Genomic DNA, 144,179 nt, shown 5'->3' with positions numbered 1-144,179 from the left:
ATTCCTCAGTTTCCTTTCTACAAAATTGAAGATGTCTAAAAACTTCATTAGCATTCAAAATATAAATTCCTAATTTTTAAAATATTCTCAGTAACAATTTACAATACTGCTGTTTTCAAAATATACTGATAATAACATCAAAAAAATACACAATGAATTTATATTTTATTTATTGTACCAGGAAAACTTACCAGAAAAGTATACAGTAACCAAAAAACAATCAGATATTATTAGTTTTCCTTTCCCTATTAGTCCATGTGTGAGGCCACTTTCGTATGAAAATGTTTCTGACTCGATTTCTTTGCGGATTCCTGTTCAAAAATGTCCCCTTTTAACAAATCAGAAGGATGCCGGATGAAACAATTTTTCAAGCAAATTTAAAATTATTTTTTGCCTCGAAAAATGTATTTTTAGGTTTCTTGGGTAATTATAAACAATAAAGGTCTCTTGTCATATTTCTGAAAAGTTGAGAGTTTTCGAGTTATAAGCGATTTAAAATCTGAAAAATGCGAAAATATGTATTTGCGATGCTTGAAAACTCCTAAGTTTTAATAAAGTGAGAGATCTTTTTTATTTAAGATGACCCAAAAATGCTAAAAACATATTTTGGCGGGCAAAAAAAGGTGATGTTTTAAATTTGTTAAAAAAAATATTAAACAATTTCTGCCCAAAAACTTCGCCCGGCACCCTTCTGATTTGTTTGTAGGGGATATTTTTTAATAATAATCCACAAAGACACCGAATCAGAACAGTCAGACACAGGCAGCATAAATCCGGACCCCGGAAGTGTCATGGTTTTCGAAGCGGACCCTCAGAGAAACTAATTGGTGACCCCTGAATAGACTACCTTATCTGTATTTTCAGTTTCATTTTAAGACACGTTAGTGGACACTCATCCATTTAGCCTTAGATTTCATGACATAAAAAGATAAGTCAATTTATATTTATAGTACTTTGTAAATTGGTAACCCAGAAACAAAATCTATACATTCCCTGTAAGTTACTGCATGAATTAGTAACCAAACTTAAATGCCCTTTCTGTTAATTATTTTTATATTCAGTTTTAAAACTTAAAGACCTAATTTCTCAAAACTTGTTTTTTTGGGAACCTCATCCTTTTAGCCCTGAGCCCTTCAATTTAAAACAAAAAAAAATTCAAGGCTCAAAGATACTAGTCTTCTTCTCGTTATCCTTATGCCCAATAAGAGCGTCGGACTTTGCTATTACCTATCCATCTTTCACCCATTTCTTCCACGCCTTCCGGTCGCCTGCCATTTCCTTCATCTGTTGCACTGTTTCCCTCTCTTGGTTCCGATTTCCTAGATTTGTTCCATCCACCCCTTTCTAGGTCTGCCCCTTCTTCTTTTACCTTGTCTTTTGGCATCTGTCACCTTCTTTACTAATCTGTTCTCGTTCATTCTAGTTATATGTCCAAACCAATTCAGTTTTCTTTTTTCAATTTTTTTCTCCATTGGTTCCTGTCTTAACACGTTTCTAATGTTTTCGTTCCTTTCCCTGTCCAGCTTCGTATTTCTAGCTATCTTTCTCAGCTGCTTCATTTCTGCTGTCAAAGACACTAATAAAAAATATTATTCTTGTAATCATCACGTACCTAAATTTAAGTTCAAACCTTCTTCTAACAGGTTCTGATAAGAATTTTTGCCATGTTTTGTTCTAAAATCTATTTTTTTAATCGTCAATGAGGAAGGTTCCTTATGAGAAAACAATGTTTTAAAATTAAATAAGTCAAAAATACTTATCAATAACTGATAGGATAAGGTTTCAACTTGAATTTAATTACTTCGTTATTTCCAAAATGATATATTTTACTTATGTTTTTGAGCCTTGAAAATCGTCATCTTTCATTATTTTTTTAGTTTTAAATTGTTTATAGCTCGAAAACGATCAACTTAAGAGAAAAATTAAAAAAGACCTTTTTTTATTTTGTATGATCCAAAAAATCTAAAATAATATCTGCCCGGGCCAGAAATATTTTTTTTATTTATAAAAAAGTTATGTTTTAAATTAGTTAATTGTAGTCTGAACAAAATTATATCCTGCACCACTTTTTTATAATTTTTAACATACTTAAGTACATATCAAATAATTTTTATCAATTAAACAGATCAGTGCAAGTCGACCTTATATCGTATCTTAGGGCCGGTATTTCCAACCTCACTGAAGCCAAAGCTTACTTTAAGCCTTTGCTTAAGCTTAGATGCCTGTATTTCCACTTCAATTTGAGGCTTAAGCCTAGGCTTAAACCAAATAATTTTAAGCTCGCGCGGGAGTTGGTTTAAGCCTTTGCTTAAAATTTGTTTTCTGTTTTTTGAGGTTATTTCTATAAATTATTAATTAGAGATTTATTTTGAAAGCCAACTTTTGAGTAATAACGTTATTATTAGATTATTAAATAATAATCTATAAATCTATTAATTTAGTAATCGTAATAACGATCATTAAAATTCTTACTACTTTTGGAAGGTGTAGACACATGGAAATTATTTATTTATACAATGCTTGGTAGGTATATTTATTTTACAAAAATAAACTTACATTCGAATTTGACATTTTAAGGAATATATACAATAAACAAAATTACAAAGACGGATCTATTGCTTATGCAAAATAACAATAAAAATATAACCAGAGAAAATATAGACAATAAACTGACAACACATGTACAATGTACACAAAATTAAGTAATTGACTGATACAGATGACAATATAAAATTAAACGTCAACAGTAGTGGTTTTTACCTCAGAACAGTTAGTTCTGGCATTTTGACGTATTCAGAGGTACCAAACCAATTAACTTTCCAGTTGAGCATCAGTTTAGGTAAGGAAATGATGGAAATACGACACCCGGCTTAAGCTTCTCCTTAACTTTTGACACAGACTTAGCTAAGCAAAAGCTTAAGTAGCTATTGAAATACCGGCCCTTAGTTAGACCCTAGTTACCTAATCAGTATTTTATTATTTTAGCGCGCAACATTCGCAGATTTTATTACCTAGGATCTTCGATCGTTAAAACTGTTAATTCATTTGTTAAATTATCTATTACAACATAATGAATTCCGTAATTAAATTATAAATAAAAAAAATCAATCAGGTAAAAATCTCGTTGTTTCAATATAAAATATTTCAAATACAAAGTACGTAAAGGCGATACCGTTTCCACACGTCCCTAGGAAAGATTACATACGCTTGAAATATTCCACCCTGTCATAAAGGGAACCCTGAAAACGAAATTCTCACTCTTCCTTCCCCCTCCTTCTCCTCCCCCACCCACTCGCTGATTTTAAACAGGATACGATCCAACATTCTCCCGACAAGTCCAAGTATAAGCTACTGGACGCCGGACTAGAGTAGAGGTATTGATCTTTGAGAAGGGAAAGTTTACAGCCCCTTTGCCTCCCTCCTCCTGTTCCCCTTCATCCCCCGCACTCTATTGGGAAGTTTACAAGCCTACGGCCAGTGGTCATTTTACACAGGGCTGAATCTCTCCGATGTCTTTTGCATATTCTTCGCTACTCTGTAGCCGGGCCCGAATTATTGAGTTTAAGAGTTGCCGCATTTGGGAGTTGACACTATTTACTTTAATGTATATTTTTCTCATTAGTTGTTCATTTTCAGAAATATTCTTATTTCTTAACAGTGCAAGAAGTAAAACTAAGAATGAATAATGCAGAACGGGTGTTTCTACTAACATCTAATTATATACTGATGTGATCTTGATTATTGATATGAGATAATATTCTTATATGTCATTTAATTTAATCAATGCATTTATAATAATCTAATTAATTTACCAGATCACATATCAATATGTTTTCAATCTCAGGGCTTTTTATAAAATTAATTACTTACTTACGTGGCTTCTAAGTATTTCTCAATGGTTCCTAATCGGGATAGGAAATAAAAGAGTAAAATAATACACACATATGGGTTACAATTATAATCAAAATATTGTTTATTTTATTTAAATGGCAATCACTGCTTAATATTTGCTATATCTTATTATTCTTAAACATAACATTTACACATGGGAATCTTATTTTCTTTTGGTTTCCAATTGAAAGTTTTTATTAACATTTAACTATTATGATTTATTAGCAACAATTCTATTTAAGTTTGATGAAGCTTTTCTGATATTATTGATTATGTTTCTTCAATTTTAAATGTGGTATTTAATACGAAAAACCAAACCATTCATGTCCAAACAAATGAGACTGACCTTTTTCTGGTGAACTGAGAATGTCTTCACACAAGACCCGTTTCCTGCTATCCTTGGCTGCGATCAAAACCTCGTCCTGGCTTCCAGTAATGTTCTCCTTTGAAACTAGCTCGTATAGCTCTCGTTTCCTGCTTCTGTCGTGATGCTGTGTTCTACCTTTTTCGAAACTGCAATCAGCTACCGGGAACTCTTGGCTCAAGGAGGTTCTTTTACTCTCAACCTGGCCTACCTCTCGTTCCACGATAGATACTCCACACTCACGGAACTACACCGGCTTTCTCACTCTCCGTACACTACCGTCTACTACTGGACTTCACTTCTCGACAGCTCAAAACATTCTGATCTATATTTGTCATTCATTCCCCTACTTTCTAAATATCCCTTCCAGATTCACAAATCAACCTTCCACCACCAACTCTCATTCGCAGTCTTCCTCAAAACCAATTTTTAATCTTTCTAAATATGCTTAATGGATTTCAAAAAAGAAATAGTTAATTCCCATTCTAAAATTACTTTCTACTATTTACAAATTTTAATGACCTATTCTCTATTTCAACTGAGTCTTATTTAGCATAGGCTAATGATCGAACCTTCCGCGAACAACGATAATGACCTATTATCTTTTTCAACTGAGTCTTATTTAGCATAGGCTAATGATCGAACCTTCCGCGAACAACGATAATGGTACGCGCTATTCACTTTGTTTATTCTAAGCGCATTGTCCCGAGTTTTGTAAGCTTCGTCTAATCACTTCTTAAAATTAAACATAACAATTTGTTGTATACAGGTTGTTCTAAATTTATATGCCCGTGGTTGAGAAAATTGAAAATATTTTATATTAAATTAAATTGTGTTTATAATTATCAAAATTTAATTTTCATATCAAATAGAAATATAACAATACATAAGCAAAAAAGCATTAGAAACCAAAGAAGATTAAAAGAAAATTGCAATGAAAACAAAAATAAGCATAACAAAAGATGAGAAAATAATATAATCACTAGGCCAAATGGTAAAAATCAATATTTCGTACTCTAACAAAGAAATGGCGTATATTATTCGGTGAAATCTTCTCCACCATTATGTAGAATTATCTTTTGATAAGTTAATTTTGATAGTACCTCTAGTAACCTCTTGAGATTTTATAAATAGTGAAAAAAAAAAGAAGTTGATATTAGGTATTTAACATGGTCAACACAAACCGAAAAATGGGCGACACAACTTTTTCAAAGTTTATGGATCGAAATAAGTAGCTACATCAACTAAGAATTTAGAGCTACATAAAGAAACTCTTGGGGCGAAAAAAAGATAAATAAAACCAAACCTCTCCCAAAGCGAAAAACTCAATGGTTATTCACGGAAAAATTCAAGGGAAATAAAATAACTCACCTTAAGTATATGTCAAACAAGACTCAACAAACTTACGAAGATTACAAAACAATGCAAAATGAAACACGTGCAATTAGTCCAGAAACAGATGAACCACTCTGCAGCACTACTGTGGCAGTGGCGGCTCGTGACCTCAGTATGCGGGTAGGTGACACATATACCTTTATATAATATACTCTATACTCTACTATACTCTACATATTATATACTCGTATACCTAAATACACAGTGTGTAGTATTTAAGATGAAGACACCCCTATAATGCGGCTATCAAAATAAATACAGATTTAAAATTTTGCAGTTAAGCAAGTGTGATGGTTCACATTTTTTGAAATAGTCAATGGTCATAGTCAACTCAAATTTAAATTTTAAATGCTATTTACTGCGAATCTACAAACAGGGCGAATTTTCGATATTTTGCTTCGCGTTAGAGATATCGGAAAAGTTATTTGGAAAACTTGTTCAAAATATTATTCTAACCCCACGTACCAAATTTCATGACAAAATTCGCACTTTTAGTTTTTTCAATATTTGTAGTCAGGATCCTAAAACATACAATTCGCTATCCCGAGATGCAGCTCGGGAGAACCATTGTCGAAGGCGCAAAAAAATTCAGCCTAACCTAGCCCCAAAAAGTTCCCGGAAATTCTCGTCCACTACGGCTGGACAAGCCACAGTTAAAGCGCTGTGCTTAGCGTAAAGAATGAGAGACGCATATCATTCTGTTGTGTTCTTTAGGCGGATTTGAAAAGTGCCTGACTATAGGGTAGTGCCATAATATATACATTATGTAGAAGTGAGTAGCACTACTACGAGGAGCGTACAATAATTACAAATTCGAAGAGAAATTAAAAAGCAGCTTTTTTATTTTAGACACTTACGTATTTTGTCAAAATTTATAAATTACAATTATAATTAATTAATAAAAGTAATTTATATTAATTAATAATTTATTATTGTATTGTACATTTGAAGAGGTTAGGCGGCACGGCGCCTACCTTGCCTACCCCGACGGGCCGCCCCTGCTCTGTGCTGTGGCACCACAAAGTAGCTTCCAATGATTAGCCGTAAATTCTTATGTAAATACGTGCCATTACAGACGAGCGGTAGTGGCCAGCCACTACATACTTACATAACATAACTAAACTTACGTGCACAGAAATCGGCCCACTTAAAAATTTTGTCATTTTTGATGTCTCGTATTTCCTAAACCTGTTGGCCAATTTAAGTGATTTTTTTAATATGTTATAGCCTGATTCTTTAACAATATCGCTGTTATAATATTGTTGCTAAACAGGTAAATTTTTATTGTATACCGGGTGTACGAATCAAACTGTGTTTTTTTCTCAAAGTTCGTATCACACTGTGGAATATTCTAGAATTTATAAAATACTGAAATTAAAACCCAACTATAGTCTCAAGTTTTCTTAACATTTTGTTTTTTAATTCATTCGTTTATGTTGGATAATAAAAAAGTTAGGTACTTTAACAACTAGACATGTTCTTCATCACTATACGGTGTTTCTAAATAAGTGGGACAAACTTTAAAGGGTAATTCTGCATGAAAAAATAATGACAGTTTGCTTTATAAACGTATGTTTGCAAATGTTTTGTTTCCGAGATACGAAATGTTGAATTTTTTCTGACATACCTACTAACGATTTATTTATTGCTCTAAAACCAGTTGAGATATGCAAATGAAATTTGGTAGGTTTTAAGAGATAGTTATTACCGATTTTTTGACACAAAGTTAAGAATTTAATATTCATCATTGGCGCGCATACGGGTAATATGACCGATCATATTACCCGTATGCACGCCAATGGTCAATATAAAAATCTTAATTGTATGTAAAAAAATATGAAATAACTACGTCTTAAAACCCACCAAATTTCATTTGCATGTTTCAACCGGTTTTAAAGCAATAAATAAATCGTCAGTTTGTAAGAGAAAATTCAACACCCCCGTATCTCGAAAATGAAGCATTTGCGGACATATGTTTATAAAACAAAAGGTCAATATTTTTCATGCAGAATTACCCCTTAAAGTTTGCCATATTTCAAAAATGAACAACCATGTTCAATTTCGTTGCAAAACAAAAATACAGCCGCATCATATTATTGTCCAATCAGAGAGTGCAGCAAGCACCTCTACCAGTTTCGAAACTTATTAGTCTCTCATCAGGAGGCACATATACTGCTCTCTCTGATCCAACCAAAACAAACCCAGGCGTGCATTCACGAATTGCAACGAACGAAATGGCATAGATGCCCTAGCGGCAACTGCTAGCAAAAGACTAAGCTTTCAATCCAATGGCATATAAAACAACATAATGTTATTCTACATCCGACCAGACTGAAAACAATGGGAACCTTCTCTGGTTACACCTCCGAGGCTTCTACAATTTGCAAGCCATAACAGATGCTGAGACTAAGGAAGATGAGGGAATTTTACAATTTATAATTCACGTCCCATCTGCTCAGCGCGGTAAAGTTCCAACGAGAATGATTCCCTTCGTACTCCAATCAGAGTAAACATGTAAATCAAAAATGAATAACTATTTTCAATTTCGTTGCAAAACGAAAATACAGCCGCATCATATTCTAGTCCAATCAGAGAGTGCAGCAAGCACCTCTACCGGTTTCGAAACTTATTAGTCTCTCATCAGGAGGTACATATGCTGCTCTCTATGATCCAACCAAAACAAACCCAGGCGTGCAGTCACGGATTGCAACGAACGAAATGGCATAGATGCCCTAGCGGCCACTGCTAGCAAAAGATCAAGTTTTCAATCCAATGGCATATAAAACAACATAATGTTATTCTACATCCGACCAGACTGAAAACAATGGGAACCTTCTTTGGTTACACCTCCGGGGCTTCTTGAAAATGGTTTTTCATTTTTGATTTACATGTTTACTCTGATTGGAGTACGAAGGGAATCATTCTCGTTGGAACTTTACCGCGCTGAGCAGATGGGACGTGAATTATAAATTGTAAAATTCCCTCACTTCCTTAGTCTCAGCATCCGTTATGGCTTGCAAATTGTAGAAGGCTCGGAGGTGTAACCAGAGAAGGTTCCCATTGTTTTCAGTCTGGTCGGATGTAGAATAACATTATGTTGTTTTATATGCCATTGGATTGAAAACTTAGTCTTTTGCTAGCATTTGCCGCTAGGGCATCTATGCCATTTCGTTCGTTGCAATCCGTGACTGCACTCCTGGGTTTGTTTTGGTTGGATCAGAGAGAGCAGCATATGTGCCTCCTGATGAGAGACTAATAAGTTTCGAAACCGGTAAAGGTGCTTGCTGCACTCTCTGATTGGACTAGAATATGATGCGGCTGTATTTTCGTTTTGCAATGAAATTGAAAATGGTTATTCATTTTTTATTTACATGTTTACTCTGATTGGAGTACGAAGGGAATCATTCTCGTTGGAACTTTACCGCGCTGAGCAGATGGGACGTGAATTATAAATTGTAAAATTCCCTCATCTTCCTTAGTCTCAGCATCTGTTATGGCTTGCAAATTGTAGAAGCCTCGGAGGTGTAACCAGAGAAGGTTCCCATTGTTTTCAGTCTGGTCGGATGTAGAATAACATTATGCTGTTTTATATGCCATTGGATTGAAAACTTAGTCTTTTGCCATATTTATTTAAAAAAACCTGTATTGCCAAAAACAAGGTTAGTTGTTAAAGTACCTAACTTTTTTATTATCCAACATAAGGGAATTAGCCAAAAAACAGAATGTTAAGAAAACCTGAGGCTAGAGTTGGGTTTTAATTTTAGTATTTTATAATTGCTAGAATATTCCACATGGTGTTGCGAACTTTGAGAAAAAAACACAGTTTGATTCGTATACCCGGTATACAATAAAAATTTACCTGTTTAGCAACAATATTATGACAGCGGTATTGTTAAAGAAAGAGGCTATAACATATTAAAAAAATCACTTAAATCGGCCAAAAGGTTTAGGAAATACGAGACATCAAACAAGACCAAATTTTTAAGTGGGCCGATTTCTGTGCACGTAGGTTTATATACGTTGCTAGTGGCGTCCTTTACAAAATCATTGTCGCTTCAAAATCGCATGTCTAAGGAACTTTGTGGCTTTATTCAGTAGCGCTACAGATATTCAGTAGCTCTCATTGATATTACTGCCGAGTAACAATGCCGAGAGTAACAATACATACATTATTACTTCCGGTTGCATTGACGGTTTGGTTCTGACATTCTTCAAAAATGTCATTCAAATCAGTTGCTACTTACTATCCGTAACTTGAGGACATAACCTTCGGACTAACAACCAACGTGTTTTGTGGAAAGTGGTTCAGAAACTTAACAACCTACGTGGTTCGTGATGTTATATCAATGATTATTTTAATCATTACTTTCAATTTAGTATAAAATGAAAACTTTCTGTAATCTTACATTTTTTCTGAGTTTCATCCAGATATTTTGGTGGCTCAAGCATGTTAAAATACTCTTAAGTACTAGCTTGTATTTTTCAACCTCAGTTAAAATTTCAATTTTAACGTTTGCTTTCATTAAAATGGTTATACTCATCCCAGATTAACAGCACTGATGATGAACTTTCTAAATCGAAAACTTTCTGTGATGTAGCCCTCGGATTTTAAATTACCAGAGAACGGCAGTTCTCGCCAGTGGCGCACAACAACCCTACATACCCCTACATGCGACACAATAGGTTTGTTCCAACTCGATACAAAACCGTTCTTGGATCGTTACGCGCATGCGCAATAACGAATAATTATGCGCAGTAACACATTTTTCGTTACTGCGCGGTTCACGAACCGTTCAAGAACGGTTTTGTATCGAGTTGGAACAAACCTTATATATACACGAAATTTTCGATTTTCTAAACCTGACTGAATTGAAAATTGGGCCAAATCCCATCTTAAAGTTTAGGACAAGACTCGCCCATCCATATGTCAACTGTCCATTTTGGTTCAAGGGTGTGGATTTTATGGCCCTTCCCATTTAGGGTCTGTTTTTCGTTCTCGTCCCCAAAACTCCCAAAAATGTCAAAAATGTATGTCCGATCCTTACATCTTTTGATAGTACTGGTCAGTACCTTTCCAACGCTTGTCTAATTTTGAAAATCGGTTATACCATTCAAAAGTTACCGAGCTCAGAAATATGACTCAATTTCTATTTAAAAAAGGGAAAATGTTTGTGGATATGTATGTATGTATGTATGTATGTATGTGACTGGAAAAGTTAAACCGATCTGAATTTTTTTTCTGTGTTTGAAGAGGGGGTCAGGGCCGATTCAGAACCGGTGTAGTTTGTGACTTTTGACCACCCATAAGCCAGCTATAGGACTTGGTACCGCAAATACACCAAATCAATAGTGTTGAGTTAAGCTTTTAAATGGTGTGTAAGACGTCACGATTAGATATACACACTATTACACATAGCTCAGTATAGCCAAAAAACTTTGAAAATTTTGGTTTTTCGACAATTACTCAAAATTTCAACCTACGAATTGCGCCAATAACTGAGCGTTTGTAGAAGGACTCTAGACGAATCTAACGGTGTATAGTGTATATATACCTCATATCCGGGAAAATTAGAATTTTAAAGTTATAGGCTTCATAACTATGATCAAATTTATTATCTGTGGAAGAAAAACGGTTTTTCAAGCTCAATAATTCCTGTAATAGCTTCAGTTATCATACTTTACCTTAGATGCATCAGATACTACTTGTCCATACGTTTCAAACTCATGTTTAGTGATCAAAATCGGTTAAGCCGTTTAGAAGGTATTAATCTACAAAAGTATAATCCAATTAACGATTATTTCCGAAATGGTTTATGTAGTTGTAGTGGTTACCGCTAAATTTGAGCTGGCAAAGAGCAATCCGAATTTATTTACCGGCCATCCCAATATTTTTTTTCAATCTATTTCGAATAGAAAAAAAATCTAGTACACATTCGATGGACACTAGATCATTTGGGAGGTAATGCGACAAAGGCGACGATTTATAAAGCTTAACGTGTAATCGAGAAACATTGCATTCAACTTCATACATTTAATTTATAAATAACTTTGAAAAACTCCTGATACAAAAATAAAAAAAGAATGTGTATATACTTTGTACGCACGTAAGAAGTTATACTTTTATTATATGATTTTTAAAAAATAAATATACTGTAAACAGTTTGTTTTAATTTTTTTAAACACCAAAGTAATTTTATGCTTACCGCTTTCAAAAAAAAAGCATAGGATTGCACTGGATTCGAACTCAAGACCTCTCGATCTCTGGCCGAATGCTATACCAAATACGCTACGAAGACTGTGTCTGCATCGGTTCGGACGTACCTAATGACAATTAACGGTAACAAACAGACAAGTATAATAAATATACAATAAAATGTTTTAATAACACTCATCTTACTCCTGAGGAAGACAAATCCAAAGACACAAAAATTATAATAAATATATTTACTAAAAACACTAATATATTCTTTTCACACCTTTTCTTGCACTGATATATTTATACATAACTTGAAAGATAGCAACTAAACGCCATACTGTCTGTGTGCGCATGCGCGAAGTATTATGAAATTTTACTCTTAATCGCGCCTAAAGAAGTATAACTTCAAAAACCGATAAACGCCGTAAAAATGAGTGGCGCATACAATATTCCAGCTACAAAAGACCTGATATGAATATTACGTGGCGCGAAATAGTATATTAAGTATGGAGAACGGTAAGGGTTTTATACCGATCGAAGACAATTGTTTGGAGGAGGAGCGGAGCGACGACTCCAATTATTGTCTGAGATCGGTTACCCTTAACGTTCGACATGCTTATAACGTTTTTTTGCACGATTGATACCATTATAAATTATAAAATTAAACATTTTCGTCATATTGACTAGTTTCATTCATTTTATCAAGATAGATACTTTGGTTGTTAGGTAGTAACTAGGGTGCATAACAACAATGGAGAATTGAGTTTTTATTTAGTTGTCAATAATTTTAAGTACAATTTTGATTATTATAAATTAAAATATGAGCGAAAGTGAATTTGAAGAAATTGAACGGGCTTGGGAAGAAGGGTGTTCCGCAATTATTCCCGAAAAATCCAAAATCCGTTATCAAAATACCTACCAAAGTTTTAAAAAATGGTGCGAAGGCAAGGATTTCATTAAATAATTTAACAAATTGTACCATAAGTTTCAATATTAATAAATAATTCGTTAGTTTTCTTTATTCTTTCAAAAAATAAATTAAAATTAAGAGATTTTTTAACTCGACGGTAAGTGAATTACTTACCGTCGAGTTGGAGTACTTACCGTCGAGTTGGATTACTTACCGTCGAGTTGCTAGTAAATGTCACCTACTGACGTAAAATCTGTCACGGTAAACAGTCAAAAATGATCAATCGTGCAAAAATGTATTATTGACTTTCAAAAATTGAAAAGACTTTCAAAATTCAAACTGTACCAAAGTTACTCTTTTGTGGCGCGGTTTACTTCAAATTGAGCAAATATTTATGGAAAAATCTTTTAAAATAAAACTAAAATTTTGTTTTGCATCAAAATGAAAATCCATTTTCGCGCCACGTAATATTCATATCAGATCTTTTGTAGCTGGAATATTGTATGCGCCACTCATTTTTACGGCGTTTAGCGGTTTTTTATTCTTGTAAAATATACCTTACAAATTTTTTTCCTTATTTGAACGGTGCTAAATAAATATTACTATTCTGAAGATTTGACAACTTTTTATATCGCTGACAACGTAGCAACGTGATATGATAACTTAAATTTGAATAGCTACTTGTATTTAAAAAGTGAAATAAAAGTTGTAATAAAATTATACCGCACAAAATACTGCGTCAAATTTGAAACGAATATTTTATAAAATATTTTCCAAATCATGGCTTATTATTTCTACAAGCGGACTTGTTGTTTCTCGTTTCGTGGCAAAGATAAAGACCCATCAGGGAAGCGTAACTTCTAGTAGTATCAATGAAATATTACATAACATGGAATTGTCAAAATAACCTTTTCCGAGGGTTCATTCGTAAAGTTCAAATGTCTTGGAAGTTGGAAAACTTCAAGGATATGGATGAGTAAGGTCAGTTATCGCCCGGGGAAAATATTACAACTTTGAAAATGAATAATGTCGGCAGTCTGGGTTATTATGTCGACCTTTCCGTATTTTTTATCAGATTCGCCGCGTAATGTGAGTTGTTGGGTTCGAGTGGGAAGATCGCGCCCTCGCTGCCAGCTGATAAAATAATATTTCTTATAGTTTGGGCAAGTATTTAGTTTCGGTTGGTATTAATATGCTTTTAAAACTACAGACATCAACAATGCCTAGGGATTATCTACAAAAGATTTAATATCTCTGATTTTTAAACGATTGAACCGTTAGGTTTTAGTTCGATATTGGCTCCTTAGATACATCGTATTCCTTTATATTTATAGGTTTTTTATCATGAAAATAAACTTCGAAAATGGACGATCGTAATTTTATTGCAAAAGATATAAACCGATAAAAATCAAGTGTTTAATGTTCGTTTTTAAAAATGTTTATAAGTAATGTAGTTTGAAAGCAATAGGACAAAACAACAGAGTAAAAAGCTGTTTGGAGATAACAATTTAGGACATATATTAATATCTACATAAGAGCAAGATCTGTTTTAAAAATCAAAGTTGAAAGCTTAAAGTCAAGTCAACATGGCGGAATACAGCACACACGTTGAAAATGATGCATTAAATAAAATGTGTCTAAAGTGTTCAAAAAAAGTTGTAAGTGCTTTAACTTGTATAAAATGCCATAGTTTTTATCATCCTGGTTGTGCAAAATCTTTAAATCATGTGAAATACATAAATAAAATTGACATTGTTTGTTGTGAACTAGAGGTTATGTCTAACCTTAAATTGGACGATGATTTTCATAAATGATATTCAGCAGATTTCGATTGAAAATAAGGTAGATATAAAAATATTTAATTAGATTATTAAACAAAAAGGCCCTATTATTAATGGTCTGCATCAACAAATAAAGGTATTAACAGAGCAAATCAACTTTTTATATCCCAATAAAAAAGGAAATCCCATGTTTATCAATGAAGATAAAAAACCTGAGGATAAACAAGTACCTATTTGCCCAAAGCAACAAATTACAAAATATTCATACAGAAAACCATAACAGCGTTGTCAAAGTATCTCAAAAATCTCAAATTACCATAAAACAAACTTCCAGTGCTATTTTAGAAGCTGAAACTGCTGCAAAATGTAACAAGTATATTAGTTTAAACCAAGATATAATACCTGAGTCGGAAGAAAGTCATTGGCAAACTGTTTCTCGGAAAAAGTCCAGAAGAAAAGTCACGATTGGAAATAATGAAGATATAAAAATAAATGGTGTACAATTTAGAGGTGTTCCTAAATATACGGACTTGCATGTTTATAGGCTAGACCAATCCCCATCAATGTCTAATGAAAATTTATTGAAACTAATACAGAACCATTTTCTCGAGGCTATGAGTACCCCTCTGAAGTCCAGACCAGTATTCATCCTTTAAAGTGAGTATTTATAACCAACATTTTGAGAAAGCTATGGACCCTAGCATATGGCCCCAAGGTGCATATGTGCGGCGTTGTTTAGTGAAGAAGATGCCTTTACTTCAAATAGAATAAATCAATCTCAAAAGTTGGACGGTTTGTTACTTAAATTTTAGAAGTTTTTAGAATTTTAGAAGTACAAAATTCAATATTTTGAGGAATTGACGGTGTCTCTAAATTACCCAGAAGTATTTTGTGTCAGTTAAGTGTGCGGTGTGATAAACATGAAATTTTAAATTTGCTCTTGGACTCTTATGTATTAAGCGATTTCTTCCATCGTTCAGACTCAGGTGGGATAGGGGTCGCAATATGTGTAAATGTAAGTTGTGCATTTACTATTAAAAACTGTTCGCTTGCTAAGATTGATAAAATATTTGAGTATGCCTTGATTGATTTGGAATATCAAAATAACATTATAACTGTTGGCTGTTTTTACAGATCATCAAAAGATACACAAACTTTCATAAATAATATGAACGAAATGTTATCAGAAATATTACATAAAAATAATATTATTTTCATCTGTGGTGACTTCAATATAAATTTTGATCCAAAGGTGCGCAATATAGATGCATTAAGATTAAAAAATGTTTTTACTTCTTATGGTTTAAATCAATGTATTTTTAAATCTACTAGAATACATATTGACTCTAAAACTGTGATTGATAATATTTTCTGCAATGTAAATATTAAGTTTTTATCTTGTTTTGTTGTTTATACCGATGTGAGTGATCATTTTTTACAGAAAGTTGAATACAACTTGAATGCTTCTTTTTCGGGAGATAATATTGTTTATAAACGTGATTTTAATAGCACTCTTAATATTAATTATTTTAATCAATTGCTCTCTGGGGAATCTTGGTGCTTTCTAAACTCACATCTATCTTCGGAAAACAAGTTTTGCATATTTTATGAAAAAATTATGGAACTATTCGATAAAGCATTTCCTTTGCAAACGATGGACACTAGACGATTTTCTAAACAGTCTAAAAATAAGTGCTGGTTGACTTCTAATTTAATAATTGAGGGAGATTTTATTAGAGACATTTTCAGATTTATAAAATATTCAGAAAGTCATGAGCTCAGAATACGGTATAACATTCTAAAAAAATCATGAATACAAATTTAAGTTAGCCAAGCAGACTTATTTTAATAATTAAATGATAAATGCGCAGAATAGTACGGCTGAGTCTTTGCGCATCATAAAACGAAACACTGTCGGAGGTAAAAATCGAAACTCTTCTAAATACCCAAGTAAATTTTAAAATAATTTGGGAATTTCTGTGGATGACGCTCATGACATAGCAGAATCTTTCAGTCAACATTTTTCGAATTCCGTAAAAAATTTAATTATTCAAACTTCACCTGACTATAATCCTAAGAATATTTTTTCGCCTATACACTTCCTTTTCCTATATCCTGTTAGTAATGAAGAAATAAAAAGTATAAGTAAAGTAAAATTAATATATCTCAAAAAAATCCTCGGCTGGACTGGATGAGATCCCGTATTCTATGTTAACACATGTATCTCATAACATATATAAACAATTAACATTTCTAGTAAACCTTTCAGTTTAGGAAGGGATTTTTCCTCAAATTCTAAATAATGCTTTAGTTGTGCCAATACATAAAAAAAGGTAACAAATCAAAATTTGATAACTATCGAGGCCTTTCACTTTTATCTGTGTTTTCAAAAATATATGAGAAGGCATTCCATACACGTCTCCTCTCGTATATTAACAAGCACAACATTATAGAAAAGTCTCAATTTGGTTTCCGTGAAGGTATAAGTGTTCAAGATGCACTACTAGCGCTGTGCAATCATATTTTATCGAACTTTGATAAGGGTAATAAAGTTATCTGTTTGTTTTTTGACTTAGCACGAACTTTTGAAACTGTAAATCATCCAATACTGCTGGAAAAACTTTATCATAGTGGTGTTAGAGGAACTTCGTTAAAGTGGATCCACACCTTTTTATCGAAAAGGTTTAAAATAATTAAGGTCAATATGAATGGGAATATAATATTTTCTTCAGAAGAAGGTGTCCTCTCCGGAGTTCCACAGGAAAGTATCATTGGCTCTCTTTTATTTTTGGTTTTCGTCAATGATTTAAAATTTAAATCAACTGATAAACGATAGCTCAACATGTTTGGTTCGGAATCCATAAGATAATTTTTTTGATGCAATAAGCGTTCGAGTAGAAAACGTGGAACAGCAATCAGGCTGTTATGTCACTCAATTTGCTGACGATACCACGGTTGCACTAAATTCCAATAATTTTTTTCATGTAGTACAAAAAGCAAACTGTCTTGTAAAAAGTATGACTCATTACTGTTTAAATAATGCCCTAATCTTAAATGGATCAAAGACCAATATGGTAATCTTTTCACCTTCTACTATGCAGATGAGTCCATTAGTAAAACTTGACAATGGGTCAGTGGTAAATAGCCACTCCACTAATTTGTTAGGTGTTTACCTGGATTCTAATTTGTCTTGGAGCTCTCACGTTGGTTATGTAGTGGGAAGATTGTCTGTGCACTGTTATGTTCTATGGCAACTTAGGAATTTTGTCTCCCTAGATATCTTAAAACTTTACTATTTTGCTCATGTACAGTCAATTTGGCAATATTGCTTAGTTTGTTGGGGAAATTGCTAGCGAATTAATGAGGTGCTTGTTATTAAAAAAAAAAAAAAAAAATTATTCGTACCATGACGTTTAGAAGGCGCTTGGATTCCTGTAGACAGGTTTTAAACAATTAAATATTTTAACTATAATTTCGCTGTATATTTTCAGTTGTGTTGTTTATGTAAAGTCACATAGATGCAATTTTATTTGCAGAAATGATGTTTCCTTAATGAGTGGCTACAATTTTCGTTACAGAAATGATTTTGTGACCCCTGTTCGCCACTTGACCGTTGTGGGCAAGGGTCCTTACCCAACATGCGTTCGTTTGCATAAAAAATTACCTAATTATGTTAAAGAGTCACATATTTATGTATTTAAGAGAACAGTTAAGGACTTACTTCTGGTAAACACTTTCTATTCGTTAGAGGAATACTTGCAGGCATCTTTTTAACAATTTGTATGTTTTTATGTATATTTTATATGTTTTTATGTTAACTGTTTTTATGTACTTATAATTGTTACTCATAGATTTTATTTGACGCATTTCAATACTTGTAAAAGTCAGATGAAATAAAGAATATTGATTGATTTATTGATTGATTGATTGATTGAGAATGATATTTCTCTATGTATTTCGCTAAATGTAACATTAACAGTGGAGAATATGAACATTTAAAGGAAAATATTCTGAAATAAAATGTTGCCGTTCAGTTAGAAATTTTAAGCAGGCTTTTGGTAACTCTACAGTGAAACTAATAATGCACAGGAGAGACATTTAGACAATGGAATACTTACAACTCCAATACAAGGATCGCAACCGTATCTCTTTTCAAGCCAATAAAAATATTTATCTCATCAATAGTCTTCTTCTTTTTGTGTAGACATGACTGTATGTTTTTCAATGTGTCTCCAGTAAGTTGTCATTCCATCGTTTTCGTGGTCTTCCCACTGATCGTTTTTCTATTGGGTACCGTCTCTCGCCGTATTTACTACTCTATTTTGGTGTCAGTCGCCTTATACAGGGTGCGCCAAACCTCTGGTCTTCTTTGATTACGGCTAAACTATGAGATATACAAAAAAATGTTTATAACAAAACTAATGTGTATCAAAGAGGTCTATAATTTAAAATTATTTTCAATTATACAGGGTGAGTCAGAACGACGGTATGAACCAAAGTTGTATTTTTTTAAATGGAACACCCTGTATATTAAATCATTTTTGAATATATTATTTAAAAATATGAAAAATTTGTATAAGGTCTTATAGGCCTAAAGTTAATAATTTTCAAAATATTTACATTTTTATTGAGAAAAATGGTAATATTTATAGGGTTGTGGATTATGTTTCCAAGGAAATAAAAATTTAGGTGATAGGTCAAAGTTTTTAAAATATAGTGTTATTTTTAAATAATTTAATATTTTTTACTTTTAGCCATAAAATATACAGTGTGATCACTATTTGCAAATACAAAATTTTCTCATTTTTTTTAAATGGGACACCCTATATATTAGTTTTGCGTTTGGTAGTAAATATTACAACCTTTTTTTTGGTATGAGGTTGTATGTACCTAGCATGTTTCGTTTTGTAGATATTTAAAAAAAACTATAGATTTTACGTTTTTGCGGATTTTTTATTTAAAAATTTTTTTGCAAAAAAAATAATTATAATCTGGTTTTAGAAACATACACTAAAATATAAAATATGAAAATAAAAACGTAATTAAAGATTAAAATAAATCGTATGCTAGTACAATTCAATTGAATTTAATAACTTTAAATTATTTTACAAAAAATATTTTACCTTATTAATGAATACATAAATTAGTTACTAAATTAAATAAACAACCAAATTTTAAATCAATCGTAGTAATTCTTCTACCGCAGCAACTTTCCTGTACCAAATTAATTGTTAGTTATATTGTATTTACGAGTAAGATCAGTTAATAACTTTTTAATTTACCTACACCTTGAGAACGTATAAAGTATGCTTTGAAACAAATGAACGTTATGGAAGTATATTAAGAAGTAAATAGTATCTATGTATCTACTCGTGTCACAAAAGCTGGTAATAATTTTTAATGGTTTCGCCCAAAACAAATGTCATATCCAAAAATTTTTCGGTTAAAAAATTAAAATTTAAAATATAAAAAAATTTTACAAAAATTTCAACTACAAAAGTATTACCAGTTTTTGTGACACCAGTAAATACTATTTATATTAATAAATAATTTGGATGATACATTTAACATTCATTTGTTTCAAAGCATACTTTATAATAATTTTTATATTCTCAAGATGTATGTAAGTAAATTTAAAAGGTAAATTAAAAGTTTAACTAAATACAATTTAACTAACAATTAATTTGGTACAGGAAAGTTGCTGTAGTAGAAAAATTACTACGGTTGATTTAAAATTTGGTTGTTTATTTAATTTAGTAACTAACTTATGCATTCATTAATATGGTAAAATATTTTTTGTAAAATAATTTAAAGTTATTAAATTCAATTGAATTGTACTAGCATACGATTTATTTTAATCTTTAATTACGTTTTTATTTTCATATTTTATATTTTAGTGTATGTTTCTAAAACCAGATTATAATTATTTTTTTTGCAAAAAAATTTTTAAATAAAAAATCCGCAAACACGTAAAATCTATAGTTTTTTTTTAAATATCTACAAAACGAAGCAAGCTAGGTACATACAACCTTATACCAAAAGAAAGGTTGTAATATTTACTACAAAACGCAAAACTAATATACAGGGTGTCCCATTTAAAAAAAAAATGAGAAAATTTTGTATTTGCAAATAGTGATCACACTGTATATTTTAGGGCTAAAAGTAAAAAATATTAAATTATTTAAAAATAACACTATATTTTAAAAACTTTGACCTATCACCTAAATTTTTATTTCCTTGGAAACATAATCCACAACCCTATAAATATTACCATTTTTCTCAATAAAAATGTAAATATTTCTAAAATTATTAACTTTAGGCCTATAAGACCTTATACAAATTTTTCATATTTTTAAATAATATATTCAAAAATGATTTAATATACAGGGTGTTCCATTTAAAAAAATACAACTTTGGTTCATACCGTCGTTCTGACTCACCCTGTATAATTGAAAATAATTTTAAATTATAGACCTCTTTGATACACATTAGTTTTGTTATAAACATTTTTTTTGTATATCTCATAGTTTAGCCGTAATCAAAGAAGACCAGAGGTTTGGCGCACCCTGTATAATCGTTCCATTTTAAAATCCATAATAAAAAAATTTCCTGTAGCTGGCTGAATACCATGAATTACAAAAATTGAAGAAAAAAATCCTCTGTGTAAAAGGTATATTTATTTGAAAACTCCAATAAAAGGCTACATTAAAAAACGGAACGTTTTCGCTCTAAATAGAGCATCATTCCATTTTACTCTTCTCTTCCTTACCCAGTCCTTGACGTTTTCTACCTTGCATCTATATCGTGTATCTGTACCTTTAACTATATGCCATAGTCTCTTACCATCGATTTTTCTAATGGCTTTCCTTTCTGCTATTTCTGGTATTCTTTGTGTTCTGTCTTTGTGATCCATGTCTCTGACATTATTGTACTGATGACTGTTTTTTATAAATTCTGTTTTTTATTTCTTTTCCGATAGTTTTAGTTTTCCATATTGTTTCATTCAGGCATCCTGAGGCTCTGTTTGTTCTATTCACTTGATCTTCCACTTCCACTAGAGGAAATAAACCAGTCAGACAGACGCCAATATTTTTAAGTACTGGAGTTAATTAATTAGACATGGTTGGAGAACGCTATTGTGAATAGAGTTTTATAATCCTTTATCAAATCTAGAGGCAGAGCAATAGATAAAGCTACCGTAGTCCAGCTTAGATCGGATGAGAGCCCTGTAATAAAGTAGTTATTTTTCCAAATTAATCTAGAGTCAAATACCATAAAAAGAATTTTACATTGATAGCACCATAAATAGTTCATTCGCTTTCAAGATGAGTAACGACGCCAGTTTCAGACGCCTGATTCGTGGGTTTTTCGTGTAGTCGCAGCTTGTTATTGGCTAGAAATTAATTTATAATATAGAATAAATTAATTTATAACAAACGACAAGTTGCGACGACACGAAAAACCTACGGACCAGGTGTCTGAAACTGGCGTCGTTACTCATCTTGAAAGCGAATGAACTATAGTGGGGAATTATTGAATAAAATTTGATGCAAGAGAGTGGAGGTCATTCTGGAAAGTTTTATAAATTTGTTAGTTTGTTAGATCTATCTTCAGCATATTGAACATATTTTGTGGGAACAGGAAAGATCTGCATAGTTCATTGATTGCAAAAATGAGTAGAGTTGTACTTAATACACATTCTTGAGGGATACTGTTGGGAAGAAATATTATGCTTTTCAAAGAACTAATTTAGTCTTTTATTTACCATTTTTTTTTGACGAAGTTGCAGGTGGTACAAATAGGAGAAATCGGACAAAAAGGTTTAGAAGTTATGGAGGATTGATCAAATTTTTTATATTGGCGTGATTATATGATTGTGCAAAATATCTGGGAATTGATGTGTGTTCCATATAACATTATACATTTCGAGAAGTTTGCAATTGCAATTAATAATAAACATAGAGTTAATTTTGATAGATATTTCATTCATAGAGGTTCTGACCAATAGAGAGCTATAGAAATAAAAATTACAGCGATTATTTCATTCATATAAGATTCTGACCAATAGAAAGCCAAAAAAATAAAAATTACAGCGATTATTTTTTAATGATTTTACCTGCCAATCGTTTAGTAAGATTTTTCATAACGTGTTTAATTCTGTCCAATCAGATTATTATTTCATCGGTAATTTTCTAGTGTATTAATTACAGTGGGAACTTTTTAAGTAGATTGTTTTTGTTTAATTGCAAGCAGTTTCCTAGTTTTGACAACTGTGACATTTAAGAAAATATCCCTAATAAACTTTTAGTTCTGCATCTAATGTCAAATTGTCACGAGGAGAACACAAATCGGCAAATTTAAGTGCTGGAGTTTCCTGCTGTAAGATTATTTCATGAATAAAACTGTATTTTTAAAAAAATTTAACTAATATTTTATTAATATCTTTGTCTAAATATTTGCTAAACTGTACTGTTCACTTTGACAAGTTAAAAAATGTGTGTCACATTAATTCGGATCGATGTCACTGAATGTTGTTATACAAAGACTTGAATTTTATATGTGAGTATTTAAAAATAACCTTATGAATATCACACGAGAGTAATAATAAATAACAAAGTAATGCTCCACTTTTTCTCAATTTTGTTGTCATTGAGCAATAGTCTCCCATTCGGGTCGTGAAATTAAAACTGTCAAAGTGTCACTCGGGAAACAAATCGATAATTTTAGAGCTCTCGTGCAATTACTACTGTTAATTTTTGATAATTTCCCGTCGTCAAGTATTACGTCAGATGCCATTCGTTGCTACGAAAAAATGAACATTCAGTGACATTAATGACAGTTTATGTTTTACAACTTGTCAAAGAGAACACCAGGAATAGGTTCAGCAAATATTCAGGCGAAGATATCAATAAAATATTAGTTAAAATGATTTAAAAAACAGTTGTATGCATGATATAATCTTATCAAATTACACTCGAACTCTTAAAAATTATCGATTTGTTTTGCCCTCGTGACACTTTGACATAATTTCACTCCTCTTCGGGTCGTGAAATTAAAACTGTCAAAGTGTCACTCGGGATACAAATCGATAATTTTAGAGCTCTCGTGTAATTACTACTAATAATTTGGTAATAGTAAATTTTTAAAATTTTTAAAAACCCACCCGATTTCACTTTTTTTTATTTTCTAAAAATCGATTGATTATAAGTTAATAGCGGGTAACTCTTAGTCCAGATCAGTAGGAAGAACATATACAAAAATAAGTAGTAAAATCATCGTTTATATTTTCTACAATGTTTCCATCAGTTTATATATTTTACAGTTATTAGTAGGGCTTTTAAAGCTCTTTCGAGACTATTTGATTGATTACTGTCCTCATTTTTAAAATTATGTTTTGGAAAAATGTCAGACATGTTTATTTTATACAAAGTATAAAGTTATGTTATACAAAGTTCTACGAGCGTGCAAAAAAGTCTACTTTTCCGTACGCGTTTTAGTTTGGAAAGTTTTACTTTTCCGCATTTTACTTTTCTGCACTGAATTTAGATATTTTAATATGGCCTTAAAATAATTATAATACATGCAATAAACTAATATTTAGATTGAACCCTTTTTAATATTTAGATATTATTTACTAATTTATATCAAATGTATCTTATGGTGTTCATGTTTCAATGAAATTAACGCGATTATTTCATTCATAGGAGATTCTGACCAATAGAAAGCTACAGAAATAAAAATTAAAGTGATTATTTTTTTATGCTTTTAACTTCCAATCGTATAGTAAGATATTTGATCATGTGTTTAATTCTGTCCAATCAGATTAAAATTATACTGAGAATTATCTACTGTAGAAAATTACCGATAGAATTTTTTTAAGTAGACTGTTTCTGTTTAATGGCAACCAGTTTCCTAGTTTTGACAACTGTCACATTTAAGAAAATATGCATAATATACGTATTAAAAAATAATCTTACGAATATCACACGACAGTAAGAATAAATAAGAAAATCATGCTTCATTTTTACTCAAATTTGTTGTCTGGCAATAGCCAGTCTATTGCCAGACAACAAATTTTCGACAAACTGTCGCTTTATTTTCAATTTATTCTCACTCTCTTGTGATATTATACCCGATAATTTTTGATAATATCCAGTCGTCAAGTATATTACGTCGGATGCCCTTTGTTGCTACGAAAAAATACATTCAGTGACAATAATGACAATTAATGTTTTAAAAATTATAAAAGTGATGACTTTCAACCCTAAAGTATTTTAACAACTGTGTATTTAATTGTACTAATTTGTACTTACATAAATAAATTACAATAAAATTTTGGTTTTGAACAGTTTTATTCATGAAATAATCGCAGCAAATTGCACTCGATCTCTAAAATTATTATCGAGTTTTTGCCCTCGTGACACTTTGACAATTAAAACGAAATTAAAACTGTCAAAGTTTTACTCGCGAAATATTCGATAATTTTAGTGCTCTTGTGCAATTACTACTGAGAATTATATGAAATAAAATTATTTTGACATAATATTCGAAAGTCAAATCAGTAGACAATAACAGTGGTTTTGAATCGTCGACATGGAAACCAATATCGTCGTCGTGGTCACCCATTATATTGAAAGTTTGGTTTTGACAACCTTGTCAAAGAATTATTTTGTGTATGTAATTTCATATTAATTCAATTCATTGATTAAGATTTGGTCATTTTTTAAACGCCCGTAGAAAAAATACTGTTCCTAACTCTTGCGGAAAGTCTCTTTTCCGCACTCGACTGCTTGCCGAACTCCGCTTCGAGTCGTTCGGCAAACTGCAATCGCGTACGGAAAAGTATGACTTTCCGCACTTATTAGGAAATAGCTATTTGTATAACAAAGGAGGAAAGTGCTTCTTTTCCTCCCGAGAATGAAGTTTACTGCCCGACGCGTAGCGGAGGGCAGTAATCATTCAAGGGAGGAAAAGGCACTTTACTCCCATGTTATACATATGGTTTTTCCACCTTCCTCAAATAACAAGTCATTTTATCATTTTTACTTAATTTATTTATGTAACTAACCAACAAAATTTATTAGAACTAAAACTAGCAAGTAGGTATAATATAACTGTCAACTGTCACATATAAGTCAAATTATTAATGTAAACATTGTTAAATCAGAATAACAATTTACTGTTTTTTACCATTCTGCAAAATACAGAGTGTTTTTAAATAAACGTTAAAATGTATAGCTACTTACGTAATAGAAAATATATATTGTACAGAGCGTCAATAAGTTAAATTTCATGAATGAAATACCATGACGTCACTTTTACTTTTCCTCCCTAGGGAGGAAAAATATTTTTTTCCCTAGGGAGGAAAAGTACAACTTTGCTCCCTACAATCAGGTCCGGAAAAGTATACTTTCAGTAGAGGTAGGTGGAAATAGTTATTTTCCTAACTAGTGCGGAAAGTGATACTTTCACCCACGAGACTGCCGTTGACCCGAACGACACGATAGCGGTGTTCGGGCAAGCAGTCGAGTGCGGGAAAGATACTTTCGGCATGAGTTAGGAACAATATTTTTTCTAGGGCCGTACGTTTGGAAAAAAAGCCACAAAAAATAGAGTTATATCAATTTTTATTTAGAAGTGAAAATACACAAATTAATTCTTTGACAAGGTTGTCAAAACCAAACTTTCAATATAATGGGTTACCACGACGACGATATTGGTTTGCATGACGACGATTCAAAACCATTGTAATTGTCTACTGCACCGACTTTTCAATATTATGTCAAAATAATTTTATTTCATCGAATTATCAGTAGTGATCACACAAGAGCTCTAAAATTATCGAGTTTTTCCCGAATAACACTTTGACAGTTTTAATTTCACGACCCGAAGGGGAGTGAAATTATGTCAAAGTGGCACAAGGGAAACAATTCCATAATAATTTTAGAGATCGAGTGCAATTTGCCGCGATTATTTCATGAATAAAACTGTTCAAAACCAAAATTTGATTGTAATTTATTTATGTAAGTACAAATTAGTACAATTAAACACTCAGTTGTTATAAATATTTGACGGTTGAAAGTAATCACTTTTATAATTTTTAAAATATTAATTGTCATTAATGTCACTGAATGTATTTTTTCGAAGCAACGAAGGGCATCTGACGTAATATACTTGACGACGGCATATTATCAAAAATTATCGGGTATAATATCACAAGAGAGTGAGAATAAATTGAAAATAATGCGACAGTTTTTCGAAAATTTGTTGTAACAGCAAATTTGAGTAAAAATGAAGCATTATTTTCTTATTTATTCTTATGGTAGGGGAGCAAAGTATGCTAAATGTGCAGTCACTCGAGCGTTATGGGGACCTATTGGGTTGTGAAGAGTAGGTCCTAAAACCAAAAAAAGTTAAGTAAAATTTTCCATTTTAGTGGGCGCTTGTCATTTTTTAATTTAATTTTCCATTTCCAATAATGGTTTTTTCCGATTATAACGCCATCTATCCATAATTCAAAAAAATGTTTCGAATAAAAGTTACTTATTTTTACGTAAGGAATCCAAATCTGCAATAAAAAATGGGGCTTCTATTTAAGATTTTAAAGTAACCCCCCACCCCACCTCCTTGGGGAGTCATGTTTGGTGCCACTCGATAGATTTTGTAAAAGTATCGAATAAGTGTATTTTACAGTTTTTCGATCTGATGTTCATTTCGCGAAATATCGCGGGATTCGTATTTAAAATATTAAATTTACCCCCCACCCCTCTCCATGGGAAGTCGTGTTTGCTATCATTCGATAGATTTTTAAAATATATTGAGCACATATTTTTTAGTTTTTCGATCTGTCATTTATTTCGCGACATATTCGCTTATTTCTTGTGAAACTTTGGGATTCATCCATTTCCTTACCCCCTGCTCAAATCGTCAGATTTTTGAAATATACACTCTTTTGCATGTACTTAACTTACCTTATCTTAATCTGACAATTTCGAGTATTTTTAAGGATAGATTTTTTTTTCGGGCCCCCCTTAACGAACTCCCCTGTGTTAAGAGCCAATATATGGTAGAGGTTCATCTGCAGGGTACCAGGTTTCTCCCATATGCTAATCTGACGCGCTCGAGTAACTGCAAAAATCCCCGCTTGGGCTCCCCTACCATTACTGTCGTGTGATATTCCTAAGATAATTATTTAATACGTATATTATGGATACTTTCTTAAATGTAACAGTTGTCAAAACTAGGAAACTGGTTGCCATTAAACAGAAACAATCTACTTAAAAAATTCTATCGGTAATGTTCTACAGTAGATAATTCTCAGCATAATTTTAATCTGATTGGACAGAATTAAACACGTGATCAAATATCTTACTATACGATTGGAAGTTAAAATCATTAAAAAATAATCAGTTTAATTTTTATTTCTGTAGATTTCTATTGTATAGCTTTCTATTCTTGTATATTCTAAATAATCGCGCTAATTTCATTAAAACATGTACACAATAAGATGGATTTGAAATAAATTAGTAAATAATATCTAAATATTAATTAATTGCATGTATTATAATATGTTATATTGCCATATTACAAGGTATTTTACTTTCCCGCACGCCGTGCGGGAAAATTTACTTACACGCACGCCGTTCGGGAAAGTGCAACTTTCGAAAACGAAATGCGTGCGTGAAAGTGGCTCTTTTAGCACGGCCATAGAAAAATAACTATTCCAAATCAAAAATATTTTTGTATTTCTTCTCCGTATTTAGTCCTGTCGCCAGGGGGGGTACAACGGCCTCGTTAATTCAGATGGACTTACCCAAGTTTTTTTTATGTATTTTGACCCGTAGAACACGAATTTTTTGGGTAACAGTTGATCCGGATGTCGATAAGATTGTTATAGACCAAGAACTTGAGGAATCAAATAACAGCGATTTTTGGCAAAACAAAACAATATTTTGTATTTTTTGGGTCATTTTAAGCAAAAAATATTTCTACAAGTTTTTTAGTAGGATGCACAGTTTTCGAGATAAACGCGGTTGAACTTTGAAAAAATCGAAAAACTGCAATTTTTAAACCCGAATAACTTTTGATTAAAAAATAAAATAGCAATTCTGCTTAGCGCCTTTGAAAGTTCAAGTCAAATTATGTCGGTTTTGATTATTTGCATTGCTAAAAATTTATTGTGTTATTGTTAAACAAAGCTACAAACAACTAGTGCGTGAGTGATGTTTCTATGATTTCTCATTTAAAATCGAACGAGTAGGTAGAATAGGTACTAGTGCAATCAAGACTATTTCTACGTTACATGCGTTAAAACGCATGTAAAAGCACGGGAAACCCTACGTGTTTATAGCTTTGTTAAACAATAAAAAAATAAATTTTTACCAATGCAAATAATCAAAACCGATATAATTTGACTTAAACTTTCAAATGCGGTAAGCAGACTTGCTATTTTATTTTTTAATCAAAAGTTATTCGGGTTCAAAAATTGCAATTTTTCGATTTTTTTAAAGTTCAACCGCGTTTATCTCGAAAACTGTGCATCCTACGAAAAAACTTGTAGAAATATTTTTTACTTAAAATGGCCCAAAAAATACAAAATATTGTTTTGTTTTGCCAAAAATCGCTGTTATTTGATTCCTCAAGTTCTTGGTTTATAACAATCTTATCGACATTCGGATCAACTGTTACCCAAAAAATTCGTGTTCTACGGGTCAAAATACATAAAAAAAACTTGAGTAAGTCCATCTGAATTAACGAGGCCGTTGTACCCCCCCTGGCGACAGGACTAATTCAGAAGTACCTCATATTAATCCATGTGGAATTCTGGCCACTCAGTTTATTCGAAACTTTAAATACTTTTTATATACTGCTGTATATTACTGCTAAAATAGCAGTAATTTCAAATACGCATCAGAAACATCCATAGACCAGGGTATTTAGAACAAAAAACACCGGAATAAGTCGATTTTTAAATATAGCACCTATCGACAACTTTTTACATTGTTTACGAGATGAAGCCATGAAAATAGTCTACAATAGAAAAATGGGTGGAAATGCATAATTGCATTTAAAGTGCATAAAATGCATACAATTGCACGTCAACATCAGTATATTAAGGGACAGATATTTTTATCTTTATATTTAAGGGGTTTTTCGGGTTGCTGAACATGAATACGCCCTCAATACTGACCTCCGGAGGACCTGGTGCCCAGGGTTCCTGCTAAGGCACGTTATCTGGAGTTTCAAGGGTTATCGGCACTAAATTGATGCGACATAATAATATGGTCAAGCATGCATTAAGATGCATGAGCTGGAAAGTTTGACAAATTTCGTCAGCAAATGAATGAAACTCTTTTTCTGTTTCCTCATGAAGCGACTTGGAAAAAGATATTGATTCTCTTGCATATCATTATTTCATTCCATAGTACTATTTTACTTAAGTCAATAAAGAAGAAACAACAATTCAATTTTGAGCCATATCAAATAAGGTTTTCGATTTTAATTAAGTTGTTTCATGAGCTGATATTAAAATATTATTGTAACAGAATAGTAAAGCGGGAACAATATACATATATAGCCAAGCAACCATGGGGGCTCTTATAAGCCTAAAGGGGACCCTAGGAATGCTAGACTGATGAAATGGAGTTGATGGAATGCCGAGAGGAATTCGACAGACTGACGGAACATAAAAGTGTCACACTCGTATGGGTTTCAGGTAAACGAGGAATACACGACAATGAAAGAACTGACAAAATTGCCAGAAGAACATAAGCTACAAAATACTTCGGCCCAGAGCCGGTTCCAATAGCAAGATAACTCTTACCAGGAAAACATCTTCTTTTTGTAGTGCTTATCCATTTCGGATATTGGCGACCATCATGGCCATCTGTACTTTGCACACTGCTGCCCTGAAAAAATTTGTGGTTGATGTGATGAACCACGTACGTAGATTTTTCAGCCAGGAAGTTCTTCGCCTTCCTGGTCCACGTTTTCCTTCTACTATTCCCTGCACTATTAGTTGCAGTAGTCCATATCTCTCGCTTTTCCTTATGATGTGACCGAGGTATTCGAAATCGACTGTTTTTATTGTGGTCAACATTTTTTTTTCTTTTTGCATTCTGAACAAAATACCCTCATTATTTAGTAAAGTGGTCGGTATAAGATATCTTCATGATTCGACGATAAAGCCACATTTGGAAATCCTTAATTTTCTTGCAGGTGATGTCTGTGAGAGTCCACGACTCAACTCCATACAACAATATAAGAAAGATATAATACCCTTGAAATCTGATTTTAGGGGTATTGATAAATTATGACATTTGAATAGCTTAGCCATTCTTTGAAATACAGATCATGCTTTCTCTCTCCTATATTTGATTTCAAGGGAATGGTCCCAATTTTCATTGACGTTCGTACCAAGGGAAAACATACCTGGTAAAAACATGACAAAATATTTACTGAATAGACATGTGATAATAGGACTAAAATGATGCGGACAACAAGCAGGAACCATCTTAGAGTTATAACAGGCTTCCTTACTGCTTATGTCCCAAGGGACACTTGCATACAATGGGATTGTTTCATAGTGACTTAAATCGCAGATCGTAGATAGAGTTACCAGAGTCTAACAAAGACTTAAAATGATTTAAATATTACAAGGAACAGAGTTTATTGATGCAATGACGGTACAAGAACTCCAATATCTTGTAGAAATAATTAGAAGACTACATTACTAGCTTCTACTAAGTTAGTTTACATTGAAAATTATGAGAAAAACATAAGAATGCCTTAGATCCGCAACCTCAGAGAGTAGTTCAGCCGCTCGTGTAATCACCTCTACGGAACAGTTTTATACAGTGCGGTGGAATAAGTGTTGCCCCCCCCCCTGTTAACTTGTTTATTTTAAGAATATAAGCAAAACGCTCGGACAGATCGATTTTTAAACTAATCATAGTATATCATAGCATCAACGTTTCGAACTTTACGCGATCCCTCTTCAGGTGACAGGCATAACTTTGATTTTTTTAAATGGTAAAGTACATCATGTGACACCTCATTTAACAGCTTTTAAAATACTGATTTCAAAAATGTATAATACTTTAATCTTTTTTGAGATCGCAGACCCAAAATTTCGGTCGAACTCTTTTTAAACGTATTTATTTTTTTCGAATTCTGAGAAAACTAATAAGTATTTCTGAAAAATTTAAACGCAGAATGAAAGATTAGATTATTACCAAGGGCTGACAGTCCCTTACAATACACAAAAAGTTTCTTTTGAATGATATATTTGAAATTAAAAATCACACTAAATTTTCTCTTTTTTCTACCACTGTGACTTATTAAAATAAACATTATAGGAGTTCTCAGGGACTTTGGACCATCGAGAATACTGTAATATTTTATTTTGCGTTTAAATTTTTCAAAAATATTTATTAGTTTTTTCAGGATTCGAAAAAAATTATTGCATTTAGAAAGAATTCGACCGAAATTTTGCGCCTAAGCTCTCAAACAGGATTAAAGTGTTATACATTTTTGAACTCAGTATTTTAAGAGCTTTTAAATGAGGTGTCACATGATGTACTTTCCTATTTAAAAAAATCAAAGTTATGGCTGTCACCTGAAGAGGGATCGCGTAAAGTTCGAAACGTTGATGCTATAATATATTATGGTTAGTTTAAAAATCGACCTGTCCGAGCGTTTTGCTTATATTCTTAAAATAAACAAGTTAACAGGGGGGGCAACATTTATTCCACCGCACTGTATATTATACTAAAGGATTTCCACAGTTTTCACTGTATTCCTTCACTCATCCGTTCTCTTCAGTTCTTTTTGATTTGCCAGTCCCCTTCCTGCAGATTTGCTTTGTCCACTTCATCTCTGAAAGATCTGCGGGGTCTATCTGTCTTTCTTATTTATTATCCAATGTTTACACCCATAAGTCAACGATAAATCTTGTAATGGTACCTATTATATATTCTCAGTGCCGGATTAACCATTAGGCAAAGTAGGCAGTTGCCTAGGGGCCTCGGTCCCGAAGTGGGCCTCGTAGAGCCCAAAATGGAAAAATAATAATTAGAATTAAATAAAAACTATAAATCACATAAGTTGAAAAATTCAAATATCGCACAATACAAATACAATACAATATAAATCCACAGCTAGTGAAAGCTGCCACCAATGAAAATGCACCTGATGAAATAGAAATAGCTGAGGGAAACATAGCTTCCGTAACTGAAGAAGATGAAAAAACGTACAATGACAGATATACCAGTTCAAGAAAAGAACCAGAAACCGAAACTAAGTTAAAAATTGAAGTTAAAGGTAAATTGGGGCCAGAATTCGGAAACAACATAGGATTATGGAATACCATAACTGAAGAAATATGGAAATTTTGGATTGGAAAAGGTTCTTCAGAATGTAAAAATCTTGATGGAAGTTTTTCAGCATCAAACAGAGATTTTTTACACAATCTATGATTTTTCGAAAATATATCAGTGTAACAAAAATTAAAAGAGATTTGCTAACGTACTCAAATGGAAATGCTTACTGCTTTCCATGTATACTTTTTGGCGAACATTGCGAACATTTGACGAACACTTGGCGAACACTCATCGACAGGCAGTGCCTTCATGGTCGAATTAACAGCTCTTTGGAAATTTAATTTAATCAAGAACGAGATTACTGGATTCACGTTCTGAAAAGAGTAGTATCTGTGGTTAAGTTTCTACCTTCTCACAGATTAGCGTTTAGAAGTGATACAGTGATCCTTCGTTCACAAAATAATGGGAACTACTTAGGCATATTAGATACTCTAAGAGCACTTTAGGCACTTTAAGAGCTAATTGCAGAATACTACTCTCTTTTAGCTCTCATTTAGCTAAGTAGGAAATAACAGTATTGGAAAGCGTTCTTACTTATCTTCAAAGATATGGGAAGAAACACGTTTTGAATACAATTGTTAAAGAAATTAAGGAAGTTAAATACTACTCCTTCAATGTCGATTCAATACCAGATTTATCTCATATTGACCAGTTTAATATTTATTAAGATATACAAATCCAGCTGATGGTAAAGTGTATGAGGGTTTTCCCACATTCATACCCATAAGTTTAAAAAGACTGTGGCATTGATGTAAACAGCATGAGCGGACAATCATTCGGCAAACATGTCAGGCAAATGTAATGGTATCCAGGCTCATTTATCTAAGATTAACAAACTTGCAATTTACATTCCTTTTGCGCACACTCGCTTAATTTAGTTGGAGGAAGTGCTGCTGAAAGTTGCGTCTTTTTTCAGCCTCTACCCACCGTTGGAAAGTTATAATCAAATGCTTAAATGAAACTCCATAAGAGATCCCATTCGCCATGATCTAGTCATTAAAAGAACAAGCAGCATTAGATGGAGTGCAAGGGTTACTACGTCTTTAAATCTGCTGTGCATTCTTTTGCTGAAAACACTTATAAAATGGATGAAACAGTTCAAGAGGCTAAGTGTTTGTTGAAAAAAATGTCAAAAATGTCAAACATTCGTAATGAATGAGTTTTAGGTAACAATTTAGAACGCATCAACTCAGTAAATCATTACAGATAGACGATATTGAACTTAAAACTGCAGATGGCGGATGGAGATGGAGGGGTTAACCGAGGTGGTTTTGGAGGGAGAAGGCGGAGGCCTTAAGGGGCCTCATAGCTTGGGTTGCCTAGGGGTCTCAAGATTATTAATCCGGAACTGTATATTCTTCTTTTTGTTTTTATACTGATGTTCTTATCCTACAGTACCGGATGCAATTTTCGTATAGGTACAGTCTCTTGTTTGTCCTAGTCTATTTTTTATATCTTCTTCAGTTCTTCCTTTGTTTGATATTATGAAACATAAATACTTGTGCTTGTCGATACAGTTCTAAATAGTATATCAAAATAATTATCATTTAGACACTCGCCAAAGGAGATGGCACCTTAAGAAGAAGAAAAGTGTGGTTCATCGACATACTGCCAATCTTTCTCTATTTACTCATTATATGCACTTAAATTATGAAAAATATTATGAAAATTAAAGATTGCTTGTATTGGTTTCAGTGTATATATGCAATGTATTCTGACTATCTTTCAACATCACCTTGTAAAAATTCTATTAGAATCCATTATTCAATAATAGCAAACTCATGGTAAATTTCCGCAGGCCTGTTTCCATTCAAAAATACCTAACACCGCTTGGTACTATGGAAGGTAAACTACACAATTAATGCTTCAGACATCTAATTTGCCAGCCAGTTATTTAAAATTATATCCTGACATCCACCCTCAAACTGCGAAGGCGCAATGCGTTCTTTTACAATTCGATTGTCAGCTATTTTAGTTTATAAATAGACCCTAATATCATTATCATAAAGCTAATAAAATTATATAAATCACACGAATACAGTGTGGTCGTTTAAGAGGTTGAGAAACTAAACGTATCAACAAGTAGTTTTATGAATATTTTAAAAACAAATTACTACAAAGTTAGTCTTCGTTTTGTTTTACCTTAAACAAGTATCCTGTGATTTCTTACGTTTATTCTTCTTCTTATGCAATCCACTAATGGATGTTCGCGATGACGTTTGACCATTTTTCTCTATCCCTTGCAGCATGTATTAGGTCTCCTATGTTTTTTAGTCCTGTCCATTGTTTGACATTTGCCATGACTTTTTGTTCCTGCCCACTCCCCTTCTTCCTTCGACCTTTCCTTCAATTAAGGTTTGCAAAAACTGGTATCTTTCATTTCTAATTAGGTGCCCCAGGTATGCCGTTTTTCTCTGTTTAATTGTGCATAGCAGTTGTCGTTCTGTACCAATTCTTCTCAGGATTTCTTCATTTGTTATTCTCGCAGTCCAGGGAGCTTTAAGGATTCGTCGATAGATCCACATCTCAAATGCCTCTAGCTTATTCATTGTGTTTATTTTTAAAGTCCATCATTCCATGCCATATAGGAGCACCGACCATATATAGCATTTTGTGAATCTTAGTCTTAGGTTTAGGTCAAAGTCAGAGTTCGTAAAGACGTTTCTGAATTTCATGAATGCACTTGTGGCCCATTCTATCCGACATTTAATTTCCATATCCGACATCCATTCTTCACATAGCCAAGTTCCCAGGTACTTAAACTTTCTTACGCGCTCTACATCTTGATTGTTATATGCTAGTCTTGCATTTTGATGTTGATATAGTTGACGGCTGATTATAAGGAACTTCGTATTTTTTATGATGATGCTAAGCCCCATGTTCTCGCTATGCTCTCCAATTTTATTAAGAAGGTTTTGGAGGTCTGCTATTAAGACCGAGTCATCCGCATATCGTATGTTATTTACCCAGGTACCATTTACTTTGATGCCGCTTTCGCATTCCTCAAGAGCTTCCTGGAAGATACTTTCTGAATATAAATTGAACAGTAGTGGAGACAGAATGCATCCCTGTCTTACACCTCTGAGAATTTTTTGAGCTTGCGTTGTTTCATTATCAGCACCTTGACGACAGCTGTTTGATTCAAGTAAAGAGCTTCTATGCAACGATGGCTTTTTGATCTATGTCGAGTTGTTTTAGTATATGTACAGGTTTATGATGTTGTACTCTTTACTTACGTTTATATAGTGTCTTAATGTCCATGTCACTCCCCCTCTTTCCAATATATTTCCAATTATTTCATCCCATGTCTGTCTTGGTCTTTATTTTTTTTTTGTTTTTTAATATTTTTGCTCCCCATACTCTTCTCACTGGTATGGTGACTTTCATCAGGTTAAAATGATCCCATACGGTTAGATGATCCGGTTAGATTGAACAGAAATATAAATATGATTTAAATCAGATCCCGTAAATCAGTAAAACTAGTCACATTTAGGCGGTCAATGCAAATTTATAGTTTTTGTGTAAGCCTGGTCTTGTGTGTAAAATTCTAGCCTGGTTTATTCCCGGATCAGAACCTATTTACAGCTTCTTTACACTAATCAGAACCTATCTCCAGCTTCTTTAGACTAATGGAAAATTATTCTGCAAAGCATGTAGTAAAATGGTGAGTTAACGATTGCGTTCTTTCTCTTTTTCTTAATAAATAATAGTCAGCTGCTTCTTTAACATTTTAGGTTTAAACAGTTTAAAGAAGTATGTGTTATTGTCATAGATACCATCTCAGCGAAAATTTTCGGTTACACGACATGTCGGGACAGAACTACATAAGTCAAAATGCAAGAAGATGAGCAAATCGAAAGTTGATCAGTTACTCATTGACAGTAGACAATCGTTGATGACTTCATTCAATGAATAGTATAAATTTAATTCGGATTTATGCGAGGCGATGATTTGTGCAAACTTTCCTTTGAAAAAACTGGAAAATCCTATTTTTAAAAGTTTTTTGGAAATGTATTCCAAGAAAAGTGTTCCCGATGAATGTACAATGAGAAAAAATTACGTACCTCAAATTTACAACGATGCCATAAAAAAATCAAGAAGAAAGTGGAAAATCGATACATTTATTTTATTGTAGATAAATATATGGTTTATCAAAATGCGCATTTTTTGATATTATTGTGCATATCTTGCGAATATTTCGTAATTTTTTATTGCATATGTATGCGCATATTTCATAAAAGTTGCTCGCATATAAATCCGCTACCTAGTAATTAGATTTGCTGCTGAAAATCAGAACAGGTCGATAAACTGGTTTGAAAGCTTTTATTTTTGTATTCCGTGATATTTTTTTTTTTGGATATAAATTTGTTGTTCATTGTATAATACAGTTGAAGCGTTTCCTCTACTCTGCTATTGATTTCCGCTTCTAGAGATCCTGTTTCTTCTATTATTACTCCTAAGTATATACAATTTTTAACTTGTTTTATTCTTTTAAATCATAGAGTTTACTTTTCTTTACAAGATTATTTGCATTGCATCATTGTATCTATATGGCGAACAATAATAATTGTAACATTAATAGTTTGATCTTATTGACAAAATAAAGTTATTCATTAAAATTCTTAAATTAATAAATTATTCGTAGATACATTGAGCATTCCTATTAGGCTATTGATTATGTTCAAAATAAGAGAGCTAAAAGGAACTACAAAGTTAACGGGATTTTATTGTCTCATGTGGTCAATAGACCTCTATATTTGAAAAAACCGCGGAGTGCTACCATTTAAATGTGTGCGTTTTTGAGAAAGAGGTGAATTAGTCACTAGGCACAGGGTGTATTAGTGTGAGTTCTATGCACTTTTGGTACAAACACGTCGACAGGAAAATTGTTCCAGGTTAAATTTACTAGGGAATTATCACATTTTAATGTCAAAAATATTTTTTTTACAAAAATATATTCAACAGAAAAGCAAGGAAAAAACACGAAAGAAAGCAATTTTGTTTTTTGCCCCATAACTTTTTCCACGAGGATATAGGTATAGGCATTGCTTCAACGAAAAATAACTTCTATCCTTCCTCTTTAAAATTAAATTCGGTAAAAGTCTCTTAGACCGGGCAGTATCGTCGCCCCCGCTAGCGAAATTATTCCGATTCGATTTTTTTGCACAAACTTACTCAAAAAGAGGTCCTTATAACATATCCACAGGGTGCCGGGCGGTGCCGTGGTCGAAAAATTGTTTAAACAATTTTTTTTAAACAAATTCACAAAAATAATTTTTTCATTTCGAACAAAATTTTTTTAAATAAATTGGCTTATTCTTAGCAAAAAAGGTCTCTAGTCATTTTTTTCTAAAATTGATTGTTGTCGAGTTATATGCGATTAAAAATTTGAAAAATGCGAAAATGGCCATTTTCAAGGCTTAATAACTCGATTAAACATTATTATTATGACATTCAAAAAGTCACCAAATCAAGTTTCAAGTCCCTTCTTCAAGGTCCTGAAGAGATTTTTGTCATTGTGTTATTAGAAAGCTGTTATTTTTAAATATTAACAGTTAGCGCTATAGTCCAGGATTTATCGTCGCCCCCGTTAGTGAAATTATTCCGATTCCATTTTTTTGCAGAAACTTACTCAAAACGTGGTCCTTATAACATTTATTTTTATAATTCACAAAAATAATTTTTTTACTTCGAACAAATTTTTTTTAGATAACTTGGGACATTCTCGGCAAAAAATGTCTCTTGTGATTTTTTTCTAAAATTGATTGTTGTCGAATTATACGCGATTTATAATTTGAAAAATGCGAAAATGGCTATATAACTCGACAACAATCAATTTTAGACAAAAATCACAAGAAACCTTTTTTGCTCAGAATAACCCAAATTATCTAAAAAAAAAATCGTTCGCAATAAAAAAAATATTTTTGTGAATTTGTTTAAAAAAAATTGTTTAAACAATTTTTCGACCACGGCACCGCCGGGCACCCTGTGGATATGTTATAAGGACCTCGTTTTGAGTAAGTTTCTGCAAAAAAATGGAATCGGAATAATTTCACTAACGGGGGCGACGATGCATCCTGGACTATAGCGCTAATTGTTAATAATTAAAAATAACAGCTTTCTAATAAAATAATGACAAATATCTCTTCAGAACCCTGAAGAAGGGATTTGAAACTTGATTTGGTGACTTTTTGAATTCCATAATAATAATGTTTAATCGAGTTATTAAGCCTTGAAAATGGCCATTTTCGCATTTTTCAAATTTTTAATCGCATATAACTCGACAACAATCAATTTTAGAAAAAAATGACAAGAGACCTTTTTTGCTCAGAATAAGTCAATTTATCGAAAAAAATTTTGTTTGAAATGAAAAAATTATTTTTGTGAATTTGTTCATGATGTGAATGTGTTTGAGGCACCCTGTGGATATGTTATAAGGACCTCTTTTTGAGTAAGTTTATGCAAAAAAATCGAATCGGAATAATTTCACTAGCGGGGGCGACGATACTGCCCGGTCTATCTGGGATTTATGATTTCCGAAATAGAATTTTTCAAATTTCGCCGCTAACAGCATTTTTAGGCCATTTCCCCATTATTTCGCAAACATTGTTCTGTAACTTTTGTCTTCTACGCATTTCTAAGTAGGATGCAATGGTACATTTAGTAGAAAGAGAAATCAATTACCTTTAAAATGGTCTATTGTATAAGATTATACGGCTCTTTTTAATCAAGTAATGTTTTTCAAGGTTTTATACTTTTAATGATTTTTGATATTTTTAATGATTATTTTTGAAATTTCTCATTATAACTTTTTTTCTTGTACATTTAGGTATGTGCATTGTGGAATAAAAAAAACTTATTTTCGTTACTTTAAAATAATGGTGTATTCCAAAAAATTCTAGGACTATTTTTAAACAAGATATCCATAGGATATCCAAAAGTATCCGTAATTTGAGAACAATTTTAAATTAATTTTATTTTTTTTGACTAGAAGAATATAATTGCATATTATAACATAATTTTTGATTTCAAATAACTTTTCTTAATAACACTTTTCGATATTGTGAAATATAAAGGTACTTTACTCTTGAGCGAAATTCATATTTTTTAACATACCTCGTATACTATTGATAAAATTTTATATCTGATGATTGCATCTTAGGTTTTAGATTATGCAGAGCATTTTATAAAGAATATTTCTTTTTCATTAGGTTAATAATAAAAAAGTTTTCCATATGGTTCCAACTTGTGGAACCTATTGCATGTGTATATGTCACATTTTGAAAAAGTATATCTTGTTTAAAAATAGTCCTAGAACTTTTTACAATACACCATTTTAAAGTAAAGAAAATAAGCTCTTTTTTATTGTACAATGTATATACAGTCGGAAAATGAAAAAATACCCATGAACGAACATATAAAACACGCTGTATTTTCCTGTCACCATGTCACAAAGAAAATTGTTCAGTGCAAGTACATGTAACAATAATTAACAACAAACTTTGAAAAATAATATTTCAGAAACTATCAATCATAGAGGCTTCTACTAAATGGCATTTTAAAGAGAAAGGATGGAAGTTTTTTTTTGTAGAGCAATGCATATACCTACATCTCCGTGGAAAAAGTTATGGGGCAAAAAACTGCTATGACTTTAAAATGTGATATTTTGATAGTAAATTTAACCTGGAAAAATTCTGATGTAGACGTGTTTGTACTAAAAGTGCATAGAACTCACCCTAATTCGCCTTGTGCCTAGGGACTAATTCGCCCCTTTCTCAAAAACGCACCCCTTTAAATGGTAGCACTATGCGGGTTTTTCATATTTAGAGATCCATTGTCTTTATAAAACAATAAAACCCAGTTAACGTTGTAGTTCCTTTCTAAAATACATAATCAATAGCCTATATTGCTCTTAATAATGGTCATTATTCTCTCGGAATAATACAGTCTCACCGCTATTTTGAAAAATCCTTGTTATTGTTGTGAAGAATAAAGGTTTTTATTGAGAATAAACAAACCGATAAACCAATCACATATCACAGCTCGGTACGTTTAGATTATTTGCTTTAGTTGTAAATTAAATTATAGTAAATAAACTGACTTTTGCGTTCAAAAACGAAAATACTCCTTATGTGGGGTTAACGGCCGCGCAAAAGGAAAAGATTTTTGGTCTTGTGTAGCAAGAAATGTCTCAGAGAAATATAGCTGCCGTGGTAGGTGTGACACAGGAAGTTATGTCAAAAACCTATACTCAGAATTTAGTAACGATTAAGCATAGACCAAGACAAAGTCAACAAAAAGTAACAATTTTCTCGTCATGATCATTTCATTGTCCAAGTAGCTAGACGATACCCAACAATTTCTTACCCGCAAGCAGTTTTCGAAAGCTGCAGTTGTAAGTATTTCAGTTGCAATGATAAGAAGATGACTTCGTGCCCAAGGACAATACTGCATAAGACAGTTACGGGTTTCTAAGTTATCCACGCAGCTCAAGATTAATCCCTTCCATTGGTGTCTTCAGGACCACAACTAAAGCATTGGATTTTGGCAAAATGTACAATTTCAAATGAATCCAGAGTCTGTGTAAAATTAGATGGAGTACAAATTCGTGTACTGAAAGTGCGAAATAGACAAGCAAGAACGGAAACTGACAGATCTGTCCACAGATATAAAGAAGTAAGTATCATTTTCTGGGAAGGCATTATGATCGGTGAAAAACATTTTTCATTTTCAGACAACAAACTTTAACAGCTAGCAGGTATGTTGATTTTATTCTACTGTAGTTAGGCTCTGGAGAGACGCAATGGGGGACACTTTAATTTTCAGGCACGATAATCCACATAACAGCAGAGTGACTACAGACTTCCTTGAATCAGAAAATATCACTGTTCTGTAGTGGCCTCCTTGTTCACTCGATCTTAACCCTATAGAGCATTTATAGAATATGATAACACAAAAAAAAACAAAATAAATAAAATCAAAACAATAGAAGCATTATCCGTTTTACACTGAAATTTTTTATGCTAGTTACTTTAAAGCAAATAGTTTTAATTTGTTATTTTAAAAATTTATCGTTTTGTTTAATTTTTATGTATTGTTGATTAACTTTTTTAAAAATGGGTAAATTTTGTTTGCCTTCGTATTTTTGCTTTTTTAGATTTGCTAGAATGAATAAGAAATATCAGATGATTCCATTTATAATTTTGATTGTGTATATATTTTATTTTTAGTATAAATTTGATGATTTTTTTCTTTTGTGTGTTATAAATAGATTTTAATGCTATAGTTATAGCTATATATCCCTGTACATCTAAATCTGGGAGTATCGTTGCCTGATAACTTGTCTGATTTTCAGTTGCTCATGTACACCATTATCTTACTTTTTCTTGGCCCATAAATTACACCATTTTATGTTCGTACACAACTGTGTATAAGCATGGACTGAATTGCGTGCCTGCTGTAATAGATCATTTCCAACATCAGCATCGGTCTGAAAGAGTTTTTCTTTCTGAAAACAGTTGCATGTCGATTAAACTGAAAGGAAATATGATCGTAATTAAATAAAAAGTTGTAAAGGTGTTTCTCGACTACTATGTATACTTTGAGCTTCATCGTGTTTGCAATTTTCATAAACGTGCTGACATTTTTCAGACGTGAAACTGCAACTAGTATCGAAAATAATTATTTTTTACTTTTTCTTAAATGACGCTAGTCAATTTAATTATTAGAAGTTAATTCAATTTAATTTTATTCGTTAAAATACTTTAATTGGCTCATTTTCCTAGCTTCCAGTACCTAAATGGTTTTATCTGCAAAAGAAAGTAAACACCTCCAAAAAGAATAAAAACAAAACTAAATCCACCGCCTATGATCATGTTTCTTTTTAATCTATACAATTTATTCATGATATTTTGTAGATAGATATTATAAAATCCGCAAGGAAAAATTTCTTATAGCTGGCTGTATACCATTATTTACAATGTTGTTCTGGAGCTATTTCCTTGTGGCATTTTTATAATGAACTATTTTAAATGGGAAATAAGCCACAATTTTACCAAAAAAATGAATTTATTAAAGTTTATTAACTAAGTCAATTTTAGTTCATTATTTACAAGTAAATTTAATTAAAACATTTTTCTTTATAAAAGGTATATTTAAAAAAAAGCCCGTTAAAATGGTTACAAATATCACAGAACGGTTTCGCGCTCTAAAAAGAGCATCATCAGTGTTACCTAAAATAAGTATAACCGTATTAGTGAAGACAAGAGTTAAATTGTAATGTTGACCAAGGTAAAAAGCACTTTAGGTAACACTGACGATGCTCATTTTAGAGAGCGAAAACGTTCTGTGACGTTTGTAACCATTTTAAGGGTTTTTTTAAATATACCATTTATAAAGAAAAATGTTTTCATTAAATTTAATTACAAACTCCACGAACATTTCCTGTTGAAATTTACATGAAATTGTATAAGTTTTTGGTCAAGTTCTTTACCTCGAAAGTTTGTTCATACTTTTCCGCAACTACGTTTTCTTCATTTGTCATATATATTCATAATTTTTCAATATCATCTTTTTTTTCCATTCTTTCTCCGTACACCATCTTTCTTTTCTTTTCCTCCGATTGCTCACACATGTTAGCTTCATAATACAATAATTCTTCATAAAAATCCAAATTTTCCTTAACTACTCATGTTTCAGTTTCTACCTCTCTTTCTTCTATGTGAATAAGCCTGGATCCCGCGTACCAAAAAAAAGTTGCAAGCTGTGTAATAGCAAGCTTAAAGTTTGTTAATAGCTTAACGGTGTCTAGTCGGGCAATCTTTGATGTATGGGAACACTGGAACAGAGGAAGTTTTAATTGTGGAACAGGTTAAAAATTTGGAACTTTAGACTACGAAAACGTTTTACGTATTTTGTCGGACAGAACTTCCAATTGATTTGTAACCATTTCATTAAACTCTCATGCAAAAATCAGACTGGTGTTTATCACCAACAGGGCATTTTAATGAGTGGAACACGAAGAACATGTCAAATGACAGGAATTATATTGGTGATAAATAGCAGTCTGATTTTTGGATGAGAGTTTAATGAAACGGTAACAAATCAATTGGAAGCTCTGTGAGACAAAATACATGGGGCGTTTTCGTAATCTGACGTTTCAAATTTTTAAACTGTTCCACAATTAAAACTTCCCCTGTTCCAGTGTTCCCGTACATCAAAGTTTATCCAACTAGACACCGTTAAGCTATTAACAAATTTTCAGCTTGCTATTAATCAACTTTTCTTCGTACGCGGGATCCAGGCCTAGAATCTTCTTTTCTTTAACATTATTATCAACTGTCTATTCACTTCTAATTCTCTTGTATCTTCTTCCAACTTGCTTATCTTATTCTCTTCTAGGTTCCCATTTTCTTGTGAATCCCATCATCCTTTTTTTATTTGCTTTTTCTATTTTTCTTGTCTTTCTTTCTCTCTTCCTTTTTGTTTTTTAGTGCACTTTATCTTCTTTGCTTTGTGTTGGTCTTGTTTAATCATTCGTCATTCAAGCGTCTTATTAATTTCTTTTTCATTTTCTTTCTCCAAAACCTCATTTTCTTTTATAGTAATTATTTATTCGTCTATCTTTAACTTCTTTTCTTTAAAGTGTATGGCTACATGTCCCTCTGTTAATTCATCCACTCCAACTACCATATCGTGACTCGTTACTTCCATTATTACAAATGAGTCCGGGAATCTTTACAATTGCATCATCATTTAAAGCATACCAAATAACTCGATGATAAGTCGGAAATTGAAATTTACTAAACGCAACAGCAAGTTACAGTAAGTGACTTGCTGTTGCGTTTAGTAAATTTTAATTTCCGACTTATCATCGACTTATTTCGTGTGCTTTAAATGACGACGCACGGGTAAAGATTTTAGGACTCAACTGCATGCATTGTAAAAAATAAAATTTCTTTCCAACTCTTAATTTAATTCGTATTCCTTCATTCATTGTTGACAGTTTCTTATTATTAGCACTCATCAAAGTTGCCCGGGGAATCTTGTATTGTGTATATCAATTTAGTTAAATCCAAAATTGTTCTACTAATTGCTAATTAAGAGTGTAGGCGCAAATATTTTACGGCTATCCCTATTTTTTCTGTCGTTACACGGCAAATTACGTGTAGTGAAATTCTCACTGGTATGGATATGTAAACATTGCTTGACAATGCCATCATTAACTCTAAAGAGATGGCTTTTGAATGTTCTTGGATAACTGTTACTTGTATAATCGCTTAAATTAATAATTCAGTTAATTAATATGATAATTTTTTCACTAACTATGTATTCAGTGATTGTAATAATTTATATACTGTACAACAAAAACTAATACTCAATCGAGAAAAGAGGAAAAGTTATAAATCGATTTTTAATAATATATTGTTATTATGGAACGCTTACAATTTTGAACATCTTTAACAACAAAATACTTGGATCACAGAATATATCCCGGTGTATTCTCTGCTTGGATCTTCCATAAATAATAAACAATAAATAACTTTTTATTAAGCTTACGTCTTAAATCAATTATTTATCAAATACACTATCAATCTTATTTAATAAACAACTCAAAATATTCCTGCAGCCGTGTTAAATATCTAAAATTGTCATTGTCTTGTTAGCACATTCTGTTCGACTGAGTTCGTGTATGACAAAGATAGCGAATGTTCGATTTGGAAAATATCACCACGGACATGGTGTCCATTTTTTTTTCAAATCCTGAAAAACTAATACATATTTTTAAAAAACTTAAAGGCGAATGAAAGACTAAATTATTATCGAGGGCCGAAAGTCCCTTAGAATAAATAAAAAGTTTCTTTTGAATGAAATATTTGAAATTAAAAATCACACTACATTTTCTCTTAGCTTTTCACCCCTGTAACTTATTAAACTAAACATTATATAAGTTTTCAGCGACTTTCGGCCCTTGGCAAGAACGTAATCTTTCATTCTGCGTTTAAATTTTTCAAAAATAGTTATTAGTTTTCTCAGGATTCGAAAAAATGGATCCCATTTAAATAGCATTGGAGCCGAAACTTTGTACCGATCCCCTTAACGAGATTTCCGATTTGGAATCTATAAAAAATTTTACTCTGTTTTGTTAGTAAAAACATCTACATACATTAAATTCGATTTTATATCGTTTCCAGCTAATTTGATAATTTATTTAGGGTGACAAAAATTTCAGTTTGTTTTTTAATTTTCTTTATTGGGCGCCGTCGAGAAAAACCGACTGATACGATTTATCGTCTAGTTGTACACTATTCTGATCTTTTTTTCTTTTCTTTCGATATTGACATTGTTTACTTCTCTTCTCTGTCATGCGTTTTTCGTTATTGTATCGATTTTTGAGATATACATTTTGTGTCGGTATTTTGTTATTATTGTTATGATTTCGATACGTATTCCTGTCGTGGATGATTGAAATTTCTCCTTGCCTGGTAATTATGTTCCCAATTGTAGTTGTTGATAACACATTATGTGTGTTCTCTTCTTTGTTCAAAGTTTGTTTGACGAGCTGGCCTTTCAGATTGTTCTGAAGCTCTGTTGTACTGAACGTCTTGTTGTCTGTACATTCGTCTTTTCTTTTATTACTTTTTTCTTTTCGAATAGACTCTCTTACCTGTAGGAACTGGTATAAGCTATCAATCAGGGCTGGATTTACATATGGACTGAATGGGCTGTAGCCTAGGGCGGCAGAATTCAGGAGGCGGCAAATTTTGGTAAAAAGTAAAAATTGGCGGGGGGAAGGCGGCAAATTGTGGATAGCCCAATGATGTGATAATTTTGTAAGGTGGCGCAGTCTTCCATAGTTTCATCATGGCGAGCTTAACTAATTGTTCCTGGGAATAAGTATATTCTAAGTGCTGCGCGTTGTTATATATTTGTCGAGCATATCGTTCGTCGGATATCCCTGAGCTTTCATGGTACATATTTTCAATTCTGCAGTTCTTGCTTGATATCCATTTGCTTTGATTTTTTCCAGAAATACAGGAGAAATTTTGTCTTAAAATCCCTCCATGAAGTCACCTCAATGTCTCTGCTTTTAATGCTTTCTCTTCTCAATTTCCAGTCTTCGAAGTTCTGCATATGTTGGAATTTGATTTTTAAGATTTTGATGAAAGGTACTGGATGTCGTTTAGTAATATCCCCGTCAAATTGGATTCTGCTCTCATTAGAGCTGTGTAAAATAATTACTTCTCGAGTCTCCCCATTTTTGATATTTTCCTATCTCCTCAAATTTTTCTTTCATTTTTTCCATGTCAAAATTTAATGCATTCTCGAATTTTCCTTCCTCATTTTCTTTCTGTATCTGCTTTTTATGGGATTCTATTTGCTTTTCCGTTTCCTCAGCAAACTGGTTTACTTCTTCCTGCATTTTCTCTAAATAAAACCATCTCATCTTCATATTTTTCCATTCGATTTTGAAGTTTCAAGAAATTTGCTTCTTGTTTCATAATTATCTCATTTTGTTGTTTATTTTCTTCTTTTAAATTCTTTACCATAGGTCAGCCATGTATTTATGATTTAAACATTTAGGACCTACGGTATAAAAGGAGGGTAACACGGTCAGTACTACGCTTTAACAGCCTATTATTACTAGTACATTCTTTCACGGTTTTTGCTCTAAATTTTAAAGAACAGCTTGGATTGACATGAAATTTGGCATACGTATAGCTTACATGTCAAAGAAAAAAAGTGATATTGTGCTGATGTTTGCTTTTGCCCTGGGGGTGACTTTCACCCCCTCTTGATGGTGAAAAAATATATGTCCAAAATAAGTCCGGAAATGGGTAAATTGACTAATTAAGTAACTTTTGTTCTATAAAGCTTTTTAGCCAAGTCAACACTTTTTGAGTTATTTGCGAGTGAATATGTTCATTTTTCAACAAAATAACCACATTTTAGACAGTTTTTCGTAAATAACTCAAAAAGTAAGTATTTTGTCGAAAAAAACGTTCTTAGCAAAAATATAGCCTATAAAAAAGTAAAAAAATGGTGTACGCGTTAGGTCTCTGGATCTCGTAGAACCAGAGTTATAGCCAATGAAAAATAGATTCATATTCACCAAATTTCAAATATAATATTTCGACGTGAAATATGCAAAAAATTAGGCACTTTTTGAGGAAAATCCATTATAACGTTTTTAAAGTGTTTAAAAAAGCTTTATTTCTGTTTTTACAAAAAGTTTCTAGCATTAAATTTAAGCAAGTTACGCTCAAAATAAAGTTGGTCCCTTTTGTTTTTGCAAAAAAAAATCGGGAAGACCACCCCCTAATTAGCAACTTAAATGAAATTAATCGTTACCGCTCCACAGATTATTTTACTTATGTTGTGTTTATATGATCTGTAAGTTTCATCGATTCAAAGTGCTTATTTTTGAAAAAAATTGGTTTCAAAGTAAAATTTTTAAAAATTTTAATTTTGAAAAATATGCTTTTTTTCAAAATAACTTAAAAATTGTTAGAGATACCAAAAATTTCGAAAAACAAAATGTCAGCATTGCTTTTCAGAATATCATGTACTTTTTTGTGTTCCTGTTAGACAAAAATTGATTAAGATTTGGTGTTTCTAAATTTGCATACATTCGTGATCAGTGACTCGTTCAACCTCTTTTAACTACAGCCCTTTCAATAATAAGGACTTTGAACCGATGAAACTTACAGATCATATAAACAATACATACACGAGTCAAGAAACTTGTGAAGTCGTAACAATTAAGTTCATTTAAGATATTAATTAGGGGGTGATTTTCTCGATTTTTTTACCAAAACAAAAAGGGAAGAACTTTATTTTTAGCGTAACTTGTTTACTTTTGATGCTAGAAATTTTTTCATAAAACAAAAATGAAGCTTTTTTTAAACACTTTAAATAAGTTGTAATGGGTTTTCCCCGAAATGTGCTTCATTTTTGGTTATTTCACGTTAAAGTATTCCACTTGGAATTTGACGAATATGAACCTATTTTTCATTAGCTATAACTCTGCTTCTACTGGGTATAGAGACGTGATATATACACCATTTTTTTAAATTTTTTACAGGCTATATTTTTGCTAAGAATGTTTTTTCGACCAAATACTTATTATTTGAGTTATTTGCGAAAAACCGTCTAAAAGCGTGGTTATTTTGTTGAAAAAATGAACATATTCACTGCCAAATAACTCGAAAAGTATTGACTTTATAGAACAAAAGTTACTTAAAATTAGCGAGTTTATCCATTTCCTGACTTACTTTTGACGAATATTTTTTCACCCCCAAGAGGGGGTGAAAACCACCCCTAGGGCAAAAGCACATATCGGCACAATATCACTTTTTTTCTTTGACTTGTTAGCTATGTGTATGCCAAATTTCATGTCAATCCAAGCGGTTCTTTAAAATTTAGAGGTTTTGCAATATTTTACCGTTAAAGAACGGACTATGCCCCTGGTTTTACCCAATGTACTCAATTTATTCAGGCTCAGTCAACATGAGGACTATAGACATTTTTAAAAATTTCTAGATGTTCTTGCCGGCGCTGGGATTCGATTCCCAGCCTACTTGTGTGGAAGTCAAACATCCTACCGCCTGACCAATCCGGCCCAATACACCTTACCATGCTTAAATTTCTTAATGTGTTTTTGTGAAGTTCCAATGTGCAGTTTCCAGATTTTTTTAAAAACTTTATATATCAAAAGATCTTCCAAGTTTGTAACTTTTTAAGGAATTTTTTCAATTAATTTTTTTTTATATAAAAAATGGTATCTCTGTTTGGTAGTCGTACTTTATAGTTTTTGAGCATAGCTTTGAAGATGGCTTTTCAACCCGAAAGCGCTTAGCTAGGAATTAAACATTTTTACACACTGTAAAGAAGCTAGGATAAATAATACCCGGATAAATAATCCCGGGCAAAAAATCCCCACAAATTATCCCTGGACAAAAAACCCCGGAAAAAAATCTCCGGACAAATAATCCCCGGACGAAAAATTCCCACGAAAGACAAATAATCCTCACAAATTTTTTTGGACAAAATATCCCAACAAAAAATACCGAACAAAATATTCTCAAGAAATATTTGCTGCCGAATAGTTCTCTAAAAGTTTTCCAGTGAATGCAATCAACGCAAATATTTTTAAGTCTCAGTGCATGAGAGTTATAGATGAAACCGCTTTTCGGCCCGAAAATAATTAATAGCAATTAAGATTAAGCATGAATTGTAATTTCGATTACCGAATTTCGAATTCCAATTCCATGTCGAAAACTTCAAATTTTACCTGACAAAAGAGTGAGTTTTTTCAAAAATCGTGGAAGATATGGGGAATGAGCTAAGGCTGTGGGAATCATGTTGTAATTATTCGCTTAAATCTTTTGCTCACTCTGCTTTGAATAACTATGTTCAAAACATTGCGTATTCGTGATGATAGCTCCTGGTCTTGAAAACGATAATCTTGATTGTAGTGCAAAAATCCTGTTCCTTTTTGTAAATTTAACGTCAAAAATATTTAGTCATCTCATCATCAATGTCGTTATAACTCTTCGAGAGTCTTTGCCGCGTTTACTATTGCCTTTCATGTTTGTCGGTCCTGTACCACTATTTCCCATTGTCTTACTTCCATTTCCTCCAGATCTTCTCTGACTGCATCTGTCCACCTTTTTCTAGGCCATCCTTCAGACCCTCTCCCATCTGGCCTCTCTCCGAGCAGCTATGTCTGGTTTGATTTTTGGATAAATTTTTCGCATGCCATATTGTAAGGTCAGGTTAAACAACAATCGGAACAACGGATCTCCCTGTCGCAGTCCAGAAATTATTTGTGATTGAATATTTTCACGCCCAACCTAATACAATTTCACATGTTTTGTGTTGCAATTAATGTTTTGCTTGAATCACCAATAACTCACAAATTAAAGCAGTTAGGTATAGGGAGTGCTTAAGTAATTAAAATGTACCATAAAACAACATTTCATTACAATACTAAAATACAGGGTGTTCTATTTAAGAAAACTCAGAAAATACTCATTCCGAGTTTCGACCAACCCTGTATACTAAAACGAAAAATTTAACTATACCAATATTCCTATCAATAGTAGACTACATTAAAAATCATTTGAACATAAATATAATTTATTATGCCAAACTACTACAAGCCTACAGGGTGTGAATATCGCTACGAAATTAATAAGAAAACGTAATTATCTTTTAACCTACCCTGTATAATATTACAAAACCTTATATTTGAAGACAGAAGAAATCGAGGAGAATCGAAAAATGCAAAAATATACAGGGTGTCCCATTTAAAAAAACGAAGTTACAATCAACTTCCGGTATAACCGGAAGTAGCAAATAGACCAAAATATTTTCATTAAATAGTTCACACCTCAAAATCCCTATATAACAATTTTCATGATTTTCTTACCTTTAGTTCTCGAGATATTTCTAATAGGCCCTTTATCTGCCTCACCCTGTATTATAGTATGAGAATAGAAAGTTAATTTAACTATATATAATATAATAAAATGACTATACATAATATGTTTCTATTGTTATCTGTTAACTATTTTTCAGCAAATATTTCTTAAGGATTTTTTGTCCGGGCTTTTTTGTGGGGATATATTGTCCAAAAAGATTTGTGGGGATTATTTATCCGGGATTTTTGTGGGGATTTTTTGTCCGGGGATTATTTGTCCGGAGATTTTTTGTCTAGGGATTTTTTGTCCAGGGATAATTTGTGCGGATTTTTTGTCGGGGATTATTTGTCAGGGGATTATTTGTCCGGACCCCATATAATTATATCCCAACAAAGTAATAGTTCAATAATCTCGAAACAATATATTAGTTTTTTTCTATTTTTAGTTACATCTGTTGAGGTTATTTATTCTGTAGTCACCAAGTGTGCAACATAATTTGCCATTAAATTACCTACGAATGGCAGCCACCGTGTTATACAGATTGTTATATAGATCCCAAAAGAGTATACATGCGTTTTTAAAACTCCTGCGGATTTTGAATAATCATTCACCAGCGAGTTCACCTCGTCAAAGGTTGTCTTCCATTGAGACATTCAAAAACTGGGAAGTCGCAGTCTGTATTATCAAGTAGTTATCAAACCAATATTGAACGAAAAGAGTCTAATACCTGACCATTAATTCGGAGTTCGTAATCTACATGGTACAATAGAACAAGTTCACAGATCATACACAACAATAAGAACTAGACTCGAAAACAAGCAATACTTCACTGCAGCCTTTTTAGATGCCTCTCAGTCTAACAAGGTGTGACACACAGGACTTCGGTACCAATTAAATAAAAACCTACCTTACCGTTACTTCAAACTGCTTAATCATACCTTACAGAAAGTGAAGCCTATACAAAACTCTAGCCTATCCTATCTGGTGTACCTCAAGGTAGTGTACTCTGACTTAACCTGTACCTGATATATATACGGCTGACTTACCATCAAGTAATAACCTAACGCTTGCAACATTTGCAGATGATACTGCTTTCCTGGCCTCTCATGGTAATCCAATAATAGCATCAGAGAGACTGCGTCATCCGAACGAAACAAATGAATGGCTTTAACTCTGGAGAATTAGATTAAAGTCCTCAAAATCCACACACATTTCATTCACTCTAAGAAGAGATTCATGTCCACAAGTTAACCGCGATAGACATCCTTTATCTCAAAATAATGACTTAAACATCTAGGTATTCACCTTGACAAACGACTAACTTGGACCAAAAGTATATGGACGAAAAGACGTCAACTCGGAATATTATACAGAAAACTTTACTGGATGTTGGGAAAAAACTCTCACCTAACGATCGATAACAAACTGCTGATATACAAAACAATAACAAAACCCATTTGGCCATAAGGTTTGCTGCTCTAGGGATCAGCTGGCAAATCTAATATTATGAAAATACAAAGATTTTAATCCAAAACTCTGAGAACAATCGCTAATGCCCCTTGGTATATCAAGTATACCATGGCAATACATAGAGATTTTCAGATACTAATAATCTCTGATGAGTGCAAAAAATCTTCTGAACAATATCAAAATAGGTTGCAAGTTCATCCTAACACCCTGGAACACAACCACAACACAAGCTTCTCAACAAACAACAAGCGAAGAGATTGACGCGATATGATCCTGGGACCTACCTCACCGATCCTGACAGAGTCTACAACAGCTCCCAGCCATTGTGTTCTGTGCCATTTTTAGTTTTTGTGCCACCGGTAAACAATCCAATGTATGTTGTGATACTTTGGTCACTGGACCTTACATCTCTGTGTCATTGTAAAGACAAATAATTTTGGAAAAGATAAAGGCAATTTTTGTTTTTATTTGACTCAGAGTTGGACCACCATCTCCATATAGCTATTTCAGCATCTATGCATCCTCAGTGAAGCTATGCAGTCACAACTCTGAAACAAATATCAACAAGCCTGCCTATGTAAGGGAAAACATCGCGATGCAATGATTCCACCTTTTGAGACGCAGAACAGCGACATCTCTCGTAATACGAGAAAGACGAAAAGCCATAGATACAAAGTTTACTACTTTTATACAATTATTAAATAAAATTTTAACAATTAAAATATTAAAAATAAAAATGTATACCATTTTTATTCATTCAGTTGCGGTGCGAAACCAAAACTGTCTTAATTTTTACTCAGATCAGAGAGTGCAGCCAGCACTCTTATCGACGATTTCACCTCTTGTTAGAGGTTCATCAGAGGCTGCATAGGCTGCTTTTCTCTGGCCCAGGTAAAAATCTTCGACATATCCATCTCCCACCGCAACTGACGAGATGGTAGTAGGTGCCTAGCGGCATCTGCTAAATAAAAGACTAAGTTTTTCAACCTAATAAAAATATTTGTAAATTAAATATTTTTAAAAGATTTTTAATTGAAAAACTTTATTGGCCCATTTCCTGGTGACAACCTCCAAGGCTTCTACAATATGCAAGCCAAATGGATGCTGCAGTGAAGACTAAATGGAAGGAATTCTACACTATGCAATTCACAACCCCCGTCTGCAGCGTGGTAAAGCTCCAACGGAAAATGGACCTAGTTACTCTATAGGAGTAATACTAATATAAAAATAAAAATGTATACCATTTTTATTCATTCAGTTGCGGTGCGAAACCAAAACTGTCTTAATTTTTACTCAGATCAGAGAGTGCAGCCAGCACTCTTATCGACGATTTCACCTCTTGTTAGAGGTTCATCAGAGACTGCATAGGCTGCTTTTCTCTGGCCCAGGTAAAAATCTTCGACATATCCATCTCCCACCGCAACTGACGAGATGGTAGTAGGTGCCTAGCGGCATCTGCTAAATAAAAGACTAAGTTTTTCAACCTAATAAAACGCACCGCAACTGAATGAATAAAAATGGTATACATTTTTATTTTTATATTAGTATTACTCCTATAGAGTAACTAGGTCCATTTTCCGTTGGAGCTTTACCACGCTGCAGACGGGGGTTGTGAATTGCATAGTGTAGAATTCCTTCCCTTTAGTCTTCACTGCAGCATCCATTTGGCTTGCATATTGTAGAAGCCTTGGAGGTTGTCACCAGGAAATGGGCCAATAAAGTTTTTCAATTAAAAATCTTTTAAAAATATTTAATTTACAAATATTTTTATTAGGTTGAAAAACTTAGTCTTTTAATTAAAATATTGTTTATTATTTTTATTTCCATTATTCTAATTGTATAAAAGTAGTAAACTTTGTATCTAGGGCTTTTCGTCTTCCTCGTATTACGAGAGATGTCGCTGTTTTGCGTCTCAAAAGGCGGAATCATTGCATCGCGATGTTTTGCCTTAAATAGGCAGGGTTGTTGATATTTGTTTCAGAGTTGTGACTGCATAGCTCCACTGAGGATGCATAGATGCTGAAATAGCTATATAGAAATGGTGGTGCAACTCTGAGTCAAATAAAAACAAAAACTGCCTTTATCTTTATCATCTTAACTCAGATTTGGGTACCTGAAACTGTCTTTCGGTCCTTTTCCTAGACGAAAAGAAGGTAAATACGTGGACAAAGTGTCCTTTATTTGCTTTCTTCTATAATCGTCGTCTCTTGTGCTTATATATTTAAAATCCGGAGATACAGTATCGACCAGAAAGCAGTTTCTTAACGAAAAGTCTTGGAATAATGATGAATGGGTTGCATATGTGAGTCCATACTATTGTAGTAAAGAAAAAAGAGACGTTCTCACAAACAATTTATTTTACAACTGACGACCGGTTTCGCTGTCTACAATATTCACAGCATCTTCAGGTCACGGTAAAAGTAAAATTAAATGCTACAAATAACAAAAAACCAGAGTTAGTTAAGTGGTCTAGTTGAAATCGAAGGGTAAAGATGAAGCCAATATTAAAGTATATATATTCATGCATACATATAAATGCTAAAATGTACGTAAATATGGTTTAACAACCCTCACACTCACATACATGCAAGCATTCAAATGTAGTGGCAACTAAAGTATGTCAAGTATAAGTATAAAATGTACACTTACTTTCCGGTATAAGGGAAGAATATAGTAGTATTCAATATCATACTTTTTCTCCAAATTATGCTAAAGGGAGAGATGTTAGAGGGACAGATTTGATTGTAATGTACAAACAAAACAAAAATAATTGGCAGGATCTTGAGGGGATTAGTAAGGGAACACGACATTAAACCGTGAAACCAAAAATTGTTTGTTATATATAAAGTGATGTTATTTTTAAATTATTTTTAAAGTGTATATTTTTAAATTTATTGGGATTATTAGATGTTGTTCTGGATGTTCAAGAACTGATGGATGTAAGATTGGTTGTGCAATTTTCTTAAAACCAGAATTGGTCAATTGTGTATTATTTGTGGTGTGATTGTGAAAATGTTTTAATTTTTATTTGTTGGAGACATTGAAATTAAACTGAACAATAGTAAATAGGTAAAAATTTGCTAAAATTTAAAAGTGTCAAACTATAAAATCATTAATAAATAATTCAGAATTAAATTCAAATGTGAAGGTAACTAACTGTACATGAAATTAAATTTATAGTAATATAAAGTTATGATGATTTACTACGAAAAGTCTTGGATTTGAAATATTGTTTATTATTTTTATTTTAATTATTCTAATTTTTTAAATGTAGTAAACTTTGTATCTAGGGCTTTTCGTCTTCCTCGTTTTACAAATAATTTTACTTATTGTTTACATTGTAAAACAGATTGTAAAAACTCTTGGATGATAATAAAAAAAATAATAATTCTCTAAGCAACATCATTACTTTCATTATTTTTTAGTTAAATATGTTAAGGTTATTTATTCTGTAGTCACCAAATGTGCAACATAATTTGCCATTAAATTACCTACAAGTGGCAGCAACCGTGTTATATAGATTGCGTGCGAGTTAATAAGCAGGCGCTTATGGCATCCGAAAAGAGTATACATGCGTTCTTACAACTCCTGCGGATTTCGAGTAATCATTCACCAGCGAGTTCACCTCGTCAAGGGTTGTCTTCCATCGACACATTCAAAAACTGGCGAAGTCACAGGCTGTATTATCAAGTAGTTATCAAACCCATATTGAACGAAAAGAGTCTCCTACCTGACCATCAATTCGGAGTTCATAACCAACATGGTACAATAGAACAAGTTCACAGATTATACACAACAATAAGAACTAGTCTCGAAAACAAGCAATACTTCACTGCAGCCTTTTTAGATACCTCTCAAGCTAACAAGGTGTGACACACAGGACTTCGGTATAAATTAAAGAAAAACCTACCTTACCCTTACTTCAAACAGCTTCAATAACACCTTACAGAAAGAAGATATCTAGTAGAACAGAGTGAAGCCTATACAAAACTCTAACTCATCTTATCTGGTGTACCTCGGAGTAGTGTGCTCGGACCGAACCTGTACCTAATATATACGGCTGACTTACCAACTAGTAATAACCTACCGTTTGCAACATTTGTAGATGATACTGCTTTCCTGGCCTTTCATGGTAATCCAATAATACCATCAGAGAGACTGACAAATGAATGGCTTAAACTCTGGAGAATTAGAGTAAACCCCTCAAAATCCACAAACATTACATTTACTCTAAGAAGAGATTCATGTCCACAAGTTAACCTCGGTGGACATTCTTTATCTCAAAATGATGACGTAAAATATCTGGGTATTCACCTTGACAAACGACTAACTTGGACCAAAAATATATGGACAAAAAGACATCAACTCGAAATCTTATACAAAAAACTTTACTGGATGTTAGGAAAAAACTCTCACCTATCGATCGATAACAACCTGTTGATATATAAAACAATAACAAAACCCTTTTGGACATATGGTTCGCAGCTCTGGGGATCAGCTAGCATGCCTAATATTATGAAAATACAAATATTTCAAAAGAAAAAGACGGTTATACTTGCTTTCGATTCAGAGGGATGCACAATCCCTGTACAGCTGTTTCTGTCTTACAGAATTCCTCAGCAGAGCTAGCGTGCACACCTCTGAAGCATAACCAAGCCAACCCATCTACTTATGTGGAATTTCAAAGATCATTTAAAATCCACTTTGGGACGCAATCAGCGACATCTCTTAAACAAACTGAAAAGTCTCAGATTTATTATAATGGTGGACTCTGTATCTGAGACTTTTCAGTTTATTTAAGAGATGTCGCTGATTGCGTCCCAAAGTAGATTTAAAATGATCTTTGAAATTCCACATAAGTAGATGGTTTGGCTTCGTTTTGCTTCAGAGGTGTGCACGCTAGGTCTGCTGAGGAAGTCTGTAGGACAGAAACAGCTGTCTAGGGATTGTGCATCACCATAAATTGAAAGCAAGCATAAACCGTCTTTTTCTTTTCTATCTTTACTCAGATTTGAGTACTAGGAAATTTCTTTCTGTCCTTTTCCTAGACGAATGAAAAAGGAATGTGACTGTATATAGTAGAGTCCTTTTCGTTTTCTACATTCGTCGTCTATTGTCTTATAAATTGTAAAAGTCACAGATTAAGGATGTACCAGAAAGAATTTACAACAAGAAAAGTTTTCAGATTTAAATAATTATTTACCATTTTAATTTTATTATAATGGTGGATTCTGTATCTGGAACTGTTTAGTTTATAACAAAGATTTCAATCCAAAACTCTGAGAACAATCGCTAATGCCCCTTGGTTTATCCAGAATGACGCAATATATAGATATTTTCAGCTTCAGATACTAACAATCTCTGACGAGTGCAAAAAAAATCTTCTAAACAATATCAAAATAGGTTGAGAGTGCATCCCAACACCCTGACACACAAAGTTCTCAACAAGCAACAAGCGAAGAGATTTAAGCGATATGATCCCTTGGACACTAAGCGATCCTGTTAGAGCCTACAGCAGTGGAAACTACGCCTTCAACAGCCCACAGCCATTATGTTCTGTGACGTTTTTAGTTTTTGTGCTCGCGTATATAATGTATGTTCGCATCTCATTGGTAAACAAGCCAATGTAGGTCGTGATGCTTTGGTCACTGGACCTTACATTTCTCTGTCATTGTAGAGACAAACAATTTTACTTATTGTTTTCATTGTAAAACAGATTGTAAAAACTCTTGGATGATAATAAAAAAAAAATAATTCTCTAAGCAACATCATTACTTTTATTATTTTTTAGTTACATAATATGTTAAGGTTATTCACTCTGTAGTCACCAAATGTGCAACATAATTTGCCATTAAATTACCTACAACTGGCAGCAACCGTGTTATATAGATTGCGTGCGAGTTAATAAGCAGGCGCTTATGGCATCCGAAAAGAGTATACATGCGTTTTTAAAACTCCTGCGGATTTCGAATAATCATTCACCAGCGAGTTCACCTCGTCAAAGGTTGTCTTCCATCGACACATTCAAATACTGGCGAAGTCGCGGGCTGACTCGAAACTTCGAAACCTTTCTAAACCGGATTTTGGGGTAATCCACCTATTTTGTTGCATGATCTTTCTACACAATCCTGTACTCGCTTATTTTATATGCAAATTATTTTTAAAAAGCACAAAAATGTACATAATACGGTTAAACACTCCTTTGACGTAGTTTTAGTTTGCCGAAAGATTTTTAAATTTAGAGAAAAATTATTATTAAAATTTTATTATTATATTAGAGATAAATTATTAACACAGTTATTAAAATTACACATAAATTATTACATAAATTACATATTACAAAAACCACACATAAATTATTAAAAAAACTTAAATCGCAGTTTGCTAAATTTTTTCTAATTATTAAAATTGTTAGTGTTAATCGGAGTTTTTGCAAAATAAAGTTGTTGAATTTTTAATAGGTTGAAATATAATAGATAGAATTCGATAAAAAGTCAAAAATGTAACTTTGTTTGTCTTTCACACCGTATCTTAATTCTATAATTTTTCTGGAGTAATTGTATCTACTTCGGAAACATGACTTCTTCGTTTCTTTTCCGTGGTATGGCCTTTTCACCGTGGCCTTTTCAATTCTGGTATGCAAACCTAAGTATTTCTTATGTATTTTTTTGTTCCATGACATCTCGTAACGCGAAAGCTTCTAACCCGTCAAATGGTAATGGACAGGTCGTAACGGCGACGCTTCGTAACGGCGACAGTTCGTAACTATACATATTCGTAACGGCACAATTCGTAACGCCAATATTTCTTTTTACAAATTTAGTATTACTGAATTTATACAAAAATGCATTTTGCATACATTCCTATAAAGGTAATGGTATTTTTTAAGGGTTCTTATTTTTAAATATATTTCACACACATTTTTGTATAAATATATTCTTATTAATATGGCAACTAAAGAATTTTTTTTTAATTTTTATTTTGAATCACTCTAAAGTAGTAAAACTAAGAGTAAAAAGTAATGAAACAAATAATAGGAGTTACTAAGGTACCAAGGATATTATAAGGATAATAACGCTTGAGGTCAATGGTGTATATCCCGAGGACCTTTGGCCCGAGGGATGTACGTTGACCGAAAGCGTTATTATCCATAATACCCGTGGTGCCTTCAACGTTTAATATCCGACTAAATATTCTTTATATGCAAAAAAATTGAAAGAATTTTGAATTAATTGGTTTTCAAATAAGTACATTTACCAGCCATAGTCGTAACGTAATTGTGGTAACCATAGTTTTACTTAGGTTGTTATTTGTTAACTTGACAATATTTAACTAGTTATTTAAATTTAATATTATTTAATATATTTTACTAGGGTGTTGCTTTAAAATATAACGCCCTAGGGAAACATATCATATTTAACTGACTGAAATCATGTTATTATTGGTCAAATAATATACCAGTCGGACATTAAATAAATTAATAATAATGTGGACACATGGTAGTCATCGTTGACCTAAGATGGTTCATTGGGTCCTCGGGTAGAGTATCACCATGTTCCCAGAGGTTATATCCATGAACATCGGCGTTTAGCCTTTACAATATTATTTTCACACAATGTAGATTGATTTATAATCACAACCATTTTTTGGTTCTGGGGCTATTTTGCAAGTACTCAAATTCACTGATGATGGACCGATAGGTTCGAAAACGTTCTGATGAACACATTTTATTCAATCCATTTGGATTTTTAAAAATTTTAGTAAATATACCTTTTACATAGAAGTGGTTTTACTTCATGTTCCAGTTAGTTTAACTATAAGGTATACAACCAACCCAGGGAACTACCCCTTTTAGTTAATAATAATGTATTTTTTCTACGACCGTTTAGTAATGTGCTCATTATTCGCTATTTTTGAATAGATAATAACACCTATTACTTTACCCGTGAGTAATAGTTCATTACTCACGGGCTGAAGTTACTACCTGGTCATTACTCACGGGCTGAAGTTAGGTTTAAGTGGCGAATATCACTTTTAATATTAGTCTTATATAAACTGCAAATAAAATTACTGACAGTAAAATTACTTGTTTATTTAACAAAATATTTATTGTAATTATTTATATCAATAATTAACTTCCGACAAATTTTTAAAGGATTTTTAACTGGAACAATGCGTCCGTATATTTTTTACTTTTATACTTTGTTTACTATTATGAATTTTGACATTTACCATTTTCAATGACAGTGACGTTAGCGTATTTGCTGTGTTTATTGGAATTTAAAACTTATATTGTGTTTATTTTATAAAGTTATCTTGTGATATATATTTTAAATATAACATATTATATATAGTAATATTCTTATATTATATATACGTTAAATATAAATGTGCATTATAACTTTTTAAATACGTCCACCGACAATAGCCATTTCCTGTTTATTACAATTACAGGAGGTACAAATTTATACTCATAATTTTTCGGAAATGCATATAACTTGAATTGACTATTTATTTCTTGTTGTGTCTTTTACAATAGGTACATAATTAAGACAGCATTGCTAATTAATAGTAAGCAACCAATTAGGTATTCAGCCGTGTACTATTGGTAAATAAAATTGTAAAAAAATATTTTTGTAAATTATAATTTTAATCTCGAGTAGTTGATAATTATATTCTTTTACTAATTAAAATAAAGAAGGTCGTAGAAAAAGTATAGTATTCTACTTGCATGTAATGACTATTACATGCTCGTTGAATAATATACTATACTATAACAATTACCTCGACACCGTAAGGTACAAGAGGACGGCTTAAGTAAGTAAGTACTATAACAATTAATACAATTTACAGTATTGATATTAGGAATTGTACCGTTACGAACATGTATAGTTACGAATTATCCGTTACCGTTTGTGCGATTACGAACTGTCGCATTACGAGATGTCTTGTCACGATATTTTTGGCTACTAATAACGAATTTCGAGAGTGGCTTTCGATCCGAGAGGTCTAGAAATTGTTATAAATAATTTAATTGTTTACCTATAAGACCTTAGGTCGTAAATTAAAAGAAAATGTTTTTCGAATAAAGTTTCCTAATAAAAAACCAAGAAAATAATGATAATATAATAAATAATTATAATAATCCAATAATTAGAACTCAGGATATTGTAAAATTAGTGCATAATGCAAATTGAAAATTGAAAAATATGTATTTTTTTAAGATTTTTCGATTGCAACTCGGCTTTTACGCATGGGAATGGGCTTTATAAACTATAATATTCTATGAACTAAGCCAAAGCTTAGTTCATAGACTTTCAAACAAAGTTTATTAAATTACTTTATCCTTATTTGCATTATAGTTATTTTCCTAACAAGTGCAGAAAGTCATACTTTTCCGCACGCGACTGCAGTTTGCCGAACGACGCGAAGCGGGAGTTACATTATTAAAAATAGAAAATCTACGGTTTTGTTTTGATTTAAATTTGTCTCCTGCCATCCCCCGATAGTACTATTTTTAGGTCTACCCGTTGTCAAGGAGCCTCTGCAGAAGGCAAATTTACACCAACACGTCCGTAGTTTCTCGGTATAAAATAAAACTATTTATATCGCAGTATGGTTAGAACGCCTTCTAACGGGGAATAAGTGAAATGAATGTCGATTCGATTCAAATTTTCTGTTTAACCCAGGTATGACAATACCAAAAGGCACCGCTAGGAAAATATTCCAATTAGCGGTTCAGAGAACCTGAATATTTTCATAGCTGTGGCTTTTGGTATTGTCAAACCTGGGTTAAACAGAAAACTTGAATCGAGTCGACATTCATTTCACTTATTCCCCGTTAGAGGGCGTTCTAACCATACTGCGGTATAAATAGTTTTATTTTATACCAGAGCCTCCTTGACAACGGGTAGACCTAGAAATAGTACTATCGGGGGATGGCAGGAGACAAATTTAAATCAAAACGAAACCGTAGATTTTCTATTTTTAATAATAAATAGAATTCAATAGAAAGTCAAAAATTTAACGGTTATTTAAATCTTTCACACATGATCTTAAATCATTTTTCTGGAGTAATTTAATCTACTTTTAAAAGATTATTTCTTCGTTTCTTCATTGTCTTAAATTTATAACTAGATTTATATTCTAGGCGCAAGCTTAGTCACCGTGGTCTTTTCAATTCTGATGGGCAAACCCAAGTATTATTAATCTTATATTAATATCTGTATCTTTGGGTTCCATGACATCTCGTAACGCGACAGTTCGTAACCCGACAAATGGTAACGGCGTAAGTTCGTAATGGCGACACTTCGTAACGGTGACAGTTCGTAACTATATATTCGTGACGGTACAATTCGTAACGCCAACATCTTTTTTACAAATTTAGTATTACTGGATTTATATAAAAATGCATTTTGCACATATTCCTATACTCAGGATAATTAATTTTTTAAGGTCACTTCTTTTTAAATATATTTCACATACATTTATGCATATATTCTTGTTAATACGACAACTAAATATTTTTTTCAATGTATATCTTGAATTATCACTTTAAAGTAGTAAAACTAAGTGTAAAAAATAATGAAACAACTAAAACAGTTCAATAATATTGTATTTACTATACAGGGTGATTCATTAAGAATGTCCAATCTCTGAGTTGTAGATTCTAGACCTCAAAATATTAAGATTTAACCCAAATCACTTATATAAAATGGGCCTCGTTACTGAGTTACAAGGTGTTCTATTTAAAAATTTAATAAATATTTTTACCCAGTACATTAAAACTATTTGACATCTCCTTGTCATACTTTGCATAAAGTGTAGTTGCCGTACACCCTACTAAATTATGATAAACAAACGTTTCTGGCTACTACCAGAGGCGTACGACAGGGGACAGTGCATGGTTTACCCTTCCCAAATTATACGCCACTGGCGAAATTGCTATTTTAGCACAATATTTCGATTTTCCAGTACTTTCTATGTAAATAATGAAATGAAAACTCATTGAAAATGAAACTACAGCTACTTTGATTAATGTATTGTGCCCCTTCATTTTTAACTTCAAATATCTCGAAAACTAATGATTTAATCGATACTAATGATGAGTATATTATTTGCACAGAAAGTATTGGAGAATGGAAGAGCACAAACATTCAATTAATATCCACACAAAAATGGGAAAAGTACTATGGGGAACTACTGACAGAAAATAGGGACGAATACTTAACTCAATCACCAACAGAGGTTAACATTGAAGGAGAAGATATAACAATACAAGTGACAGAAATTATAAAAGCTATAAAAGAACTGAAAAACGGTAGGTCTCCAGGACCAGGCGATATCCCAGCCGAACTAATAAAATGTGGATCACAAAAATTGTTTGAAACCGTCACTTGGTGCATAAATCAATTTATAAATGGTTCTCCCATACCCGACGAGTGGAAAATTGCTTATATTTCGTCGATCCATAAGAAAGGAGATAAGCTTAAATGTGAAAACTATAGAGGGATATCAGTGACTAGTACATTCAGCCGTTTGTATGGACGAATAATTAGAGACCGCATTGAGAAGGAGTACAAAGACCAAGAGGAAGAAGAACAATCCGGTTTTCGAACAGGAAGAAGCTGTACTGATAATATCTTCTGCCTCAAACAACTAATAGAAAAAAAATTAAGCACAAATCAAGAAGCCCACCTCATGTTTATTGACTTGCAGAAGGCGTACGATACAGTTCCTGTAAACAAACTCTGGAACGTGTTACGACAGACGAATATTAGTGTCACCTTAATAAAAGCCTTAAGAAATTTGTATGAAGGGTCAACATCACAAATAAAAACTGGAAACAGATTATCGCAAAGCTTCCTGGTTAATAAAGGTCTACGTCAGGGGTGTTGTGTATCACCGACCTTATTTAAAATATATGTTGCAAAAGCATTGAAAGAGTGGAAACGAAAATGCAGAGGCATGGGCGTAGACCTTGGAGAGATTTGCTTATATACATTGCAGTTTGCTGATGACCAGGTTGTTATAGCAAACGATAAAGATGATTTAGAGTACATGGCAAGGAAATTACAAGAAGAATATAGAAAGTGGGGACTAGAAATTAATACAGAAAAAACAAAATACCTGCCAATAGGTACCGAACTATCGAACATCACATTAGAAAATAATGAAATCATCATGCCCTGCGACCATTACACATATCTAGGAATCGTTTTTGACACAACGGGGAAAGATGATGAAGAAATAAAGAGAAGAATAACACAATCCAGAAAAACAATAGGTTGTCTAAACAGCGTACTGTGGAATCATGAAATAGGAAAAAGAAGAAAACACAATATCTACGAATCTCTTATTAAAAGCAGTCTATTGTACGGAGCAGAAACTTGGCGGATAACCGAAAACAACAGAAGACAACTGGAGGCAGTAGAAATGGACGCTTTTAGAAGATCAGTAGGAGTGTCACGCAGAGAGAGAATACGTAATGATGAGATAAGACAGCGAATGGGGGTTGACGGCTCTCTAACAACAGACATAGAAAGAAAACAGCTGATATGGTACGGACACGTCCAGAGGATGGATAACTCAAGACTCCCTAAAATAATTATGCAATGGGTACCACCAAACCGCAGAAAGAGAGGAAGACCCAAGAAATCTTGGAGAGAGGGAGTAACGAAGGCGATGAGCGCAAGAGATCTTAGAGAGGGCCAATGGGATGATAGAGTGTCATGGAAATTAGGCATCGGACAACGTCGCAAGACGTTTTAAAACCGATTGATAGATAGATAGTATTGGAGAATCTAAAAATTATGCTGAAATGGCATTTCCATCAGTGGCGTAGAATTTGGGAAGGTTCAACCATTCATTTTCCTCTGTACGCCTCTGGTAGTAGCCAGAAACGTTTATTTAACATAAATTAGTAAGGCGTGCAGTACCTACACTTTTTAGCAAGTATGATACGGCCATTTCAAATACTTTTAAAGTACTGGGTACAAATAATTTTTAAAGTTTTAAATCAAACATCCCTATCACATAAATATTAAATATTTGTATCCAGTATTTTAAAAGTATTTGATATATCCTTATCATACTTAGCAGAAAGTGTAGACACTGTACAACCTACTAAAATATGTTAAATAAACCTTTCTGGCTAGTACCAGAGGCGTACGACAGGAGGAAGTGGATGGTTGACCCTTCCCACATTCTACGCCACTGGCGGAATTAGTATTTTAGTACAATTTTTACATTCTCCAATACTTTCTATGCAAATAATATACTCTTCATCCGTACCGATAAAATCATTAGTTTTCGAGATATTTGAAGTTAAAAATGAAGGGGCACAATACATTAATCAAAATAGCTATGCCGTTTCATTTTCAACTTCAAATATCTCGAAAACTAATGACTTTATCGTTACGAATGAAGAGTACATTATTTAAACAGAAAGTATTGGAGAATCGAAATATTGTGCTAAAATAGCAATTCCGCTAGTGGCGTAGAATTCGGGAAGGGTCAACCATTCACTTTCCCCTGTCGTACGCCTCTGGTAGTAGCCAGAAAAGTTTATTTATCACAATTTAGTAGGACGTACAGTACCTATATTTTCTGCCAAGTATGACAAGGATATGTCAAATAGTTTTAAAGCCCTGGGTAAAAATAGTTATTAATTTTTTAAATAAAACACCCTGTAACTCAGTAACGAGCCGCATTTTATTTAAATGATTAGGGATAAATCTTAATATTTTGAGGTCTAGAATCTACATCTCAAAGATTGGACATTCTTAATGAATCACCCTGTATAGACAAAGCGAAAACGGCGGGTTCGTTGGGAAAAATATTCCCATGTTTTTTTGCATAATCACATTCGTGAGACAGCCCAGAATAAGGTTCAAGAAGTCGCCCACGCAAAAAGTGGTCCAAATTTTTTTTAACAATTTTTTTTAATCAAATTGCAAAAATTAAAATTTTCGTCCCGGACAAATCTTTTTTGGTTTCTTTGAACCATTCTGAAGGTCTGTTATATTTTTTCTCTAAAGTTAATCGTTTTCGAGTTATAAGCAATTTAAAATTTGAAAAACGCGAAAATGGCCATTTTCAGGGCTTAATAACTCGGTTAAAAGTTATTATTATGAAAGTCAGAAAGTGACTTAATCAAAATCTAAAGCCCCCCTACAAGCAGAGGCGGCTTTACCTATTGTGCAGGGTGTGCGGTGCACACGGGCGCCGGGATGTCAGGGGGCGCCAAGCGCCAAAGAGCGGGTCCTTTACTTTGTTTCAACATAAAATATAATTTTTTTTTATTATGAGGCGTAAGATGAATCAGTAACTGACGTGAAAATACATTTTAAAGTAAACTCTTACTATTACCTATTAGATACCTCAATTACTAAGTTTGACGAACGCTTCGAACTTTTAAAGCAAAATAATGACACTTTTTCGTTCCTTCAAAAATTAAAACGCTGGAAGAATTTAGAGTTAGATACAAAAAGAGCATATTGTTCTAATTTAGAAAATAAATTGTGTCATGTTGGCTCTTCAGACGTAGATAGGTTTGAACTCTTTAATGAAATAGAATTATTACCAATATTTATCGATGATTCTACTACACCTTTGGATATTTTAAATTCTTCTTTAAGTGCCATCTCCGCGACGGAGGTCGGCAAGCGTCATAGCTATTCGGATTTTAGAGACGGCTGCTCTGAAAAGTCTATTTGATGTACATCCGTACCATTCTCTCATATTGCGCAGCCACGATATTCTGAGTCTCCCTATGCTTATTTTTCCTTGAATCTTTTCTTTCATAATCAATTGGAGCAAGTTGTATCCCTCTCCACGTGTAATATGTCCGAGATATTCCAATTTTCTTGTTTTGATGGTATGGTATTTAAGATTTCCATTTCTTTATTCATCTTTCTCAGAACCTCTTTATTTGTAACGTGTTCTGTCCACGATATTTTCAGAATTCTTCTATACACCCATAGCTCGACTGATTCTAGTTTTTCATTGATGCAGCATTCAAGTTCCAGCTTCATTTTGAATTACTTGTATACAAATAAATTACATTCAGTGTTCCCAAATTTGTTTACTGCTCTTAGAATTTACCTCAAATTACCAGTGACAGTAGCGCACAGTGAAAAATTAAAAATTATCCAAGGTCAACATTGTCGCAAAGTCGATTGACAAATTTCTCACTAGTAAGTATTAAATATGAAATAAAAATTGAAGTAAGTGATATTATTTCAAGATTTTGCTAATGCAAAAGCACGAAAAGTATCTTTTTTATAATTATATATTGTAGTAAGTGCCTCTGTGCGTCTGTTAATAATTCTTTAATAAATTATTATTTTTTTAAATAATCACAAAGTTGTTCTTTTTAATTCATCTAAAAAATTCCATCCTAAAAGTACTATTTACTCGTGTACTCACACCTGTCAAATTTCCTCAACCAACTTTCCTTTATACCTCATAGATAGAAAAGTTCATTTTTAATTAAATATTTTGGACAGATTTGGGTAGGTTCTTCTGACGCCGTGAGTACCTATTCATTCCTCACATAATTTAATATTGCACTATTTCCATCTGGATTTTTGTTTACATTATAAGCGTACATAATACCCTCTAATACTCTCTGTACTATTAGTACAGGTACTAGGTATTATAGGTACTTATTCAACTATTCCATTTTGACTGCGCGTCGACCAAGGGGCGCCAGTGCATCGACTGCACACGGGCGCTACATTGGCTAGAGCCGCCACTGCCTACAAGATCCTCAAGAAATTTTTGTCATTATTTATTACTAAATGCTTGTGTCCACTTGTGCATCTTACTCGCACTCACATTTACAGCCGCGTCAATACAATCTAACCGCTCATTGTTATTAATTAAAAATAACAGCTAAGTAATAAATTAATGACACAGATTTCTTCAGGATCATGTAGCGGAGGTTTTAAACTTTTGTTTAGTCACTTTCTGACTTTCATAGTAATAATTTTTAACCTAGTTATTAAGCCTTAGAAATGGCAATTTTCGCGTTTTTCAAATTTTAAATTGCTTATTACTCGAAAAAGTTCAACTTATTAAAATAAGTTGCTTATTACAACAGAAAAATGATAAAAAATCTAAAAAAAATTTGTCCGAGCCAAAAATATTAATTTTTGCAATTTGATTAAAAAAAATTGTTCAAAAAAATTTTGGACCACTTTTCGCGTGGGCGACTTCTTGAACCTTATTCTGGGGTGTCTCACGAATGTGATTATGCAATAAAAATCTGATGGGAATATTTTTCCCAACAATTTACATTACGAGATTATATTTATTTTAAGACAACTTTCAAAATCTATTTCTCCACGAAATATGAAATGTGCCATAAATGTTTATGTAACTGTAACGATTGTACCGTTACGAATATGTATAGTTACGAACTTAAGCCTTGTCCGTTACCATTTTTGAGGATACGAATGATTGGGGTACTGATTACGAATTGCAAGGGGGGAAATCGATCCGAGTTTTCAAAAAATTGTTATATACAATTTAACTGTTTTATTGATTGATTTTTGAAGTGAAAACTTCTTTAGGCCCTTTGTGCGATTTTTGGATAGGCGAAAAAGCATTGAATTCGCGACCGTCATCGCGACCGTCATTCCGACCGTCATCGCTTATGCTATATATCAGCGTTTCCCAAATAGTGGGTCGCGACCCGGTACCGGGCCACGAAAGCAAAATGCCGGGTCACCGAACTATTTAAAGACAGTTTTCATGATGTCAATTGGTAGTACAAGAGAAGGTGGAAGCTGCAACAAAAGAAAACTTAATTTGTGGACACGTTGCAAGGAAGCAGGAAATTACTAAGCTTTTTCAAAGCTAACAGAACTACAAAAAGAGTATACGAATCCATTGCTGAATGAGATTTCAGCGGCTTTCAAGGAACACCTGCTAGGACTGGAGGCAAATCTAAAGGAATAATTTCTCCCCATCCAGAACTAAAAAACATGGATAAAGAATCCATTTACAATGAAGGTAGAATCCGAGACAGAACTTCCGGATTTAGATATTGAGTCAGTAATTGAACTGTCATGTGATAGGGCACTCAAAGACATATCTGACAAAATACTACTGATAGATTTTTGGCTGTCTTTCCGACAGGAATACCCAGTTTTGGCAGAAAAAGAGATAAAGTTTCTGATTCGTTTTGTTACGACCTATAAGAGTGAGGCGGGGTTTTCAACACTGGTTTTCTCAAAAATAAATATAGGAACCATTTGAAAGTCGAACCAGACCTGATGATAAAATTAATATATTTTCCTCCAAACGTCAAGTTTTTAGTTAACCAGAAACAACTGCATACTTCTCATTAATAAAGTATTTGATTATTATTTTGTATTATTAAATTTTTGTTTGAGCTAATGATTCTTTATTAGAATATATAAAAATATAATAAATATTTAAATATATTTTCTTGTACACACACACCAGAGTATGCAAAAAAAATTAGTGGGTCACCAAGGATAAGCACATAAATAACCGGGCCACGGAAAAATAAGTTTGGGAAACGCTGCTATATATTATTTGTATGCATATACAAATTGTATAAAGTATTTAAATTTGAAATAAATGTAAAACCTATTTTACGATGGGGAAAAAGAATTTATTTCGCGACCGTCATCACGACCGTCATCGCGACCGTCATCTCTTCAGCGAAATTTATTTTGTACATATCTATATTATGTATATGTATAAATAAATTGTATAGAAGTATTTAAATGTAAAATAAATGTAAAACTAATTTTTGGATAGGGAAAAAGGATTTATTTCGCAAACGTCATCGCGACCATCATTCCTTCGACGAAATAAATTTTGTATGTATATTTATTGAAGTGAAAACTTCTTTAGGGACTTTGTGCACTATTTGGATGGGAAAAGGTATTAAATTGGCAACCGTCATCGCTTCGAAGAAATAAATTTTTGAAGTGAAAACTTCTTGAGGGACCTTTTGCACTTTTTTGGATGGGGAAAAATATTAAATTAGCGACCGTCATCGCTTCGATGTAATACATTTTTGAAGTGAAAACTTCTTTAGGGACGTTGTGCACTTTTTGGTTGAGAAAAAGTTAAAAATTAGCGACCGTCATCTCTTCGACCAAATAAATATTTGAAGTGAAAACTTCTTGAGGGACGTTTGCACCTTTTGGATGGAAAAAAGTATTAAGTTAGCGAACGTCATTGCTTCGATCAATAAATTTTTGAAGTGAACATTTCTTTAGGGACGTTGTGCACATTTTGGATGGGGGAAAAGTATTCAATTAGGGACCGTCATCGCTTCGACGAAATAAAGTTTTGAAGTTAAAACTTTTTTAGGGACGTTGTACACTTTTTGGATGGGAGACAGTATTAAATTAGCGACTGTCATCGCTTCGACGAAATAAGTATTTGAAGTAAAAACTTCTTGAGGGACGTTTTGGATGGGGATAATGTATTAAATTAGCCACCGTCATCGCGACCATCATCGCTTCGACGAAATAAATATTTGAAGTGAAAAGTTCTTGGGGGACGTTGTGCACTTTTTGGATGGGGAAAAAGTATTAAATTAGCGACCTTCATCGCTTCGACGAAATCAATTTTGAAGTGAAAATTTCTTTAGGGACGTTGTGCACTTTTTGGATGGGGGAAAAGTATTGAATTAGGGAACCTCATCGCTTTAATCAATACATTTTTGGAGTGAAAACTTCTTGAGGGACATTGTGCACTTTTTGGATGGGGAAAATGATTAAATTAGCCACCGTCATCGCTTCGACGAAATAAATATTTGAAGTGAAAACTTCTTGAGGGACGTTGTGCACTTTTTGGAGGGGAAAAAGGATTAAATTAGCGACCGTCATCGCTTCGACGAAATAAATTTTTTAATTGAAAATTTCTTTAGTGACGTTGTGCATTTTTTGGATAAGGGAAAAGTGTTGGATTAGGGACAGTCATCGCAACCGTCATCGCTTCGACGAAATAAATTTTTGAATTGAAAATTTCTTTAGGGATGTTGTGCGCTTTTTGGATGGGAAAAAGTATTAAATTAGCGACCGTCATCGCTTCGACGAAATAAGTATTTGAAGTAAAAACTTCTCGAGGGACGTTTTGGATGGAGAAAACGTATTAAATTAGCGACCGTCACCGTTTCGACGAAATAAATTTTGTAATTGAAAATTCCTTTAGTTCTCTGACTATGAATATCGAATTACTGATTACGAATACTAATCTCCAAGAATTTCGCTACGTTTTTAAAACGATACACTCATACAGGAAGTATTAAATGAGTTAAAATGTACCTATTCTACAAATATACAAACGTGTTAAAAGTAGTACATGTTCTTTCGATAGTACTAATCTTGATCATATTGATATCGAGTCGAATGGAGTATCGCAAACTAAAGTGTATTGTAAATGTAACTTTGTAACCTATTGGATTAAAAAAACCGAAAACCGGTTTTCCAAAAACCGTTTTTTTTTGGCCGGTTAAAAAAGCCAGGTTAAACCGTAAGCAAAAAAAACCGGTATAACCGAAAACCGGTGTTTTTATCAAAAACCGCCATCCCTATATTATACAATGAGCATTTAATGATGGTCATTATGAAGCGAGTATGAGAAATACGAAGTGAGCCGCCTAGCGGTGAGTTTCATATAGAGTACGAGCTTTATAATGATAAATAAATGTAAGTTGTATACACGATTTTTTCTATGATCATTCACAACAAAAAATATATTCAAATTTATTAATTTTGGAACGCAAACAAATTAAGTAGTTTGTCAGTTTGACAGTTTGCTTATATATTGAGAACTGTCAAAGCGTATGTTTTTGAGTCGCCATTGGTCACTGCGTGTGTGCCACCTTTATCGCGAATGTCATATCGCGATTCTATTGGTTAAAAATCTGTATCATAATGAAGTTCATTATGATACAGGTAGTGACATCATAATTTTATTGATATATTATAGTATGAGAATAGAAAAACTTATTATAAATTCGATAAAAGAAATAATAATAAAAAAATTGATAAACTTATTTGTTTAAACAAAATAAAATTTTAAACATGCGTAAAATAAAGTGGGATAAATGATTGGGCAAATACATATCGTACAGTTGGGTCCATGATTCTTTACCCGTGTGTCATCATTTAAAGCATACGAAAGTAGAAAATCTATAGGGCTTTTCATCGATTGTTATTTGTTTCGAGCTTCTGTCATATGTTGTATAATCTGTGCATAATGATGATATACGCTGTGAGCTCGTACGTAGAGGAGATATTTACAAATTGGCGAGAGCCAGTAGTGGCAAGTCTGTAAACGTTTACCGGAAATTTGACATAAATGTCAAAGTGACTAATTTAAAATTAAAATTAAAAACATTAATTATAAAAAATATTAGTTGGTCAAAGCTGTGGTATATATTTTTACCTTAAATATACTTACGTTTTAAATACTGAATTTAAGTTTTTTTAATGTTCCGTAATATGTAATTATCTATTAATCTTAGCGCCATCTACACGATAATTGTGAAAGTATCCAAAGTAAGAAATTCATATTTTATCAATAGAACGTCAAAATGATTAGCAAAATCTTAAAAAAATCGATTACAATTTTAATTACTTTTTTGCGTTGTAAATATTAATCGATAACAATTAAATAATAAATTTAAAAATTACCGGTGAAAGTTGAATTAGTAGTCCGCTAGGAGCGACACCAGCGAAGCTTAGAGCGTATACACGGATTACACGACATATGACAGAAGCTCGAAACAAATGACTATGAATGAAAAGCCCTATTCCAGGCAACAACAAGTGACAGAAAGTGGCTACTATTCCGATCACGGATTATAGTAAAAAATTGGACGTTATCAAATAAACGAAATGTGAAATGATAGTTTTGCTTTAAAATGTTAATGCAGAGTTACGGCTACATTTGAAGTAGCTTAATAAATCCTTTTAATAACATTAGTGTAAGTAAATATTTGTTCTAATATAAATATTTGACAATAAAATATTTTCTTTTTGTTATTTATTTTACTTTTACGTAAACTTGAGCAAAACCATTCCTTAACTGTGAATGATGTTAACTTTGTATGAAATTAACGGAAAAATAGAATACACTTACCTTAAAATTTCAATCTCCAATATAAAATTAGTAGTAGTAGTGAAAACAACTATTTGTGTAATATAAGTAACTTCTAAATGCAAAAAACAGGACAAAAACAGCAAAAAATCTAACGAACTGACAGTGACAAGTAAACAAACCAGAAACGTCACAAACAAATTGTATTTCTTCTTTCTTTCTCATAATCCTTAGTGCCCTTCAGGGCGTCGGATACAAATTCTACAAAAAGTATGTGTTTTATCTAGTCAGGTATTAATGACGTACGGATAAAGAACCCTGGACTCAAATGTATAATATGATTCAGATACATATTATATTAGTCCAGAAAGCCACAGCGCATCCGCTAGGAAAAATATTCTGATTCGGATTTTTTACACAATCTTACTCAAAAAGGACCCCTTTTAACAAATTTGCATGTTGCCAGGACCAAAAGTGGGTCAAAAATTTTTTAAACGTTTTTTTTGTTTTTTTCCTACAACTATTTTTTTGCATGGAACAAAGTTATTTTAGGTTTTTTGGATCATTCCAAACAGAAAAGGTCTTTAGTGACTTTTCTCTAAAGCTGATAGCTTTTGACATATAAGCGATTAAAAATTGAAAAATTGCGAAATCGGCCATTTTTAACCTTCAAAAACTATGTGAAAAACTTAAAATTTGAATGTTGCCAAGGTAGGTAGATATTCTTTAAACATCGATTGATGAAATCCCGAAGAGTTTTTTGCAATACAATATTCAAAACTTCTTTGTAAAACGATTTTGTTTAGTTAAATAGTTTGCGTCAAATATTTAGATGTTAATTTGATTGCCTTTTCTCCAATGCAAATGAATGAAAATTTGCAGACATATGCATTCGCGGGAACAATACACGAATAGTCAATAAAACTTTTTTTTATGTTTATTAATTGTTTAAATAAAAAAACGATTTTAATGAAAAAAGCTTAAATTCTCTTGTTTTTTACAATGTAAAAACTTGAAACTTTTACGGATTGTAGCTAATGATATGAACTATACATAATTTCACTTTTTACGTTAATTGTTTACGTTATGCTTCATAAATAAACAATCAATTTTTCAATTTGTTTGCCGATTCCGACTACTTTTCATGTTAGTATATCATAATATGTTTTATACATATTTTAATAAACATGACGATATTTTAATATTTGAAAAATGTAAGACTAAAAAGTAAAAAATAAAAAAATATGAAAAAAAAATTTTAAGAAACGCTTTTCTTTAGTTACGAGTGACTAAAATTAAAAATATTATAAAAAAATCAACTAAAAAGCAAAAAATAAAAAAAATTTAAAAAAATCTAACACATTCGTTAAAGAAAAGCGTGTTGCGAAAACCGTTTATTCGATGAAGACGCGCCACGCTTTTCTTTGACGAATGTGTTAGATTTTTTCAATTTTTTTTATTTTTTGCTTTTTAGTTGATTTTTTTATAGTATTTTTAATTTTAGTCACTCGTAACTAAGAAAAGCGTTTCTTAAAATTTTTTTTTTCATTTTTTTTTATTTTTTAATTGCTAATCAAGCGTGCGCGACACTATTTTCCACCGACAGTATGGTGAAAATGAAAGGAATAAATTCGTTATTTCGTAAACCGGCGACTTTAAGGAAAAAACCCGAAACAGGTCGATTTTTATTTTTAAGTTATGATATTGTGGCATATATGGTATACTAGTGACGTCATTTGTCTGGGCGTGATGACGTAATCGATGATTTTTTTAAATGAGAATAGGGGTCGTGTCGCAGCTCATTTGAAAGGTTCTTCAATTCTCTATTCAGTAATGTAAACATTTACATAATTATTTATACAGGGTGTCCAAAAAAAATTTATTAAATTAAATTATTTGACAAAAAAAGAAATAGAAGGACACCCTGTACAAATAATTATATAAATGTTTATATTACTGAATAGATAATTGAAGAACCTTTCAAATGAGCTAGCATACGACCCTTATTCTCATTTAAAAAAATCATCGATTACGTCATCACGCCCAGATGGATGACGTCACTAGTATACCATATATGCCACAATATCATAACTTAAAAATAAAAATCGAACTGTTTCGGGATTTTTCCTTAAAGTCGCCGGTTTACGAAATAACGAATTTATTCCTTTCATTTGCACCATACTGTCGGTGGAAAATAGTGTCGCGCACGCTTGATAAGCAATTAAAAAACAAAGGAGCTTTGAATATTGTATTGCAAAAAACTCTTCGGGATTTCATCAATCGATGTTTAAAGAATATCTACCTACCCTGGCAACATTCAAATTTTAAGTTTTTCACATAGTTTTTGAAGGTTAAAAATGGCCGATTTCGCAATTTTTCAATTTTTAATCGCTTATATGTCAAAAGCTATCAACTTTAGAGAAAAGTCACTAAAGATCTTTTCTGTTTGGAATGATCCAAAAAACCTAAAAAAACTTTGTTCCATGCAAAAAAAACAGTTTTAGGAAAAAAACAAAAAAAAAATGTTTGACCCACTTTTGGTCCTGGCAACATGCAAATTTGTTAAAAGGGGTCCTTTTTGAGTAAGATTGTGCAAACAATCCGAATCAGAATATTCCTAGCGGATGCGCAGTGGCTTTCTGGACTATTATATTATTTCTGAAGTTATTCTCCATATTCTATAATTTGGTGGATGCGATGGGTGTGAAAAGGTTTATAAAATCACAATGCAGAATAAATAATTATTTAATTCTTTATTTGATATAATGCCTTTTACATCCGAAGTCGTATTTTAAAATTTATTTTTAAAAATCCAGTAAACTATATTATAAACAAAACAAATTACCTATTTTAGTATTTTTAGCACTGTAAGGTTCCATGCTTGCACGATTTTTATTTGGTGATATCTCGTGTGGATTTGAAGATTCAAAATTAAGAATTCCTGAAGGTCCTTTACTTCTTATCTTCATTAAATAATTTGATGTCTGCATACTTGATAAGGTTTAGTTTTATATTATTTTTTTTTTCGGGTGTACGTCATGACTGGCATGTGCTAGTCCAGAGAAATAAATTTTTTTTCGTGACACATCGCCCTCCAGGCCGAAACCAAATTTTTTGAGTAGTATTGACATCTATATTAATAACTTATATGTTTCCTGCAGCCGACTTTGATGATATACATAGTTATAAACAAATGAAGATCAAAAAACGGTAAATTTTCGCTTTTTTCGTCTATTACTCAAAAGTGAAGCATTCTAAACAAATTTGAGAATAAGAAACTCATAAATCATATAAAAAAACTTTAATATGGCGTTCGCTGAATATGTCTATCCCTATTTGTTGCTTAGAAAATTGTAAAATAAGTCACAAATTTTGAGATTTTATAAATGTTCATAACTTATGTAAAAAATTAAGTTAGAACCTTCTTATTACACGGAATGCTGAGACTTCTTGTGCTTAAATTATATTTTTTTCAAAACAATTGGTCAAATAGTTTAAAAGTTATTTAATTTGTTTATCCCAAATTCATTTTTTTTGCAACACTGTAAGTCAGAAAATTATGAGGTTACAGCAATACTTCGGACAGTTTATGAAAGAAGAACATTTATACTATTAACTTAATAAAAAAAAATGACAAAAAGTAATTTTAAACAGTGTAAACTTATTTTGCAAAAACATGTCGATTTTTTTATTACTTATAAACAATTACAATAACTTTTTAACCGTTACCTGTAGAAAAATTATTTTTTTCATATTTAGAAAGACTGAATTTTTATACACATTTAGAAAGAAAAACAATTGTCCTAGGAGAATTAGGGACAAAGTTAGCCCCCCACTTTTTTTTCACATGTTCTTGCAAAATAATTTTGCAATATTTAGAATTATTTTTTGTTATTTTTTTTAATTAAATTAATAGTGTCAATCTTCTTCTTTCATAAACTATCCAAAGTATTACTGTAACTTCATCATTTTCTGACTTATATTGTTGCAAAAAAAATTTATTTGGGAAAAAGAAATTAAATAACTTTTAAACTATCTGACCGATTGCTTTGAAATTTAGGGCATAATTTAAGCACCAGAAGTCTCAGCATTTCGTGAAATAAGAAGGTTCTAAGTTAATTTTACATAAGTTATGAATATTTATAAAAACTCAAAATTTCTGATTTATTTTGCAATTTTCTAAGCAAATAATAGGGATATACATATTCAGCGACGCCATATTGAAGTTTTTTATACGATTTATGAGTTTCTTAGTCTCAAATTTGTTTAAAATGCTCAACTTTTTTGGTAATAGACGAAAAAAGCGAAAATTTACCGTTTTTTGATATTCATTTGTTCATAACTATGTATATCATCAAAATCGGCTGCAGGAACCATATACCTAGGTTATTATTGTAGATGTCCATACTACTAAAAAAATTTGGTTTCGGCCTGGAGGGGGTTGTGTCACCAACAGGATATTTTTTTTCCTGATTTTTCTGAACTATATGCATCAAATAAACTGATTGTTTGTAACCTTTCAATTTTTTCAGTAACGAATTAAAACATGTAATTTTTAAATAATCTTTCATTAATGGAGTGCAAATCACCAGTTAAAAATTTTCACTCCTGTATATATTTTCTCTACCTCAATTCTTTACTCCATCCAATTCATGTATCCTTCTTATCCCACTTCTTGACCGAAAGGTCGATATACATGTTGACCTAAACGATTGACCAAACATATTCACATGACCCCAAACAGCAGCTGTGAAGTTACTGGGTCTACGCTGTAAAGAATCCTTCATAGGCTTGGTTTTTACTTGAAACTTACAGGCGGCAGACATATAATGATTTAACTGTCTACAATACTGCGATACAGAAAGCAATTGGAAACCACTGCAGTCAATGTCCCAAAAAAGAAGCTCCATGACAAATTCAAATAATTTAAAATGAAATAAAAATGTATACCATTTTTATTCATCTGCAATGCGAAGGCAAAACTGTCTTATTTTTCACTTAGAACAGAGAGCGCAAACCAGCACTCTAAATCGACGATTTTCGACTCTATTTGGAGTCATCATCAGAGAGCCTTATGTTTGCTGTTCTCTGCCCCAAGTGACGAAACTCCGACAGCTTATCCCCGCATTGTAACTGACGTTTATGGAGTAGGTGTCTAACGACATCTGGTAACTGAAAGTCAAAGTTTTAAAGTTTTCAACCTACTATAAATATTAAAAATATTGAAAAATATTAAAATTATTTCTAAAAGACATTTAATAGAAAAATTATTGGACAATTTTCCTGGTAACACCTCCATGGCTTCTAGAAATTGCAAGCCAGATGGATGCTGAAGCGAAGAAGACAAGAGGGAATTAAAAAACTTACAATTCACGACCCCGTCTGTTCAGCTGGTAAATTCCAACGGAAAATCATCAAACCTACGCCTTTCTGATGATGACTCCAAATAGAGTCGAAAATCGTCGACTTAGAGTGCTGGTTTGCGCTCTCTGTTCTAAGTGAAAAATAAGACAATTTTGTCTTCGCATTGCAACTGAATAAAAATGGTATACATTTTTATTTCATTTTATATTGGTTTTACTCCTTTGAGTAACTAGGTCCATTCTCCGTTGGAATTTACCAGCTGAACAGACGGGGTCGTAAATTGTAAGTTTTTAAATTCCCTCTCGTCTTCTTCGCTTCAGCATCCATCTGGCTTGCAATTTTTAGAAGCCATGGAAGTGTTACCAGGAAAATGGTCCAATAAGTGTTCAATTAAACATCTTTTAGAAATATTATTAATATTTTTTAATATTTTTAATATTTCTACTAGGTTGAAAACTTTAAAACTTTGACTTTATAATATTTAAATCGGAGGAACCCCTAGCCCATTGGAGGAATATCTGAGACTCGGAGCTGTAGTATAATAATTATTATACTACAGCACCGATTATTAGGTATTTCTCCAACGGGATAGGGGTAAATAGAAATAAATCGTTATTAAATATAACATATTTCTAGGTACAATGTTATAGCCACTTTACAAGAAGCAACTAATTTCGCAATTAATTGCACAATTTCTTGTGGCAATAGAAATTGCATCGTGTCATACAAAAATTGCACAGAAAAACTGCAACTTCTTGCAGCAACTTCTTGCTGCAAGAAGTTGCAGCTAAATAGAACATGTCCTATTTTTCATGCAATTTTTTCTGAAATTTGGTTATATTTTTAGTAACTTTTAAGGCTACACTGTTTGTTTTTACTACATTGACATTCTGTCATCCTAAATTTAAAACTAACCAATTTTATAACAAAACTAAAGGAACTTTTTACCAATTTCACGCTTCACAGATAACATTATTCTGGTGGATAACTTTAATTATGCAACATAGGGATTAAAAAAACTATTTTCTGAGAAAGTAGAAATCTCAAAAAGGTACCACAAAAATGTATATTATAAAAATGTCATACAAGGACGCATTTCGGCTCTTACCGAGCCATCATCAGCTTGAAATACAGGAGCAAAGTCTAAAACTGTCCTACAATATAAAAAGGAAATTTTTAAGCATGTGGTGATCACGCCCACCTCGGCAAAGGAACTTACCAGACCAGGAAGGAGGAAGAATCTAATGGCTTACACTGTATTGGGTTCTTTAGGCTTCATTCTAAGTTATAAGTAGTGTATTAGACATTAAGGGTATAAATTCATTTTAAGATTTAAATGACTTCCTCTTTGAGAGAAACCATCTTGCGAACAGATCAGGGCCCTGATTCTAAATCAAATTTCGACACTAAACAAGTCGCTTTCAATATGGCGACGGTTGAAATGCGATTGTGCGAGCCTTGTGGATTTTAGTTGAACTAACGAAGTGATGTCATGAAATAGCGACTATCGAAATTAATAGCGACCAAGGTCCCTATACCATTTATGAACCTTGATCTATTTATGAACCTTGAATAGCGACTTTAAAAAGGGTGTTGATATTTATAATTTCGACATTTCGACTGTCGAAATTATTTGACACTGTTTGACACGGAGATGAATGAATGGCCAAAAGCGAGGTTAGGTTTAGTTTAGATGTGTTTTGTTTATTTCTTGCAAGGAAAACTAAAGCAAAAGGTATTATAATATAGCTGGGTTTAATTGAAATTTGCTTGTTTTGAGGAATTAGATAGAATAGTATTAAATTAGAAATATAATAATTGAGAATGTCCACAACATGAATCATCAACTCAATGAAAGATGTAAGGTAATAATCTGGGAAAATTAGTAAAAAACAAGAAAAATTAATTACCAGCTATTTTATTGCTGGACATGCTGAAATCAAATCTTAAGATTTCCTATATTAGTAATATAGCTGGGCAAAGTCCACAGAAAGTGTGCTATTTTGTTTATAAACAAATTAGCGCTCCGAAATCTTTTTTTTATTATTGCTCTATAACTCCGAAAATTTTAACTTTAAACCAAAACACTCACATAAAAATTGACAGTAATTTAATTCTGCACATTGATAATTTATTCCAATTTCCTTCGACGGAAATTTTCCTCGGAAAATTCGGGTTTTCCAAACAAAATCTTTAATTTTCAACTAAAATTTGAGGGAAGTAATTATTTATCAATAATTAAATAATTTGGTGACAGTGACAGAAATCTTTTTTGTTATAAGTGTCTTGAAGATATGAAAATTTGTATTTTTACAAAGAGGACCGGAATTAAAAGGTATCTAATGGTTCAAAGATTAAAATCCTGTTGTTTATAACTCTGTCGCAAATGCCGGTCAAATTTGATCGGTTATACCTGGAATCACTCCTCGCAATTCAATTTGTTTTTCTTCGAAAAGGACACAGAAGCCGTGCCCTTTTCAACAGCGTTAACTTAATTTAATTAAGTCTAATATTTTCTGAGGGGTTCTATTTGTTTATAAGCCAAAAAATTGTTTTTTTATAACATTCCTGAGACCGCTCAAATGGTCCAATTTCAATCCTGTAAGGTACGTTGAATAGGTATACATAGTGCTTTTTTATACGAAAATCATAGTTATTCTGGTGTATCATAATCTTTCTGGTTATTATTTCGACCGAAATTTTTTAATTAACATTTTAATTATTGCTAAACTATTGGTTAGATTGTCGCCGGTCTCCTGATATACAGAGAGGGGCTAAATTATGGAATAAATTCATTTTCTCTAAAATGGACGATTTTAGAGAAAAATCCCGAAACAGGTCGATTTTTATTTTTAAATTAAATTTCTTGGCATATATTTCAAACTAGTGACGTCATCCATCCGAGCGTGATGACGTAATCGATTATTTTTTTAAATAGGAATAGGGGTTCGTGTTGTAGCTCATTTACAAAGGCGTTCAATTCTCTATTCAGCATTATAAACATTAATATCATTATTTATACAGGGAGGCCAAAAAATTTTTTGAATTAAATTAATTGACGCAAGAAGAAGAATGCATGTAATTTATTTAACTCAAAATACATTCTATTGCTGTCAGAAAATAGAAAAAAATGTTTATTTTGCAAATAAACATTGCTTTTAGCTTAAATTAAATGTTCAAACTGCCAATAGGTAGGAGGGAGGCTGTTTGTGATTTAATTTAAGCGAAAAGAAATGCTTATTTGTGAAATAAACCTTTTCTTCTATTTTCTGACAGCAGTACAATGTATTTTGAGTTAAATAAATTACATACATTCTTCTTTTTGCGCCAATAATTTAATTCAAAAATTTTTTTTGGCAACCCTGTATAAATACCTAATGATAATAATGTTTATATTACTGAATAGAGAATTGAACGCCCTTTCAAATGACCTACCACACGACCCCTATTCCCATTAACAAAATTATCGATTACGTCATCACGCTCAGATGGATGACGTCACTAGTAAGAAATATATGCCAAAAAATTCTAATTTAAAAATAAAAATCGACCTCTTTCGGGATTTTGCTCCAAAATCGTCCGTTTTAAAGAAATGAATTTATTCCATAATTTAGCCCCTCTGTATAATCTACTATAATAAATCTTTCATGTCATCAATTATTTAATTATTGATAAATAATTAGGTACTTCCCTAAAATTTTAATTGAAAATTGCAGATTTTTTGGGAAAACTCGGATTTTCTGAGTAAAATTTTTGTTGAAGGAAATCGGAAAAAAAATAACTTTGTGCAGAACTAAATTACGGTGAATTTTTATTTGAGTGTTTTTGGCTCAAAGGAAAAATTTTAGGAGTTACAGACCACTAATTGAAAAATAAAGAAGATTTAGAAGTGCTAATTTGTTTATAAATAAAATAACACACTTTCTGCGGACTTGTCATACCCCATATTACTAATAAAGTAACGCATAAATTCGTTATTTCGTAAACTGGTTACTTTAAGGAAAATTCCCGAAACACGTCGATTTGTATTTTTAAATTACGGTTTTTTGGCATACATATCATACTAGTGAAGTCATCCATCTGGGCGTGATGACGTAATCGATGATTTTTTTAAATGAGAATAGGGGTCATATGATAGCTCATTTAAAAGGGTATTCAATTCTCTATCCAAGAATATAAACATTAACATGATTATAACTTAGAATGAAACCTAAAGAACCCAATACAATGTAAGCCATTAGATTCTTCCTCCTTCCTGGTCTGGTAAGTTCCTTTGCCGAGGTGGGCGTGATCACCACATGCTTAAAAATTTCCTTTTTATATTGTAGGACAGTTTTAGACTTTGCTCCTGTATTTCAAGCTGATGATGGCTCGGTAAGAGCCGAAACGCGTCCTTGTATGACATTTTTATAATATACATTTTTGTGGTACCTCTTTGAGTTTTCTACTTTCTTACCTCGAGACCACATTTGAGAATGGATACTTCTCTTCATGTAAAACTATTTTCTATTTGTATTTCTTACAACTTGTTTCCTTTTGTAAATAAATAATGTATTATAGGTATACTTGCATTAGGTATTAATTAATTTTGTTAAAATACATAATATTATAATTTTCTCAAATTATAAACTAACATAAATAGTCTAATATGTGATAACTCTACTCAAAAAATTACATTTAATTTATAAAAACAACATAACCTAAAATGTATGCTATTTTGTCAAAGTTTCTGTCTATTTCATGTCAGTTTATGCAATTGTTTGCACCGTGTAATCACTTTATTGCAGAAAGTTAGTTGCAACTTATTGCACAAGTTCTTGCGCAAGAAATTGTGCAATTAATTGCGCAATTACTTGCATCGTGTAAAGTGGCTATTAGAATTGCCAAATCTTGCAAGATGGCTCCTCCCGTTGAAGATGAACACGTTTCCGAAATTCTTCCACACTAAACCATTTATCAGAAAACACGATAAAATCGTTTAAAACTTAATCTATAAAATTTTTGTGTATTTACAATTTTTATTTTGAGCCAATAGATTCTTCTTTCTTCCTGATGGGTCAGTTCTTTGATGTTTTTTCCTGAATTTGCTGATGATGGCTCACGTTGGGCCGAAACGCGCTCAATTTTAAATTTTTGTGTTACCTTCTTGGAGTTTAGTACTTTGTTTGTAATTCTTATTGATGTTTCTTAACTTTCACCAAGTCGCCGAAGTTAAATCAACATTCCGACAATATTTTTACGAAATTTTTGAAATGTAACGACAGCCAAACTTTCATTATTTTTAAAACATTGTTTAACAATGAAAACTCGTTGTTCTCTCGTGTAACGCTTCATTTTTACTAACCCTAAACAGTCAGCTGTCAAAGTGTTTTCATTTTGTTGTTAACATTTTACTGCAAGAAAGGCGGCAAATTCAAATCTTTTGTGTATTTTGGGACACATTTTTTATACAGGGTTACGAAAAAGTCTGGCAACACGTTATTTTCTCGGAAACCGCTAGAACTATTTTTATAGATTTTGGTAAGTAAGGGTCTTTTAATGCGGCCGATATTATAGTGGTAATTACATTGTTGTCAAATCGTCCGTTTTTCTGGAAATCTACTGAACTTTATTAATTCAAATGGAACACCCTGTATATTTCTTAAGTTTTGGAATCCTTAAGGGATACTGATTATTTTTCATATGATATTCCCTATACCTAAATGCCATAATTTAGGAGTTATTGCTACATTTATTAAAAAAAAATTTAAACAATTTATAAAAATCAAGTTTTTCGGCCCATGTAGACATTATTTTAGATTCTTTAGATGATTGGAAACAAAAAAGATCTTTTGTAATTTTTCTCTAAAATTAATCGTTTTCGAGTTATAAACAATTTATAACTAAAAAAAAACGAAAAATGACGATTTTCAAGGTTCAAAAACACAATTTGAAATTACAAACTACCTAAATTCAAGATCGAACCTTCTTCTATCAGATACCTATAAGAATTTTTGGCACGTTTTATTCTAAAATATTGTTTTCTTAATTATTAATGAAGCGCATATGAGAGAACCGGCGATCGGGGCTGCATTAACAACTAAAAAATAATATTTTAAAGTGAAACAATAGCCCAATAAATGACCGTTTTGGAGTGTAATTTCCAGGGGCAACTCCGAATTGCATGAAAATTTGGATTTAGGTTCTACTTACCCTCCACTTCAAAGTTGAATTTGTGCCGTTGGTTGCTTTTACTTGGGGGTGACATTTACCCCTTCTCGGGGGGTGAAAAACGCGTATTTAAAATAAGGCCGGAAATAAATAAATTGACTTTTTTTAAGCACCTTTTGTTCTATAAAGTTTTTTACGTAAGTCAATACTTTTCGAGTTATTCGCGATTTAAAATGTTGATTTTTCGACAAAAAACTACGTTTTTAAACCGTTTTTCCCAAATAACTCAAAAAGTAAATATTTTATCAAAAAAAAATATTTTCAGCAAAAGTGTAGCCTATAAAAAAACGAAAAAAATGGTGTACCAGTAAAGTCTACAAATTGAGTAGCAGCAAAGTTGCAGCTCATGAAAAATACGTTCTTATTCGTCTAATTCCAAATCGAATATTTCAACGCGAAATCACCGAAGAAAGAAGCGTTTTTCGGGAAAACCTTATTAACATTTTTAAAGTATCGAAAAAAGCTTATTATTTTTTTTTACAAAAGTTTACAGCAACAAAAATAAACGAGTTACACTGAAAAAAGTTGGCCCCTTTTTTTGTTAAAAAAATCGTGAAAACCTCCCTCTATTTAGCACCCTAAATGAAATTAATCGTTTTGATTTACCATCTATTTTAACTGTATGTGTATTGTTTATATGATCTGTAAGTTTGATTGGTTTGAAGTGCTTATTTTTTAAAACATTTGGTTTTATAGTAAAAAAAATTTTCTAAAAATTTTTGAAAAATTTCATTTTTTCAAAATAACTTAAAAAGTATTAGTGATAAGAAAAATCTTAAAGAGTAAAAAAATGTAGCTTTTGCTATTATAAATATGCTAGTTTCATTTTGTTTCTCCGTAAGACAAAAATTGGTTAAGATATGGCTGTTCAAAGTTTGCATACACTCGTGATTAGTGACCCATTCAAGCTTTCTCAATTATAACCCTTTCAAAAATAAACACTTTAAACCGGTGAGACTGACAGATCATATAAAAAATAAATAGGTAAGTAAATTGTTTGTAAAGCGGTAGCGATTAATTTCATTTGGGGAGCTAAACACGGCGAGATTTTCATGATTTTTTACAAAAAAAAAAGAGGGCCACCTTATTTTGAGCGTTACTCGTTTATTTTTAATGATAAAACTTTTGTTAACAATTAAAACAAAGCTTTTTATAAACATTTTAAAAAAGTTTAAATGGGATTTTCCCGAAAAGTGCTTAATTTTTCGGCGATTTCACCTTGAAATATTCGATTTGGAATTAGACGAATAAGAACGTATTTTTCATGAGCTACAACTTTGTTTGTATTGGATTGATAGACTTTACTGATACACCATTTTTTTGGGTTTTTTATAAGGATATTTTTTTTGATAAAATTATAAAATAAATAAATATAAAATAAACTACACTTTTGCTAAGGATATTTTTTTCGATAAAATATTTACTTTTTGAGTTATTGGCGGAAAACCGTCTGAAAACGTAGTTTTTTTGTCGAAAAATCAACATTTTCAATGGCAAATAACTCGAAAAGTATTGATTGACTTACGTAAAAAACTCTATAGAACAAAAGTGGCTTAAAATCAGTCAATTTATCCATTTCCGGTCTTATCTTGAACGTATAATTTTTCACCCCCGAGAAGGGGTGACTGTCACCCCCCAAGTAAAAGCAACCAACGGCACAATTTCAACTTTGAAGTGGAGGGTAAGTAGAACATAAATCCAAATTTTCATGCAATTCGGAGTTGCCCCTGAAAATTACACGGTATCGCCGAATTTCCCGTTCATTTACTGGGCTACAAGACCAAATTTCTTATCGGTGGCTGATAAAATAACGCTTGAACTTGAATTTAGGCACTGCATAGTTTCAAATATAATATTTTTTAATTGTGTGTTTGAACCTAGAAAATCGTCATTTTTCTATTTTTTCAATTTTAAATTATTTATAACTCGGAAACGATTAACTTTAGAGGAAAATTACAAAAAAATCTTTTCTGTTCACAATGATCCAATGAACCTAAAATAATGTCTACCCGGCCAAAAAAATTGATTTTTATAAATTGTTTAAAAATTTTTTTTTAATAAATGTAGCAATAACTCCGAAATTTTGGCATTTAGGTATAGGAAATATCATACGAAAAATAATCAGTATCCCTTAAGAATTCCAAAACGCAAAAAATATACAGGGTGTTCCATTTGAAATAAGAAAGTTCGTTAGATTTCCAGAAAAACGGAAGATTTGACAACAATGTAATTACCACTATAATATCGGCCGTATTAAAAGACTCTCACCCACTAAAATAGAAATTGAGTCAAATTTCCGAGCTCGATAACATTTGAATGGTATAACCGATTTTTAAAATTAGACATGAGCTGGAAAGATAATGATCACTACTATCAGAAGCCGTAGAGATCGGATTAAAATTTTCGAAATTTTTTGGAGTTTTGGGAACGAGAACGAAAAACAGACCCCAATTGGGGAGGGCCGTAGAACTCATACCCTTGGACTAAAGTGGATGGTTGACATATTGATTCGCTGGTCTTTTACTAAACTTTAAGATGGAATTTGGCCCATTTTTCAATTCAGTCAGGTTAACAGAATCGAAAACTTCGCGTATATATAGTGTCGCATAGAGTTGCACAAGTTTGACTTGAATGTTTGAACTTGACTTGAGTTTGACTTAATTTCAAGTCAAACTCAAGTCAATCCTTCTGACAAATATTTCAAGTCAAGTCAAACTGGTGAATCGTACAGGTTTGAAAATTCAAACTGTTTGTCAAACTAGTTTGAAAGAGTTTGAAAAATAATTTATTTAATAGATATACTTTTTTGTCGAGATTAGTCGAACATGTCGAACATGTTAGTTGCCAATTAAGATATAAAATTAATAATACAATGAGTGCCACATAAAAGTAACTTAATACAGGAAGCGATTATAATCAAAATAGGGTCGTAAATTTAAATTTCTTGAAAATGATTCCTGAATGCTTAGAACTGCTTGCTAGCAAGTTTGGTTTTATCCATATAACTTTTTTATATTTGAGTGTTATTTACTAGATTTAAACAAAGAATTCGTTGGATAGATTTTTTATCATACAAAGTGTAATTTAATCTACTTTGGGAGCGTTCAAGTATTACGTAACGCAAGTTGGGGGGGGGGTAATGTTAAAAGGGTACGGCGCGTTACACGGGGAGGGGTAGGATGGATCGGACAGCGCATTACGTAACATTGTTTTTTTAACTTAAATAAAAAAAACTACCGAATTACGATCTTCCACCTTTTCAATTTTCGTTTATATTTTACATAGAACCCCTGGATTGTATTATATTGTCCCTTCACGCTCCGCTCATGTTACAATAGGACAAAATAGTATTCAAGTGAAAAAATCTTAAAATTTGTATTTAGCAGATCAAGCACAGTAACATGTGTCTCAATGGACAGCTTAAAATAAAATGATTTGGAATTTTTATGACTTTCTTTTATTAAAACTCATTTAGGGCCAGTTCGAAAAAACATCTGGCACCAAGCCCCTAGTTCACTCGAAAATACAATACAAATTTATTGCTGTAGGTATATTCGTTGGTATTTCTTTAAAATTCAAAATTAACTATTGGGTTATTAGACCTGGATCCTGCGTACCAAAAAAAGTTGATTAATAGCAAGCTGAAAATTTGTTAATAGCTTAACGGTGTCTAGTCGGACAAATTAGATGTACGGGAACACTGGAATGGTCGAAGTTTTAATTGTGGAACAGTTTAAAAATTTGGAACGTCAGATTATGAAAACGTCCCATGTATTTTGTCGGACATAACTTCCAATGATTTGTTACCATTTCATTAAACTCTCATGCAAAAATCAGACTGCTATTACTAACCAAGATGATTCCTGTCATTTGACATGTTCTTCATGTTCCACTCATTAAAATGCCCAGTTGGTGATAAACACTAGTCTGATTTTTGCATGAGAGTTTAATGAAATGGTAACAAATCAATTGGAAGTTCTGTCCGACAAAATACATGGAACGTTTACGTAGTCTGACGTTCCAAATTTTTAACCTGTTCCACAATTAAAACTTCTCCTGTTCCAGTGTTCCCATACATCAAAGTTTGTCTGACTAGACACCGTTAAGCTTTGAACAAATTTTTAGCTTGCTATTAATCAACTTTTTTTTGGTACGCGGGATCCAGGTCTATATGGTTTAAATTAATGTATAAATATGCATTAATAGTATGGTATAACTAGACCCAAACCCAGACATCCAAAGTGAAAGTTATCCTCCAACACCAAATTGTTCTATATGGTCAACATAATGTTAAGAAAAAAGTCACACCATTTTGAGCGTCGGGTTTGGTGGTGGGGTAGAGGGGGAAGAAATTGGTAAAATTTTTTGTGCAATTTATAATATTATTACTGATGAAAGAAATTTTCTTTAACAGGATTGTGTTTTGTAAATAAAATTTGCTATTTCAGTGGCATGTTAGTGATAAGCCCTTGAAGAAACGTCAACCTCACCACCCAAAAATCACCACATCATCAATTGCCCAAACAATATAAAAAATATCAAAAACCTCCATATTTCACTCCCCGTAACTCTGGAAGCGTCGATTTTATAACAATTATATATCGGACCTTTTTTGTTTTAAATTTTATGTAGAACAATTTTGTATAGAACATTGTTTACGCTAAAGTATAGTTTTAGAAATATTTACGAAAAACGTAAAAAAAACTACTAATTTACCGATTTCTCCCCAATCTCCTCTCCAAACCGGACGTTCAAAATGGTGTAAATTTTTACCGAACAATATGTGGACCATATAGAACAATTTGGTGTTGGAGGAAGACTCTTACTTTGGATGTTTGGGTTAGGCATTTTTTTGACCAGCTATACTATACTATTTTAACTATTTAGAATGGGAAATAAGCCACAATATTATTAAAAAATGATTTTTATTAACGTTTCGACGCCCAAATCGGGTGCCGTTGTCAAATACAAAATACTATTAACATAAACAAAAATGTTGTTGCTTAGTAAAAAAAATTCTTTTAATAATTTATTTAATTTGACTCATTTATATCGGCAATTCAGATACATATGATACATTTTAAAGTAGAAGACTTTAAAATGATATTGCCAATATTTATGAGTTGCGTTCCTGGGACGACTTTACTGAAAGATAGTTCATTCGATTACATGAAATCAACCCCAACTCAAGAATATACTATACTACCTACGTAACTTTGGAACCGTTCATTTTAGAAGGATTATGCATTGGGTCTTTTTTTATTTCAAATTGAATGTAGAACATTTTTGTATAAAAGGTTGTTCATGCTAAACCGCATAGTTTTAAAAATATTGACGAAAAACTTAAAAAACTACGAATTTACCGATTTCTCCCCCCTCTCCCCTTCAAACCCGACGCTCAAAATGGTGTGACTTTTTTCTGAACATTATGTGGACCATGTAGAACAATTTGGTGTTGGATGATAACTTTCACTTTGGATGTCTGGTTTATGCCATTATTTGGATCAATTGTATCATACTATAAGACGCTATAAGCTTTCTTAATAATTATTATCCTAACTGGCGCGTGTATTGGGTTTTATTTGTCTGTCTGCGGTTTAAATATCATATCAGCCAATACATTTCTATGTTTATTGAAATTTGTCAAAAAAATCTTTTTGGACCTTGTTGGGAGGGGGGATTTCCCCTACCCCTCCCCCACCCATTACTCCTCCCCCGTTGATCCGCCACTGAACAAATACACACGTTGCGTAATATTCAAACTTTTCAAACTGTTTGAAGATGTTTGAATTCAAGTCAAACCTAAAGATATCGAAATCAAGTCAAGTCAAACTTTTTTATACAAAAAGTTTGATTTTCAAGTCAAGTCAAGTTTGTCGAGTAAAATCAAACTAGTTTGACTTGATGCATCTCTAGTGTCGCATTTGAGGGGGTGTGCGCCACTTTCGAGAACTACCGTTCTCTGGGATATCTTAGTTATACTGGATAATATAAAGTTATAAAAATACAAAGGAATATTTGCAGTTCTGATCACATATAAAAGCAATAAACAGCAAAACGAAATTTTCTCCGATCTACAACACACAGTTTGTTATGTATATTTGTAACTGTCATAAAAATCCGATCCTTCAATAACTGTTTAAAAATACGACTTGTTGTTGAGACCTCCGCTAATTTTAATTAAAATACTACAATGTGTTCCCGCACCAATTCCGAAACACCATATTCGCTATAAATCATATTTGGCTAATAAAAATTTTTATGTTGATTGTGTCTAGACTAATTTTTGTGTTATTAGTTTCGTATTTGGAGGTTAACAATAAAGTGCGGGAATTGACAGAGTCTGACCGTATGGTCTAGTACGTATATACGAGGCTTTTTCAATTGAAACGCATCTTTGGTAGAGAAAAAATTTATTGGTAAATAATATATCTACAAGATCTAAATGGGAATATCTAAAAACCAGCATAATCAAAGCAGCTGAAGAAACTTGCGGGAAGGCAAAAATAGCAAATATTAACGTGAGGACAACGTAATGATGGACGGACGAAATACCAGAGAAAATAAAGAACATAACATAAGAATCCGAACAAAAGAGAACAAAACACCCGGAAGATTACGAGGCTTATAAAGAAAAAAATTAAAGAGGGTAAAGTAGCGGAGTAGTGTGAAAGCAGAAAGAGAAATGTAATGGGAGAGGTTTGGACAAAAAATGACAAAAAATTAGAGGGAAAATCAAAAACTCTTCTACGGCGCATTGAAGCAACTGAGACAAAAGAAAGAACACACGATGCCGAATATAAAAGACAAGAATGGAAACGTACTCACAGAAGAAAAACAAATAATGAAAAGATGGAGAAAACATTTCAAAAAGCTAATACATGCAGACATTGGCATAGTGGAGATACAAGAAATGAATGTGGAACAACAAGTGCAATCCATAATAAGAGAGTGTTAATAAATTCATTTTTTAGTAAAAGTGTGGCTTATTTCCCATAGAAAATACTTAATTATAAAAATGCCACAAGGAAATAGCTTCAGAACAACAATAACAAGAGAGGGATTAGAGAAAACAATATAAAGAGTAAAATTAGGCAAAGCACCAGATAGGGATCATATCATACCCAGAAATGATAAAATTCATTGGAATAGAGGGAATAGACTGCATGAAAGAACTAATGAATGATATCATAAGTAGAACAGAAATACCAAAGGACTGGAAAAAATATATTATATTACCAATACACAAAAAGGGAGACAAGAGAAACTGTAATAATTACCGAGGTATGACCATATTAACCTTTAACTACACGCGCTGGCGTACTTTGTACGCCAGATATAAGAATTCTACTGGAAATATATTTAAAAATTTAATTTTTGACCTTGCTTATTTTTCTAACCTATCACTGGAATGTGCTTTACAATTTGGGTTTAGTTTCGTTATAATCGGCGTTCTGGAAAGATCGTAATTTACATTTTATTATTTGTTGTTTCCGGTGGTGGACAATATACCCCAGGATTATATTACTATAAGTCGTAATATAAATACATATTTTAATTGTTTTTTAGTCATTATGGCAAAAAATATATTTTTCTTTGTAAACAATACTTCTTCTCCTGTAAAAAATCACATTTAAAAAAAATTTTTATTAGTAATTTTATTTATCATGGAATCCAGTTATTCCATGATTCCAGTTATAAATCCCAATTGGCTTATTCAAAAAGGAACTCCAAGTATTCACTGATGCCGAATAAGGTTTATAACAAACAACTAACTGTATTTTTTCAAAAAAAATAAATTAAACAAATCCGCTGTTTTTAAGTGTATTTTCTTGTGGCGTACAAAGTACGCCACGCGTGTAGTTATGTTATAACTTGATGCGCGGGTAGTTAAAGGTTAAGTATCCCTGGGAAGATATTCGCAAGAATAATAGAGACAAGAATAAAAACCCAAATAGAAACAACTGTGGAAGATACACAGTATGGATTCAGAAAGGACAGAAGCACGAAGACCTAATATTCACAATAAAACAAGTAAGTGAGAAGGTAATCAATAAGAATAGAGAGACACATATATGCTTTATCGACATGGAAAAGGCGTTTGACAGAATCCGAAGAAAGGACGGACGGAAGACACTAACAGAAAGCGGAGTCGACAGGCACATAGAATAGGCAATAAAAGTAATAAAGGATATGTACAAAAATAATACAAATACATTAAGAACCAATAATAAGGAATACAGAGAATGTACTACAAGTCAAGTCGTCAAAAAAATGATGCGTGTTGATTCCGCTGCTATTCTCAGTGGTACTGGATAAAATAATAAAGAAAGCCAAGAGAAGAATGAGAAAACTAACACTAGGATACTTACAAATAAAACAGTCTCAACTATCGGAGCTACTATTTGCATACGACATAGTATTAATAGCCAGGGCCGGCGATAACGGGCCTGCAAGGGATGCACTGCAGGTGAGCGCCCCTGTTGGAGGGGCGCCAAAATGAGCTCTTCTGTTGGTGTTATACATTTTGTACTAACTAAAAAAAAACGAAGGGCGCATAATATGTTAATTTTGCAGGCGGGCACCTTATACCTTAGCGCCGGGACTTATTTTTTTGTTAATTGTCATTTTTGACATTTTTGGCCTGGGATCATTTTTTCCCTCCTTGGTCATCCGTGTAACAAAAAAAGGTTGGTCATCGGAAGGTTAAAAAATGTATTTTCTCGGCTTTCCAGGTATTATAGAGCAATTTTCTTCATTTTCTTAATCCAAAGTAACTCGAGTAGCGCCGTCTAACTAACGCAATACTAAATATCAAGGATGCTTTAGTTTTGTTATAAGGAATTAATTTATTTATAATAAAATAAAACTGCGTATTTTTCCTGTTGTAGACTTTTTAAAAAAACTTACCACACGTGTAGATACCTATTAACGTTCAATATACAAATATTCTTATTTGAAAGCTGTATAATTGTTTAAACAAGTTAAAAAATTTTGGTATAATAAATAATAGTTATTAATATTTATAAATTACTGCAAAATACGGGTTTTTTGCAATTATCTCCAATTGTTTATGTATTTCAAATTAGAAACTATTAGATCTAGAATATTTATTTGAAATATTTTTCTCTAAAATCTACAAGGAATGTTTTATAGGCAAAAACATGGTTTTTTACACTTTATAATCGTTTAAAAACAAAACAATGTCGGATATTGAAGCAATTGAGAACGAGAAAATTTTTTTATGTTCTTTAGTTATGTCGAAACACTGTAAGTTAAAAAGGTGCAAAATAAATTTCTTCTGTTTTAAGATGTTAATATAAATACTATTTTTAGTTTGGAATTATCTTCTATATCAAAATAAGCCACAATGCTTCAGTATTCACTATTCAGGTTCAGGTAGATACATTTTACTCCCAAAATAATAATAAAAAAGGACAAAGGACTGGTCATAAAATTGATATCGGTAAATCCGTCTCTGCTGGTTCGCACATTGTGCCACAAGTTAATAAAAGCAATTCAAGAATTCTTGAAAATTGACTAAACTCTGTTGCCAAATCTATCCGCTAAAAAAAATTTTCTAATAATTTTGATTTTTCGGTGGAAAAAAAAATCGGCAGATTAATTTGAAGATTAAAAATTCTGATTTTTCGGTAGAAAAAAGGAGAATTAGGTAGATATCGGTTGATTTGACAGGTATTCGGTAGATGTACCAAAAAATCGGTAGCTTTGGCATCACTATTTGAGGTAAGTCTGGCCCCCCTATTATGAATTTCTAGATCAGCGCCTGAGTAACGATATGTCTAAGTGTGTCCTTATACAACTGATATCTAGTATGAACATCATCATCATTATCTCTTCCTTTATCGTTATGCTGGATCGGCTCCCTAATTACATTTATCCATGAGTTTTGGATTATGCCAATATTAATCCCCTTGCAACTCTTTTTTGATTTGAATTTGGTTATTTTTGATAGTACCTTTCTAAGTTTTATTGTATTACTGTCTCTACTCTTTCATTTGTGTTTATATTATTCAGAGTCCTGTATGGTGTGGTTTCTTCTATAAGAAATATGGTCCTTCTTTAATTTCCTTGCATCTAAAATGTAGGTATTACCAATCTCTAACAGCAAAGAAGAATCAAAGTTCGTTGAGTGAGTAGCATTGCAATGTGCCTATTTACATTTTAGATTACGAAGAATTGATATGCAGTAAATCTTTATCTCAAATAAACACATAATTTTATGACCTCATTTACATCAAGCATATTAATTTGATTTACTAATGTAATTCCAAGCATAAAAAACTGTTAAAAAAGTTATGCCAAAACATTAATATTAAATCGGTATAAAAATCGTTTTATAGCTATAATAAATCTACATAGCGGCAAACTTAAATCGATAGCGGCGACAATTCTTATGGTATCACCTTGTAGTTCGCATGTTTTTTGACAATGAGGTAATTCTTAGAGACTTAGATTCTCACAAAAAAATCTATTTATAGTACATTATTTGACGGTTTTTGCTGTAAATTTTGAAGAACCGTTTGGATTGAGATTAAATTTGGTATATGCATAGCCAACATGTTAAAGAAAAATAGTGATATTGTGCCGATGTGTGCTTTTGCCCTGGGGTGAGTTTCACCCCTCCTCGGGGTTGAAAAAATGTATATCCAAAATAAGTTCAGAATTCGATAAACTGACTAATTCTAAGTAACTTTTATTCCATACAGTTTATTCAATAAGTCAATATTTTTCGAGTTATTTGCGAGTGAATATGTTCATTTTTCAACAAAACAAACACGTTTTTATACAATTTTTCACAAATAATTCAAAAAGTACTCTATCGAAAAAACCATTCTTAGCAAAAATCTAGCTTGTAAAAAAGTGAGAAAAAAATGGAGTATACATGAAGTCTCTAGACCTAGTAGAAGCAGAGTTATAGCTAAAGAAAATGGGTTTATATTCGCCAAATTTCAAATAAATATACTTCAACGTGAAATAACCAAAAAATGAAGCAGTCTTTAGAAAAAACTCATTACAACTTTTTTAAGAAGTTTAAAAAGCTTTATTTCTATTTAAAAAAAAAGATTCTAGCAGCAAATATTCTAGCAAATAGTTACGCTCAAAATACAGTTGGTCCCTTTTGATTTGGCAAAATAAAATCGGGAAAATTACCCCCTAATTAACAACTTAAATAAAATTAATCATTACCGCTTCAAAAGTTGCTTTATTTATGTTGTGTTTATATGATCTGTAAGTTTCATTGATTCAACGTGCTTCTTTTTGAAAAAAATTGGTTTTAAAGTAAAATGTTTTAAAGTAAAATTTTTTAAATTTTTTATTTTGAAAAAATAATTATTTTTACAAAATAACTTAAAAAATATTAGTAATACCAAAAATCTCAAAGAGTAATGAAATGTAAGTTTTGCTCTTCTGGATATTTTAGATATTTGTTTTCCTGTTAGACAAACATTTGTTATGCTATGGCTGTTCAAAGTTTGCATACACTCGGGATTAGTGAATCGTTCAAGCCATTTTTCAAGGCTTTTCAAAAATAAGCACTTTAAACCGATAAAACTTACAGATCGTATAAAGATTAAATAAGCAAAGTAACTTGTGAACTGGTAACGATTAATTTTATTTGGGATGCTAATTAGGGGGTGCTTTTCGCGATTTACCAAATTTTTTTTTACCAAAAAATAAAAGGGACCAACAATGTTTTGAGCGTAACGTACTTACTTTTAATGTTATAAGTTTAAAAAAAAAATAAAAATAAACCTTTTTTTAAACACTTTAAAAAAGTTGTAATGATTGTTCCCCAAAAAGTGTTCCGCTTTTTGGTTATTTCTCGATAAAATATTCGATTTGGAATTTGACGAACAAGAACCTACGTTTCATTAGCTACAACTTTGCTTCTACTGGGTCTACAGACTTCATATATGCACCATTTTTTTCACTTTTTTATAAGTTATATTTTATTAAGAATATTTTTTTCGACAAAATACTTACTTTTTGAGTTATTTGCGAAAAATCGTCTAAAACGTGGTTATTTTGTTGAAAATTGAACATATTCACTCGCAAATAACTCGAAAAGTGTTGACTTGGTGAAGAAATTCTATAGAACATAAGTTGCTTAGAATTGGTCAGTTTATCGAATTCCGGACTTATTTTGGACATATATTGTTTCATCTACGAGAAGGGGTGAAACTCACCCCCAGGGCAAAAGCACATATCGGCACAATATCACTTTTTTCTTTGACTTATTAGCTATGTATACGCTAAATTTTATGTCAATCTAAACGGTTCTTTAATTTAGAGGTTTTGCAATATTTTACCGTTAAAGAACTTACTATTAAGGATGAATAAGAATACTTTATGTTGTAATAATAACCATATATTTACCAATAAAATAGGGCTGAAGTTTTGTGGGTGTTTTAGTATTAATTATGCAAATTAATACTCAATTATACAAGGTGTCCCAAAAGTAGTGGAACGGTCGAATATTTCGCGAACTAAACATCGGATCGAAAAACTGAAAAATACGTGTTCAATAATTTTCAAAAATCTATCCAATGACACCAAACACCAACCCCCACTACACCCCCTGGAGGTGGGGTGGGGGGTAACTTTAAAAATTTCAAATGGAAACCCCCAGTTTTTCTTGCAGATTTTAATTCGTTACGTAAAAGTAAGCACCTTTTATTCAAGACATTTTTTCGAACTGTGGATAGATGGCGCTATAATTGGGAAAAACGATTTATCCTGATACCATAGGTAAATTATAGAAACGGTCCAATATATCACGAAATACACTTCCAAATGAGAAACTAAAAAGCAGATTTTTAATATTTTTCGAAAACCTTTCGAATAACACCAAACGTGACTCTCCAACCCACCCCCTGGAGGTGGGGTGGAGGGTAACTTTAAAATATTAAATAGCAACCCCCACTTTTTATTATAGACTCGGATCCGTCATGAAAAATTAAGCAACATTTATTTGAAACATTTTTTAGAATTGTTAATAGATGGCGCTTTAATTGGAAAAATACGATTTATTAGCGCCATCTATCAGAAATTTTAAAAAATGTTTCGAATAAATGTTGCTTAATTTTTTATGACGAATCCGAATTTGCGATAAAAAGTGGGGGTTGCTATTTAAGATTTTAAAGTTACCCCCCACCTCACCTCCAGGGGGTGGGTTGGAGGGTCATGTTTGGTGTTATTCGATAGGTTTTCGAAAAAGATTAAAAATCTGTTTTTTGGTTTCTCATTTGGAAGTGTATATCGTGAGATATTAGACCGTTTCTATAATTTTACCTATGGTATCAGGATAAATCGTTTTTCCCAATTATAGCGCCATTTATCCACAGTTCGAAAAATGTCTTGAATAAAAGTTGCCTACTTTTACATAACAAATCCAAATTTGCAAGAAAAACTGGGGGTTTCCATTTAAGATTTTAAAGTTACCCCCCACCCCACCTCCATGGGGTGTAGTGGGGATTGGTGTTTGGTGTCATTGGATAGATTTTTGAAAATGATTAAACACTTATTTTTCAGTTTTTCGATCCGATGTTTAGTTCGCGAAATATTCGACCGTTCCCCTACTTTTCGGACACCCTATATAAATTTTCTTATTTATAATTATTTTATATATTTGTTTTGATCTATGTTTTTTGTAGGTATTATATTATATCCCTTATTTTTAATCGTTACATATTTAATATTTTCTTTGTAGATTTCTTTATATTCATGCAAATCCTATGATCATATCAGTTGTTTCTATCACATTCGGATCTGTATCGAATTGTTTTAAAAACCAAAAAAAAATCCTCTTCTTCTTGATGTGCCTATCCGTGACGAATGTTGGCGATCAACATGGCAATCTTAATCTTATCTGCAGCAGAGCGGAAAAGCTGCACAGATGTTGTGTTGAACCAGATTCTGAGATTCTTCAACCAGAATGTTCTTCTTCTTCCTGGACCCCGCTTTCCAAATATTTTTCCTTGCAGGATGGCTTGTAGGAGGGCATATCTGGATTCATTTCGCATAATGTGTCCGAAGTATTGTAACTTTCGAGATTTGATGGTGGTCAGTACCTCTCGGTTCTTCTACATTCTTCTGAGGACCTCCTCATTTGTGACTCGGTCAATCCACACGATTTTAAGTATTCTGCGATATAGCCACAACGTAAATGCTTCCAATTTTCTGCACATATCTTCGTTCAAGATTCACGATTCAACACCCCGAGTCGACCTGTGCTGTATTATAGTGTGCGGTGTATCGATCGCAGTCTGAAAACTCCTTAAGGATTTGTGCAAAATGATGAACTGCAAGCAAACCCTGAAAAAACTATTTATTCATAAGTAATAAACATTTAAAGGAAAATAAATATACAGTGAGCACGTAAAAGTTGGAATAAATTCATTTTCTCGAGAATGGACGATTTTGGAAAAAAAATCACGAAACAGGTCAATTTTTATTTTTAATTTACGACTTTTTGGCAAATATATCATACTAGTGACGTCACTAGTTACGTCACCCATTTGGGCGTGATGACGTCATCGATGATGAAATGAGAATAGGGGTCGTGTGATAGCTCATTTGAAAGATAATTCAGTTCTCTATTCAGTAATATAAACATTAACATAATTATTTATACAGGGTGCCGAAAAAAAATTTTTTGAATTTAATTTATTGACATAAAAATAAGAATATGTGTAATTTATTTAATTCAAAATTTTACTGCTCTCATAAAACAGAAAAAATTTTATTTGAAAAGGAATTATTTCTTTTTGCTTAAATTAAATGCTCAAATTGTCAAGAAGCATGTGGGCGGCTGCTTTAATATTGAATTTGCAAAAAAACAATATGTATTTGTTAAATAAACATTTTTTCCTGTTTTCTGATAGCAGTAAAATGTATTTTGAATTAAATAAATTACACAGATTCTTCTTTTTATGTCAATAAATTTAATTAAAAAAATTTTTTTGGACACCCTAGATTAATAATTATGTTAATGTTCATATTACTGAAAAAAGAATTGAATTACCATTCAAATAAGCTATGATACGACCCCTATTCTCATTTAAAAAAATCATCGATGACGTCATCACGTCCAAATGGGTGACGTCACTAGTATGATATATATGCCAAAAAGTCGTAATTTAAAAATAATAATTGACCTGTTTCGGGATTTTTTTCCAAAATTCTCCATTCTCGAGAAAATGAATTTATTTCAACCTTTACGTGCTCACTGTATATTTACTATAACCAATAAGTTATTTCAATTATCTAGGACCAAGGATATGGCACATGTTCGAGAAATACAGAGGGTTTGATGACAAAATTGACAAGTGTCAGTATATATACCTACTCTGTTATATAAATGTGATAGCTTGATGACGGCGCAAAGAGACTATAGAATCCAAGCGATGCAAATGAAATTTCTCAGAAGAGTGAAAGGCATTTAGTCCATGTGGTGAGACCGCTCCCGTCTGGAAAAATTTTTGATTCGGTTTCTTTGTGGATTCCCATTCAAAAATGTCCCCTTTAAACAAATCTGAAGGGTGTCGGGCGGAATTTTTGGGCAGAAATTGTTTAAACAATTTTTTTAAACAAATACAAAAGATCACGTTTCTTTGCTCCGGTACATATATTTTTGTGTTTTTTGGGTCATTCTGAACAAGAAAGTTATCTTGTAAATTTTCTCAGAAATTGATAGTTTTCGAGTTATAGGCGATTTAAAATCTGAAAAATGCAAAAATACGCATTTTTGAGGCTTAAAAACTCATATTCCAATTAGTATCTTTGAGGTTGCCAGATAATTAAATTGAAGACTAAATATTCAGCTTCAAGATTCTGAAGAGTGATCGCGTCTAACTTTAATTTATACCATTGTCTTTTAATTGTTAAATATGCGTGTTTATCCGATTTTTTTGCTAGTGCGGCGCGCTCCCTTTCAAAAATCTCCTATTTTCCTCCAAAAAATATTTTTTCTAGATTCTTTGGGACATTCTAAATAAAATAAGTTTCTTGACATTTTTCTCAAAAGTTACCAGTTTTAAAGTTATAAGCGATTTAAAATCCGAAAACGCGTTTTTCTGTCATTTTTCGGCTTTTAAATCGCTTATAACTTAAAAACTATTAACTTGTGAGAAAAATGGCAAGAAACTTATTTTATTTAGAATATCACAAAGAATTTAGAACAAATATTTTTCGGAGGAATATAGAAGATTTTTGAAATGGAGCGCGCCGCACCGGCAAAAAAATCTGATAAACACGCATATTTAACAATTAAAAAACAACGGTATAAATTAAAGTTAGACGCGATCACTCTTCAGAATCTTGAAGCTGAATGTTCAGTCTTCAATCTAAGTATCTGGAAACCTCAAAAATAGTAATTTAAATATGAGTTTTTAAGCCTCGAAAATGCTTATTTTCGCATTTTTCAGATTTTAAATCACCTATAACTCCAAAACTATCAATTTCTGAGAAAAGTTACAATATACCTTTCTTGTTTAGATTGACTAAAAAATAAAAATAAAAATATATGTTTCAAAGCAAAAAAACATGATCTTTTGTATTTTTTTAAACAATTTGTGCCCAAAAATTCCGCCCGGTACCCTTCTGATTTGTTTAAAGGGGACATTTTTAAATAGGAATCCACAAAGAAACCGAATCAGAAATTTTTTTTCAGACGGGAGCGGTCTCACCACATGGGCTATACAAGATTTGATACAGCAAAACGAAAATATAAGACACGAAGTAAATATACTCTTGACTCCCAACTTTTGTTGTAGCTTTAGTCCAGAGAAATAAGGATTTTTTCAGGACACTTCTTTTTTAGTTATTGTAGACCTATAGGAAGAAATCCTACCTGTTTCCTGCCTAGAGTTCATGTCCGTGATTTATTCGATTTTTTTGCACCCCATTAATAAGCTAAATAATTGATATTAAATTACAAAATTTTATTTTTTAGAACATTGAAAAAGCTTCAAAACAAAATACAGATTTTTGAATCTTAAAAGTCAATTTGTTGCTTGGCAAATTGCAAAATAAATGAAAATCGATATTTGTCGATATTTAATAACTTTTACTAAATTTAACTTAGAATTTTAGGGCTTCACTTAAAGTTGGGTATTGGGGTACTTAAGAAACCCTTAAAATTTGACACCGATTCATTAATTAGTTTAAAAGTTATTCTATTTGTTTTTCCCAGAGACCTTTGTTTTGTAATAACATAAGACAGAAAATAATGAGTATATGCCAATTTTGCGTATGCTAAATGAAAGTAGAAGAGTGAAACTATCAAAGTGTATTGAAAAAGATAAAAAAAAATAATTAATACAGTCAAAAATCCCAATGACAAATTTTTGAAATTTTGTAGTTCATAAATATTTAGAATAACTTTAAAAATATTGTCCATAGAAACAATATTTTTATACATTCGAAAAGCTAGTATTTTAACAAGAATTTTTAAATAAAAATTTAGCCCGGTAAATTTGGGACAAAGTTAGACATGTACTTTTTTTAATTCACATTTGTTTATAATAATTAAGGAATCTCATTGATGCCATTTTAAAGAATGGGATTTGAATTTTTTGTTGAAAAATTTGAACAAACATTGTACCTTTACAGGTCCCTCTACGAATTTTCTTCAAAAATGATGTTTAAATGGTTGCCAGGGGTAACCTACAAATTTACCGAGTTCAAATACCGAAAACGCAATTTAAAACTAATACAATTTTCTGTACCTCCGGATCAACTCAATGGATTTTGATCGTTCTTTTTGTATTTGTATTTAATTTCTACGTACATTAAAAATATGCAATCTGTTTATAAATGTATTAATTAATAAACAGTCTAATTTGTTTAAACAATATTTGAAAAAATAATTTTTTTTCAAAAATTTATTTTTTTAATTATAGTATCACTAATGATCATAGAAAAAGTTAAAGTACACTTTAATAAATAAATTATTTTTATTAGATAATTATTTATTGAATATAATGTATTTATTAATGTTTATCATAACTTTTTCTATGAATAATGATAGTATGGTTAAAAAAACGGATTTTTGGGAAAAAATTATTTTTTCAAAAATTGTTTAAACAAATTAGACTGTTTATTAATTAATAAATATCTAGACAAATTGCATATTTGTAATGTACACAAAAAGTGCATACAAATTAAAAAAGAAAGATCAAAATCTGTTGAGTAGATCTCGAGATATAGAAAATGATATTAGTTTTAAGTTGCTTTTTTAGTTTTTGAACTCATGCATATGTCAGCTCTCAGCTCCCCCTTCACTTACCACAACTAGTCACCATTTGAACTACATTTTTAAAAATTCGTGTAAAGTACTAGCTTTTCGAATAAATGTAAAATTATTTTTTGTACGAACAATATTTTTAAAGTTATTCTAAATGGTTTTAAACTAACATATTTCAAAAATTTGTTATTAGGATTTTTGATTTTTTTGATAATTTTTTATCTTCTTTTAATATATTTTGATAGTACCACTTTTCTACTTTTATTTGGCACACGCAGAATTGCCCCATCTTCAATATTTTCTGTCTTATGTTATTGCAAAATAAAGGTCTCTGGGATAAACAAGTAGAATAACTTTTAAACTAATTAATGGATCGGTCTGAAATTTTGAGGGTTTGTTAAGTACCCCAATATCCAACTTTAGGTGAAACACTAAGGTTCTAAGTTAGTTTTAGTAGAAGTTATTAACAAATAACCAATTTTACTTATTTTGCAGTGTGCAAAGCAACAAATTAACATTATAACTTTCAAAAATCGACATTTTGAAGGTTTTTCAATGTTCTAAAAAATTTAATTTTGTAAATTTAAGTCAACTATTTGGTTCTTCTAGTCAACTAGATATAACAGACTACCCTGCTATAATCCCAAAGCCGCATCAGCGGTATAAAACGGGAGACTATTATTATTATTAAGTTCTTTCATGGAGAGCAAAAATTTAAAATATCGCGTTATTTGCACTAAATTGTTAATAATTAAAAAACGGACGTGAACTCGAGGCAGAAAACGGGTAGCTTTTTTTCCTATAGGTCTACAATAACTAAAAAAGTAGTCAGTTACCTGGATATTTGAGTGTCCCGAACATGGTCTATTTTTGCTTATTTCCCTGGATTACTTAGAAAATCCTGGTTTTCCGAAGCTATTATGTTACGAATTTGACTATCTGGCATTTAATAAAATTCGTTTACCTAATTGTCTTTACAAAAGTTGCTATTTTTAGATCTGTTTAAGCCATTTATAATTTATTTTGTAAAGACTAGAATAATTTTTCATGTAAAATCTAAAGAATAATGATAGTAAGGAATATAAATACCGCGCAAATTGATTTTTCTTTACAAAACGATTAACTATTATACTCCCATATTGTAAAGAACTACACGCACTATTTATGTAATATTATATAGACCTGGATCCCGCGTTCCAAAAAAAGTAAATTAATAGCAAGCTGAAAATTTGTTTATAGCTTAACGGTGTCTAGTCGGACAAACTTTGATGTATGGGAAAGCTGGAACATGCGAAGTTTTAATTGTGGAACAGGTTAAAAATTTGGACCGTGAGACTACGAAGACGTTCCATGTATTTTGTCGGACAGAAATTTCAATTGATTGGACATTTTAATGGGTGGAACACGAAGAACATTTCAAATGACAGGAATCATGGTGGTTAGTAATAGCAGTCTGATTTTTGCATGAGAGTTTAATGAAATGGTAACAAAACAATTGGATGTTCTGTCTGATAAAATAAATGGGACGTTATCGTGGTCTGATGTTCCAAATTTTTAAACCGTTCCACAATTAAAACTTCCCCTGTTTCAGTGTTCCAGTACATCAAAGTTTGTCCGACTAGACACCGTTAAGCTCGTAACAAATTTTCATCTTGCTATTAATCAAGTTTTTTTAGCACGCGGGATCCAGTCCTAACAGGTACTCTGTTTCTTACATGAATTTCAGACACCGACAGATTTGATAAATTAAATATGTTATAGGGCACAAAAATTACGAAACTTTAAAGATACAGAAGCTATGAAATGTACACCAATGAAATTGCATCATCGAGTGGAATATCCTAGAAGACAATTTGACAAATATTTTCAAAGCAGAAATGAAGATATACCAAGATATTGTACTCAAAGACATTATGGGTGAGTTTCGGATGATTTGTTATTGATCAATAGTTTTATCTTGCACTTTTTCTGCTCAGTTTGATTGCTTTCATATACACAGCAGAATTACACAACATTTCAGCACATGTGGTCAGCATATCGCATATCGCACCTTTGGGGAAACACTGGCGTAAGTGCAAATTTATTAATTGTCGATAAAAGGCATTTAAAGGTTTGGACAGTTAGTTACTTCCAAAAATGAGACGTAATTTACAAGAAAAAATAGAAATTTATTGTCCCTGATTATAATTATTACCGTATATCTACTATAATACCTATTAAAGATTTTTGGGATTTTTTTAAACATCCCCTCTTAAATCTACCTGAAAGGAGAGAAAATTAGCAAATATATCACTGTTTCTCCAAAAATTTCATAATGTCAATCTAACTTTGTTGCACCAAGAGAGCAGATAAAAACGAAAATTCAACAACGACATACACGTCATCTAGCGGAATAGGGAAGAGTTACGATTCTGACTTCGAGTGTCTGCGTAAATAATGATTACTTAGATTGGTCGTATTAACTCAGAAACCATCCCGGGTTCATGAACAACAACTTTGCTTGAGGTCATCATAACATGCATAGTTTACGATTCGATAAGGGGCATACAGACAAACATTCATTTTTATATATTATAGAGAACAATAGTCTAAGAGCTGGGAGCGGATTTTGTGCGTGATAAGTAATATGGAAAAACTATACGGGAATATGTTGAATTAGTTGTGTACATGACTTTCACCAACGGCCGGAAACCAGAGTTGGGGCCGAGGGTAGTTATAAGGGGTCAAAATCGCGGATTTAGTGCACCAAAATTTGGGAATAAGTAGATCATGACGTACCTAAGTAAAATCTCTAGGGGCTCAACGCTGCGTGGCCGACAAAGGGGTGGGGGTAGGGGTGAATATAAAAAATATAACAGGTTTTTTGCGACGTTCGTGATTGAGATAGTGCACCAAAATTTGGGTATAAGTAGACCATGATATAGATAATTAAAATCCCCAGAGCCGGAAACCAGAGTGGGGAAGGAAGGTAGTTATAAAGGGTCAAAGTTCCGTTTTTTATTATTTTTTTTGTGACGCTCATGATCGAGATAGCGCGCCAAAATTTGGGAATAAGTAGGTCATGACGTAACTAAGTAAAATCTCTAGGAGTGGCACTCTGCGTGGTCGACAAAGGGGTGGGGCAGGGGTGAATATAAAAAAATGTAAGGGGTTTTTTGCGACGTTCGTGATTGAGATAGTGCACCAAAATTTGGAAATAAGTAGACCATGACATAACTAAGTAATATCACCAGAGACGGAAACCAGAGTGGCCGACGAGGGTAGTTATAAGGGGTAAAATTCGCGGTTTTTATTATTTTTTTTTGTGGCGCTCATAATGGAGATAGTGCACCAAAATTTGGGAGTAAGCAGGTTATGACGTAAGTAAGTAAAATCTTCAGGGGCGGAACGCTGCTTGGGGTACAAAGGGGTGGTAGACAGGGGTGAGTATAAAAATATATGGGGGTTTTTTGCCGTTCGTGATCGAGATACTGCCCCAAAATTTGGGAATAAGTAAATCATGACATTACTAAGTAAAATCTCCAGGGGCGGAACGCTGCGTGGGGGACAAATGTTGTGCCGGGTCACAAAAAAAATAATACACACTGCGACTTTGACCCCTTAAAACTACCCTCATCCCCAACTCTGGTTTCCGGCTCTGGGGATTTTACTTAGCTAAGTCATAGTCTACTTATTCTCAAATTTTGGTGCACTATCTCAATCTATCACATCGCAAAAAACCCCTTATATTTTTTATATTCACACCTACCCCCACCACTTTATCGGCCACGCAGCGTTCCACCCCTGGAGATTGTACTTAGTTACCTTATAACCTACTTATTTCCAAATTTTGGTGCACTATCTCAATAATGAGCGTCACAAAAAAAATAATAAAAACGGCGATTTTGACCCCTTATAACTACCCTCATGCCCAACTCTGGTTTCCGGTTCTGAGGATTTTACTTAGTTATGTCATGGTCTACTTATTCCCAAATTTTGGTGCACCCTGTCAATCACGAAAGTCGCAAAAAAACCCCTTATATTTTTTGTATTCACCCCTGCCCCACCCCTTTGTCGTGCACGCAGAGTACCACCCCTGGATATTTTACTTAGTTACGTCAGGACCTACTTATTCCCAAATTTTGGTGCTCTCTCTCGATCATGAGTGTCACAAAAAAAAATAATAAAAACGGCGACTTTGACTTATTATAACTACCCTTATCCCCAACTCCGGTTTCCGGCTCTGGGGATTTTACTTAGTAATGTCATGATTTACTTATTCCCAAATTTTGGTCCACTATCTCAATCACGAACGTCGCAAAAAACCCTTTATATTTTTTATATTCACCCCTACCCCCACCCCTTTGTCGGCCACGCAGCGTTCCGCCCCTAGAGATTTTACTTAGTTACGTCATGACCTACTTATTCCCAAATTTTGGTGCACTATCTCGATCATGAGCGTCATAAAAAAAATAATAAAATCCGCGACTTTGACCCCTTATAACTACCCTCGGCCCCAACTCTGGTTTCCGGCCGTTGGTGAAAGTCATGTACACAACTAATTCAACATATCCCCGTATAGTTTTTCCATATTACTTATCACGCACAAAATCCGCTTCTATCTCTCCGACTACAAGGAAATATTTAGATTAATAAGGGGTTGGTGATAGAAAAGTGAAAAATTAGGGTCCAAAAAAATAAAAAGGAACGTCGGGGGAGGGCGGGCTACCCCCTTTTTAGATTGGTCGTACTAACTAAGGAAGCTTTAGGGGATTATGTACAACAACTTTGTTTATTAAGTAGGTCAATCATAATAATATTATGATATTACCATATCATGATCAAATGCATAGTTTACGATTCTATAAAAGACATACCGACTTTTTTATATTGTGTCGTATAAATAATAAAAACGTGGTATTATCAAAAAATAATTTTTTTCAAATCAAAATGTCAATTTTAAAAACAAAAAAAAAAATTTTTTCAGGGCCAGGATTTGAACCCGAGTCGTCTGGGTGAAAGACAGTAGCTAGGTATTCTTGGCTATTATACACTTAAGTCACGGAGATAAATATTTGACATATAAGTTGTAGCGTTTTTCCATCAAGTTTCACATTTTACCTTTTCTTGGCTAAAATCCCCGGTTTTGGGCCAGCTGACACATCATTTGTTAATAAGCTTTGAAACACCTAACTAAATAAAAAGAAAACAGCCATTCTAAAATGCTCCGGTTAAATTTGACACTACCTCCTGGGCTATATACATTGTAAATCCCAAATCATGATTTCCAAAGTTTATACATTGTAAATAATGATTCGGAAGTGCTCCTAGTAGCATTTAACATGTCTTGGTTTGTTTATTTCTACTGCATCTTATACTACTGATCCATATAGTCGTATTATCATTACCAGTTTATTAGGAAAGTAGAAAACAAAGGATGATAAATTCATATTTAATTTATATTTAAGAGTTGCATTACCAGTTTATTAGGAAAGTAGAACAAAAAAGGATGATAAATTCATATTTAATTTATATTTAAGAGTTGCAGTTTGAGATGTCTTTACCTCTACAAACATGTACACTCTATTTATTTTCTATAAATTATTTGTAGTAAAACTTTTTTAAATGTGTTCTCAGTTGTGGTTTTTGTTGTAGATATTCTATATCTTTTGTTAGAAAACTATTTGAAGACCAACGAACGTCACCGAAATTAGCCGTAAAGACAATTAATCTACCCGAAAATTTTTCCTCCTACAATACAGGCAGTTCGTTGGAAAAATGGGCGAAGAAAAGGTCCAGACTAAAATCAGCCCAAAGGAAAGGTCTGAGGGAAAATCTAGATGTACTTGACGAAAACGCTTACGATATTAGTGAGATTTTAGAAAGTCTGGACCAAGGAGATACCGGCAAAGAGGACTGTGTGTCCGAAGTGAATTCTGATATAGAAGAGTTGTGGAAAAAATCACAGAGGGAAGTCGAAACTAATGAAAAAAGAGGTAAAACTCACTGTACCAAACATGAACGGTGTAGAAAAAGATCGAAACATAAGTTAAAGAAGTTTATTCGATTCTCGTTATCAAAACCAGCTAGTCCTAATACTGAACAGATCATTAGGGTTGAAATATCCTCAACAGTTTCTATAAGTGAACTGAATCATCTGCAGAAAAACATAGGTAAGTACAATAATTTTTTATTGATATATTGGCAGTGTGAGTTTGTTTTAACGTATAATAATAAAATAAAATATAAAGTGTGGTTGAATGCTCGAATACAGGGTGTTTGGTAAAGAACGGGCCATAGCTTAATCTTAGATTCCGGAGGTTAAAATAGATAAATTTAAGTTAACTTACCTTAGTACGAAAACTGATAATAACCGAAGTTAAATAACCGTCAAAGTTAAACTTTTATTTTATTTATTCTTGAATATTTCATAACAGGCATGGGATAATTCCACTAAATTTGATAATAGGGTTTTTTTTGGGACGAAAAATCTAAATTCGCCACTAAATATGATGTATTACCTAGAGGGCGCCACATTTGCCTTTTAGCGCTCATTTAATAGGTTAAATTTTTTTTATTACGTACTCTACATACTTTTGTCTTCAAAATTTTTATTCTCTTAATATTTTTACTTAAAAAAGATATACAACATTCATCTCGCTAAACAACCGTTTTCGAGATAAACGCGTTTTAAATCTGCGAGGCAACATATTTTTTTGCATAATAGGTACTATTGTAGTTACACCCGAAAAATAACTTTTTCTACGAGCGTGCAAAAATGTCTACTTTCGCGTACGCATTTTAGTTTAGAAAGTTTCACTTTTCCGCACGCGTGTTACTTTTCCGCACGCGTGTTACTTTTCCGCACGCGGTTTTTACTTTTCCGCACGCGTGTTAATTTAGATATGTTAATATGGCCTTAAAGTAATTATAATACATGCAATAAACTAATATTTAGATATTATTTACTAATTTATTTCAAATATATCTTATTGTGTTCCTGTTTTAATGAAATTAACGCGACAATTCGATGAAATAAAATTATTTTGACATAATATTCGAAAGTCAAATCGGTAGACAATAATAGTCGTTTTGAATCATCGTCATGGAAACCAAGATCGTCGTCATGCTAACTAATTATATTGAAAGTTTGGTTTTGACAACCTTGTCAAAGAATTAATTTGTGTACGTATTTTCATATTAATTGAATTAATTGATTAAGATTTGGTAATTTTTTAAAGACTCTTAGAAAAAATATTGTTCCTAACTCTTGCAGAAAGTCTCTTTTCCGCACTCGACTGCTTGCCGAACTCCCGCTTCGCGTCGTTCGGCAAACTGCAGTCGCGTGCGGAAAAGAATGACTTTCTGCACTTGTTAGGAAAATAACTATAAAACCATACTTTACAAAAATGTATCGCAAATTTCTTCAAATGGAATTTGCGATGCAATGACATAAACATCAGAGCTGGCACAAATATTACGGTTTCAAGTTCATTCTTCGGGTATAACTACAATGATATTATGCAAAGAATTATGTTGTATCGCAGATTAAAAAATGCTTTTATCTCGAAAACGGTTGAGTTTAGCGAGATGAATGTAGTATACTTTTTTAAGTAAAACTATTAAGATAATAAAATTTTTGATTAAAAAGTATGTAGAGTGGGGGATAAAAAAATTGAACGTATTAAATGAGCGCTGAAAGACGTAGGTATGTGGCGCCCTCTGAGAAAGAAATCATTTTTGGGGGCGAATCAGTGGCGTAGCGTGAGTGTCGGCCGCCCGGGGCGGAAGACAATTTTGCCGCCCTCTTGTTTAGGTATTTTAATTCATTGTATAACATTAATACATTAGTTATAGAGAACTTTTCGGCAAGAACAGTCATCATTATTTTGCATTATACAGGTTGGATTTTAAATAAAAAAGTTTATCTAAGTTTTACAATCACAAAAATTCATTTACTTTAACCTATTAGATATATTGATATAACTTAGGTACCTATCCCTTAAGATTAGGTACACCTTGACGATCGACAAAATTAAAAAAAATCAAATTTAATTAGAACTAGAACGACACTATAATGTTATATTTTTATTTGTATTGAAAAGTAATATGAGTATTTTTGTTAGAATTATAAACAAAACTTCCGTCTTCAATTAAAAATTTATACGTCTACTTTTTTTAAGAACAAAGTCTTTTATTGCACCATCAATGTCTATCGCATCACACACCTCTTGCTCAATAGACAAAACAGCCAAATTAGTTAGTCTTAGAGTACTCATTGTCGATCTTAAATAATTTTTAATCATTTTCAATTTTGAAAAACACCTTTCACAGCTAGAATTGCTTATAGCAACTATGAAAAATATTCGGGACATTATTAAAATATTAGGCTGAGTAACTTTCAGCTTGGATTTAACAATAAATTTAAATAATTCAAGCGAGTCTGCATTAAGCAATTTCGTTGCCTGTAGCAGCAACGAAAGTCCGCATGAAGTCCGCAGATGCGTAGTCTAGATGCGTAGAGGCAAAATCTAAAGGAGATCAAGGCTCAATTTGGGATGTAGTGCCGTAGAAGAAGAAGAAGTAGTCTAGATTACATTCAGTGTTGTTGCTGTTGAAAATGCTCACGAATTTCTACAATAACTCTCTCTAACGAAGAAAACAGCTTTCGTCTCAACTCATTTTTCCGTCATCGAAAATATGCTTTCTTGTTATGCGCCTCCGAGGTTTTATGGAAATTCCAAGTTCTTCACACATATTTTTTGGCATAACCTACAGCGCCATTTGCCCATTCCTCTCTTTTCTCTGTCAATGTCATCTGCAAAGCATTTACTTTCTGAGCGCACAATCTTATGTCAAGTCACCTTGTTTGTAAATATTTTTTCAACCTACCTCTACCGAAAGTATACTTTTCCGGACCTGATTGTAAGGAGCAAAGTTGTACTTTTCCTCCCTAGGGAGGAAAATATTTTTCCTCCCTAGGGAGGAAAAGTAAAAGTGACGTCATGGTATTTCATTTATGAAATATAACTTATTGACGCCCTGTACAATATCTAATTTCTATTACGTAAGTATCTATACATTTTAACGTTTATTTATAAAACACTCTGTATTTTGCAGAATCGTAAAAAACAGTAAATTGTTATTTTGATTTAACAATGTTTACATTAATAATTTGACTTATATTCGACATTTGACATTGTACCTACTTGTTAGTTTTAGTTCTAATAAATTTTGTTGGTTAGTTACATAAATAAATTAAGTAAAAATGAAAAAATGACTTGTTATTTGAGGAAGGTGGAAAAACCATATGTATAACATGGGAGTAAAGTGCCTTTTCCTCCCTTGAATGATTACTGCCCTCCGCTACGCGTCGGGCAGTAAACTTCATTCTCGGGACGAAAAGTAGTACTTTCCTCCCTTGTTATACAAATAGCTATTGTGCATCATTCACTTCATGTAGCACCGGTTGCCACAGGCCCAAAAAATAAAGAAAGAGAAATGATTGCATCGAAACTAGTAAAGTACCTGCATCTGTTCTAGTGTTTAAGTTTTCATCTACCTCTGTCAGTTTTTCCAAAGTGACGAGAATGTCTTTGTAATGATGCCATATTACATTTACGGCATAGCCTCTTGCACTCCACCGCGTGTCTTGAATCCTTCTTTTGCCTGTAGCTGCTATTATAACTTCACAACAATTTTTCGATGAGAAAAAAAAATAGCAACGTTCTAAAGTGCCGAAAAAAGTTGTGTTGATTGTTAGTCATAACCGGGGAATTTCCACAAGTCAGTATAGACATTGTTGCCAGTCGCAATAAATATCATTCAAAGAAAAGGAATTCCCCGAATTCGTCACAAAATAAGTAATGAAAAAATCCGTGCTCCTTTCAATCGGTCCAAATTTGCAGTTGCGATAAAAATATAAAATGGTTCAAATAGTTACAAAATATTTTTATTTATTCTTAAATTTTGCCGCCCCCTAAAAAGTGCCGCCCGGGGCGGGCCGCCCCTGCCGCCCCCACTACGCTACGCCACTGGGGCGAATTTAGATTTCTCATCCCAAAAAACCACCGCTTACCAAATTTCGTGTTGTTATTCCATGCCTGTCAGGAAATATCCAAGAATAAATAAAATAAAAGTTTAACTTTGCCACCCTGTATTTCGGTTATTATTATTCGTCCGCTATAACTTTTCCCATGCGTCACGATTAATTTTCAAACAAATTAAGTCAAAACATAAAGTGAAACGTACGCCGATGTGTGTAGTACATAGTATACAGTATACAAAAGGTAGTGAGGCAGATAAAGGGCCCATTAGAAATATTTCGAGAACTAAAGACAACTAAATCATGAAAATTGAAATGAAGGGGTTTTAAAGACTGATCTATTTAATGAAAATATTTTCATCTATTTGGTACTTCCGGTTATACCGGAGGTTTTGTAATATTATACAGGGTAGTTTAAAAGATAATTAAGTTTTTTATTAATTTCTTAGCAAATTTCACACCCTGTAGAATTGTAGTAGTTTGACATCAAAAGTTCTATTTATATTTAAATGATTTTTAATATAGTCTACTATTGTTAGGAATTATTAGTAAAGCTAAATTTTTAATTTTAGTATACAGGGTTGGTCGAAACTCGGAATGGGTATTTTCTTAAATGGAACACCCTGTATTGTATTTTAGTATTGTAATGAAATGCTATTTTATGGTACTTTTTAATTTCTTAAGGATTCTCTATACCTAACTGCTTTAATTTGTGCTTACTTGTTAATCGCAGCAACAATCTTAACTACGTAGGTATTTTGATAACTCAACCATTATTGGCAATTTTAAGTATCAGTCTAGAGTCTAGCGTCTAGCTTAATATGTATTTATTTCCGAAAAATTATTTGTAATAGAACATTTTCACGGCCAACTTAAAAAAATTTCACGTATTTTGTGTTGGAATTATTGTTTGGTTTGAATCACCAATAACTCACAAATTAAAGCAGTTAGGTATAGGTCCTAATCCAGAGTGTTCCATTTAAGAAAACTTAGAAAATACTCATTCCGATTTTCGACCAACCCTGTATACTAAAATTAAAAATTTAGCTATACTAATAATTATTGACAATATTAGACTATATTAAAAATCATTTAATTATAAATAGAGTTTATTATGTCCAACTACTACAATTCTACAGGATGCGAATGTTGCTGCGACGTTACTAAGAAAACGTAATTATCTTTTAAACTACCCTGTATAATATTACAAAATCTCATATTTTAAGAAAGAAGAAATCGAGGAGAATCCAAAAATGTGAAAATATACAGGGTGTTCCATTTACAAAAACGATGTTATAAGCAACTTCCAGTATAACCGGAAGTAGAAAATAGATGAAAATATTTTCATTAAATAGATCAGTCTTCAAAATCCCTTTATTCCAAAGTTGCTTTTAGTTCCCAAGACACTTCTAATAGGCCCTGATCTGCCTCACCCTGTATACTAGTGATTTTGAAAAAGTAACTATTCGTTACAAAGTACTCGTTACTTACGAATACCCAAAGTAACGATTACTATACATAGAGGCAAATCGTTACTTTGATTACTCTGATTACTTCGTTACTTCGTACCAATCGTATCAGAGCTAGTAACGACTATTGTATCTACAACCAGTACACTTGATTCTACTACTAATCTACTTTGATTACTTTGATTACTCTGATTACTTCGTTACTTCATACCAATCATATTAGAGCGAGTAACGACTATTGTATCTACTTTGATTACTTTGATTACTCTGATTACTTCGTACCAATCGTATCAGAGCGAGTAACGACTATTATATCTACTTTGATTACTTTGATTACTCTGATTACTTCGTACCAATCGTAACAGAACGAGTAACGACTATTGTATCTACTTTGATTACTTTGATTACTCTGATTACTTCGTACTTCGTGAAGGTCATTATTATATCGGAATACCTATCCAAAATACCTACCTACTGAGAAATACGATTCTCGATATGATTACCGGTACTCAAATACAAAAGTAATCAAAGTAACGAATACTGTAAATGATTACTTTATACAAAAGTAACGATTTGTAACGAATACTCGAAAGCAACTATAATCAACATCACTAATGTATACACATCGACGTTTGTTTCACTTTTTGTTTTGACTTAATTTGTTTGAAAATGAATCATGACGCATGGGAAAAGTTATAGAGGACGAACAATATCAACTTTCGTACTAAGGTAAGTTAGGTTAAATCGACCTATTTTAAGCTCAGGAATCTAAGGTTAACCTATGGCCCATTCGTTACCAAATACCCTGTATATGAACTTCAGAAATAAATGGCAGTATCGAGCACGGTTATTTTTTTATTAAATCTAGCCCAAGTACCTACTTTCGTCAAATACTTTTCCAATCATCATGGGCATTTCGTCAAAAAAGGAGGAGTAGGAAGAAATCGAAGAATGTCGTAGACATTTAATTAAAATTAATAAAGCACGATAGACAAAAATATTATTTGTTATTTGAGCGAGGCTGCATTATTCAATGATACTAGATCTCCGATCATTGAATAATGTAGCCTCGCTCAAATATTATTTTAATATGTTTGTCCCTTGTCCAGTGTATGTTAAGTGTTTTATTAATTCTAATTAAATGTCTACGATATTCTTTGAGATATTTCTCATTTTTTGACAGAATGCCCCTGATGATGCCCTGAGAGCGAAAGTATACTTGGGCAAGATCAAATAAATTCAGTGCTCGATAAGTCCCTTTTATTTTTAACAAATAAATAAAAAGAATGTATAGTTAAATCTGATTGGACATATTTGTTTCACAACAATTTTAGGAAGATATAATTAATTCTGCAGATCAATTTTCATTTTTTTTTCACTGATTATAATAAATTTAGATTGTGTAAAGTAATTTATACTAAATTTAGAATCAAGATGCAGTAGAAATAAACAAACCAAGACACGTTAAATTCGAGAGTGCTCCTAGTAGCATTTAACGTGTCTTGGTTTGTTTATTTCTACTGCATCTTGCTTGTAAAGGGTACCCCCGTTAAGATAGGCAAAATGCCCTCACTCCCAGAATTCAATTTTGTTTATTTTTTTACGTTCTATGCAATTAAAAAATGAGATTACGCGGATTTTTTTGCTCGCCACCCCCTTACCCCTCCCCCCACAGCCAAAAACGTAGATTTTTAGATTTAATTTTTTTTCAGTTGGGTTGTAATTGATTTAAAAGTTTCAAAAAATTCACACGGGTAGCTGAGGCTTTTACAAAACATGTCCATTTTTTATAGACCCGTAGGTCGAGTGTACATAACCTCAATTTTTTCTTTAATTTTTTAAAAGCTTATAACTTTTTTTTCAAGATGGATGCAGGTCCAATTTTTTTTTCATTTTGTGTATTTTATCAAAACTATCTCTCTGATTTTTTAAAAATTTTTCCGTCAACTGCGCTATCTTGAAAAATCCGAAAAACTGTTTTTATGGGGTTTTTGGAGATTTTCTCCATTTTATAGACTTTAAAATAGACCAAATCAAGATTTTTTAAATAGATTATGTATAATTTGAAATGTCTGAGTAATTTAGGATATCCAAAAATTGGGCAAAACACGTTTAAACCCCCCCAAAAACCATGTTTTTCAAGTTATGTAAGGTTTTTTGGGGGTCTAATCATATTTTATGAGGTCGATACATCCTCAATATTTTTTTAAATTTCTTTGCGTTTTAAAAATTAAATAAATTACAAAAGCTAAGGCTTTTACAAAACATCTATTTTTATGAACCCGAAGGTCGAGTGTACATAACCTCATTTTTTTTGTTTTTTTTTAATGGGTACGTACAAAATTTTTTTGGTGATGGCTGCATGTCTAATTTTTTTTGTGTTTTGTGTATTTTATCAAAAACTATATTTCTGACTTTTTCAGATTTTTCCGTAAGATCTTCAAAAATCCGCAAAACTGGTTTTTTCGGTGGTTTTTAGGGATTTTCTCTATTTTATATACTTCAAAATAGACTAACTCAAGGTTTTTTATAGGTTATGTATAATTTGCAATAACTGACTTTTTAGGGATATTCAAACATTGTGCAAAACACCTCTAAACCCCCAAAAACTATGATTTTTCAAATTTTTGAAAGTTTATTAATAGCAAACTGAAAATTTGTTAATAGCTTAACGGTGTCTAGTCGGACAAACTTTGATGTACGGGAACACTGGAACAGGGGACGTTTTGTTTGTTGAACAGGTTACAATTTTCGAACATCCGACTACGAAAACGTCCCGTGTATTTTGTCGGACCGAACTTCCAATTGATTTGTTGAACTTTCATTAACCTCTCATGCCAAAATCAAACTGTTATCTACCACCACATAAACTTGTCAGGATGACACGTTCCAAAATTAAAATTACGTTTCACAATTAAAACTTCACCTGTTCCAGTGTTCCCATACCTACATCAAAGTTTGTCCAACTAGACACCGTTAAACTATTAACAAATTTTCAGCTTGCTATTATTCAACTTTTTTTGGTACGCGGAATCCAGGCCTAATATTTTTTGAGATCGATACAGTCTGATTTTTTTCATTTTTTTTAGGTTTTATGTGTTTAAAAAATAAGCCTTAGCCCAATTTACCCTCTATCCCCTCAACCTGCCCATTAAAACATCAATTTAATTTTTTTTCTCAGTATATATGTTGCCCAGTTTATCCTCAAATAAACTATGTACATTTAAAGAAAACAATTTCAAATTTTGCAATATCTTTTTGTATAAAGTAAAGATACCTATGTCATTTTGTAATTTTTTGGGTAGGATACAAAAAACAAAAATAAAATACAATAATCCATTTAAGAAAAATACATTTTAATATATCATACTTTTTGTCGTTTTGTGAATCAAAACGTTTTGTTCTTTGTTCATTAGTTTGTATTTAGTAGTAACCCTAATATTACTAAGGACACTATTACGCTTTACAGTTCTAAAGTCTTCTAAAGTCTATTACAGGTACCTATAACATCTGTATTGTCAAAGAGTTTTGTAAGATATTCTGCAGGCTTGATGATTTTTGTAAAATATCTTCCATGCGATAAATTATATTATATTAAGGCAGACACATGCGAACAACAGCCTATTGTTATGTTGCCGTTTGCGCAACCTCATAATGCAAATAGTTCAGGCTATATGCTTGCCCTGTTAGGTAAATTAATTCCGATTGATTTTTTTGCACAAACTTACTCAAAAACAGGTCCTTATAACAAATCCACAACGTACCAGGCAGTACTGCGGTCGGAAAATTGTTTAAACAATGTTTTAAACAAATTCAAAAAATCAATTTTTTCACTTAGGACAAATTTGTTTTAGATTCTCTGGATTAATCTGAGCAAAACAGGTCTCTTGTGATTTTTCTCTAAAATTGACTGTTGTCGAATTATACGCGATTTAAAATTTGAAAAACGCGAAAATGGCCATTTTCAAGGCTTAATAACTCGATTTAGAATTATTATTATGGAAGTCAGAAAGTGACCAAATCAAAGTTTAAAGCCTCCCCCCTCTACAAGAGCCTAGAGAAGAAATTTTTGTCATTATTTTATTACTAAGCTATTGTTTTTAATAATTAACTAAGCACGTATTGAGGCGGCCGTCCGCGAGAGAGATGTACCATTCATTGCACGTTTAAAAAAAATATCGATTGGAAGTCAAAAATACGTTTTAAAAAAATAAAAAAGAAATTTTGATGTCATATGTCCACTACATTAAACCCGCAAAAACCCTTACATAACTTGAAAAACATGGTTTTTGGGGGGTTTAAACGTGTTTTGCCCAATTTTTGAATATCCTAAATTACTCAATTATTTCGAATTATACATAATCTATTTAAAAAACCTTCAGTTGGTCTATTTTGAAGTCTATAAAATGGAGAAAATCCCCAAAAACCCCCTAAAAAACAGTTTTCCGGATTTTTCAAGATGGCGCAGTTGACAGAAAAATCTGAAAAAAATCAGAGAGATAGCTGTTGATAAAATACACGAAATGCAAATAAAATTGGACATGCAGCCATCTTGAAAAAAAAGTTATAAGCTTTTAAAAAATTAAAGAAAAAATTTATGTTATGTACACTCGACCTACGGGTCCATAAAAAATGGACATGTTTTGTAAAAGCCTCCTACCCGTGTGAATTTTTTGAAATTTTTAAATCAATTATAACCCAACTAAAAAAAATTAAATCTAAAAATCTACGTTTTTAGCTGTGGGGGGAGGGGTAAGGGGGTGGCGAGCAAAAAATCCGCGTAATCTCATTTTTTAATTGCATAGAATGTAAAAAATTAACAAAATTGAATTCTGGGAGTGAGGGCATTTTGCCTATCTTAACGTGGAGTACCCTTTAGTATAAATCATACAGAGTGATATTCATGTATGGAACACCTCAATAGGCTTACACGATGTTTATAGATTTTGGTAGCTAAGGGTCTTCTAATGCCGCCGATATTATAGTGGTATTTGCATTGTTGTCAGATCTTCCGTATTTCTGGAAATATAATGAACATTCTTATTTCAAATGGAACACCCTGTATATTTTTGTGTTATAAAGTCCTTAAGAAATAATGATTATTTTCCTTGTAATATTCCCTATACCTAAATGCCGTAATTTCGGAGTTATTGGCCACATTTATTTTTAAAAAAATTTAAAAATAAATTATAAATATAAGTTTTTTCGGCCCTGGAAGACATTATTTTAGGTTCTCTGGATCACTGGAAACAAAAAAGTCTGTTGTAATGTTTCTCTAAAGTTAATCGTTTTCGAGTTATAAATAATTTAAATCTGAAAAAAACTAAAGATGACCATTTTCACGGCTCAAAAGCACAACTAGAAAATATAATTTTGAAAGTACCAAGTGCCTAAATTCAAGTTGTTCAAACCTTGTTCTGTCAGCCTCGCTAACAAATTCCGAAATCCTGTTTTTTAAATTATTGCTCTGTAACTCCGAAGATTTTTACTTTACACCAAAAACACCCAAATAAAAATTCACCGTAATTTAATTATTGTACATTGAGATATTTTTTCCCGATTTATTTCGGCAAAAGTTTTCCTTGAAAAATCCGGGTTCTTAAAACAAAATCTTTTATTTTCACCTAAAATTTTAGGTAAGTAATTATTTATCAATAATTACATAACTTGGTGACATAAAAGCGTTTTGGTTATAGATTATATTTCCAAAAGCCGGTGGAAATTGAACAAATAGTTTAGCAACAATTAAATTGTTAATTAACAATTTACGGTCGCAATAACAACCATAATAATTATAATACACAAGAATAATTATGATTTTTGTATAAAAAAGCACTATACCTATCTAACGTACATTACAGAATAAAAATTGGACTATTTAAGCGGCCTCAGGAATGTTTTAAAATTATAAACGATTTTTTGGCTTTTAAAACCAATAGGCAACTATTCTTCTTGTAGTTCCCTCTACTATCGGAGGTTGGCTATCATCATAGCTACCCGTACCTTATTGGCGACTCTGAAAAGATCTACTGAGCTGCAACTATACCACTCTCTTAAGTTTCTCAGCCAGGAAATTCTTCTTCTACCTATGGATCTTTTCCCCTTAATTTTGCCCTGCATTATGAGCCGCAATATCTTATATTTCGCACCTCTAGTAATGTGGCCTAAATATTCCAGCTTTCTTGTTTTGATGTTCTTTATCACCTCGAAATCCTTTTGTAGCCTTCTTAGTACCTCTGAATTCGTAATTCGTTGGATCCATGGTATTTTCAAAATCCTTCTATAGCACAACATCTCAAATGCTTCTAACTTCTTTGTGTTATCTACTTTCGTTGTCCAGCTTTCCATTCCATACAACAAAGTCGAGAACACGTAGCATCTTAAGACTCTTATTCTCAGCTCCAGAGAGTCTCGATTAACAAACATTTTTTTTCATTTTCATGAATGCCTTTCTTGCAATTTCGATGCGTGTCCTGATTTCTCTACCGTGGTCGTTGTTTTCTGTTACCCAGGTTCCCAGGTATTTGTAGGTATTTACTTTTTCTACTTGTTTTCCCTCGATATCTAGCCTTCCTACTGTGTGTTGCTTAGAAATAATAATGAACTTGGTTTTCTTAACGTTCATTTGTAGTCCATATTTTATACTGATTAGATGTAATCTACAGTAACAGCTCCTTAATTGCGCTTCCTTTATTCGCGTTTTCACTATTCACGGATTGAGAAATTGCGATCAAATTCCTATATCGAATCGCGGATCGAATCGATACATTGGTACATCGATACATTGGAATCGATACATATAGTATTATTATATAAACAAAAATAAAAAGCAGTCGGTATCCTTTGTCAACGCGTCAGCAAGTGGACTAATAAAGAAATAAATTACAGTAAATAAAAACAGTAAAAGCTCCTTATTCGCGCTTCCTTTATTTGCGTTTTCACTATTCACGGATTGAAAAAATGCGATCAAATTCCTATATCGAATCGCGGATCGAATCGATACATTGGTACAATCGATACATTGGAATCGATACATACAGGGTGTTTCATTAATAATTGTCCATATAGTAACTGGAGAAACCTTAGCACAAAATACGAAGATTTAACCTAAAACACTTAGATAAAATGTGGTTCCTTACTGAGTTACAGGGTGTTTTATCAAAAATATTAAAAACTATTTTGGATCAGCATTTTAAAACTATTCGACATATCCTTTTCATACTTGGCGGAAAGTGCGACTACTAGACACCCTACGAAATTATGATAAACAAACGTTTCTAGCTACTACCAGAGGCGTACGACAGGGGATGGTGAATGGTTGACCCTTCTCAAATTCTACACCACTGGAGGAATTACTATTTTAGTGCCATTTTTAGATTCTCCAATACTTTCTACGTAAATAATATACTCTTCATTGGTAACTATAAAGTCATTAGTTTTCGAGATATTTGAAGTTAAATATGAAACGGCACAGTTATTTTGATTAATTTATGATATGATTCATATGATGAAAAGTAAAAAATTATTTGTACCCAGTACTTTAAAACTATTTGGCGTATCCTTATCATACTTGGCAGAAAGTGTAGGTACTGTACGTACACTCTACTAAATTAAGATAAATAAACGTTTCTAGCTACTACCAGAGGCGTACGACAGGGGATAGTGTCTGGTTGACCCTTCCCAAATTCTACGCCACTGACGAAATTGCTATTTTAGTGTAATTTTTTGATTTTGCAATACTTTTTATGTAAATAATATACTCTTCATTCGTAACGATAAAATTATTAGTTTTCGATATATTTGAAAATAACAATGAAGTGACACAATACATTAATCAAAATAATCGTGTCGTTTCATTTTTAACTTCAAATATCTCGAAAACTAATGACTTTATCGTTACGAATGAAGAGTATATTATTTTCATAGAGAGTATTGGAGAATCCAAAATTTGAACTAAAATAGCAATTTCGCCAGTGGCGTAGAATTTGGAAAGAGTCAACCATTCACTTTCCCCCGTCGTACGCTTCTGGTAATAGCCACAAACGTTTGTTTGACATAATTTATTAGTTTGTACAGTACCTATACTCTCTGACAAGTATGCAAAGGATACGTCAAATAGTTTTAAAATTCTGAGCAAAGATATTTTTTAAATTTTAAGATAAAACACCCTGTAACTCAGTAAAGGACTACATTTTATTTAAGTGTTTTAGGTTAAATCTTCGTATTTTGTGCTAATGTTTCTCCAGTTACTATATCGACAATTATTAATGAAACACCCTGATAATATTATTATATAGACAAAAATAAAAAGCAGTCGGTATCCTTTGGCAACGCGTCAGCAAGTGGACTAATAAACAAATAAATTTGGCTTTTTTACAACTACGCCTAGATTGGCGTAGGTTTTTTTGCTTCAACCTGTGGACCAAGGAATCATCTAGGCCTTTAAGCTTTATTACATTAGACATTATAGACTGAATAATTATGGAATGTGATCTTGATATGAATGTTATGGAATACTGGAGAAATTTAAAATAGCAAAGTGCATCGTAAACATAAAAGAATCATTACAAGAACTAAAGCCATACAAATTGGGCACTGCCATTGTACATATTGAACAGCGATTGTACACATTGAAATCATGCTGAAAAATCTGTGGCCTGTTCTCTGGAAAAAAATTGTGCCCTGTTCTGACTGAAGGAATGGGTAGGAGTATGTGTAAGTTCGAACTTTAACTGCAAACATTGCCAAAATTTGCGAGTGGAATAGGACGAGATGGGTTCAAACAGATAGAATCAAGTGACGTTCAGGAGTTACTTGAATGGCAAGATGGAGGCAATTTTAAATTCACAACCCAATGAAGAAGAGGCTTCAACAAGCATTAGAAACGTGACAGTTAATTTGAAAAATCTTTGAATGTTTAAGAATGGTAAATAAGCGTTGTGATTTCTTTATGAAAAATGAACGATCTATGGAACAAAGTCTCATTTTTAAGAGGAATATGGCTAATGCCACTACTAAGTATCAGTCTGAATTGGAGAAGTTTTAAAAGCTGCTAATTAAGAGAAAATTACTAAGTGCTTTAAGCCATTGCCTAAACCTGAAGGTAATATATTTAATTAATCAATATACATATTGTTGTATAATTTTTTTTGGGAAAAATTTAGTAAATAAAGTTATATCAGAGACCACGAAATTATAGATTTTCATCGCCCTGTATATGACCAAAAATTGTAATAGGATAATTTAGTTAGTAATCAGTGTTTTCGCGGAAAAGTGAAATCGTTAAGAAGGTGATTTTCGTAATGGGTTTTTGAACGGAATTAAACAATGGTGCGGTCAGATTAGACAATACCGTTTATTTCGCTTTGCAATGGACAATAAGACATTTTATAAAAATTCGAAGAAGTTAAGGGGTAAACAAATTTATTGAGTTTAGAATGTAAGGTTTTTTGTTTAGCAGTTTGAAACAACGAAAGTAATTTAATTTCTCCGAGAATTTAACAAAATGGAAAGTCGTATACAAATTAAATTGGTTCTTGAGAAATGATAATATGGGTAGTGGGTAGAAAGGATGTTTTGTGATTGGTGGAAAATGATGAATGAAAGGGATGAGAGTGTTGAGTCTGATTTTGACGAGAAAAAAATAAGCACTGTGAAATAAATATCTGAAGACAGCAGTCAAGTTTTTGAAAAGTGAGAAGTCAGTGTAAAGTGGTGAAGTTGGCCTTTGCGAGCAGAATCCAGTTGAAACGAAATCGTTGACCGAGTTGAGAATTAGTCATTAATTAGCCATTCAAAATTTTAAAGAAGAAATAAGTTATCAATTCAAAAAGAGAAAAGTAAATTTTATTAAATTTTGTAAGAATAAATAACGAATTATTTAAATAATTTTTTTTTGTTAAAACAGAGGAGATATCTGAATTAAAGCTTAATTTAGTAGATGAGAAATAGTTGCAACAAATTTAGATTTTAGCATATTTTTTAAATCCTATGTTCATGGTATATTGGATAAATAAATAATATTTTAACATTTATATGACATTGAGTGTATTTAATTTCCCTGTTTTTTCCTGGATGGAGTAAGCAACTAGAGATACCAGAAGCCAAAAACCAAAGGTAAAGCATCAAAAATAAAATAGCCCTGAGAATAAAGTTTATTAGAAGAGTTAATTTAAATTTGGTTTTGTTTTGCATAAGCAGTAATTAAAATAATTGAATAATTAATTAAATTTAGAATTTGCTCATCAATCTCATAAAAGAGAGAAATACAGAGCATAACAATAAGTATGGTCAAAACTTATATTAAACTGTTTTTTATGTATTTGCATTTTTATTTCGTTACCTAGGAACGTATCCCCTAGAACCCCATATACATTATCATTCTATATTCATGGTTTCGTATTCGCGACATATTTATGGAACATAATAGTGGTGTCGTCTGCGAATCTTATGTTGCTCAAGATTTTTCCGTTTATTGATATACCCTGTTCTTCCTCTGATATTTCTTCCTTAAAAATAGCTTCGCTGTACAGATTGAATAACAATGGAGACAACACGCAACCCTGTCTAACACTTCTTTTAATTTCTATGGTTTCAGTTTCGACATTTTCGATTTTAACCTTTGCTTTTTGGTTCCAGTACTGATTGAAAATAACCCGTATATCTTGACTGTCCAACTATTAGAATAAGTTAAATTAAGAAGGCAACTATTAGATTAAGTTAAATTAAGAAAATGGTATTGGAAAGTACGCGACAGGACGCTTCTTTTAAAAGAAAAAAGTTTAATTGCGATTAGCGGTTCCTGAGATACAACCGGTCAAATTTCACTGGCATTTACGACGAAGTTACTGCCATAAACAATAGGAAGGTAATTTTTCAACCATTACCTTCTTATTTCGGTCCTCTTTCTACATACAAATTTTCATATCTTCAAGAGCGTTATAAGATATTATAATAATAAAAACGAGCGGTGTTACCAAAAATACCAAAATGCCAATCAAAAACTAGGTGAAAAATAGAATCTCAAAGTTTAAAATCGGCATACTTTAAACAAATTTATTTTCTCGGCTTCCCATGGAGCAATTTTCTTCATTTTTTTTTTGTTTCCAAGTAACACGAGTAGAGCCACCTAGCCACCCCATATAAGTAGCATCAGTTTTCAGTTAGGTGTTGTTTGAAATACCGGCCACGTCAATATGAATTATTAATAATTGACTAAAACGTTGCAATGTTTCAGTCAAATCAATTATGTAATCCCAAAAAAATACTAAATATTTCTTATACATTTTAATGTATGCAAATATAATAAATTTTATATTTTTGTTTGTAGATGATCGTAACGACCACAAACGGAAAGAAACTGATAATTCTAGTTTTGATAAAGAAGAGCATGATTTCATCATACGCTGCAGCCAACTGGTCATAGAACCTAAAAACAGATAGTTTTCAAATAAATTTACCTATATTGTATTTTACTTCTATTTAAAAATGTTCATAAATTAACCAATTATTAGATATTAGTAAAAATATAGCAAAAAGTCAGTTATAATGCTAATTACTTTGAATTTATTTATTGCTGATTCAAAATGTAGCTAAACTATAATGGTGAGAACAGTCTTTTAAATAGCAAACTTTAATAAATTGTTATTTATAATGCCTTTGCCTTGAATGTTTCTCTGAATTATTGGTTACAATTGCATTTGAGTTTCTCCCAATTCATAGAGTTAACTAATCGTCTTCCGTAACGTGTTTCACCCGTATCTTTTTTGGAATACCCATTTGTGAGTCTATATCAACAAAACTCTTTCTGGTAGCTAGTTCAGGAACGGGGAAGGTCATGGGGAGTTCAACCTGTTCTAAAGCTGGAGTTGTCAATTGTCAGTTTTACAACAGTCGCATTGCGGCCAATTGTTCACAATACGCAGACCTGCTATATTCGCTAACTTAAGCGAGGGTGCTGCCGCTTATTTGGAACTAGAGGAATTGGGATGAAAATATAAACAAATCATCCGTTAACCTATGGATCAACGTCGTTTGAATGCTTGTCGGGTGTGTTCATTTAGTTAATGATTTATTTTTATTAATTAATTACATCAATAACAATATTAATAGTATCAAAATACGTTATGCCAATTATATCGGCCATTTTCATGCAACTGCACTGCCACCTATAGTCGATTGAGTTCGCGAATACGATTATAGGCTCTCCGCCAATACCCTACGGAAGTTTATTTGGCCTTTATTTGGCTGATTGAGTTATATATGGAGGGAATTTAAGGCTAAACCTTAGGGAAAGCCTAGGCAATTAGTCCAAAAGATTTCAAGCTGAAATTCATGCTACATAGATATGCAGGAATTAAAAAATGGAACTGCAGGGACATAATATCTATAAAAATTATATCAGATAGCCAGGCGGCATTAGAGGCACTGAAGTCGAGTCGAATTGACACCAAGTCAGTTTACAACTGTCTGTAGAATCTGATTCGCATCGGAAAAAGTAACAAGTAAGTTTACAAGAGTGCATTGATATCATTGGCGGACCTACGGGGAGGGAAAATGGGGAAATTCCCCCCTAACAAGGTCAAAAATTAAAGAAACAATTGTTGAAACATCAAAATATATTAACTGGCATGAAACTTTAATCACAGATAGACAAATCCAACCCAATAAATACGCTAGTTAGGAAAATTAAGGGAACTTAATGCATATAAGTTATTATTTATGTCTTTTATGTTGTTTGGGTTTATCTTTTTTATGTCTTTTTGCTAATTTCCTCTGCTGTTATTGTCCAGACTTCGCTTCCATACATTAGCACCGATTCCACAAATGACTTCCCTATTCTTAATTTTGTAGTTCTGGATATATTTTTATCTCACCACACGGAATTTAAGCAACTTATTATCTTCCTACTTTGTTTAAGTCGCCTTTGGATTTCTTTGTTTCTTAGACCTTCTTTGTTTATTACAGGTCCCAGATATTCGAATTCTTCAACTTGTTCAACTGATGTTGTTCTCTTTTATTAGGATTTCAAAGTGGGCGTCAAAATTCACGACTAGATATTCTGTTTTTTCTATATTTATGTTTAATCCCCATTTTTTGTAGGCTGAATAAAGGCGAGTTAAAATGAATTCCATGGCATACGAATCTTGTGCCAGTACTGCTTGATCGTCAGCAAAGTGAATGTTAAACAGACAGTCATCTCCGATCATTCTTCCACGTCCATATCAAATGAGTTTGCCTATTCCGAAATTTAAATCATCCGAAGTCATCTTAGCTATTAATAATTTAAAAGATAGAAAATCTCCAGGGTACGACTTGATCAGTGGAAAAGTGTTGAAAGAATTACCTCTCAAATGCATAAAACTTATAACGTTTATATTCAATGCCATATTAAACTTAGGTTACTTTACTGATCAATGGAAAGTGTCTCAGGTAATAACTATTCTAAAACCGGGGAAACCTCAAGAAGAAACTACATCGTAGAGGCCTATTAGCTTCTTGCCAATCACGTCTAAAGTTTTCGAAAAACTATTAGTAAAAAAACTCGAACCCTGGATCAAAAATCTAATTCCAGACCACCAGTTTGGATTTCGGCCCATCACTCAACAATCCAACAAGTTCGCAAAGTGGTAAAATATATAAATGCTGATTTTGAGGCCAAAAGGTACTGTTCAGCGGCATTTCTTGACGTTAGGCAGGCATTTGACAAGGTATGGCATGAAGGTCCCCTATACAAGCTAAAAAGGACATTACCGCACAGATTTTACATTCTTCTTGAGTCATATTTGTCAGATATGTGTTACTTTATTAAATACCAAGATGCAATTTCCAAACTCTATTCTATCAAAGCAGGCGTACCACAGGGTAGCGTGCTGGGACCTACCTTGTATCTCTTTTTTACCGTAGGTATACCTCCAACTCTTCAGAAACCACTTGAGGAGAGACCACCTACAGAAGAAATGATGCTAGGAACATTTGACGATGATACTGCAATCCTAGCCTCACACACTGACCCTATTGCCTAGCATCTCCTTTAAGCGTATCTAGACAGAATACAAGATTGGTTTTTGGAATGGAAAATTAAAGTCAATGGAGGAAAATCTATTTATGTTACATTTACAACACGAAGAGGAACTTGTCCTCCTGTAACTTTAAACAATCACCAATTACCATCAGCCAACGAGGTAAAATATCTTGGTATTCATTTGGACAGAAGTCTCACGTGGAGGAAACATATCTGGACCAAGAGAAAGCAACTATGTCTCCAATTCAGAAATATGTATTGGTTAATGGGCCGTTCATCAAGACTATCTCTGGATAATAAATTGCTGCTCTATAAGGCAATACTTATGCCAATCTGGACATGTGGGTTGGAACTATGGGGAACAACCAGTCACTCCAACATCGAAATCCAACGCTTCCAATCAAAAACCCTCAGAACCATCACTAATGCACCTTGGTACATCAACAACAGAATTATTCATCGAGACCTTAAAATGGATATGGTACAAGAAGTCATCACAAAACGTAGCGCTGCATACATTGCCAAGTTGGAGGATCATGAAAACCAGTTTGCACTTAACCTCCTAGACAATTCCCAAGAACAGCGTAGGTTAAATGGGTTCAAACTACTGGACTTACCATTTAGAGTAAACTTTTAAACTACTTAGCTAGTAGTTATAAAATGTAATTATTTTCTACACAACTTTATAAAAATTGTACTTTGATTTTACCAGTGGGTAAAATCTTTCTTGTACTTAGTCAATGTCATTACTTTTGTTTATTGTTGATACTCAACAGATTGCAAAATACTTTTAAATTAAATAAAAAAAATCTCCGATCATGTTTCCCATTAGTCCACAACTTATTTTCCTTTTTTTCCATTCTTTTTCCATTCTTTCATGAAGAAAGTACCTACGAAAAAACCTCTAATAAGTTGAGGAAAAAAAGAATATGATGGGTTATGGACAAAGCATACAAACACATCTGAATATTATTCGCTTTAGATAAAAGAAGCAGCTGTCAATGCAAAAGGGATATTGCCAAATTGGATATTATGCTTGAGTTTGAGGAAAACAGCCCCAATGGTTGATGTTAGCCATCCATCGATTATTCGAACACTAAACAAAGTATGTATGTAAAATACATCCCTTTAAAATGATAAACTTTTTCACAGGAGAATATACTTTGTGAACAAGTAATGGCAATGCCTTGTTAAAAATTTAATCCAATTAGAACATGTTTTGTTTTCTGATGAGTGTATCTTTGTACTTCACGATAATGCTAATTGTCACAATGCCACTATTGGCCTAGGGAAATCCTCACTGAGTGAGAGAAGAATATAGTTAATATCCTGAAAAGATTAATGTATGGGGAGGCATTGTTAGAGTTCATATCGTAGGTCTCTATTTCATTGATGGCAATTTGACTGGCGATAATTATTTAGCACTTCTTCGACATAATGTCATACGAACTTACCATATTACCATCATAACAATATGATATACTTTCAGCAAGATATACACCAGCCCATTGTCAAATCAATGTTCGGCAGAATCTCAACAGAATATTTTCAAATCGGTAGATCGGAAGGCCAGGATGGCTGGAATATCCAGCCTGATCTCCTGATCTGACCCTAGTAGACTTCTTTTTATGGGGATATGTCAAAAATCTTGTGTACAAAACTAAATCCCTCGCTCGACTTAACTGACTTAAGAATAAGACTAAAGTTTTCGAATCGGTCACACCTAAGATCTTAAGTAACGTTAGACGAAATTTCTATTTAAGATTAGGCTGTTGCCAAGACGTTCGTAGAGAATGTTTTGAACATGTCTTACATTCACATTAATTTATTTCTTTTGGTTTTATACATTATAAAGAATCAAACAGTATCACTTATTATTTTTTATTAGTTATAGCAAATTTCTCTATGCAGATAGTTTTTTTATTGTTATTTTTTGCAATAAATCTGAAAACACTTAATATTTCCGAAACGGCTGAAGACAGGTATAAGACATTATACATGAGATACATCTAGAATATTCTGAGGAATCCAAAAATTGAATAGTATACAGGATTTTGTATATGAAATAACAACGTTGGTATTAGCCACTGTTACATGACGCACCCTGTAAGAAAAGATTTTATTAAAAAAAGGCGCAGCTAAATATACAAATCGAAGTATTCGAGCGTTTTTTGAACACGCCTTTGTATAGAAGTTTAATTTGTTTATTTTTCCTGTATAAGTATTACTTTTTATATATGTAATAATATTGTTCTGAATAATATTCTAGTCGGTTTAGTATATTACAAATCTTCGCACTAATGTGCAACATGGTTTTTTGTGTATTGACTATTAGGCGTTAATTTCATTAAGCAGTGTATCTTAAAAGTAGAAAGATATTTATTATTTATACAATAATATCAAAATTATTAAGGATAAAGATCATTACCTGTCAGCTGTTAATGAAGCAATTTTATAACATTTCTCAGCTGTGTGTTAGGTGTAAAATGAATATTGTTAAAGTCGTAACCTACCGCAAGGAATCATATCCTCGTTACCAAATTCTAAAGTATTGGAATTCCTTGGGTTTTGCATAAGAACGGAAAGTTGAAGGCGGCATTCGGCGTAGGGTTTGCGGCGGCGGTCCTCGATCCCATCGGAGACGGTGTGTCTGCGGGGACGGCTCCCATTCAAGGCAAACTTAAGAAACAGAAAGCTCCGAGATTTCAAAGGATTCAAGTGAGGGTAAAGATCAACGAAACCGGCAACCTGTTGGCTGGCAAAGTCTCTACAAGAGTTTCGGATCCGGAAAGGTCTTAGGCGGCGGGGAAATTAATTGCAGATTGATGGAGTGACCTCTAATGCATTGTTACACGTTTTTTGGGATTTGGGGTTTCGCTGGGTTGGATCCTCTTTTAGAATTCTGATATATTTCGGTCAAGATTTCAGAAAAAGGTCATGTGCCATTTGGAAGATATTTGATAGTGTTATATCATAAAAAAATAGAAAATTCAGGGCCAGATTTTACTATACAGGTTAAGCGTTTTCGAAAGTCTGCGTAACGCTGAAAGCTGTAATACCTAAATATTGTAGCTTAAGAGGATCGGTACGTTTTTTCGGCTGCAATGCTATTCAAATGGGGATACATTTTTTTCGAATCCTGAGAAAACTAATAAGTATTTAAACGCAGATTGAAAGATTACGTTATTGGCGAGGGCCGAAAGTACACAATGTCCGTGGTAATATTTTCCAAATCTATCTTTGTCATACAACGCACTTAGTCGAATAGAATATTGTCAGTCAGATACTGACAATCAGTGACAATTTTAAATAATTATTTGACATGAATTGGGAATATTTTTAGTTGTTGATTAAATAATATTGATATACAGTGATGAGCGCGCTAATAACCGGCAAAATAGCTCAAAAGATGGAAAATGTATTAAGTTGTAAGATAAAAAGGAATGAAACTACTGGAGGTGGGATTTTACCGGTATTAACTTATAATTTACATTACCATTATGGATAGTTTCCACCTTTATACCTTTAAACGTCAGCTAGTTAACTTCGGTCATAATTCTACATAGTATGACGTTCTTTCAAACCTAGTTTCAATAGGTTATGTACGTCTTCTTCTTCTTTGGTTTATTGGCCTCTACCTGCATGAGTATTTGGCTAGTCCGTCGTTTTGGCATAAAGAAAAAATCCCTTATTCACCTACAATTTAGAGTTGGTATCGGACAAATACAACAAAGGTAAAAACTTTTCTCGTTCAGGGATAACTGTCGACCATTACACAATCTGCCTCTACTTCTTCTTCTCGTTCTTTAGTTAATTGGCAATTTTGAATTATAATGGGACAAATACAACAAAGGCAAAAATCTTTCTAGCTCAGGGGCAACTGCCGATCATTACAAGATTCCGTAATGTGGCCTCGGTTTCCTTATCCTTTTTCATCTTTCTGATGACCTCAACATTTGTTATTCTATCTACCCAACTTATTTTTAATATTCTTCGCCAGGTCCACATCTCGAATGCTTTAAGTCGATCGCTTATGTCTTTCTTTAAGGTCCAGGCCTCCACCCATACAGCAACACTGAATTATCTAGTCGTACGTAATTTTTGACATATTGTTCAAATTATTTATTATTTTATCAATTTCATTTCTAATATTTTGCTTTCCTCATAACTACGTTTGACGTTAATACGACATTTTTTTTCGCATAAAGCAAAAATCAATTGAAGACAATAGGGCTTTTCATTCACAGTCATTTGTTTCTAGCTGTCATATGTCGTATAATCTCTGTATATTAATATTATACACAGATTATACAAAAGCTCGAAACAAATGACAATCGATGAAAAGCCCTATAAAGCAAATGTAAATAAAAACAGTTTAATTCATAGTAATTTTTTTATTCTAAAATTAACTTAATTTCTATTTACCATGATTTTAGACGTCTCGCATTCACTCCTGTCACTTCAGAATTGTCGAAGGTTGTTTCAAATCCCACATTTATGAATTTATTGCAATAATTAAATATTAAAATTTGAAATTATGCAGATATTGTTTGCTTTGAATTACTTAACATTTGTGTTAGTCTTTATTAGAAATGTTTAAAGTCTTCTTCTTCATTTTATGTAGACATGACTCTGTCTGTTTTTCAATGTGCCTACCGAAGTTGTCGTTCCATCTTTTTCGTGGTCTTCCCACTGATCGTCTTCCTATTGGGGAACCGTCTCTCGCTGTCCTGACTACTCTATTTGTTGTCATTCGGCTTATGTGGTCGTTCCATTATATTCTTCTGTTTTTCACCCAGTTATTAATGTTGTCCACCTTACATCTCCGTTGTATATCTGCAGCACTGAAGTAGTTTAAAGTAAAACATGAAACGCTTACTGAAAAAACAATGTCTATACGTCAAATAAAATACCAAACGTCAGACCGCGTATTTTAAATTTAAGAAATATTTTCCAAAAATTTAATATTTCTAAACTAGCCATTACGCTTTCGAGGTGTGAACAGTTTCTGTTTTGCAGCAGTTAAAGTTTGCCACTAGTTTAGGGTCTTAACCTAGCTAACAACCGCCTGTGTTGTTGCTTAAGTGTTTGCATATAGGTAAGTTGAGCATTTTTGCTTATATTTTTTTTCAAGCGGCTTTCTTTTATGCTATTTTGCTTGCTCTTTTTATTTCTTTTTGCTTTCTAGTTATTAATACTTCATTGACTGGTTTTTTCTTACAATGAGTGAGGAGAAGGGGGGCTCAGTCCCCCCTTATCCTGATACTTCTTCTCCGGCTAAAATTGCAATGACTAATAATTCCGAAAAAAATCAAAATCAGACTTCCGACAATAATTCTCAGGAAGAAAAAAAGGTTAATACATACTCCGAAAAAGATCATGGACCTTTTGTAGTATATCTTGAATCTACAAATATACCGAATATAAAAATTGGCACATTCAATACAATTAAAATAGCTCGAGATATATTCAACCTCAAACTTAATGACGTTAAAAAAATAGATAGTAAAGGGCTCAATAGAGTTTCAGTTGAATTTGCCAATTTTCACTCGGCTAACATGCTACTTAAGAACACTCAACTTCTAAATCAGGGATACAAGATATATATACCTTTTAACTTCGTAACCTGCAAAGGTATCGTCAGACAGATTGATACAGATATTGATGAAAAAGAACTTCTTCGGTGTTGCGATACAGGAAATGACATTGAAATTTTACATATAAAAAGATTAAATAGAAGAGTAATTAAAGATGGAGTAACTTCTTATGAACCCACAGGTACGACACTATTTACATTTCGAGGCGTTCTTATGCCCAAAACTGTGTTTTTTTATGGCATACCAAGACTAGTTGACACATATATTGCCCCAGTGACACAATGCTATAACTGTCTTAGATTTGGCCACACAAAAACAAACTGTAAAGGGAAAGAAAGATGTTTTAATTGCGGGGAAAACAAACATGAAGACGTATGCATGACAAAATGTTTTTACTGCAAGGACTCTCACAAATCTATTGACAAGAGCTGCCCAGAATATACAAGGCAAAAGAATATTAAAGAACTGATGGCGTATGAAAATTTGACATTTTTTGAGGCAAGTGAAGCCATTCCAAAATCATACATCTCAAATAATAAATTTATTTATAACCCGAGAGATTTTCCAAATTTTAAAAATAACAGCAGGCCATTAGAAAATACTCCAAGTACCAGTACAAATAATTCTAACACCATAGAACCATCGCAACGAAGAACAAACAATTTTAGATCATCTACAGTAAAACGTTCCTTTCAACAGGTGGTTCTGAACTCCGACAACAAACGGAGAGTCGTGCAAAAACGTCAAGATAAGCAACCAAATGAAAAGAGTGCATATACACAGCAATTAAGACCAGAAAAGCCAACCTCTTCCCCCACTAGCTCATTTTCTCGTTCAGAACCTTTCAAATCAAGAACCTCAGCTAATTTATCACAAAACTCCAATCAAGCCTGGCAATCCAGTGCATCGCAAAACTTTCAAAATATTGATACCTTTTCTTCAAATGACTTTTTAAACTCATGCCTAAATTTTATTAGTAATACATCATCAGAAAACTTAAATTTACTTAAAAACCATTTATTTTCCCGATTAAACGTAGAGTCCTATATGGACCAAGAGGATAAATCTGATTCTGATTTTAATTAATTAAACATATATCAAATCACATAATCATGAATTCAAAAAAGAAATTAAAAATTATTCAGTGGAATATTAGAAGTATTAAATCAAACAGGGAAAACATAACGAACTTAATTTTCAAAGAAGACCCTGACATAATTGCTATTAATGAAACTTGGCTTAAACAAGATTTTAATTTTTCTTTGAAGTATTATAATGTTGTCAGACAGGACAGAGATGACGGATATGGTGGAGTAGCTACTTGTATCAAGAAATCTATTATTTTTTCTACAATTCAGAAGTACAACTCAGACCAAATCCAATACATAACAACAAAAATTGGTAACTTATACATAATAAACATTTACTCCAATACAAATAATGCCATAACTCTTCCTTTCTTGAGCTCAACAATAGAAAACATACCGACAGAAAACTTAATTATACTAGGTGATCTGAACTCTCACCATCCCCTATGGGATAAATGTCCTACCAATAAGGGAGGAAAAAATGTTTATGATTTTATTTTTGATAAAGAATTAATTATCCTAAATGATGGGTCAGCAACATTGTTTCAACCTCCTAATAATAATCTTAGCGCTGTAGATCTAGCCATAGCAAGTAATAATATGGCTCTATGTTCTACTTGGGGTGTCATACAAGATTGTGGAAATAGCAACCATTTCCCCACCTTTGTCATAATAAACAACTGTGAGTTTAACAAAAATGATAGCATCTATACACAAACATACAAAATGAGAAATATTAAAAGAGCAGACTGGTATACATTCCACACTGGGATGATAACAGGAATGCTTGATTTACCGGTAAACTCTAATTACAATGAGTTTTTGGAGGTAGTTAATCAAGTAGCAGATAACTCAATTCCCTATAAAAACTGTAGAACACAGGGTAAACCTTCAAATCCGTGGTGGGATGAAGAATGTTCACTTTGGATTAAAAGCCGCAAACAGGCAATTCAAAACTTTAAACAATCTGTTTCCTTAGAGAACTATATAAACGCTAAACGTATAATCGCCCAAACTAAAAGAAACCTCAGAATCAAAAAAAGAAATAAATTCATAAACTTCTGTGAATCATTAAATAAGGAATCTAACACTACCTATGTCTGGAATAAAGTTAAAAAATTCTCAAATAACAAAAATTACGGCCAGACATTTCATAACCCCGCAGATAACATTAAAACAGAAATTCTACAGAACATGTCTGCAGTTTTTATTGATCCAAATTTTGAGCTTGACGATATAAACGAGCAAGTTTCCCCTTTTACAATCTGGGAACTTAACAATGCTGTAAATAATAAAAAAAATTCGGCACCAGGTATGGACGACATTCCTTACCTTATGATAAAACATCTACCACTACAAGCTAAACATTTTCTGTTGAATATCTACAATAATTGTCTAAATGGTGACAACCTGCCTGAAGATTGGAAAAACCATAATGTTATAAATATCTTAAAGCCACACAAAAATCCACTCTTGGCCAGTAGTTTCAGACCAATAGTTTTATCCTCATGTGTGCTTAAAACATTAGAAATATTAATCAAGAATCGCCTAGATTGGTCCTTAGAACATAACTGTTCATTCACCAACCATCAGACAGGTTTTAGAAAAGGAAGAGGCACTGCTGACAACTTGACCCTCCTTCATTCCACAATTGTGGAAGCCTTTGAATCCTCCCAATCGGTTTTGGCCATCTTTCTTGATATCAAAGCAGCATATGATAATGTCAATATATACAAACTTTATAGCAAACTAAAACTTCGAAATATTCCATCTGCAATAAATAATATTGTGTTCAAAATTTTACAGAACAGACTTTTATATTCAAGATCTAATGATGGTGACTTTTTGGGACCTTTCATGGCAACTAAGGGGCTACCTCAAGGTTCTCCCTTAAGTACCATTTTGTTTAATATTTATATAGCAGAATTGTTTTGTATTAGCAATAATGAAGTTAAAATATGTGGATATGCAGACGACTTGGTTTTGTATATTAAGGGATATGATATCCAAAGCATGGTAAGTAAAATAAACAAAGAATTGGAAAACACATTACACTGGCTTGCAGAACATGACTTGTCCTTATCCAAAGACAAATGTGAAGCTGTATGGTTCACAAAGGGTAGGCGAAGAGATAATCTAACAGAAATCAAAATCAACAACACAGCCATTCCTCTAAAAACTGAAGTGAAATTTCTAGGCATAATTTTTCATAAGCATCTATCATGGGACTTACATGTTGACAATATTATACTCAAGGCAAAGAAAAATATTAACATCCTACGTGCAATATGTAGAGTCTGGTGGGGAGCTGACCCACGAACACTCCTAATGGTTTTTAATGCCTTGATCAGATCTCACCTCGATTATGGTTCCTTCCTATTCAACCCAATATCACAAAAATGCAACAACAAACTCAATGCGGTATTTTTTGAGGGACTTAAGATATGTTTGGGGTGCATGAAGTCTACACCAAATTTGGCAATCTTGGCAGAGTCTGCCCAAATGGACCTAGAACATAGAAGATTATTGTTAGCCTCTAAATTTTTAAGTAAAATCATCATTATTGAGAATCATCCCATAATATTACTCCTAATTGAAATACGTAAAAGACTTATAAACAAACCTAATTTTTATACAAGGCATAATGTACCATACTTGGTTTGTGCATTAGAATATTTTTTTCCATATTTTAAAAAAATAAACAAAAGCCCAAATTTTCCATGCTATGAATTAGACTATGATACACTAATGAATCCACTTCCAATTCTAAATTGTAATATCAAAAAATATGACCCGATGATTAAAGAAAAATTCCTTATGACTACTGAACAATATGGGAAAGACCATACCTTTATATATACTGATGCCTCAAAAAACAAAGAAAGGGTAGGTTTTGGGATATGCATCCCTAGTATTGAATATAATTTCTCCTCAAGACTTCCTGGAGCTCTAAGCATAAGCAAAGCAGAGAGTATAGCAATACATCAAGCGGTGGAAGTCGCAACTACAAAACATCTAAAGAAAGCTATAATATTTTCTGATTCGCTCAATGCAATAACCAATATTAAAACATGTAACATATCTGCTTCAGCAGATATAAGGGCCCTAAAAACAAAGAAACTTATATCTTCAGCCAATGAGAATGGTACCAAAATTCTCCTTTCCTGGATACCTGGACACTCTAATATATTTGGTAATACCCAGGCTGACATACTGGCAAAAATAGGAAGAGACCTGAATGTACCCATGGAAGTACAACTGAATTCCCAGGATGCCCTATCAGTCATCAGAGGAAAAATTACAAAAGAGTACCAAGAAAAATGGAAATCTTTAGTCCAGAAGAAGACTTCGCAATACAAAACAATTCAAGACTTCTTTCCTACAAAACCTTGGTATTCAAATTTTCCATATAGAAATAGAAGACACACTACCACCATCATTAGAATGCGCACAGGCCATTGTTTAACAAAACAACGTCTGTATAAAATGAATATAAAAGATAATCCTTTTTGTGAATGTGGTCGTCTCGAGGATCTAAACCACATCTTTTTTGAATGCCCGATTAATGTGATTCCTAATTTTGATATATACACAAAATTTATTTCCATGAACTTCAAAACACCGCTCTCTATATACAATATTCTAAGTTCCTTAACGGAAGAATCAGTCAATGTAATTATGCGTTTTCTTGCAATTAACCAAATAAGCTTATAAACTGCAATGCGTTTTCTAGCAATTAACAAAATAAGCTTACAAATTGCAAGGCTCAACTGTTTATATGTATCCGTGTTATATTATGTTGCTATTTGTCATTTAATTTATGTTTTAATTTTTAATCATACTTAACCTGACCCAATTAATCTCATTTAATTATAATCATCACACCTCATCAAAAGCTTCCTTACAAGAACATAGTCAGCGATTTTGGTATGGCTTAGAGCCAGACTACGTCAAGATCGCTTATAAATCGTGCTGGTAATCGCCTTGCAGCGAAACCAAAAATAAAGAAGAAGAAGAAGAAAAAACAATGTCATACTTTCGAAAATAAAAAATTCTACAAAAATAAAAAAAAAGTCCTAAATGAATCTGTTTACAAAAAATGTTCAAATAAGCCACCATAAGCAGCGGAACAATAACCCAGCCTATTGTAAAAATTCCGTCTAACATTAGATAATGTTTCTGGACTAATACCTCTCATTGTATCAGAGATCTTTTCCCGTAATTCTTGGAGAGTATTAGGCCTATCGTCCTCAATTCCATATAGTTTGGACTTGATATACCCCCACATAAAAAAATCACAAGGTGAAAGATCAGGTGATCTTGCAGGCCAGAAAATATCTCCGTGGCCACTAATCAATCTATTAGGAAAAGTAGCACTGAGATATTCCCTGACGATGCGAGAATTATGTGCAGGGCAACCATCTTGTTGAAACCATATGGAATCGAAAGGTATTGGTAAATTACGAAGGGCCGGGACAATTTGATTTTGCAGAAGTTCCAAGTATTTCCGCCCAGTCAACATACCGTCTATAAAAAATGGACCTATGACATGATTCCCTATTATGCCTCCCCAAACATTTACTTTTCGAGGACGCTGAGTACGAGCGACATAAATCTGACGAGGATTTCTTCGAGACCAATACCGAGTGTTCATTGAATTGTGACGTCCATGCAGTGAAAACGTACATTCATCGGTAAACAAAACATTCTGTAAAAAATGTTCATCTTGATGTGACATTTCCATTGCATTTTGACAGAATTCTAAACGTCGATATTGATCTCCAGGGAATTGTTCGTTGGATTTATGTAACTTGTAGGGACGGTATCCATGCTTTTTCAAAATTTTACCTACTGTAAATCTTGAAAGTCCAAACTGTTCTCCGAGAAAAGATGTTGATTGAGTAGGATTTTGTTCAATACTTGCACAAATCAAAGTGTCCCTTAGTTCTAAATCTGGGTTTACCTCTCGTCGTCTACGAATTCCTCTTGGAGTAAACACGGATCCATAATTTAAAAAATTACGTACAATAGACTGAATTGTCGATCGTGTTGGTGTTGGCCTATTTGGGTACATATCTCTAAATTGTTGTCTGATCATGTTCTCTGGTAATCCATTAGCATGCCAGACAACAATTTGCACTTTTTCTTCTACCGTTAAAACCATGATTTCCACGAATTGTTTTTTCAGCAAAAAGTTTCTGTTTACCGTAGAAAACCACTTCTCGAACTCGAAGTGTTATAGTTTAATTTAACGTTCACTAGAGCCCACTTCAGTAGTTGTATGGAGGAGAATCAGATTAGAAGTTCGGGAAATGCTTCTAAGAATCAGTGCAGCATTTTCATGTGGCAGTTTATGGAATTTAATATTATTTATTTTATACTTAGTTAATTGGCACTCAGTCAAATGGTTTCGTTATAGGTATTTGTGAATTTGGAAATGTTTAGTTTTAGGACCTGATGCTTCTCTTGTGTGTTTTATTATTTTAGTTTGGAATAATCGACAGTTTTAGTTTGAAATTAAATTTCGGTTTGACGTCTATTTGTGTCAGATGAAAGTTTTTACCTCTGTTTTATTTGTGCCATAACAACCTAAAATTGCCAATTAATCAAAGAAGGTGAAGAAGAAGTAGAAGCAGATTATGTAATAGTCGGTAGTTATTCCTGAGCGAGAAAAGTTTTTAACTTTGTTGTATTTGTCCGATATTAACTATAAATGTAGATGTAGATTATTAAGGGATTTTTTCTTTATTCTGAGAGAATGAGCTGGCCAAAATACCCATGCAGGTAGAGGCCAATAAACCAAAAAGAAGAAGAGGTACATAACCTGATAAATCTGAGTTTGAAGAAACGTCATACGTAGAATTAGAATTATGACCGAGGTAAACTAGCTGACGTTTAAAGTTATAAAGGTGGAAACTATCCATAATGGTAATGTAAATTATAAGTTAATACCGATAAAATCCCACCTCCAGTAGTTTCATTTCTTTTATCTTACAACTTAATACATTTTCCATCTTTTGAGCTATTTTGCCGGTTATCAGCGCGCTCATCACATAGTGTATTTGATAAATAATTAAATAAAAACAAAAAAAACGCCAAATTCCTCAAGGCACCTTCAAATTAGGTAAAATAGAATTTCCGATCAAAAATTGTGTTAAATATCTTGGGACGTATTTGGATCGTAAATTGTTATGGAAGGATCAAATTCATTCTATTATAAAGATATCAGAAAATTCTATGGATATTCTTAGAGCTTTTTGTAGAACCGGTTGGGGAGCTGACCCAAATATTGCATTGCTCTTCTATCGCTCAATGATTCGACCAATTTTCGACTATAGTTGTCATTTATATGGGTCTGCGTCAACAGGATATCTTAATAAAGTTGAAATCCAGAGGAATAAATGTTTGAGACTTTGTCTTGGCTACTTAAAATCTACTCCTATTACTATTATTGAAATTGAAGCTAAGGAACCACCACTTACTCTACGCAGACAGTTCTGTACAGATAAGTTTGTAGCTAGAGCTACCTCAAAAAACGTCAGCTACTTAAGAACTATTCGTAACTTGAATATATTAGATTTAAGCTACAAATATTGGTGTACTAAAAAACCCCCATATATGTTGAAAGCTACAGGAAATTGACAATGTATGAAGATCAAATGTACAAAAATAAAATACCTCCAATTTACACTAAACCTCCTGAAACTCTCTTTTCCAAGGTAATACAAACATATTACATGGATTCAAACCTTCCAGGCAGTATTATCAACAAAATAATTAAAGACAGGTTGCCTATTATGTTTCAATATATTTTTACTGACGGCTCCAAAATTCAAAATAAAACCGGAAGTGCAATATATCACTGGAATTCTGAATACAAAGAATCATGCCGATTGCCTAATGAAGCTTCAATATATACTGCCGAATTATCAGCTTTATTACTTGCGTTAAAATATGTAGCCTTTATTGGTATGGACAGTTATATCATTTTCACCGATTGTAGAAGCATTGTGGACAAACTCTCTGCTATCCAATCGACTAAAAACCTAAACCACATTGAGATAGAAATTAAGAGCCTATATATTATGATATTACTTCCTCGGGCAGTTCAATTATTATTTGTTGGGTTAGAGGACATTCTGGAATATTAGGAAATGAAGAAGTTTGTCGACTTAGCTAAATCTGCAGCATTAACCAAACGAAATATAAACAACATACTTCTACCCGTAACCGATATAGATAATATCAGTAAAAACAATTGCAAAAAAAATTGGCAACGTTTGTACAACCAAAGTACAATGGGAATAAATTTTAGAAATTGCCAACCACTAATTCCCAATGAGAGATGGTTTTAAAATGAGTCCAATAGGTTATTTATAAAAACCTTAAATAGAATAAGATCAAATCACGCACTAACCCCAGCATACAAACACAGCATAGGTATCAGTGATAAGTGATAACCCATATTGCGCCTGTGGTGGAATTGGAGATCTACAGCACCTCATATTGGACTGTGGACAGTACAGACAAAATATTAAAATAATGTATGAAGAGTTAGTTGATCTAAATTGCCCTTTACCTATTAATTTAAATGAAATTATTTTTTCAAATAATCAGCAGACCTTAAAATGTCTTTACAAATATGTTACGTCCTGTAAATTTAAATTTTAAATAGGCTTAGGTAATGAAATTAAAAATAATTGTAAACATATCACAAAATTGAAAAATGTATCCATGAATATTATAACACACTGTAAATTTAGATTATAAGTAGGCTTAGATGATTAAATTAATTGTTATTGTAATGCCATACAAAAAAACAAATAGTCTGGCTAATTGGCTAAGCCAAAGCCATTATAAATAAATAAACAAAATAAATAAATAATTGATTTAAGAAATGAACTTTATAAAAAGTTATTTATTGTGTATTATTTATGGAAGATAGAAGCAGAGAATACATTAAGATATATTCTGTGATCCAAGTATTTTGTTTTTAAAGATGTTTAAAATTGTAAGCGTTCCATAGTAACAATATATTATTAAAAAATCACTTTAACACTTTTGCTCTTTTCTCGATTGAGTATTAGTTTTTGTTGTAGGTACATATTATTACAATCACTGAATACATAGCTAGTGAAAAAATTATCACATTTATTAACTGAATTAATAATTTGCAATTATACAAAAAATAACAGTTATACAAGAACATTCAAAAGCCATCTCTT

The 144,179-nt window shown here is 32.5% G+C and overlaps 1 protein-coding gene across 1 annotated transcript; it reads left to right on the top strand.

The window, feature by feature from the left end:
* Positions 1-58,751: 58,751 nt before the first annotated feature.
* Positions 58,752-126,715, top strand: LOC114335930 (uncharacterized). Its single transcript, XM_028286222.2, has 4 exons — positions 58,752-58,900; positions 105,515-105,670; positions 109,388-109,905; positions 126,576-126,715. Exons 2-4 carry the CDS (start codon positions 105,552-105,554, stop codon positions 126,686-126,688), a joined length of 750 nt encoding a protein of 249 aa, XP_028142023.2. The 5' UTR covers positions 58,752-58,900; positions 105,515-105,551; the 3' UTR covers positions 126,689-126,715.
* The last annotated feature ends 17,464 nt before the right edge of the window (positions 126,716-144,179 follow it).

Source organism: Diabrotica virgifera, chromosome 1 (assembly GCF_917563875.1).
Source record: "Diabrotica virgifera virgifera chromosome 1, PGI_DIABVI_V3a".
NCBI lineage: Eukaryota > Metazoa > Arthropoda > Insecta > Coleoptera > Chrysomelidae > Diabrotica > Diabrotica virgifera.
The sequence above is the reverse complement of the archived record's forward strand: the minus strand, read 5'-3'. Positions and strand labels throughout refer to the sequence as shown.

Bases quoted from the DNA above. Each gene is read 5' to 3' on its own strand.
- LOC114335930 (XM_028286222.2), top strand. From the start codon at position 105,552: ATGAAATGTACACCAATGAAATTGCATCATCGAGTGGAATATCCTAGA. The intron at 105,671-109,387 runs GTGAGTTTCGGA...TTTTTGTTGTAG, and splicing joins TGTACTCAAAGACATTATGG to ATATTCTATATCTTTTGTTA. The intron at 109,906-126,575 runs GTAAGTACAATA...TTTTGTTTGTAG, and splicing joins TCATCTGCAGAAAAACATAG to ATGATCGTAACGACCACAAA.